At 45.8% G+C, this 121,896-nt stretch overlaps 1 protein-coding gene across 12 annotated transcripts; it reads right to left on the bottom strand.

The window, feature by feature from the left end:
• Positions 1-13,991: 13,991 nt before the first annotated feature.
• Smco4 (single-pass membrane protein with coiled-coil domains 4) lies at positions 13,992-66,363 on the bottom strand. 12 transcript variants are annotated; one of them, XM_085844418.1, is made up of 4 exons: positions 65,962-66,363; positions 33,975-34,051; positions 15,151-15,230; positions 13,992-14,718 (listed from the first exon to the last, which is right to left on the bottom strand). In XM_085844418.1, the coding sequence occupies exons 3-4, from the start codon at positions 15,220-15,222 to the stop codon at positions 14,458-14,460; spliced, it is 333 nt and encodes a 110-aa protein (XP_085700544.1). In that variant the 5' UTR covers positions 15,223-15,230; positions 33,975-34,051; positions 65,962-66,363; the 3' UTR covers positions 13,992-14,457. The 12 variants fall into 12 exon arrangements, with proteins under 12 accessions (XP_085700544.1, XP_085700545.1, XP_085700548.1 ...); XM_085844419.1 differs by lacking the exon at positions 65,962-66,363 and adding an exon at positions 65,442-65,630; XM_085844422.1 differs by lacking the exon at positions 65,962-66,363 and adding an exon at positions 58,665-59,183.
• Between the last annotated feature and the right edge of the window lie 55,533 nt (positions 66,364-121,896).

Below are 121,896 nucleotides of genomic sequence, written 5' to 3'. Positions count from 1 at the left end.
CAAGCCTCAGCAAAAATCCCCCTCTCTCCAGGAAAAGAAGACTAATCCAGTCAGAGATCACAGACAGCTGAGGCTTTGATAGACTATCCACCCTGAGAGTCAGGACATAGACCTTGGCTCAGTGGTAAGGACTTCTTCAAAAGCAGGCTTAAGCAGTGCTAAGAGGGAAATTTAGTAACTAAATGCACACATTAGCAAATAGGAAAAGGCTCAAATCTCTCCAGAATCTAGGAGCAGAAAGAAAAAGAAAAGAAAAGAAGAAAAGAAAAGAAGAGAGAGAGGGAGACAGAGAGAGAGAGAGAGAGGAATGCAGAGAGAGAAAGGAAAGAAAAAGAAAGAAAGAAAGAAAGAAAGAAAGAAAGAAAGAAAGAAAGAAAGAAAGAGAGAGAGAGAGAGAGAAAGAGAGAGAAAAAGGAAGGAAGGAAGGAAGGAAGGAAGGAAGGAAGAAAAAGAAAGAAAGAAAGAAAGAAAGAAAGAAAGAAAGAAAGAAAGAAAGAAAGGAAAAGAAGGAAAGAGAAGGAAGAAAAGAAAGGAAGGAAGGAAGAAAAGAAGAGAAAGAAAGAAAGAAAGAAAAAAAGAAAGAAAAAAGAAAAGAAAAGAAAAGAAAAGAAAGAGTCAAGAAAAGAAATCTGCCAAACTCTTAAGACCAATGAGGCCTAGAAAGCAAAGTGGAGAATGTAGATAAAAGTCAGAGAGCTGTCTCTGAAAAATAAATCAATAAAATTGACTTAACAAAAAAAAAAAAAAGGAAGGAAGAAGAGGGGTCTAAACTACCAACATGAGAACAGTACAGCTACAAACACAATTGTTACCAGAAAACCCACTTAAACTGTACCAAGTCCTTAAAGCAAAAGCAGAAATCAGTATGAAAGGCCTTTCAGTAACTTCAACTTTGTAAGCTTAGCCGGGCGTGGTGGCGCACACCTTTGATCCCAGCACTTGGGAGGCAGAGGCAAGCCTGGTCTACAAAGTGAATTCCAGGACAGCCAGGGCTACAGAGAAACCCTATCTCGAAAAACCAAAAAAAAAAAAAAAGAAGAAAAAAAAGAACTATAACTTTAAGAAGGGGGAGTTTGCAGAGGTTTGAACAGAGTTACTCTACACGGGTGAATGTCACTGCTGCTAGAATCCGTTGGTTATTAGGTGAAAACTCCATTGTCCCTGCGGGCCAGCTTCTTTCTACTGTTCGAACAGGTGCTGTGTAGACTGCAAGAAGAGAAACGTCATCAATGGTCTGTCTCAGCAGTGGACTCCATGCTGCAACAATGACAACAGGCAAGATGTGCCCACTGGTCCAACAGTGGTACAACTGTTAAGATAACTGACAATGTTATAAGTGGACCAAGACCCTGCTCAATTCATGCCTGGTGCCATAAACCTGCACTACAGCTCATGGCTTACGACGGCTCTGGATTCTCAAGAGAAACCTACGGAGGTTGTTTTACTAAATGGACATGTTGTCAAACTGCCTTCTAAAATATGTATGTTGATACCAGTGCTTCCCATTACCAAAGAAATTATTTTCTTTGCTATTTCATAACTGTAATTTGGCTACTGCTATGAATTATAATATAAACCTGATATGCAGATGGCCTTTGTCGACCTCAGTGAAAGGGTTGAGCTCTAAAAAGTAACGGCCCACGGGTTGAGAACTGCTGGTTTATACCCATAGATCAGTGCCTCTTTCTGTGTGGCAGCAGTTAACACAAACACACAGAACTGGCCAAAGTGCTGAAAACGAGTGACTGTTGTGTGTTGATCCTTAAATGGGACAAACTACCTTCCCTCCGAAAGCTGGGACATCACAGAAGATGGGAAACACTGGCTTCTTGGTGTTAAGTGGCTGGTGTACTCATCAACTCGCAGTGGCTGTGGCTATCTATACAATCGAGACCTGCACCAAACTGGACCCATCAATACTACAGCCTGATAGGGAAGAGGTGTGCAAGGTCCCATTCCTAGGTGACATACTAGTGTCAGTCAGTTAATGGCTGCTGTGGGGGTGGAGTGCAGCCACTGATCAGTTCCTGTTACACTAAGTAACCCCATGCTCGTGCACAGGGGAGCAACTCTAATGAATCCAGTGGGTTATTTTTTAAAAAGTCATGTAAGAGGGGAAAGTGACAGACAGAAAGAAAAAAACAGGGGCTGGAGAGATGGCTCAGTGGTTAAGAACACTGACTGCTCTTCCAGAGGTCATGCGTTCAAATCCCAGCAACCACATGGTGGCTCACAACCATCTGTAATGGGATCTGATGCCCTCTTCTGGTGGGTCTGAAAACAGCTCCAGTGTACTTAGATATAGTAAATAAATAAACCTTAAAAAAAATCCCTTCCTATCTGAAATTATACAATTCCCTAATAGGATGTCACAAGGTATCTATTCTTAAAATTCTTAGAACTAATAAGTCATCAGGGTAAGCCTTCAGGATAAAAGATGACCACACAAAATTTAATTGCTTCTGTATATAGCAATAATGAATGTGCATGTTGACAGAAAAAAAATATTCCTCTTGTGATCACATCAGTGGAAGGCCTACTAGAATCCTAACAAATATGTTTAGAAGTTGAATTCAATAAAGCTGTTGGAAGCTGAGGTCACAGAAATCAAGAATTTTTTTTTTAAAAAAACAGGAAGAGAGGCAGAAGCCACATTATGGATTGGAAGGCAGCATAGAAAAGGGCTCAGTGAAGGGCTCAATTCCCCCAAATTGATAATATGTCCTAACACAATCTCTCAAAATTCCAGCATGAGGTTTTGGTTGACAGGAGCAAGATAATTCTCAAGATTAGATAGAAAGGTAAAGAAATTATAGGATTTTTTTTAAAAAATTAAAAACTATGAAGTCATGAAAGAGAAGTGAGTCTATCTAGTTTCAAGACAATACACAGCTGTCTCTCAACTTGTGAGACACAGTACGGTTCTATCCTGACTCACTGTAAATTTAAAATAGCCTGAGTTGAAGATACAGGCTTAACCTTCCAACCACGGAAGCTTAGCTACATCTCTCTTACACATGTATACCTTATCCTGCAACTGAGCAAAATTATCAAGCACACGTCTACTTACAATAAAGACAGATGATATTGCCTGAACATCACGGAATTCTGTGCTGAAAGTGGACAGTAGCAGTTTCATAAACAGTGATTGACATCAGGATAGAGACCACAAGGTAAGCCACTGTGACTACCTGCAAAGCAGAGCACTTAGGATTGGGGGCTCTTGTTAGCTGCTTTTCCTGTTGCCGTGATGAAATGCCCGATAGAAGCAACTTACCGAAGAAAAGCTTGTTTTAGTCCTGTCCACCGTGGTGAGGAAGGCGCAGCATCAGGAGCTCAGGCAGCTGCTCGCATTGCATCTTCAGTCACAAAGCACAGTGACGGCCACTTGCCCTCAGCTTTCCTTCCTTTTTATACAGTCTAGGATCTTAGCCCAGGGAAGGAGCTCACCCACAGGGGACAGGGCTTCCTGCTTCCCGCAACCTAATCAAGACAATCCTCCACAGGGCTGCCCAGAGGCCCTTCTCCTGGGTGATTCTAGATCTCAAGTTGAGAGTTGAGAGTGACCATCGCAGGTACTGATAAGAAAGGACCTAGGGATAGCCCCACACCAGTTTGTCCAAGCATTCTGAATACAGAGGAGGGGGGGGGGGCAGATTTCAACAAATGCTGGAAGGACTGGACATCAAATGGGAAAATGTGCACCTTATGGTCAAATTAACTTTTTGAAATTAATAAATAATACAATTAATAATTGTGAAAAAATAGATTGTATCAGGTGTGATGGCACAAGCCTATAATCGTAGCACTTGAAATGCTCAGACCAAGATTCTGAAAAGTTTTATCAAAGTCATCCTGAACTACTCTGTGAGATCCTATCAAAAAACAGCGGGGGCTGGGGGATTGCTCAGGTAGTAAGGTGTTTGCCATGAAAGTAAGGAGACCTGAGTTCAGATCTCCAGTATTCATGTAAAAACCAGGCATTGTGGCATGTGCCTGATTCTGCATGGAGATGAGCAGAAGCCTAGAGTCAACAGCTAGCCGATCTACACAATCAGCAATCTTCAAGTTCTTTGAGAGACTCTGTTTCCCCAAATTACATAGAAAGAGATAAAAATATTCAACATTGACCTTTGAACACATAAATACACATGCATATATCACACACACATACAAACAGATCATAAACATAAATGTGAAGCCATAAATCTTTTTTTAGAAAAAAAATCCTAGGGTAAAAACTGTGGGATTTGCAGCTACGCAGCATTCTGAGATGAGATAGAAAAATCAAGATGCATAAAAAGGAAAATTGGTAAATGGGGAGCAACCAAAATCAAAAACATTTGCTCAGCTAAAGGCCCTTGTTAGAAGGATGAAAAGAAAACCTACTGGGAAGCATTTGCAAATCATAGGGCTGAGGAAAACTCGTGTCTAGAATGTATAAAGACCAAACCCAAAAGCAAGACAGCCAACAATCCAGTTAGAATGCAGTGAAAAGACCTGAAGGCCCTGCTCACCCCACTTCACCAAGGAGAACCCAGGGGTGGCAAACAAGCACCAGGCAAAAAGCTGAGCAATGAGCCTTCGGGAAAGCAAAGTAAACTCTAGTGAGTAAGAATCAGGATACTGGCACCAAAAGAGCAAACACTGAAAAGCCTCAAAAGAGGCTAGACAGGTGGCTCAGCAGGCTCGGGCTGCTCTTGCAGAGGACCCAGGTTTGATTCCCAGCCCACCCATGGTGACTCACAACTGTAACTGCAGTCCAGGGAATCTAATGTCCTCTTCTGACTTCCACAGGCACCAGGTAAGCATGTGGCACACATACATAGTGCAGGCAAAACATTAATATACCTAAAATAATAAAATAAATCTTCAAAAATATTTCAAAAATATCCAAATAATCAGATTTAAAAAGAGGAGTGATGCCCTCCAGGTCCATCCATTTGCCTAGGAATTTCATAAATTCATTCTTTTTAATAGCTGAGTAGTACTCCATTGTGTGAGTGTACCACATTTTCTGTATCCATTCCTCTGTTGAGGGGCATCTGGGTTCTTTCCAGCTTCTGGCTATTATAAATAAGGCTGCTATGAACATAGTGGAGCATGTGTCCTTCTTACCAGTTGGAACATCTTCTGGAAATATGCCCAGGAGAGGTATTGCGGGATCCTCCAGTAGTACTATGTCCAATTTTCTGAGGAACCGCCAGACTGATTTCCAGAGTACAAGCTTGCAATCCCACCAACAATGGAGGAGTGTTCCTCTTTCTCCACATCCTCGCCAGCATCTGCTGTCACCTGAACTTTTGATCTTAGCCATTCTGACTGGTGTGAGGTGGAATCTCAGGGTTGTTTTGATTTGCATTTCCCTGATGATTAAGGATGCTGAACATTTTTTCAGGTGCTTCTCAGCCATTCGGTATTCCTCAGGTGAGAATTCTTTGTTTAGCTCTGAGCCCCATTTTTAATGGGGTTATTTGATTTTCTGGAGTCCACCTTCTTAAGTTCTTTATATATATTGGATATTAGTCCCCTATCTGAATTAGGATAGGTAAAGATCCTTTCCCAATCTGTTGGTGGCCTTTTTGTCTTATTGATGGGTTTTTTTTGCCTTATAGAAGCTTTGCAATTTTCATGAGATCCCATGAGTCTCGATCTTACAGCACAAGCCATTGCTGTTCTATTCAGGAATTTTTCCCCTGTGCCCATATCTTCCAGGGTTTTCCTCACTTTCTCCTCTATAAGTTTCACTGTCTCTGGTTTTATGTGGAGTTCCTTGATCCACTTAGATTTGACCTTAGTACAAGGAGATAGGAATGGATCAATTTGCATTCTTCTACATGTTAACAACCAGTTGTGCCAGCACCATTTGTTGAAAATGCTGTCTTTCTTCCACTGGATGGTTTTAGCTCCCTTGTGCAAAGATCAAGTGACCATAGGTGTGTGGGTTCATTTCTGGGTCTTCAATTCTATTCCATTGGTCTACTTGTCTGTTGCTATTCCAGTACCATGCAGTTTTTATCACAATTGCTCTGCATTATCCTGAGTGAGGTAACCCAACCACAAAAGAACTCACATGATATATACTCACTGATAAGTGGATATTAGCCCCAGATACTTAGAATACCCAAGATATAAGATACAACTTGCTAAACGCATGAAACTCATGAAGAACGAAGATGAAAGTGTGGACGCTTTGCCCCTTCTTAGAATTGGGAACAAAACACCCATGGAAGGAGTTACAGAGACAACGTTTGGAGCTGAGACGAAAGGAAGGACCATCTAGAGAATGCCATATCTGGGGATCCATCCCATAATATGTCTCTAAACGCTGACACCATTGCATACACTGGCAAGATTTTGCTGAAAGGACCCTGATATAGCTGTCTCTTGTGAGACTATGCCGGGGCCTAGCAAACACAGAAGTGGATGCTCACAGTTAGCTATTGGATGGATCACAGGGCCCCCAATGGGAGTACCCAAGGAGCTAAAGGGGTCTGCAACCCCATAGGTGGAAAAACAATATGACCTAACCAGTAGCCCCCGGAGCTCGTGTCTCTAGCTGCATATGTATCAGAAGCTGGCCTAGATGGCCATCAGAGGAAAGAGAGGCCCATTGGTCGTGCAAACTTTATATGCCTCAGTATAGGGGAACACCAGGGCCAAGAAGTGGGAGTGTGGGGGGGAGGAGTGGGAGGAGGATATGGGGGACTTTTGGGATAGCACTGGAAATGTAAATGAAGAGAATATCTAATAAAAAAAATAAGAGGAAAAAAAAAGAGGAGTGAAAAACAGGGAAAAGAGATAATGTGACAGCTATCAGGAACAGAGGAAGTGGGAAGCCCTGTGAGGACCTGCAAATCATCTTGGTGGCATGGTGGCAGGCTATCAGACACTCAGGATAGGTGTGATGAAGTTAATCTTATGGGGAACTAGGTAAGGGGTGCACAGGACCCCTGCATCATTTCCCACAGTTCCACGTGAATTTATAGCTATCTCAAAATAAAAATTTACTTTTAAAGAACAAACTATTCTCAAACCCCCATCTGTTCAAACAGGTGGCTGGGTTTGTTCCGTGGGCTGTGGTTTATCCTGTAGAGCTCTATACAAACAAGAAAGGCCATGTTCACTAAACAGTACTGCTGACGAACTCTGTCCCCTGGGTTCGGTGTGCCATCACCCTCTTGATTGCTCAGCAGTTATGATTACCCGCTGAGACCCACTCAGGATCAGACCCACTGATGTTCCCTTTCAGACAGTGAGGGATTCGTAAGGCCTTTCAGAGAGGCGTTTCTTCTGGGCTGCAGCCATTGACAAGTTGCTCCCGTTCCTGTAACTGCTCACCCATGCTCCTGTAAATAAGATTTGGAGACTTCTGGCTCCTTGTAATCACAGTGTGGTTTAATATTTGCACTGTGAGTTCATCTCATTCCCCAGCCTTTGCATCCAGTCATTCTGACCATAGTCAAGCAGCAAAGGTTTTAAGTCATGTATAAAGATGTGTGTTTAGACATTGGAGAGATGATAGCTGGATGGCTCACCATGCTTCCACACTACTGTGGAAGGAGACAGAAAGATGGCTTGGGCTTGCTGCCACCAGCCTGGCTTCTTTACACTCTCAGCAGAATGACTGCATATTCCCCATAGCCTGTCCATCCATCACCCTTAATCCCTTGGACAATATCCTGCTCTAACAGGTTTGTGGTGTACCTCATGGTTACAAGCACATCCCCCAATGGTGCTGTCTAGCCCTTTCAACACACTCGGTGACCTTGGGGGGCGGGGGGCGGGGTCTGTGTTTATTTAAGGGGGGCTTTCTGCTCATCCTTTGTCTTCTTTCTAATTGATTCATCAGTTTCACTTTTGAGTTGTGTTCCCTACATATTTGGGATATTAACCCATTATCAGAGGTAAAATTTGCAAATTTTCTCTCGTTTTCTTTTTCAAGCTATTGTCTTCTGGTTTGTGCATGTGATTTTGTAACCTCGATTTGTTGATTGTAACTCTGAGGTACTTACTCTAAGAAAAACACACAAAAAAATAAGCCCTCCTTATAGCTCTCTTGGCTCCTTGTAGCTTCATTTGGTAACCCTGTTTCTTCTCTCTCTACTGCCAGCCTGTGTATACACAGTGTGAGCATGACCCTTCCTTACACACCCCATTAGTGGTTTACATTTCTATTTGTCCTTCAGTAGCTATCATTCAGTATATACTGTGAGCTTTAAATAATGTAAAATCCTAACATAAAAAAGGCTTCTTATGCCCCTCCACTTTCTCCGCCCACCTCCAACTTGTGCCAGCTTTTCTAAAGCCATAATCTCAGAAACATGACCACGAGACAGGTGATTTGAAATCCCAGTGAAAATTCTTTTGCTGTATTTGCGCTATTTCTTCCTTGGATGTTTGAACTTCATAATCTTACAGTTTCTTAATAAAATGTTCATAAGAAAATAGTCTCCAATCCCCACCCCCACTCACAAAGGCTTCGGTGTTAGTCATGTTAGCCATCACTCACCAGAATGCACACCATAGAAAAATGGAACTGTACTGTCTTCTCACTGGTAGGTAGCCAAAGCCAAGATTCAGAGCCAACACAAGGCTACCACACTGTGAGCACCTGAGACCAATCTGCTTTCCACAGCCACCACCATTTTTGGTTTGCAATGAACTGATGGAGGTAACTCTGTGTGGTTTCCTGTGTTTGTCTTGCTCGGTGCTTGCTGAAACTTTTGAAGCCGGTAGATTTGTATTTTTCAGCCAACTAGGAAACTAAGCCAATTTGCATTCATGTTTCTGGGTGTGTTCTTAAGCTGTACATTTCCTGTTGAGGACATACTGCTTTGTCATGTCTCTTCACCTACCAGATCAAACTTACTACTTTTATTATTCTTCAGTTGCTTCAGCCGTCACTCACCTCACATACTTGAGGCCAGGTTATCAACCGACCCATCTCCAATCACATCGTGCTTTTGCTGCCTGCCCCATGTCTGCCACCTTCCATCCCTCATGACATATCTATCCACCTTTTATTTCATTGCTGATATACAATTGTTGCCATGGCTTTTGTTTCTGTATGCCTGCCTCATCTCGGCCCCATCTTCTCCTTCTCCGTTTGTTATACACTTCTGCTTTACGTATGTCTTTGTAGATGTGACTATGTCTTTGGAACTCCAATCTGAGAGGATTATGTGAAGCAGGCAGTTTAAGGCCTGCTGATTCCAAGAGCAGAGACAGAAACTAGCCGGCTGGGCATTCAAGCAGTCAGTGACAAAGCTGGAAGTAGATGTGTTTCAAAATGGAGGAGTTTGCAAAAGAGTTCCATGGCAGGCTTTCTTAATTTATTCCATTCTGAACCAGCTGAACCAGCTGAGTCAGGTCTGATCCCAGAAACTTAACAGGCCTTCTGAAATACCCAGGTGACCCATACTGGAAAAGGAATATTCAAAAGTTGAAAATTTTCTTGCTGGAGAGTTCAAAGACAGACAACTTTCATGAAACAGTGGGAAGGAAAATGCCAAAGGGAGTAGAGAGGCTTAGCCAGAGTCCTGCCATTTTTACCAAGCATTCAGGGGCTCTCTGGGATCCACAGAGATTATGATGTTAGCAGCTGAAGTGATTAAATGCTTTTTGAAAAGACTGTTCTTTCCCAAGGAACTTGCAGGGAGAGAAATAACCCAGGCCAGAACCTGATACGTACTAAAGTCAAAGAAGTTTACTGTGGAAGGTTAGACACTGACAAAAGACTCATTAGAAGACAGCAGGGCCCAGCCGAGTAGGTGGGCAAGCCGGACCAGCACACTTGCTCTTCCTAATATCAGAAACATGAGGACAGGGACAGTCACCTGCAAACCCTGCACATCTCCACTCTTACTGCAGACATTCGGGAAGGATTTAGATGGCAGCGCTCATATTTGTCCTTAATCTGAAGATACTGTACCTCATATCTGTTTCTTGTACAGTGGTCTGTGGCAAATGCCATAGAGAACACAGAATCGGCATAGCTCCTGCAGACAGAAAGCACGTTCCTGGGAGCATCAGCAGACTTGCCACAAGAGACAGCAGCATCATGACATAGCTGCAGACGATGCAGACACACTTGATGTTAGACTTAGCCAAGACGCTTCCTTCTTCTCTCCTCTAGCAAGTAAATGATGATAGAAGATCCTCTGGGGGAGTGAGGGAGAGCCATCTGTGTGATCTTGCCAACAACTGCTACATCCACTCCAGTAGTGACAAGCGCGACAGGCCCCGAAAACCTGGGTGCTGTCCCGAGGGGAAAAGTTCGTGGAAACTTAGTCTCCTGGAACCGTGGCATCCTGTATAAAGAATGCTCCAATGTCTTGCTTTAGTTGGTAAACGGATCTGTGTGCTTTCCCTTAATATTGCTTTATTACAAGTGCTCCTAAGGATTGATATTTTGACATATAGCTTAGTTAGATTCTAGGCAGTCCCTGATCTGACCCTCTGCATGGATAGCTAAGTCGCTGCCCTACACAGAAATTTACCATTATCTAGGAAGAAGGAAGTTTGGACCTAAAGAGGAACCAGAGTAGATACTTAGAACTATAGATAGCTGAGTTACACCCATACACAAGTATTTACAATGGCCTAGGGGGATGGTGGACTATACAATAGACTAGAGTAGGAACTATGGCAAGGGCATGAAGCCCTTGCCCCTGACTTCTAAGATTAAGTGGACCTTAGGTGGAGCTGTTTTTATCCCTGTTGCTAACATTGAATTTTATCCCAGTTGGTTCCTTCCAGTCCTTCCATGTTTGCATTCCTCTGTTTTGTGTAAGAATCCAGTAACCTCTTTGTACCTTGCCGGTGTGTCACCCAACTTCCCTATCTTCTTCGGTATAAAGAGTTTGATGCTCGATTTGACAAATTACATTCAGATCCACACTCCCTTGTGTCAAGTCTGTCTGTCAATTCCCACCGACGCCTTGCCCACCTGCTCCAGAGACTCGTTCCATGCAGACAAGGGACCCAGAGGGTCTGCAGCAAACAACCAGGAAGCAGAGAGGGGAACATGCCCTCCACTCTCTGAAGTAGCCGGGGAGGAATTAGAGGAGGCAGCCTCAAACTCGTCAAAGTGAGCCTTGCTCTCGCTCAGTGTGGGTTTGTAAGTAACCACCCCAGTCACACAGCGCACAACAGGTGGCCAGGCCATGTGGGTTCTCTGGAAGCTTGCTATCTTCAGGGCTCCTGGGTCTCTGAGCTCTGCATGACATTTTTCTCCTGAGAGAACCTCTGAGGGGCCACCAGAGGTGATCTGAGAATCTATAGCCAGGCATATTCACACAGGCACCTTGCCAGTGTCACACTGAGAAAAGACTGGGTCTGAATTTTTCACACTTAGTTTCACACACCAGCAACTGTACTGATGGTCCCGGTGATTTTGCTTAGCCAAAAAAAAAAAAAAAAGTAAACAAACACAGAGATATTAAATGACACCATTTATGGCTCCTATTCCTATTTTCAACCTGCTTTCTCTTCTGGAACATGCTCAGTAATAAGGACTGAGCACCAAGAGTCCCATAGCCCACTACAGAAACATCAGCTTGACTCTGACACTCCTAATAAATAATTCAATTTCTTCATGAAACCACTGAGTCACTGGGGATAATTTCAAATTACCAAGTGCAGCCACAGGAGTGAGCACAATTTACCCTGAGAACTGGTAAACTTCCACCGAGCAGATCCACAGTAAACCAACATTTCATGCAGGTCATGGGGTCGCTCACAAGATTATATTAATTTCAAAAGTCCACTGGCAGCCACCTTCCCTAAGCATGCCTAGTCAACAACTCTGGGGAGCTAGTTCAAATCCGTGTGCCCTTCCACAGAACAAGAAGAAAACAGTGAGTCAGACAGGATTTAGAAGCCCATCACATGTATATCCTGGGATCTTAGCTGCTAAAGAAAGCCTGGGGAGCAGAATCCATGTGCTCTGTGAGGGTCTACAGACACTGACAAGGGCAGAAACGGGCATTTATCAGGCTCCCTGGTCATAATGAATAGATGCTATGTTGATTTTGTATTTCAAAATACCATCTCAATGGTAAAATGAACAGATGTGGCTCCCCACAGGTCAGGTTTGGGAGCCTGAGCCTGCTTGGCTAGGGAATCAAAGAGATGGGATCCACAAATATCTTTGCTGTCCCCAAACTCATACTTTTAGATAACTCAAAATCTGGAAGACCAAAGAACTCCCACATGTTTACACAAGGAGCCCACAGGACAGAAATTTCTCTCTCTGTCTCCTGAGCAAGGCTCCTCTTCACCTGGACAAAGGCTTATATGCCTGTTAGGAGCCTGTAGTGGATTCATCTCCTAACAGCATCTAAGATGCTGCACCCAGGCGAGGCCTGTTCCCATACACTCGGGCACGGATCTCACCAGGTGAGGCCTGTTCCCATACACTCGGGCACGGATCTCACCAGGGAGGCCTGTTCCCATACACTCGGGCACGGATCTCACCAGGTGAGGCCTGTTCCCATACACTCGGGCAGTGGTTCCCATACACTCGGGCAGTGGTTCCCATACACTTGGGCAGTGGTTCCCATACACTCGGGCAGTGGTTCCCATACACTTGGGCAGTGGTTCCCATACACTCGGGCAGTGGTTCCCATACACTTGGGCAGTGGTTCCCATACACTCAAGCAGTGCAGAGTTGAGAGAATCTATTGAAACATAACACAATTACGAGACTGTGTGCCCTCTGGAGCTGGTCCTCCCGGGTTCACTTCCTTTGCCAGGGAGTAGAGAGCAGCAGCTTGAAGCTCATTGGCATGGGCCCTTTTCCTCAAAATGTAGAGCTTGTAAAATTGGGAACTGAAACTTCAGGACTGACTGCCTAAATGTGATGTGAGTCAGATCTGGGCCAAAGTGGAGTCATGACCATCTACACTCCAGGGGGAGTTCATAGTTACTGCTGCCAGGAAGCTCTTCCCAGTGAAGGACAAATCCACATAAGCCTGTCAATCACTTGAACAGGAAAACATCCCTCTGGAAAGCCTCCCTCAGCATGAAGGTTAGTACAGCAGGACCTCGGCCACTGACCGCCATCACCTCTAGAAAAAGCCCCTTTGGTAGTAACCCTTCCCATCTTCTCTGGTAAACAGAAGATGTGGGTTCTGTGTGAATTCTTGTGAGACAATGGCTAAGTTACTGAAGATACAGATCCAGGTAAAAATATTTTCTGTCACCTCGATAAACTACAGTTCCCAGAAAGTGGCTGGGAACAGGCTCAAAACAGAACCCTGAGTTCCCCACGATTGAGAACTTTTTGTCAACCCTAAATGACAAAGTTGTTAGTAAATCTCTATACAGGGTGGGAAGCTGCACCAACACACTCACCAAGTCAGCATCTGCAGACATCGGCTGGAGTCGTTCCTTCTCTCTCCAGGAAAGACTCTCTCCAAGAGTCTCCAAATACCCAGTAACACCTGTGCTGTCAGCAAGTCTTGTGACCATCACTGTATGTGGAAAACCCTTCTCTCCTTGCAAAGCTCTCTGTAATCAGCAGGACAGAACAGAAGGGTGCCCATGGGACTGTTACCAGGAACCTGACTTCAAGGAGGCAGCTCCATCAGGCACCAGGAACTGGGAATAAGATGAGGCTCCACCAATTTGCATATAAAGGCCACCTGGAATGACAAAAGCCTGCACCCATCAACTAAGAACAAAATCTAGCCTGACCTTTTACCACAGGGACTGTGGTGTTTCCAACTGCAAATGGAGCGTCCAGCAGAAAAGGCTAACCAGCAAGGAAGCCTGTGTGCTCATACTCCAATGAGAACTCTGACTTTGCAAAAAGAGGTCAGTTAGCACTCACTTAGGCCCTCTCTAGTCTTATTCAGTCAAAATACATCATTGCCTGCAAGTCTAGAGGAGCAGCAAGTGAAGAGACAGACAGGAGCAGTCAGGGACAGGAGGGCAGACAACGAGGCAAGGCTGGGACAAGGGACACAAACAAGAGAAACACCCAGTTTAAGACTATTATCTCCTTTATTCAAAAAATAAATATTTCACTTTGAGTCAACATATTTCAAATCCCATCAAGCACAGAGAAGAAAGGCTGTCCCCTTAGAAACTTGTGAAGTGGAGCCGGGAAGCATGCTGCTGGATGGGAGGGCGACGCTGATCCCAACAGCATCACCCAGAGATGCTCTCCCCAGGGGCAGCGATGCATCGATTTCAGGAGAAAAAGGGCCACACGCACACACACACACATACCACACACACACACACACAGCTTTGAAGTCTGAAAGGCACATGAAGTGGACCATCAAGTAAATGGCACATTCACTGATAAAATGTTCCCTATTCCTCCCCCCCACCCCCCAAAAAAAGTAGAGAAATATTGATCAAGTCAAAGACCAGAGGAGACAGGACACTCCTGCTCAGAGCTTGGCATTTCGGACATCTCTGCAGAGGAAAGCAGAATGGACGTGCTCACTCGGTGATGGCGGGGCGTGTGGCCACGTACACAAACACGACAATGAGGAGCACCACCACAGCCAGGGTAGGCAGCACCACAGTGGTAATCTGCTGCCGCGCCTCCTGCATGGCCTGCTTCCGCTCCTTCTTGTCCTTCGATGTCTCTTTCTTTGGCTTCCCTTTGAGCTGACGCATCTTTGTTAGAGGATGCTGGGAAGATATGTCCAGAGACGGCTTGGAGAAAGGCCCACACTCCTCCGTCCAGGCAGGAGACCTCTGCGAGGAGAACAACTGTGGTCAGGAAGGAATGGAACAAAGGAAATAAAAGGGAGCTCAGGGCTGCAAGAGGCTCGGTGTGTAAGAAATGCTGCATACATGAGGGCAGGTCCGCAGCTCCCCAGCACCCACACACTAGGCCGGGCCGGCCTGAACATGCCCATAACCCCAGCACTGGGAGCAGAGACAGGCAGCCTCAACAGTCAACAGTGAGCAACTGATGAGGACACCTTAGGCACTGCTCTGGCCTCCTTTTGTGTAGCAGACATGCCACCCTGGAGGAAAGCTCCCTTTTAAGACTCACGAAGTTCTAAGGGGAGATTCATAAAACCTGAGTCAGGAAGTCCCAGCAACTGAGCAGATGAATAAGGTTGTCCCCTCCCCAGAGTTAGATAAGCAGGAAGGACTTCCGAGGAGATCCAGGCCAGATACCTGAAGGGGCTCTAATCGGCAGCTCTGCCTGGATGTTGTGCAGAGTGTTCCAGGGCTGTGTGTTCTAGGCATCACCCATTCTGGAGAAGGAGTGGGATTTCAGTGAAGCAGCTTCCTTCACACCATTGCTGCTGGAAGTGACCCTGAACTTAGTAGATCACTAAGTTGATCTTCAATGGTATCAATACTTTTGTCTGTCATTGGCTTTCTATCTGAGATGAAATAGACACATGTTGCCCCAGAAACTGTCACTTACCCAACCTGCCCACATGGGAATGTGTACCTGTTCACTCACATGCATACACCACATATACCACATCAATATACACTCGTGCATACACACGCACACACATGCGGGTAGTTCAAGCAAAATTAGTATGCATATTATATTTGCAACTTGTAAGTTAGGGGCAAAGAAACTGTAGAGGTCACGGCAAGACGACATCATTCATCTCTTCTGACACCTGCAAGTGTTGGGCACCCTCCAGAGCTCAGGCTACAGGTGGGGCTGATTCTGTCTTCTAGGGACCACACTGTGTGGTCCGGTCAGATTCACATTGAAGGGAGAATGCATGAGTCCACGGTCTCACCACCCCTCAACTGGTTTCTGTCTTGTGTTAAATTCTGAGACTCCTGGAGATACTCACGTCCTCAAAAATGAGTAACAGCCATAAATAACTATAACACACCTCTCTAGAGAACATAATTAGTTTTAAGCATCAGAAATATACTTTGGCTGATTCAAATTGAGAACTTCACCCAGAACTTTTGACATCTCAGATTCCTCAAAACAAAAGAGGGTCAGCTTAGAAAATGGGCAGTGTGATGAGCGCCATGGTGCCATAATCCTTGCTCAGATTCAGTTTCCATTGTACAGGAACCACAGTCCGTGTCTTCTCTGTCAGCCACAGTGTCACTATGTGTTTTCCACATGGCACTAGAAACAGATGCTGACTGCCAGGACCAACTCTACACTGTCCAGCCCATGCTCAGGTTCAGTATGTCCACAGTCCACGTTCCAACTCTCATAGCAAGCAGAGCAATCTCCAAACATGGAGGAGGAGGAGCCAGAGTGAGATACTAACCAAGATGGTGGCCAAACAACCACCAGGGGACAAACATGAGGTTAGGAAGAGCTATTCCCCAGTGCTCCTCTGACAAGGACTTTTATGCCAGAGACTATGTACTCTGTGTTGTCTGGAGCTGTGTGTGGCCTCTGTTATCTTACTATCATCTTAACAAGGAAGCAGACATTCATATCCGAGTGACCCTGCTAGCTGGCAGAGGCTAAGTTCTTTTTCATCGTAAGGTAATCTCTTAGGAAACCTGAATGCATACTTCATCTAATCAGGCAACTTCGTATAAAGGTATTACTGAGCTAAGATTACCTAACATCAGCCTCAACCAAGGAATACTTTGCTCCCCTAACTTTTACTGGTACTGACAACAGCCACTAGATTCTTCTTAGTGGCCCAGCTGTGACAAGCCTAGGGTGCTGTTGAGAGGCACTGGGACCTTTAAGAGGCAGAGCTTATGTCACCGACATGCATTCCCCTCCCCCCCCTCTCTCTCTTGTTTTGGTGTCCATCAAGAGGCCTAACAAACTTTTAAACCATGCGTCCAAGTAAGGCCCTCTCTTTTAGATTAACTGAGGAGGACATCTGCTATTGGAGGATTCTGTAGCAGAACTGCTCATCACTGCTCCTTGGAAGGAAGGCATGAAGCTCAGGAAGCCTAGACATGACTGACTTGACTTCTGCTAGCGTGTTCACAGCTCAGAAGTGCAGCTGACAGGCTACTTCCCCAGGCCCTGACATCATCATCTAAACAATGAAAACCACGGGGACCTAAAGGGGGAACGTGCAAGGTCCAGGAAGGCTCTGCCTGCCCACTGGGTCAGGGGTGGCAGCGGCTGGCTGAGACACCTCTAACACACATCTGCTCCTGGCTCAGGCAGAGCAGGTTGAACTTTCCTGAGCCTTATCTACTATCTGGGGATTCTCAGGGGCTGTGCTTGAGGGCAAACAAGGCTGGGTAAAACCCAGACTGGAGCAATTGAATCTGAACTGTACTGTTGTGCAACAGGCTTTAGTTTCTCTACTGTTCAGAGAACACCATGGGCTAAAGAGGAAAAATATCCTCCACCAGTTACCCAGTCTGTAGACAGTACCCAATGACCTGTGACTACGTGAGGGACAGCACACAGGGTCCATTCTCTTCCTGAACAAGCAACCAGTAGTAGTGCCTGACTGTGGCCACTTCACTGTGAAGCTGTCTAAGCCAGCCCCACAGCTGTTCCCTCCCTCAGAGTTCCCTCAAGCTGGCCAACAGCACCTTGAGTCACTGCATTAAGTAGCCACTCTAGCTAACAGTACAGTGTCTGACTTCCCATCCTGATCCTTCAACTGCTGCTGGTACTTCCCACATATGTGCAGCTAATAATCAAAGACCCCAGCCTCCATGACCAGCTCTCTACATACTGAGAAGTTCCCTGAGGCTGAGGCCCCAGGGATGGCACCACCTTAGTCTGCATTCACAGGACATACAGTCCAAATTCTAGGCGCCTTACCAGGTTATGGATGGCTCTGGTGCACCTGCAGTGTGGGCAGATGGAGAGAGCAACTCTGAAGTCATAACTGAAAGGGAAACCCTGAGTGTAAAGGAACTAGCCAAGACAACAGCTGGGAAGAGCACAGGGAAGGGGCAAAGAGGAGCCTGAACCAGGAGGGGCCAAGCAACTACTGGGGGCTTGAAGTAAGGAGTGGGTGGAGCACAGGGGCTACGGAGTCAGATCTTCCCATGAACTTAGTGAGGCAGGGGCTTCATTCCAAGGGCAGCAAAGGCCCTTGATGGCTTGAGACAGTGTTCTAGTTTGCTGCCTGCTGCTGTGATGAACACCATGACCAAAAGCAACTTGGAGAAGATGGAGCTTGCTTTTTAAATGTAATTCGGAACCACATGTACAGGGGTACCATCATCCACACTGAGATGGGCCCTTCCACAACAATCACGGGCCAATCTGATGGAGACATTTTCTCAGTTGAGGTTTTCTCTTCCCAAACTGACCCTAGTTGTGCCAAGTTGGCAAAATAAAATAAAATAAAATAACCTGGCATACACAGGGAGGCACAGTGAGCAGGGTGTCCTGGGAGAAGCAAAACTGGAATGGTCTAGTAGGTGTTGGAGTCTCAGACATCAAGCAGCCAACATGATGAAGAGGTTGGAGCTGCTTGCCAGAAGTCCAATGGGTAGGCCTTACTGGCATCACACGCAGCCAGTGAGGACTTGGCAGTGACAATGAAGAGGAATCCAAGGTCAGGAGACACTGGGTTGGCCACCAGCTGTCTAGTGACACCATCATGAGAAACATCTTGAGGACAAGAGGAAGGCCTGGTACTGGGGAGACAAGATCCCCAGAAGATGTTAACTTGGTTCATACCTGCCCACGTGTAAGGATGCCGAATGGGTGCTGCCATGGAAATACCCCGGAGATAACTGAGAGTCTGGAGCTGAGTCTGCCTGGGACTTCAGTAGGACTAGGGAGGTCACCACAGCAAGGGAGACAGATAAAGTGAACCTGCTTACACACCTGCATCCTGGAAGCTGTGGGTCAGTAGACATGGAAGAGAGGAAAAGAAACTGAAGCGAATGTTCATCATGGGACCCAGGAAAGCCAAGGTAACTCCTAAGATGACAAGACAACAAGAGCCATACAAGCTGCCCCCGTCAGTCCCTGCACAGCGCCTGCTGTGGGAGATTTCAACAGGACATGAGACGGGTTGTGACCAACAAATGCATGCAGCTGCCAATGTCTCAAACGATTTCTTATTCGTCTTTTAAGAGCCTGCTTCAGAATGCAATGTAAATGCTGCTTCCTTCTTTGAGAGAATTTTGCCATGAAAAAAAAAAAATTAGTTAAACACACTCAAGGCACAGCTGATTTCCATGTTGGCATGAACACCTTCATAGTCTCCCAAACTGTAAAGAAAGATAGCACACATTTTGAAAAGCAAAGTGCAGAGAGCTGACTTGAATTTCTGCTGGGAGATTGTATGGCCAGAAAGGGTTTTCCGATTGTATTTTAAGGATGAGGGTAACCAGAAAGTGTCAGAGACTGTTTGAGGGTCTAGCAGAGGTATGAGAAGGAGCAGAACTAAAAACGTTCCTGCAATGGAAAGAGCACAGGGAAGAAACTGATGAAGAGGAACAGGAACCTGGGGCCACCCTGGGAACACAGGAGCAGACACAGGAAGAGCATGCTTGGAGGAGACACAGGAAGTGTGATTCTGCCAGGAAGTGACATGGGGGTGTGAAGTCCGAACCTAAGAAGACAGAGGAGGGATGGTTCTGCCCATCTTGGTGGGACATAGCAGGGGAAAGATTGAACTGGAAAGAAACAGAAGTTCTAGGGGTTTTGCTTGCTTGTTAGTTTGGGAAGTAAACTAGAAAGTTAGCTGATTAGGAAGCTGGTGAAAGGCAAGCAAGGCTTGAAATAATTATAGTAAAGGAAAAAGACCCAACAGGGAGAGGCGGTCCATATGGTGGGCACTGCTCTGTAAGCCCGACTGACTCAGGGGTTCTTCTGGGCCAAAACTGTACCTTGTAGACATCACAAGGTCTTTGGAAACAGGTAGCTTTCTTCAAAAAGAAGCTGAGCCAACTGGCCTGCAATTCTAGAATCTGAGAAGCGTGAGAAGCCTCTGTGGTTGGACAAGCTTCTGCCCAGAAATGAGAAGCTCTTCCTTGAGGCACAAAGAAGGAACTAGAGAAGCTACTCAGTGTCCTGGGTGACAACATCAGGGACCAGAATGTGGTGGCAATCAGGAACAGAGAGGCAGCCTTCAACCCTGGGAGGACCTTCTCTACCAAGGCTTGTGTTCTTAGGTTACTGATAGCTGTTTCCATGGTGATAAATGCCTCTTTTACCACAAGCTGATGTTCTCTGCACTGAACATGGAATAGAGCCAGAATTTAAGTATTCCTCCAGAACCTTAGCATACTCCAGGAGGGAGTAGCACAACCCACCGCCAACCCACAAGATCTCCGGGCACACCACACACACCTTCCTGCCCTCAGCTGTCTTGGGGGCCACATCTGATGGCTTCACCAGTCCCTTGCAGAGAGGAAAAAAGAGGCGAAGCTGGCCATCTCATCAGGCTTTCCCCAGCAGCTATGCCCAACCCATGTTCTTACTGTAACTGCTCCCCCATTAGGTTTCCCTACACATATGCACTGTCACATTCTTTGATGGACCTTTTTTCCAGTTTGGAGGTCACCATGCACATACCTGATATATACCCCAGTAAGATGGAAGGAAGCTGGTGCCACCAGCTGGTCACCAACAGCCTCTAGCTCCCCAAACCAAAGAACCAGAAACATCATAAACATTGAGTTCTTCCTGATTCTAAAGTGACTTCACAGGCTATGTCCCACCCCCGCCAATGGAAGCCTATGGCAATTGGCCAACTCTGGAACCTTCTAAGTGGCCAATGGGAGGTGGCTAGAGGTAGGAGTGGGTGTATGGGGGAGATGAGGAACTGCTATGGTTATGACTATAATGTTATTCTCCCACACATGTGCACACCGATGGGGACACACACACACACATATACACATATATAGATATTGTGTATGTATGTAATGTTCTAAAATGAGCTCCTCCCCACCCCCTTTAGAGATCATAATGTATATGGCACTGAATCCTAGTAGGGAAACAGTGGGGAATGAGAGAGCCTGGCTGTAAGCAGGGCTGAGCCTCAGCTCTGCCACATGTAGTTACAAGACCCCAGGTGAGGCACTAAATGTTTCATGATCTGACTTTCCTCTGTAGAGTGGGTAGGAAGGCTGCTTTGTTGAGTTCCTGAAACACCAAAGCCAACCTACTACCTGTAGTACCCAGTGTACTCAATGGGCCAAAGCAGAATCCAGTGGGGGAACACACAGAAGCCTACTGCCCAGTGGGGAGCACACAGAAGCCTACTGCCCAGTGGGAGCACACAGAAGCCTACTGTCCAGTGGGAACACACAGAAGCCTACTGCCCAGTGGGGAGCACACAGAAGCCTACTGCCCAGTGGGAGCACACAGAAGCCTACTGCCCAGTGGGGAGCACACAGAAGCCTACTGCCCAGTGGGAGCACACAGAAGCCTACTGCCCAGTGGGGAGCACACAGAAGCCTACTGCCCAGTGGGAGCACACAGAAGCCTACTGTCCAGTGGGGAGCACACAGAAGCCTACTGCCCAGTGGGAGCACACAGAAGCCTACTGCCCAGAGAGGGCTGGCTGTCTTTGTATAAGAGGCTGGAAATTCTGAACACATCTGCAGCTTTGTTTTGTTTTAAAAGTTACTGCATAACTACGAGACAGAATCCTCCTGTCTCCCTTAGTTTTCTTTTCCCATATGCTAGGCAGATGTGTTCAAAGGTTGGTTCCTGCTATCAAGAGCAGGTGAGGAGAACAAAGGTTACTCTCAACTCCCTCCATCCCAGACCTGCTAAACTCAGCTCTGCCTAGTACTGAAGCCTGAGCATTTAAAATGCTGCGAAGGGACTGGAGGATTAGCCGGATATAAGAGTGAGCAATGCTCTTGCAGAGACTGAGTTCCATTTACAGTACCTACATAGGGCAACTCTAGCTGCTGCCAATCCCCTCTCCAGGGAATGTGATGCCCTCTACTGGCCTCCAGATATCTGTACTCAACTGCACATACCCATACAGGCATAACTTATAAAACCTTAAATGTGGCTAATCTCCAAAACAAGCTGTGTTTAATATAGATTAAATTTTGAAAGATTAATACCAAAATTGAGGAGTGTAAAATACCTCACTAAAAAGTTTATATACTGGTTATATGTTGAAATGGTAATATTTTGGATACTTGGGCTTAGATAAAGTTAACTTCACCTGTTTTCGGTCTTAATTTGTCTCCTAGAAACATTCTCATTTCCTCAGTAGCTTGAATAACACTCACCATAGATACTGCTCTACTTGAATGGAGCCCTAAGGAGTCCTAGGCTCCACCCTCCTGGAAGTATCAGCAACTCAGGCTCCACCCACAACAGTCAGGACTCCCCAGGCCTCTCACTGCCCAGTGCCATTGGCTCTCCCACACAGAGCAGCAGCATTACCCTTGGCTGCTGACACACTGGAGCACCTACACCCACAATGAATCCAGTATTCCCCCCTGAGCACCCTCTTCCAGGTACTGCCAGCTGCTACTGCCCCTCCCACCCTTGACTTCTCAGGTATTGCAAATGTACCTTGGAGGTAACATGACCGCCCCCACCCCGCCACCCGGACTGGCAGGAAGCCTGTGTGTAACAGGCACTCAGCAGGCATGCACTGAATGGAGGAGCAAAGCCCAACTGAAGCAGTTCTTCAGCAAACACACAGAGAGAGAGAGAGAGAGAGAGAGAGAGAGAGAGAGAGAGAGAGAGAGAACTGCAGGAATGAACTGTGCACCGCTTACAAGCACTTGTTTTATGTTTGCCACGGTCCTGCAGGATTGCCTTTTTTACTACTTAGATGATGAAAGACAGTCAGATTAAGTACAGTGAGTTTTCCAAGTTCAAAGACTATAAGGAACAAATACAAAGTCAACTTCCGTGGAAATCCACAATAAACATGGATGAAATAGTTAACGAGGAAATAACTGCCTGAGGATCCGAACTCAGACCTGATTAAAGCAACCAGCCCATCTGTTACTACAACTAAGAGCAGGAGCTACTGTTTCCCAGGCTCCCTACCAGTGCTCTACCGTGCATGCAACTATGCCATGAAAACAGACTGAGGCAGGAGCTGCAGGCCCCAGGCCCACAGTGAGAAGCAGAGCTGTGCTTCCAACCCAGCTCCTGCGGCTCGGCTCAGGTGCGGTTCCATACATCTGCTTCCAAATGGCCAGAACCAACCATCATCTACATAACACTATAGACAGCATTTCCTGCTCATCAGCTTTAGGATCTGAGGCTGCAGGAAGAGTGTGAGATCTTCAGGCTATCTTACTTGCTACTGACAAGAGTCCATCTCAACTCAGGCTTGCCCTGATGTCTAAAATAATATGCTAGAAAGCTTTTTGCAAACTTTGGCTACTAAAGAAATGTTACTTAATTTATTGAAAACCCTAGCTTTTTGTGTTGGTGCCTAGATTGCACAGTGGTGCGAGGCAAAAAAAGATGAGCTGCATCCTGTCAGAATGAGTGTGAGGTCTAGGCACCTTCGAAGAGCCTCTTGGTCAGTGCAGCTTTCTCTGCCCATCACTATACTTGCCCAGGACTAACAGCATGAAGGTGGCCAACAGGTGGAGATGTGCCCACCAAGCACAAATTGGCCTGGTTTAGGGTCCACATTAAGTTGCTGAGGACTGTGGCAATTACATATGACCACTCAACACATGGAGAGTCAGGAGCCAGGCAGAAAGCCTGCCAGTTCTCGGTGTAGACCTCACTTCTTGCACCAGAGAAGACAGTCTCCGGAGCCTTTTGCTCCTACTGAGATCACTTTGCTCCACTCTGCCACAGAGTAGGGGACAGGGACAGGCAGGCTACTAGGGAGACTGAGAAAGATGGGGAACCTGACTCCCACTGAGCATCGCTGCTAACACAAGTGCTTTCCCGGGAACATACACAAGAACAAACAATGACAGCCATGCAGGTGCCAGCTCCTCTGTCTTCTGTCTTCTGTCCTCTACTAATGACAGGTCAGAGGTCTGGCAAGCACAACCAGACTGAGGGGATCAGAACTACAGACAGAAGCACACCTCACAATGAGGGCAGAAGAATCAAGAAAACACACAATTTGTCAAACCAGGATCTGTCATGTCTAAGAAGAAATCCAAGAACACAATAGAACTCAGTGCTGACAGGAAATCCCAGGATCCTCAATAAGTTAGGTGGGTAACATTTCTTAGCAACTGAAGTTTGCAAAGTACTTTCCTGTGCATTATTCATTTCTTCCTCACAGCTGCTCTGCATGGCGCCTGGCCTTACTTAACAAGAACAGACAGCACATACAGAGCAATTAAGGGCATGGCAGGGTCTCAACCCTATCCCAGTAGTTCCAGGGACAGTGACCCTGTAGACCATTGGCCTCTTAGACCTTCAATTATTCCATTGTAAATTAGGGATAAAGATACCTCTCGTTCAACTATTTCTTAAGTTATACTATACACTGGGGCAAGGATTCAGCTGTGAACTAAGCGGGGGGGAAAAACTGTTGCCCTCGGTAGGGCGCTGTCTTCACTCACAGGGAATGTGAGATGGACACCAGCCTCCAGGAGGCTGCTAACTTTCTGGTGAATGGTGGAGAGGGCTTCAGAGAAAGTGACCCTGAAGCAGAGTCTGGAAGAAGGTAAGGAATAGCCTGTTAAGATTGCTGGGATAACCTTCCAGGTGGACAGCAGAGCAGAATCAGCCCCTGGTGGGCTCGTCTGGCATACCTTAGCATGACCCAGAGACCAGTGAGGATGCAGAGGGCTTCAAACCCGGGATGAGGTGCCTATTTAACATATCAAAGTGGACTTGGCCACCTCTCCCTGCAATCCCTCAGTCCCTACCTATTACTGGGCCCTCCTGGCTGGCATACCCCAGCCCTTACCCTAAACTTCTCCAGCCCAGAGGATAATATATAATCCCTATATAATCCAACCATTGTGGCTACTGGTTCTTTTTGTACCCTTGGGTCTCCTGGCCGCTGTGCCTCGTTTCCCTGCTCTCCCCTCTGCCATCCCCTTCCCCCTCTCCTCACAGGGCTCTGAGTCATGTCCACTTCAGACTCTCCAGATGTCCTTGCCTCTGGCTATACTCTCCCACAAGTCTATAATCAATTTCCTTCTCCAGCACACTTAGAAACAGTCATGATCCTTCCTTTTTTATTTTACTCAAGTGTCATGCTGAAAGGTCAGAAAGCTGGAGCAGGACAAGAGCAAGATGAAGACTCACAAGCCATCTGCCAACATAGTACAATAGCTCTGTGGGAAAACTCCCCGGAGGCAAAGACTGAAGCAAGGGCTCAGTGATGACTCTAATGAATCCTTCATGCATGGTGTGGTGACTTGGTGTAGGGGGGGGAACACATGTGGTCACATGCTGGGTGCACCTAGAGAGACTGATAGATGGGGAACTTGGTAAGAAAGACAGAAACAGACTAAAGAGTGTTGTGAGCAACAGACCTTGGTGGAGAAGACACTAGAGTGGAAACAAGGAAACAGATACTTGAACACATGAGTCAGCTCTGAGACCCCATTAGAGCACATCAAGACCCTGAGCAGGTAGCTGAACAAGGCTCTGCCTTGTTCAAGGAGAAGCTGGTCTGGATTCAGGAGGTATGGGAGATGAGAGGTGGTCTGAAAAAGCTGATGAGAATGCACAGGCCAAAACAGGATCCGAGAACCACGCTCTGCTGCCAGCCAATGCGTGGACCCTGGGGAGCTGAGAGGAACCAGCAAGAGATAAAAGAACAGGAAAATGAGCGAGAACACAGCATCTGTGAAGATGGGGGGAGGGCAGGGAGGGCTGCCCACAAGTGGGTCATCAAAGCCTCTGACAGCTATGCAAGGGACAGGGCAGGTAGAAAGGAACCCTCAGTAGACAATCATGAGTGACAGCAGTCCTGTCACTATGAGCAGTTCACTAGAGATCTTTGCCTCAGGCTTCTCACCTGAAAATCGGGGCAAGCAGCTGCCCCGAGGGACCTAAGCATGAGAACAACACCCACGGCACTGAGTATAATCCAAGTACCCATCTATCAGTTCTCATGGCGGGAGTACTGACAAAACAACTGTGCATGAAAAAGTACCATGGGGAGAAAACACCAGCCCAGCAGCCAGGGCAAGCACGGGTGGAAAAGCCACAGAACACCTGTTCAGGTAGGACAAGGAATTGCTAGAGGACTGAGGTGTCTACTGCAGCACAAGGCCCAGCTTGTCACAGGCCATGCATCTCAAAAAAGGTAAGCCAACTGCTACCCAAGAGAATACACTGTTAAATTCTCATTCTGCCATGCCCACTAAGCCACAGCCCTCCCTTTTGAGTTTGAGTTATTGCCATATTTCCCAGAATAACTTGTAATTGCATGTTTCTCCTGTTTATGAGAAAATAGTCTTGGCTCAGAGGTATGTGGGTATTGAAGGGGACCTCCTGAGCACAGACTGGTCTCTTACACACCTTCCATTATCCAAAGCATTGTGTATCAACAAGGGCTGAGCTGAATGTCAAGTTGTGGCCCTAAAAGATGGACCCTGAACCAATAAGAAGTTACAGGGAGCTGGGCTGGACTAGCTTTGAGGTGGGGAGCTTTCTCTCTCTAGGAGAGGCCTAAGGAGTCAGGAAGATGAACTGCAGACTGCAGAAGAAATCCTGCAGTTGGGTCACAGAGACATCTCCCATAGCTGCTGATGCTCCTTTCTACTCTGGAACATCCTCTACCTGAAGCACAGGTTCCTCTGAGATGGAAAGGACATCACATGTGTGAAGGAGCAGCTGTCTCAGACACTGCCACTCCTTAATGGCCAACCCCTATTCAAACCCATAGTATCCTCAACTTCATCTGCCATTCAGTTAGACACTAAGATAGCAGGCACACCAAGCAAGACCAGATCATCTCTTGGCTAATGATACATCAGCTTAGGACTAAGGCAAGGTTCAGGGGAGAATTCACTAATAGGTGTAGACCAGTCAACTACGCATATTAAGTTTAAGTCATTTCTCTAATTTCTCCATCTGAAATAGGCAGAATGGGGTGACCATCTCCTTTTAAAGGCCAGGTTTGGGGCACAACCAGCCTAATACTAAAACTTCATCTTATCTGCTCTGTCACCTTCAGATGTCAGGGAGCCCTCTGCAACATTAGCCTTGTTGTGCATATTGTCACAGATCATGATGAGGCATTCTGTGGCTCTCACTGACCCCTGACAACATCCTCAGGCCTCCAGCTCTCCATGGTCATTTGGCCCTCATCCCAGAGAAAAGAAGCCAATACTGAGGTTCTAGAGTTGACCTGGGCCCAGAACACGCATAGGTAATGTGTCAGTGTCCAACCTGAGCAGTCTGGTTCCCCATAAGCTTGTTATATTCTCAGCCTGCTCTTCACTAATAAGCTTGTTACATTCTCACCCAAAAACTATTCATGTTTAACATCCTTTATACGTTACTTCCCACAGATGGAAATAAGGTCCTCAAGAGGCATGGCACATCACCCTGTGACTCTGTCTCACCTGTGGCTGATGCATTATGTTGTACCCCAAACAGGAACATGTCATTTGACCAGAACTTGCCAGCCTGTCCTTGCACCAAGATTTGGGCACACTCCCCTTTCCTTCTTAGACATGACTACAGCCCGTGTGTTCTGACAGGCACAGACTTCACGAACAAGCTAAATACCACAAGCACCTGCATCTGCAGAACCTCTAAAATGAAAAGCCACCTCTAAGCTAAAGTATAGTAAGTAATTATAGAGCCAGACGATGCAGACACATAAAAATGGAAGGGGGAACGAGGGACCGCCTGTGGTTTTTAAAAAAGAATAGTGTAATTGAGGAAAATATGTAATAAAAATATTAAAAATTAAAAAAAAAAAAAAGAATAGAAACTGCCTATCCCCAAAACTCTATGTAGGCCCTTCTTGATAAAGAAACTGGGGCTCACAGCCCACCTTCAGGGCTGGACCTGGAGATGAAGACAGAGAAGAATTCGCTTCACACTTCATGTATTCATTCAACAGACATTTGTCATGAGCCATCATGCTGGGACCTGACTGTGCAGGAACACGCACACTTCCTGGAAGCATCCCTCAGCCCAGTATTGATCCACTGACAGACAGACAGACAGACAGACAGACAGGTCTAGGAAACAGTCGCTATTCACCGCATACAAGGCAGCTTTGGTGTGTGAGATATCTGATCCTGGTGGTGGAACCTGGCCTCTTGGAACTTGAGCTCTAACTGAGGAAGACAGCAATAAATAACTGCTGTGTGAAAGGTATGAGCAGAGATGTGTGAGCAGAGATGGAGCAGGAGGGGGCTGGGGCAGGCAGTGATATAGGACCTCTCTCTGATTACAAAGGAGGATAAGAGGAGGGCATCAGGTAGAAACAAGGAAGAGGAGGTCCTGAAAGGTGTCACATTCAGGAAGATGCCCATGGCAGTCAGAGCAGAGGGGCCGATGTGGTTAGCAGCCCAGAAAAAGGCAGCACTGGAGAGATAGAATCAAAGCACTACCAAAGCTAACTGGTGATATCTTGAGGCCTATTATCTGGCTTCACTGCAGCCCCAGGCTCCTGAAACAAAAAAGATCGAATATTCTGCAAAAGACAGGCAGTGAACTGGGTGCTATAAATATTTACCAAGTTCATGGGGATTTCCTAAGTGTGGGTCTAGGGGTGGGAGAAGGAAAATGGCCTCATCAGAAAATGACCTTGAACTACTAAAGTTCACTTGTCATTAACAAATGGATACATATTTGGCCTTGAATTTAGACACCTTCTTTTGGTTTAAACTTTAAGCTGACTTGCTAAAGTGAACATGGAAGCTGGCTAGCTTGAGTAAACTGTACAGAACAAAGGGGCTTTAGGGAACAGAAGGTGGGCTTCCCACCATCTCTGACTTCCCTACATTCCTGTTTAGCCATGGCATGTAACCACTCAGACCTCCGTGCAGTCACTATCAATAAGTCAAGGAGAGCTTGTCTGGTCCCTGGCCTTGCCCACCACCCACTGCTGCTGACTGACTCATCAGGGGGCTGATCAGGCTCCTACAGTACTAAACCTAGCACCTGAACTCACTGCACCCCACATAAGGGAAAGCTGGAGTCCTTGAAAGGGAAAGTCCATTCTGATCTGCCTCCCTCTCCCTCAAATTCCCATCCAGGACTCCTACTGCCAGTGCTACACAGTGCTGATGCACCTTCAAGGTCCTACATGTGCTGAGTGCGGACCTGGCCCCGGAGCAGCTCATCCACAGTCTCATGTCTGTCTGCAATAGTGGGAGAGAACACCTGCTACTTCAAGCCTTCCCATCTGACCTGTGTCAGCCTGTTCCTCTTGTTAATACTGCTGAAGCAGAAAGCATGGACACGCCCTGACCTCCCCTCTGTGCTACCCCAGATACAGAAGCTCTATCCTTGCCACTCGTCACCCCCTCCTCCTGATACAACTTCTCATGTGCCCTCTCTTCTCTATCCCCACAGCCTTGAATTCTGGTCTGATCTTTGATCGTTAAGGTTGCCAAAACAGGTGCCTAACCTGTGCATTCCCCTAAGCCCACTGCTCTCTCAAGCCTGAGGTAGGAAAACGTACCGGAACCCTTCTGAAACCCTGCTCATAGGGGCAGGGTAAAGCAAGCCATACCTGCCCATCCCCCTCATTTCCTCTTACCAGCAAAGATATAGGGCAAACTTCAAAATCACTATAGCAGCAGATACGGGAGATGTGAATGTCTTCAGCAGAAGATACAGATGACTCATCTAAACCTTATTCCTGTTTGAAAGTATAGTCACTGGAAACTTCTTCAGCATGAAAATATTACTGGCATAAATGTGCATTATTCGATATGCAGGGTCAAAAACCAACCTGTCAGACTAATAATGAGAAAACCAAGCGAGCAATAACTGATCGTTAAACATCTAGATTCCCAGCACTTAGAAACTGTTAAGAATTCAAGATTTTGCTGACACAGCATCATTAGAGTACATTTCCTAAGATCTGAGGAAACTAGAAGCCAGAATGTCCCAGCCCAGCAGCCCTGGCTAGTAGTGCTGAGAGAGAGCACCCACTGGACCTCTGCATTTTAGCTGCATCTCATCTTCCTGGTTAAGTCACAAAACTGGAGTCAGGCCTCACAATGGGGAGTCTGAATTCTGAGTCTCACATCCATGAGAACAGAGAGAGAGAGATGGAGAAATGGCTCTACAGATAAAGGTGCTTTCCACCAAGCCTGACAACCTGCACTTGACCCCTGCCAACTGCATGCTGGGAGAGAGCCAACTCCCTCACTGTTCTCTGGCTTCCATACAAGCCACAGCACATGCCCATCCCAGTGCAAACACACACAATAAATTAACAATAGACTAAAGGACATGGGGTGGGCTCTCCTGTTCCTCTCTTGTTCTTTCCCTATTTCCCTTCCCCCCTCTCTGTCCATGTGCTCAAGGCCACCCCCACCCCCCACCCCCCCCCCGGCCTTTCTCTGTCTCTACTACCCTAACTCCCCTTCCCATGCCCTGAATAAACTCTATTCTATACTTAAAAGAAAACAAAAAAAAACAAAAAACAAAAAACAGGACACAGGATGGGACACTGCTGCCATTCAGGGGGTCTTAGGAAGGCAGTTACATTCCATAGAGCAATCCGACCCAGAGCTCACTAGTATAAATTCTACAACAGTGTTCTGCTAGCTACAGAATTAGAGAAGCCAAACTCCTATATAACCCTGTCCCCTCCACGGTCTAGCTCCTACCCACCTTCGAGAGCTCATGCCCCACCCCGCATGCCCCCACAACTATCTACCTTGCCATCTTGACAGACCTATCCCCCTTCTGTCTAACACACTTGGGAGTCCTCCTCTAAGACCCACCATAAAAGTCACATGACTTTCTACTCTAAAGGTGAGGAAGAGGCCCATCTCTAAGCCCTTAGGGATCCTAGTCATAAACTCAACCGCAGTGCTGCGACACCTGTAGATCTCCTTGTGTGGCATCTCGTGGTCGTTTTTTGCTGTGATTTACCAGTCATATTTCAAATTTAAGATCGTATAACAGCTGTGTTCATTAAAGGCCACCAAAACTACAGCTGGAATTTTACTATTTCTGTTCATTACTTTGAACAGGAAGCCTGTGAAGATGGGGTGTTAGATCAAGAAGCGGGAGGGTGCTTTTCAGAGATGTGCTGGGCATGTGTAAACACTCATCAGAGAACGGTCAAGGTCAAGATATAAAGAGCCACGCTAGGGACAGAGTGTGTTTGGCAGGAGGGCTGCACATGCTAGCTTTGCTTGTCTTCTTCCTCTGGAAGGTGTCTGGCTTTTCTATCACCAGCTTAAAATCATTGATGAGTTCCTGAGTTACAACGCTACTGAACGTTCTTATGCCAAAAATCTGGGGAAGAGGACCACTCGGGGATGGAAAAAGTGTCAGGATGTTATTTCACTATGTACTGCTTGTGAACTTAGGAAGGTTCCATATGAAATCATGATTCACCTGAGTTCCAGGATTGAAGTTCTGGGGTTGTTAGGAACAAGCCACCCCCGATCCTGTCCCAGAACAACAGTGGTCCCATACAATACATCCTTGAGAGTCTGACGGTTATTTTGTTGAATTAGGAAATCAGTCATAGTAGCCTTCAGGCCACACTGTCCTTTTCACAGGGTTAAAGATACAATCCAAGTGCAAGAGGAGGCCGCTGGCAGGCGAAGGAGAGGGGGACAAGGACAATGGATGTATTGTTACTTAATTCTCAGCCCAAAGGGAGGGGCAGAATAGAGAAGGGGTGTCGGGCTGCCAGCTGACAGGTCTTGGCCTTCAGCTAGGCAACCAGGAACCTGTTTGGCTATGGGAAGGTGATAGGTGAGTGTGAGCCAGCTTTGAGGCATCCAGAAATCGAAGGAAGGAAGGGAGAGATGGTGACCTGACGAAGACCTTCTAAGCCTTGGTTTGAAAAGAAAAGCAAGTTAACTACTGTGTGCCTGGCTGAGATGGAGGGGAGAGAGGATCTGTCATAGCCATACTTCCTAACTGCTGAATAGGAAACAGAAAAGCCTACAGGGCCCAAAGGAGTCCCTGGAAATGATCAAGGTGTTCTCATTACTGCCCCCTTTCTCTGGTCCTTTCCTCTGACAGTGACTGGATTGTCCCTGCTGCTGGGCCAGCTCAAGGTGGGGTGCAACCAATGAGACCAAGTCAACTAGGAGCACAGGCTGCCTCTGGGGCAGCCTCAGCATCACAGGTATTAGACCTTTAAGGTTTAGAAAACAAAAACCTATAGGTATCTAACAACAAGAGAAATGGATAGAAAAAACTGATTGATATGGAATGTTTTCAGCCATAAAAGACAAAATTATGTCAATTGCAAGGGGATAGATGCCACCAGAGATAATCATATTAAGCAAATTTATGCTTAAAAAAGTCTGAGAAAAACAAATTTCAGTTTGCTCTCATTTGTCCTTCCTAGATTTCATGGAGATACATAAAGTGACGTGTGTGTGTGTGCATGTGCATATATATATATATATATATATATATATATATATATATATAAAATGAATGACATGAAAGTGAGGTAAAACTGCCAAGGGGAAGAAGGAATGACGGGCAGGAGGGGTCAAAGGGGACAGTGGAGAGATGTGGGGAGGGTCATATACTCACTTATATGAAAAAGCCTCATGTGACAGCAGAGTACACAGTAGAAACACACAATGAAAACTTTTTAAAATTTGTTCTATGCTACAACTGGAAGTACACAGCCTGATACATTCTCAATTACAGCATCACGGGAGGCTGGGTGACTTCTCAATGCAAACACCCCAGTAAAAGAGTGCTGCTATCAGTGATGAGCCGTGCAGCTTTCACCTTCAGGCCCTGTTCAGAGGACTCCTGCTCAGTCCCACCGGCAACTGGTATCAAAAACAGAGGAAGACCTTCGGAGAGAAGAACCGGAAAGGTCAGCCTATTTCAGGAAACAATGGTTCATTGAAACTGCATCCTGCTCTCAAGCTAATCTGCCTCCTTCTGGACCACAACCTGGCCTCGCGCTGTGGCGTCTGTTTTCCAACTTCACCATCAAAGGACAAATCAAATGTTAGTTGACAATCTGCTTTCTAAGTAAAAGTTGATTTTCTTTTTTTAGAAATTCCATTTAGCTGAACAATGCCACATGGCAAATTCAGTGTGCAGCGCCACCTTGATTGACAGGATCATTTGCAATTATTTTAAAAAGGAAAAAGAAAACATCATCAGATGCAGCAGGATCAAGTTGATTAGACACTGTCTTCCAGTTGACGTATGAAGTGTGCCCATGCAGTACTCATATGAAACAATTTTACTTCGAGCGTTTACATAAGCCCCAAGCGGAAAGGACACTTTCAATGCCTACTGGAAGGGATCAGGAGACGGATCAAATCCTGACTGTGGAGGAAAGGTGCCAGGCTGGCAGTGGAGAAACAGCAGGGTACACAGAAGGGCAAAACCCCCTGAGAGGAACCTGAGGTTGGAAAGGGTGGGACCCAGGCGGCCTACAAAGAACTGAGAAACCAGATGATCTCCACACTGACCTGTGGCCTCAGAGCAAGCCTTGAGCTTCTGAACTTGTTTGCTCACTCACAATGAAAGGCTACCATCTGCCTGCCTGTCTCTCAAGACGGCTGCGAGAAGGAAAATGGACATGGACGCCGTGTGCACAGTTAACTGCAAACAAGCAGGTAAGTACTCTAGACCCAAGGGACTGCTGCGCCTGTAGTCACCAAGGAAGGGCTAGGACTCATCTACCAAGGTACAGCGGCCACGAAGATGGCTGGCTGCATCAGAAGCTGCTCTGGGATGAGGAGCAGGAGCATAAACGTTGAGAAAAGGAAACGTCTGGCCAGTTTAAAGTACAATGTTCTCTTAGGGAGACGGTCACGTGCAGCTGTTTAGTGAGTTGCCTAGAAGCTCACATGGACAAGTGTGCCAAGCGGGTGGGCACAGCCAGTGAGTTTAAAACCTCACCTCTGACCCCCGTTCTGTGCACCCTTAATTCAAAACCAGCCCCTGGCAGGCACCCGAGGAAGGTCTTTGATGAGCAAGAAGAGGCCCAGCAGAGAGGGGGCACGTTTGCCATCCCCCCAAGAATGAGTAGAGTTTTTACCTTTTCTTCAAACTCAGGAACCACTGCTTCACTGATGTCAGTCAACTGATTTCCAGTCAGTGTGGCCTGAGTTACTCCTGTTGGGAAATTAGAAGTGAACGTGTAAGAGATGTCTGAAAATGAGCTACCCAGCCTGACTCCCATCCATGCTGAGAAGGCTGACAAGGGCTTCCTTCCCCAAGCAACAGGTGAAGGGCGGCCAGTGTGCTGCCCTATCTGTCGCAGAGACACAGCCCCAGCTGGGGGCCTCCTACCAACACCCCCAGCAGACTGCTGAGTTTGTTCCCTGCATTCCTGAGACTCCTCAGCAACCTTCTGCCAACTTAGACTGGCGTGAGGACATTCCTGTTTCCTGTAACCGACAGTCACTATTGTAAAATAAAAGACCCTGAGCCGGACTGGGAAGGAAGTGGAAACAGAGAGTGAGGAAACAGGAGATTCTGAAATAAAAACATGGAGAAAAGAAAAGAAGGGGGAATGGCACTGTCTCAAGAATATTCAAGGAAAAAGTCCCAGAGTGCAGAGCCAAAAATGGTCCCCAAAACCCCAGAAACATTCAAGATTAGTATGCCCCTCCCCCACTTCAGGGAAGCCAGGCATAATAAGGGTGGGGCCTGTAAACACAAACAGAAGGGTTCCACTGCAAACACAGGTCAGGAGAACCTGAGAAGAGTAACTGAGTAATGGAACCAAACAGACCCCCAACTCAAAGCTAAACCTTAACTTTAATGCACCGCTTTTCCTGCCTTATCAATGTTCTGTTTTAGGAGTAAACATTTGATTTGTCACTAGGGTTCTGGTTTGGCTATGGCTAATTCTGTTTCTGCTGTAGCCTGGTTTACTGATGTGGCCATCCGTCTTTTGGTGGCTCAGACAGAATGGACAGTCTAACGTGAATTCACTGACCTGATGGTAAACAACACTACTTTATATATTTCCCATTTTACTGAATTATACAGAGCCATGCATATACATATGCATGCACATATACACACATACATATACACAGATGTATAAATATATGCACACTTACACACAAATACACACATAAGAACATCCCAGACTTTTGGCCAATTTCTACCACTTGCCATATTTCCCCTTTAGTTGCAGCGCTGGTGAATCAGGAGTCACACTCAATACAAGAGCCCAGACTCCCATGCGTTGTGGAGCAGACTGGTAAGGCTCTGAGATTTAAGATACTGAAGGCAGGATTAGGAAGCAAGACTAGAAAGAAGGCAATGGACTCTTCTGACAGCCACAAACGTCAGATCAAGGCATCCATACTCCACTGGGCAACATAAGAACTGGAGTGACCTCACTGTTCTAAGGCAATGACCACTCAGAAAACACATAGTTTACATTGGCTCCAAAAGGAAGATATGGCCAAAACTGCCAAGTCAGAAGAGTGGGCTGGAAATCTGAATGAAGAGACCCAAATAGCCTTCAGCCTCAGCAGGTCCACTGTCTACTTAAGTTGGCTTACTGGCTACCATGTGCCCAGCTACTGTGTCTGGGGAACAACTCAGTGGCCCACTGATTTCGGGTATTCAGCTTTCATGAGCAGAAGCTGGTGGAGTAGGTGGCAGGGACAACAGCTGGCCTGTAGAGTAAGGAGTAGCTCTGCTGCCTGACGCTCCTTGCCTACTTATCCCAAGCAGCAAAGACTCTGTCCTGCCACTGCTTCTTCCCAGGCCTCAGTTGCCCAAGCCAAAAACCAAAGAGGATGAAAAGACTTACACATGGAACAAATAATGCTCAAACCAGTGCCACCTGCCACCAACCCCGTGTGGCAGTGTAACAAAGCAAGCACAGGGTGGTTAGAAGCCTTCTTGCCACTGGGCTGGCACTTGGTCAGAGGAGTCGTTTTGTTGTCTAGAACACAGACTGGCATATGAGCTTTGAAGCAAACTGCCACCAAATGAGGAGTTTAAAGCAGCAGAGATTGATTCTGAAACCAAGAAGGCAGCGTACACACATTCCCTACAGAGGTTCTTCCTCCGGGCCAGCGCCGATGGACAGAGGCATTCCTTGGCACCTCTGCTCCCTCCCATCTTCTCACTAGTCAGGAGACCTAGTCATCCTGAGTCTGTGAGGTAGCATTTGGGGTGTCCTGACTAAGCCATGATGATTCTACCCCAAGGTCTTCATGTTGGCAAAGACTCCCGCTTGGTTATTACTGAATTCCTTTCAGGCAAGTTATTGGATTTACTGTACCTTCATATTAATCACAACTGGGGAGAATAAGCCCACCCAGTTTCGATGGCCTGAGCAGCACTGTGGCAAATGGGCCTCTGATGAGGGCCCTGGGGTCAGGCTCAGATCCCCACTCTTCCTCCATGACCCAGAAGCCAGGATGAGGGTGGCCCAGGCTACAGTCTGTGATCACTGCAGGAAAGGAGGCAGGAAGCTGGTTCTTGGTTTACATGGCTGCCCTCTCCCCAGTCCTCAGGACCTCACATGGCTTTAGCACAAAGCTAAGTCAACTGGTTCTCTGTTCAAGTACCACCAAGCAGAGTTTTAAATGTCCAAGTCTGAAAACAAGAACAAAACTATAGCCTGCAGTCACCCTGCTGTTAGCGTGTGCTCTCTAAAACACTCACCCTCACAGACTTTATGAAGTCTCTGGAAGCCTTCAGGCTTTGAAGCTCGGAGACATAGCAGAACAGGACTCCATTTCAGAACAGAAGGCCAGTGGTCCCTTTGCAAACTCACACCCAGCCCTAACAGTGGACAACTTCAGAAGAGCCAGCAGTGTCTACACTAATTTAGACTTGGAAGGGCCAGTGTTCCACAGCTGATAGGACCACAGGCTCTCTCAGCTCTCAGCTGCCGACAGGAACTCAGCAGGTGGAAGCCTTCTGGAAGGCCACTCACCACACTGATTAAAAAGCTAAAAAATCACATTCACCGTTTGAAGCCACAATTCCATTTCGCAAATTCTACAGTAGAAAACAGAACTGACACAGAACAAAACTAGACAGTCAAGGACATCCACGGTAGCCTTATGCGTGAGGTAAAAAACAGAAAGACTTCTTGCCAACAAAAGGAAATTGGGTAAATAAATGTGGTTGACTCATGAAAATATTAAGCTATTAAAATAAAAATCATGTTATGCAGAATTTTTAATAAAAAAACTGCAATAACAGCTAATCCTTAATTGAGCTAGGCACTACACTAAGCATGTAAAGTAGTGTAATACAGACACACACACACACACACACACCCTCACCCCATCAAAGGCTAAACCAACTCAGGCATGCAGGTGTTTCAACTTCTCAATCAGAAAACGACTGGCCGAGAACCAAGGTTCTTGCTCAAGGTAATCTGGCATGTGTGAGAGGGCTCTGGGATTTGAGTCTACACAGGCCAGCCTCAGAGCCCTTCTCACAGATCTGAACAACAGCCTATCAATGGCAAGCCCTATCCTGAAAGCTGCGAAGGGAACCTTATGTGAACAAGCCCTCTTGCAGATACTATCAACAACCTTGAGACCAAGCCAGCACAGATTCAGGCCAAGTGGGAGTAAACCTAGTCTGTGTAACTTAGTGAGAACCGTTCTCAATATTAGAAACACAGTTTAAATAAATAAATAAATAAATAAAGAGTCTGGGGATAACAGCTCAGAAAGAGTGCTTGTCTAGCATGCTTGAAGCCTGGGCGTGGGTTCAAATCCCAATACTGCAAATAAAAACAAAAACAAAAAACCCCAGCAATACTCTGAATGAGCCTTGAATGCCACAGCTAGCAGAAGCAAGGAGCCAACAATTAACCCTACAGGCAGCTGAGGGTCAGTCCTGCTTGCATCTTGAATTGGCACTCAGGTCTCTAGCCACTCACGCTGTTAAGAGCCACTCTGGCAGGTGGGAAGACAGACGTTACAGCAGTTATAAGAAACCCATGCAAACCCCTGTAGTGTGCTGCAACCAATGCAGGAGAGAAAACAGAAATCAAAATTTACACACAAGGACCTTAATTATGCATACAAAATACATGCAAATACAACAAAATGTTTTTAGTGATTATCCCTGAATAGAAACTTGTTTAGCACTATGCTTTCTTATACTTTTTCAATTTCTATAATTAGCCTGAGTCATTTTTACAAAGAAAAGAAAGGTTTTTAAATTAGCAATTCATGATATTTCTGCAAATCTAACTCAATCACAAAGACTAAAAATCAAGAGGTCCAAAGTTCCCTATCATCTTAATTCAATCTCAGGCCACCACATGAAAAAATCAGCAGCCAAGGCCTCACCTATAATGTCTCACATGCCAAAAAGACAAATCCAACCTGCTGCCCTGGAGGTTGGCTCAGCCTGGAATGCAGCTGACATCCTTATCTGGATCACAAGAGTGCCAGCAGCAGTATCCAGAGAGGGGCCTACCAGCAAGCCAGAACTTTAGAGGCAGGGTAGCGGAGAACAACAGATCTAGTGTGACTGGCCAGTGTGTGTTGGTGTCTCCAACTCACCCCTCCACTGCTCGGTGTGTTAGTGCCTAGAGGTGTCTAAGTATGTGGGGCCAAGCCAGAACACCAGCAGTCAACTTTACCATCTGGTAAAAAGGAAAGGCCAGGGCTAGAAAGGCTTCTTCCAGGACTCCAATTCAGTTCCCAACACCCATATCAGGTTCACAACTACCTGTGACTCCAGATGCAGGGCTTTTCAAGAGAAAATCCAAGGCCCATGATTATAACCTGAAGAACATCCTAAGGACCCTAAACCTGAGCCATGCCGTCAAAGCAAGTCTCACAGCTTACTTGCACACAACTTGAGATATGCTCCATTCCACATTCCTTCCTCCTCTAAAATTTTACAAAACAAAAAAACACATACATTCATGAACTAAAAACCTGTTTGAGCATTCCCAAATCCTTCCATGCTTAATGCCTGGTGGTATCACAAAAATAAATAAATAAATAAATAAAGTAAAATAAAATAAAGCAAACCCCTGGAACCCTGGGATAGCATGCTAAGTGTTCCATCTGTTCAAACACCAGCTATCCAGCCCTTACCGTAAAGAAGAGAAGGTGGTGGTGGAGGTGGAGCATAAGGAGGAGGAAGACAATGACATCTTTTTTATACAGCCCAGGCCCACTAGCCTGGGCATGGTGCCGCCCACAGTGGGCTGGGCCTTCCTACATCAATCATTAACCAAGCAGTTCTCCACAGACACGCCCATAGTGTAATCTGGTAGGGTTAATTCCTCAACTGAGGTTCTCTCTCTCAGGTTAGCAACTGAGATGAAGCGCCACACAACAAATGATCGTGAGACAGGATGAATGCAGAAGCCTTGAGACCACAATAGCTACAGTTAAGTAAACAATGCTACTCTTCTTACTAAATGTGCTGTGCTGGAAACAGTTACTTCATTAGGAATGTGAATCGGGCTGGAGAGACACCTTGGTGAATAAAACACTTGCCACACAAGCACAAGAACAGGAGTTTCCATCCCAAAAGCCCACATGAAGCTTGGCAGCCATGATCCTGAGATCCCAGCACAGAGAAAGGAAAGACTGGCAAGCCAGCTAGCTAGACTAGCTGGAACTGGTGAGCTGCAGGTTCAGTGAGAGGTTCTGCCTAATGGAGCATGACTGAGGAAAATACCCACCAACTTCAAGCCTTTACGTGCATGCCTCTTCATACATGCACAACACACACACACACATATGTATAACCATGTATAGACACAGGTGTGCAAACATGCATACCACCCATGCACAACTATACAATGGATATCTAGATATTATGAAATTTGCTTGTTGTTATATTTAACTTAATAAATATTCTAATTCATTTCAAATTCTAAGGCATAAGTGTTTCTAGACATGGTTTGTATAAATCAAAGGTATTCAGATGGCTTAATTGGGGAAAAGTCTTTAAAACAGAAGGACTGGCTTGGATCCCAAGAACTCAAGTACAAAGCTGGGTACAGTGGTCATTTGAGTGGCAGATAAGCGGATCCCTGGAAGCCTGTGGGTGGGCCAGCTTGACCAACATGGCCAAGTTTAGGCCAACGACAGACGATCTTAAACTAGAGGTTAGTAGGAACCTGACGACCAATAGCCAAGGTTATCCTCAGACTTGTGCATGCAGGCACTGTCAACACACAGACCCCTGCCCTATATATTCACACACACACACACACACACACTGTTCAGGAAAACCTCATCAATTTTTGAGACTTAGGTAGAGAGTCCTAAAACTAAACACTAGTCGGGTGAAGGTCAGGGAACGGAAGAACAGAGGCCGACCGACACTGGTGGGCACTCACGACTGATCTCCGAGAGGAAATCAACAGAGATGTGCTAACTCTCACAACTGATTTTCCGAGAGGCAAGTAACTGAGGTGCACGAACTCCCACAACTGCCACTGGCAGACCTGCCTCAGAGAAGGAAACAAAAGCACGCTGTACCCCACAGATGTATGATTCTAGGAATAGATCCGACGGGAAGTCAAACTGCAGGGCACCAAAGGCCCGTTATTACACCCTAAAAAATGAAATACAAATTTCTATAAAAGAGCAGAAATGGGGAAATATTAAAGTTTAATGATGGAAGAAATAAGAAAAGCCAGGTCTTGCAAAACAGACTTGTAACCAAATCCTGCAAAGTGAAAGAATTCGTGGCAACAAAATGCAAGGCTGTAAATCTCTCAAAATGCACAAATCAAGATGCATTTCAGGCATGTCTGTGAAACAAAATTACAGGAGCCAGTGGGGAGCAGGAAGGTGGAAAAGAAAGCTCACTGCTGCAATCCCAGCTCTCAAGAGGCAAGCAGTGGGCTCAGCAAGAGCTGGAAACTAGCCTGGGCTTCAGGGAGAGCTGGAGGCTAGCCTGGGCTTCAGGGAGAGCTGGAGGCTAGCCTGGGCTTCAGGGAGAGCTGGAGGCTAGCCTGGGCTTCAGAGTGACACTGCTTCAAAACCAAAGCCAGAAAGAGGATAGGTAGATAGATCATTATGCACATAGACAGAGGCAGACAGACAGACCTAACCAAAGGAGACAAATGGGAAGGACAGACAGTGAGGAGAGGACACTGGCCTCTGTGGCAGAGCTTGACTGTGGGCTGCAGCCAGTCTCCACATACTGCACCCCACTTTTGGAGAAGGGAAAGGAGGAACAGAGAGGGAACATTTCAGAGTGAAGGATTGCTCAACAGAGCCAGGTCTAGCTGACCACCTGAGCAAGAATGTCCCCTGGGAAATATCTGCTATTCCAACCTAGAGTGCATAGGACAAACTCTGAGGCAGCCCACACAGCTCTCTGCTAACTCTCAAAGGCTCCTGATGGACCACAATGGCAACTTGTTCAAGCTTACTGGGCCTCAGTTTCCTCTTCTTACAATGAGGGATCCATCACCTCTCCTAGGAGGGTGGGCGGAGATGCCATAGCAGGGTGGCACTGTGAGCCTAGTCTGGCACAGGGAAGCAAGCCTGAGATTATCCCTGCAGCCTCTACTTCAGGGCCAAAGCAGAATCCAGGGTTTTCCAGTCAACACCTATTGTAGGCCAGAGGGCTCCCAAGGCCAGCTGTCAAGGTTTCAAAACTCACTAAAATCTTAGATACAGAAAAGGAATTTGAATGGGTTTGGCCAGGATCATACATGCCCAGTTGACGAGAGCTGCCTTGACCAAGGCTGGAGTCTACGTGGCCTTTCTGGTTCCTGGCAGCCTGCATCACAAAGGCACTCTGTCCAGCAAGAGACCCAAGACAGGAAAGGTTAAAGAAACAACTGGCTTCCTGGACAACAGGATGGCTAATGCCAGACACCAATTCATACCTCATTCACTCCCATGTCAGGATCACCTAGATGTGAGCTGACAGCTATTACTACCCACTGGCTTATGGAGCAGACGGCTGCTCAACTGCTCACACTTGTTCTAGTGTGTGTGTGTGTGTGTGTGTGTGTGTGTGTGTACACTCAAGTGTCCATGAGTGTGCACGTGTGTATATGTGTATGTGTACATACATGTGTATGGAGAGGCCAGGGGTGAATCTCCGGTGTCTTCTTCAGTCAGTCTACACCTTGTTTTCTGATACATGGTCTCCTATGTCTTACCCAGAGCATACCACAGCAATCTGCCTTTTTTATGTTGGTACTAGAATTCAAACTCAAGTCCTCATGACCACATAGCAAATACTTTACCAACTGGGCCACCTCTCCAGATCTGAACTGCTCTCTTGATCTAAGGTCTAAGACTTTCCCAGACCCCAGCAAAGTGGAAAGCATGCCCAATGAATGTGGATCAGAACCTCAGCATCCAGTTGCGGTAGATGTTGAGAGGCCTGTAAACAAATGAGTAAAACCCAAAAAGACTTTGACTGCATCAACAAGATAAAGACAGCCAACTAAATGGACCCTGGAGAAGCCAGGCAGGAAGATGATTAAAGACTGTTTTGACAGAAATGATCAATTTGACTTCTCCCTCTTCTTCCTGCTGCTTCAGCTCTGTATTACTTCTTGTATTTCCTTGGCATGCTTTTGTCCCAGTGCCTTCAGACAGACAGTAAGTAAACAAGAAACTTTCTTTATGGCTGTTTTAAGCCAACTTGCAATAGTGGAAAGTCACAAAGAGGGCCAAGTCTGGGGTCAACAGTACAGATGCAAAGGCAAGGTCTTTCAAATCGCGGTTTATCTAGGTGCTAAAAACCAGTGGGTAAGAAAGACAGTCAGCAGAGAGGATCTAGGAAGCAGGTAGAGACCAGAGGCACCGGGCCTTGTCACTACAGACTGCATACTCTTTGACGTGCATGGGCTCTTTAGAGATTCCCTGAAGAAAGGCACTGCTCAATCTGTACTTTTCAAAAGCCAGGGGTGAGTAGGAGCAGCAGAGCCCACAGGTCTTGGGGAGCGCTAGTGAGGGACAGGGAACGGAAAGACCCTCTCAAGTGACTGCAGTAGTGAGGGGACCATTGGTTGGTGATCCAAGAAGGGGCAGGTTAAGCCTGTGAGATCAGAGGAAGACAGTACTTTCCCCCCACACCACTGTCACCTGCACAGCGAGGCATCCAGCAGCAAGTGGCTAACTCTCACAAAAACTAATTGATTTTGTCCGAAATATCACATTCAGATGCACAGTTTCTACAGTCACATCCTGATGTTGCTCCTGAAGCCACCATTTTTACAGCAGAGGTTACAACTGTCAAGCACTGCCTCACAGCTAAGGACCTATGTCAGTTTCTGTCATCCTCAGCCACATCCACTGTGCTGGTGACACAGTGACACTCAGAACAATGCAGTTGAGTAAGCAGTCTTGCCAGCACTGAACCCACTTAACTTCAAAGCCAAATCCACATGCAATTATTCTAAAATCTTAGCACCATTATCCTTGTTACAGAGACATGGTGAACACCCTGTCTGACTTAGAGATGGCATTCTCTGCTCCCCGGGACATAATTAACTCAGAAAAAGCCCTCTTTAGGCTCACAAAAGGCCATAATTTATTAAGACCCACTCATTCACTTCCTACAAATACATAGGTCAGGTCAAGCAACTCCAGGATTACAACTTGAAAGATTTACTGTGCTCACAGCACAATTTGTTTAGAAAATTAATGATATTCAGGACAGTGGATTCATTAGTGCCAGGCAGTTAATAAAACAATCGTGGAAGTTGAATGCCCCCTCATCTCCTGTTATTGTCACTATGAGAAAGGCAAGCCCAGGGAGTCATTAAAGGTCACAGTGTTTACTGTCTACAACTCTTGTGTGTAAGCCACAGAGGAAAAAATTCTGATCAGCTGGGGCAAAGAAAGGACTTAGCTAAGAGAGAAGAAACAGCAAAACCTGTATGCTCCCTGATAAACCTTGCTCCCCACGGAAGTCTTCCTTCGCCAGATCCAGCAGGTGGACACTAACCATAAAGCACTGATGGTAATCAATCAACCTTCCACAAGACAGCAGCTGAGATGTTTGGCAAAAACAAGATGAGAAAAGAGAGGTTCAGCGGACTCAGCTGCAAACTAGACAGCCCACACCACTAGTGTGGACAAACCAAAGCGAAACTATGGTTTTTCCCAATAAAAGTAGACTCCACTCTCCCACCTTTATCACCCTCCCCTCACCCATGGACCAAGGGAACCTTCCTTAGGCCTTAATAAAGCTGCAGTAGTGATGGTACTATGAGAAGGAGACAGTAGGGGGAGGGGAGGGGCAGATATGGGTGAGTGCATCTGTGCGCGTGTGAGTGTATGCGTATGTGTGTGTTCATGTGCATGTGTATAGGGGTGCCTGCGTGTCTGTGTGTGTGTGTGCGCGCACGCGAACATGCGCACACATGTGTATATAGGTGAGGGGATGGGTGTGTGTATCTGCCTGTCTAACTGTAGTGGGCAGGCTGTAAGAGCTGAGCTCCTTGGGAAGAGAGACCAAGCAAGGCACTTGGCCTGTCCTCTTCCTTTCTTGGGTTCCCCCTCCTTTTTTAACTCTAGAACCAGGCCAACCTTAATCTCTGAATCCTCCTGCCTTGGTCTCCCAAGTGACAGGGAAACAGATATGCGTCTCCATGCCTGATCCCTTAACTGATACCCGTCTGGCTTTTCGTTTGACTTCAACACTCTGAAGAACCGGCTGTGCCAGGAACAGTGTCTTATAGATGGTCCTCCACAGATGTCACATGACTAAGGAGACTTCTAGAAGTCTAGAAAGCGAGGTACTTTCTACCCTTTTTTCCAAGGACTAAGCTAAACCCTGGTGGGTGGCTAATGCCTACCCTAGGCCTCTAGCATTTGCTTCTCTCCAGATAGAGCCTGTTCTCTCCTCGTAGCCGCAGATGAAGAAGATGGCCGTCGGGTAAGCACTTGCAGCATGCCCAACACTGCCCATCCACTCTCTCCTGACCGTCCTAATGGGACACACTAATTTTAGGCCTTCCGTAAACTTGCCGAGAAGACAAAGAGCACTCCCTAGACTAATCTGCCTATGATACACAGGGGCAAGTCAGGACCCAGCCTGCTAACCAACTCCACACTTCCTTCCTGCAGCCAGAGGGAAGAGCCTCACCCCAGAGCAATCCTTGTGAGGCCACTGGAAAGTCGCACCTCCATGAACACACATAGAGCTATCGGAAATTTTCCAACTGGGGCAAGACAAGAACCCTATTTACTGCTAGTAGGACTGTAACCCAGTACAGCCATTATGGGGAAAGTTGGAGTCTCAGTTACTGCTCCGTTGCTGTGAAGAGACACCATGGCCAAGGCAACTTACAAAAGGAAGCATTTAATTGGGGGCTCGATTACAATTTCAGAGAGTCAGTCCATCATGATCATCATGGTGGGAGCAGGGCAGCAGGCAGGCATGTGCTGGAGCAGGAGCTGAGACTGTACATTCTGATCCGAAGACAGAGAGAGGATGAGACTGGGCCGGGCCTGGTCTTTTGAAACCTCAAAGCAGTGACACACCGCCTCCAAGGAGAACACACACCCCAACAATGCCACACCTTCTAATCCTTCCCCAAGAGTTCCACTAACTGGGGACCAAGAAATCAAACAAATGAGGATATGAGGGCCATTCTCATTTAAACCTCCACAGGATGCTTCTGAAAAATTAGAAATAGAACTACTACAGGAACCACAAAGCAGGCTCTGGGACATTTCAATCAAGGAAAACCAGCAAGGGACAGCACAGCCTACAGACAAGGACAGCGTCTGTGGTTGGGCTGTATTCATTCTTCACATTCTTGTTCTTGGTAAAACCACATTTACCTGTGGAATAATATGAACCCCAAATATTGATCAAGATTCATCTTCAGTCTTTAAAGCTGCATCTGCCACATCTCGTCAGAGGTCACGCCAGAAGCAGCAACAGCAGATTAAGTAAGACAGGGTCAAAAGGAGGCCGCGGAAAGACAAGTAAGACTGGGAACCCAGGGGAGCACACTCACCCCTGCATCCTCCATCCTCAGCAGGTTTCACAAGGGTTGTGGTCACCATGATCATAAAGCTGACAGCATGGTGGGAACACAGGGATGGTAGGTACCAAAAGAGCACGCAGTGCGCCTTTAAACTAAAAACAACATGGTCAAGTGACTTCAAAAGTCAAGACTGACATTTCTGATATAAGCAAGAAACTAACATGGCAGGGACAGCTGGCCAATCAGGTAGCAGGCAGGGGAGTTGGCAGGATCCACCATGCAGGTGTTCAGTGAGGCAGTAAGCGAAATGAAAACAACTCAATTAATTCATTGTGCATTCCTGTCCAGCAGAGCCAGGAGATAAGCCTGAAATACCGACGGCAGGCCAGAGACTCACTCAGCAAGCGTTGGGGCTGACAAAGAAGCACATGTAAAGGATAAGATTACACAAGACTGACTCTGCAAGCTCTTTCCAACTGGAGGCCAGGCGCCCGCAACCAAAGAAGAGAGCAAGAGACTGCAGATCACAAAGTCCTAACCAGGGGCTCCTCCAAGGAAGCACAGCGGGAAAGAGGCAAGATGTAAAAGGCAACAGCCAGGCAACAGGATGACCCTCATGTGTAACGTCCCCTAGGTGTGACACTCCACCAAGCTGAGACTTGACACAAACACACCAGGCAAGTCAAGCATCGGACATGCTAGCAAAAAGCAGACACAAGGGGTGTCTCCCTCCACACAGCCAGGAGAAGAGAAAGACACAGTGGGTTTAAATTGAGGCAAGAAAAAAGAAGGGTGATGGGGCTAACATGTGGCAGAGAAGATACATGTCCTTTCTAGAGAGGGGGACCCCCACAGTGCTGCAGGTGGCACCAAGCCACTCACCCTCAACGCAAGCAAGTCACTGGCAGTGAAAAGCAGGCACCCATAGCAGATGGACAATACCTTTGTTTCATAGAAAAGGTGCTAAAAGGGGTATATAAACGGAAGACATGACCACTCCATGTCATGTTGGGGGGGGAGGTTAAACAGCCAGAGGCATCTGGAAGAGTCCAGAGCAGGAAGAAAGAGCAGCAGACTGAACATGGCCAGCAGACGGGGCCTGGCCAGGAGAGAAGCAGGAGCAGAGGAGATGGGTAGGACACAGATGAAGACAAAGGAGCAGGAGGGCGCACAGCCAGACTAGCCGTGCTCTAAGGAGAATGAGGAGCTGGGGAGGGAAGCACACGAGCTAGACAACTGCAGGGATGAGAGGTTAGAAGAGGTGAGAAGAGCCAGGATGTCAGCGAGGACTTTTAAGGGAGCCTATGGCATCACGCCTTTGGTACGCTAATACTCATCACCTCCACACAGACAGACACTTGTCCCTTCTGACAATGATAAGGGAAATGGTTATTGGTAGAGGGGAACCCTCTTTACAAGTTCCGGAGCAATGCTGGCTTTTATCAAACACCACAATCTGGGGAGATGGAGTTCGCTTTGGACCTGACAGGGCACTGACTGGGGAGATGGCTCAGTGGTTAAATCTCTTGCCATCAAATAGGACCAGCGTTAGGATCCCCAGAGCCCATGTAAATGCTAGGTGGGTGTGGTATTGTACAAGCTGGCCAGCAAGACCAGCCCATCAGAGGGACCTGCCTGCCTCAATGAATAAGGTTCAAGATGATCAAGAATGACTGCCAACATCAATCTCAGGCTTCCATATTTATGAACACTCATATGCACACACACACACACACACACACAAATGGGAAAAGAAAAGACAGTAAGGTACTCACCCAATCATGGAAGGTAGTTCAGTGTCTTAGACTGGCTGAAAGTTTACAAGCTTAACCACTAAGCTTGACTGTAGGGATACTATGTTGCTTCCCAGCATAAGTAAGAGATATTACTTCAAGTAAACTTCAAGGGAGAAACTGTCTATTGCTGGCTAATTCTTAGCAATGTACCACTGGGACCTCCTCAAGCACACACACACACACACACACACACACACACAGCACTTACAGAGACAGAGAACAAAGGCAGAAACCCAGCACATAGTCCTTCGACAGGCCCCATGAGAGTGTATGTGGGTGGTCAGCCTTGGCTTGGTGTACCACAGGGCTGTTAAGGCACAGAGAATGATCTCAGAACCCTGTGTTTGCCAGCCCCCAGATAGTCCACTAAAACTATCATTGGGCTGGATACAAAGCCCCCAGATTCCCCCTGCAACTGTATCATTGTTTTAGAAAATAAAAGGCAGCAGCTGTCCCAAGCAGCTTCACTGGGCTGAATTCCAGCCCAGCCCCACTTCCCATCTACGCCTGATGTTCTGTGTTCTCTAAAGTGTAAAACCAGGACATTTTCTTACCACACACCTGCTCTACTGCAACAGCCTTCCCTTCCCTGGTCACCATCAAACCACAGGTTAAGCTTCAAGTTCAGTTCCAGAGGTCTGGAAGGGCCTCCTACAGGGAGGGGCATGGCTGCAGCTGCACTCTGAAACCCAGAGTGCCTCACACCATTTGTCTTAATACTAAACGCAAAACCAAGGGCAGCAGGTGGTGCGTATGGATGCTCGGCACTGTGCCAAAGGCTTCTGGCTTGAGTCGTCTCATTTCATCTCCAGTATCTCTGGGGTAGGCCTCATTTTCAGACCCAGCTTCAAGATGGAGAGGTTATCCAAAGTCACGTAAGAATTCATACCCAGATTTATTCAAGCTACACAGCCCAAGCTTTTAACGGTCACACACTCAACATTGTAGCAGACTGCCCTCTGAGGCATCAATAAATAAATGGGTCAATAAAACAAACTCACAGAAGACAGATCCCCCCAGTGGAGCATCATGTGGAAGGACCAGAGTGCAGGGGGATCAGGAAGCAAAATGCCCCGGGGAGGGGGGAAACACAGAGGGCCTAAAGAAGTGATCTGAGGGAAAGATGAATGGGTCCTCACAAAACCAGGTGTGCTCTGTGGCAACGTGAGTGTGGTGTGACTCCCCCATCTCCTCTGTGACATCTGTACAATCTTCCCTGGTTGGAGGATACAAGGAGAGTTCAAATAATCCACCTTCTTGCATGTGCTGTGCCCTATCTGAAGTCCAAATCGACATATTTGAGGTGGTAGTTCCAGCTCCCATTTTTCTGCTTTCTTTATTCATAAAGCTAAGGCAAGACCCCATCCCCCTTGTAGAAACACCATTCTGCAAACTGACCTGAACATTTCTCTGGCTGTTCTTTCACCTGTAATGAGTTCTTCCAGACAGACCCACGCATCAGCTGGCCAGCTGCTGGGCACAGGTGGGTAACAGACATTTCAGAGTCAAAGGAGGGACTGTCTTATACTGAGACATACAGCCCTTCATCCTATTGCAATCCTCTCGACAGAACACTAAGCTTGCAGACAGTCTCCTTCACAATGAATTAAGACTCCTCCACCACCACCATGCCAACAAGACCCAGCCGCCTCTGTGGAAGAATCCGTGTGACTCTCAGCTTGTGAGCATGACCAGGACCTGAGGCCTCTCTGCCCTCTGGATTGTGAGTTTCTTGAATTAAGGAGAGTAACCTTGCAAGACCACACAGCAAATATACACAGTCCTGGAGCCTCAGAGACTAAACACTGTGGGTTGGTTTCTTGGCTTCCTGTACTTGTCTACACTAACACTTATGAACAACAAAGAAGAAAGGAAGGTGAGTGGGCTGGGGGAAGTTCTCACTAGACGGTAGGAAATGTAAGAATAAATCTACTAGCTGTGTGGGAGGAGTTGGAAAGGAGACCAGAGAGCTTTTAAAGTGATCTCATGATTATTACTTAGTAATTGACAGTGTCCAAAGTGTGGGTGACCGCATGCATGTTTAAAAGACTATTTCTAAAATGCTGTTTTGCCTGGCATGTAATCAGGTCTATAATCCTAGCACTCAGGAGACTGAGACAGGTGGATCATCCTGAGTTCAAGGCAACCCGGGCTACGAAGTAAGAACCTGTGCCAAAGAATAAATAAACTGAAGCCAGCAAGATGGCTCAGCAATGGCTCCACTTCTGGAGGGCCTGGGTTTGAATCCTAGCACGCACTGGTGGCTTAGTCTATAACCCAGTTCCAGGGGATCTGAAGCCCTTTCCTGGCTTCTGCACATAACAGTATGTACACGTGATATCCATACATGACATACATACACATGACAGACAGCCATGCAGGCAAAACACCCATACACATAAAATAAAAAGTCATTTATCTATTTCTGCCTTGTCCCTTCATCCAACCATGTGAATCCCATAGTTTCCTATCATCCTATGGCTGGTTCTGAAGTCAGGGTTCCCTACAGATATCTCCCAGCAAAAGTCTGCAGTAGTAGATTACTCCCACCCTCCTTAGGGAAAGGAGAGGGTCTCAGGCCTCAGGTAGGATAACCCATTAGTTCAGTCCTATGATTCATGTACACAGTCTCATTTGTATCTAACCATTGCTTCTTGTGCATGTTATTATTAGAAATTTTTAGGGTATGGATACAGCAAAAGTATGTAGCCAGCCCCTGTTCACAAAGCCAGGAAATGCTGTGGCAGGCAGGAGGGGCGCTGCTCCTGATGGAGACTCCTGCTGGTACCCACAAACCCCAGGCAGCTTCTCAAAGACAATACAAGTTGCTTTAAAACAGACATCTCTTCAGTTTTGTTTTTTAGGAAAAACTTAGGAGAAACCTTTTTAAATGGCTGTTACTTTGCTTCTCTTTCAAGTTAGTAGTAGCTGCTCATAGCTGACTTGCTGTGTGCTGAACCTAAAAACTCTTTTAGAAGAAACCACAGCATAAAAAAAGCAGGCCATTTAAGTTCTGAGTTACCAAGAAATGCATCTGTAAACTAGGAACAGGTGACAGTGGCTCTGAGGCATGCTGGCCACACCAATACCTGGGGCAGACTGCCAATCAACCCAGAGCACAGTCAACAGGGAACTGCCATGTTCCTTTCAGGACTCTGCCACCAGCTGTGGGGACAAAACGAGAGAGGAAGATTAAGCGTACAACCACCTCCAAATTCAGACTTGTTCCTCGCACCTGCAAGAAGGCTGAAGAGACTGGAGGGGGAACAGCCTTCTTGAACAGCTGGAGCACACACTGGGCTAGTGGGAAGCAATGATGTCATCACCATCTGAACAGTGTAGGGTCTTAACCCTCACCACTGCACTCAGGGGCCTCAGGGAAGGGCACCAGGAAAAATACCAAAGCAAGAGAAAAGTCAACGAATCGTGACAGAGAGGACCTCCTGTGCCCTGTCAGCAGGTCCCCAGTACTCAGAGCCACCCTTCTTTCAAGGAAGGTCAAAACAGGCCACAAAGCCTCAGCCACGTACTCATGCTACACAGGATACCGTCTTCCAAGCTCAAAACGGTTACACACAAAAAAAGGCTAGACTCTGACTAGCAGGCTGTGTGGGTGTCCTTGGCTCCACTGTCTGCACACAGGAATGTGAGCGAGTGACTGCTCCACTTTGATCCGCAGTCATTCCTCCATGGAAAAGAGAAAGCAAAACCCTCGCCTTCCAAGGTGGCTGGGAAGCCACAGGAAAAGCTCAGCACAGAGCAAATCAACAACAAACAGCCACAGCTACTGATTTGGCAAAGCCAGTCCCTCCAAAAATAAACTTGATTTCTCCAGAGCGGATCTGACACGGTTACTGCATGAGGAAATCCATGAGGCTAATGAATTCCCAGAAAACTCAGGAAAGTAGAGGAGGAAGACCCCACCCAGCACCCCACTTCCTGAAGGGTTCCAAGGTCTCTCGCCGTGGCTCCTCAGAAGGCCTGAGGGTCACAGTGTCTCCTACTCCAGCATCTTCACACTCTATAAATACACCCTGAGACCAAGCAGAATGCTTGGCCAGTCACCTGGGCCAATGAGGGCAGCTGGATTTTCTCTGGAAATTCAACATCCATGGAGCATAGCCACACTCAGGTCAAAGCAGGTATCCATGACCTACTTAGTCTTCCAGTAGCAAAGCAGTCTCAAAACAGAAACCAGTGGACAGACAGTGAGATGAGGTGACTTCAGCAGAGCTCGTGCAGAGACTGTCCCCTGTGTCACATAAAGCATATAGCAGAGATGACTCAAAAGTCAACACAAGGTGCTGAGACAGGCACTCAGCTACAAACTGCTGAAGCAGAGAGTTGCTGAGGAGCAGAGGGCAGAGGCTGTCAATTCCTCATGTCCTTTGACCCCCAGCAAACATGTCATGGATGCTGACCAAGGGTCATCGTTCTTCTGCAGTGCCTGCTCATGCTCTGACGCTCCCCTCTCCTAACTAGGATTTCACTCACAAAACCAGGGCTGCTATGAGAGCTATCCTAGCCTCTCTCTGGTTGGTCCTCAGTGTCCTGCACACAGAGAGTCTACCAAGGTGAACACACAGACCCACGGGGGTTGGAGGGAGAGAGAGGGCGAGGGGAGGGAGAGAGGGAGGAGGAGAGGAAGGAGAGGGAGAGAGGGAGGGGGGAGGGGAGAGAGAGGGGAGGGGGGTTGAGTGCAACAGAGCTCAGCTCCCAGACACTCCCTCAAAGGGGGTTAGAGAACAAAGCAAGATTGGGCTTGAAACAAGACAGATAGCCACAATAAGATACTATATACTAGTACTGTCAAGCATAAAAGGCTGCAAGGGGCTCTAAATGACAATTCAAGTCAACAGAGGAAGGTGAGTCTTGCAGAGTGGGTCTGAGGAACTCGCCAAGGTAAACAGCAGTAAACCCCAGAGCATTTAGCACAAGGTATACAATGCAGGGTACACATTTAGCACAAGGTGTACAATGCAGGGTACACAGAGGAATACTCCACCCCTCCAGCTAAGCAAGGGTAGAAGGAGCCTGCCAGAAGCAAAGCAGAGCAAAGCTCAGCAAGGCAGCACCTTCCCCAACCCTTCTGGATATAACGTCCATCTCTGTCTCTAGGCTGAGCACCCTTCCCATTCAGCAGCCTCCTCACCTCCTGACCATCCTGGGCTCTAGGGAGATTTTGAGATATTTATCTAAAATAAAGAAAAAGTTGGGAGAGAAGAAATGAGACCAAGCATGAGGACTAAGGCACAGACACCAAGTTCAATGCTTGCTCTCTGAATTACCCAGACTTAACTAGGTTCACATCTCTAAATGGCAGTCACCCCAGGTCCCTCTACCTGCTACATCACTCAGCAAACAGAATCCTGGTAGGCAGCCTACACATTTCCACCTTCTCAGCAACAACAGAAACACAGTGATCACCAGCTTCAACACCACAAAGCCAGGCTGACCAACACAGCCCTGACCATACTACCCCAATGCTGGAAGCCTCAAGAGAAACACACACAAGTGAATGGCTTTGTACAGCCAGTGCTGGGCAAAGGACTTGGGGACTCCACAGCCACAGACTGGAGCACCCAGGAAGTAGCCATCAGTGCTGCATTCAAGTGTGCCCTCTGGAACTTCCTCTAACCGGTACCAAGAACCCTGCTCACACCTGAGCTTCCTCAAGTATAAAATGACAGGTTCAGGAAAGGAACTCACAGCAGAGATACTTAACGGCACTCAACTGTGTACATGAAAAGTTTGAAAGGTCAGGGTAGGGAGGTGGAGAGATGGCTCCCTGCTCTTCGGGAGACTTGAATTTATTTCTCAGCACCTGTATCAGGCAGCTGACAACCACCTAGCTGTAGCTCCAGGGAATCCGACAGCTGTCTACACACAGAGAGATAAAAAGAAGTAAATGAAAGGCTAGGGGTAGTGGGACACACCTATCTTAGCACACGGGCAGCAAAGGCAAGAGAATCAAAAGTTCAAAGCCAGGCTGGACTGTTTACAAAAAAAAATTTTAAAGGGTGAGTTTCATGCTATTTATTCTTTATCACAACCATAAAAATAAGTTAAAGTTTATATTTTTATAAACAATTTTAGTAGTAGAATTCCGTAAGATATTGTAAGGGGTGTCATACAATGTCTGGTACCTACTGAGCTCGAGTAAGCAGTAATTTCTTCCCAGTGCTGATGCTTCCTTCACCATGTACAACACAGAAGCCCTGGCTGGGCTTGAGCTCTGTGTCGGTCGGTCGGTCGAGTGCTGCCCAGCACACCATGATAGCACACTCCTATAGTGCCTGCACTTGGCAGGAGGAGGCAGGAGGATCAGAAGATGGAAGTCATCTTCAGCTGCACAGCAGGTGTGAGGCCAGCCTAACATTCTCAAAAAGAAAATAAAGATGAAAATTTCCAACAAGACAAAATACAGAGATAACCGGGGAAATAACTTTTTAGTATTTCTCTATGTGAATGCTATTTGTCAAAAATTTACAATGTAATATATATACAATCTTGTAGTCATGACCCATTTCTTTTCTTACTTATTTTACAAAAACAAACACCGGGAATATAGGTCCTTTGCTGAAGGCCCGGATAGAAAGTTGTGTGTAACCTGGGAGAACACAGGTACTTGCTGAGCAATTGAAGCCACCGGCCTCTAGCAGAGCGGAGGGTTGCCAAATCCTCCTAACCTGGGCCTCCCTCCCTTGCCTAGGAAGCAGGACCCTGGAGGCAGGACAGCAGGGGACAGCATGGAGGAGGCGAGGTGCTGGCCATGACTTCTAGGGGAGTCTGACTGTGTCAGGTGCCCTACTTCAATGGGTTTCCACTAGGGTGAGGAGAGGAGGCCAAGGGCTTGCCCAATCAGGAGAGAGGAGCACAAGGAATGGAGAGGACCACTCTAGTCCCTTCATTGTCCTATAGGTTAAAGGTGAGACAACTATAAAAGCAGTAAGCTTGGGAAAGGCTCTCCGGTGAAGCTGCCTGCCAGCTGTGCAGGACGTCGCCAAGTTCAGTTTCCTGAGGACCTCTAGCAGAGAAAGAATTCATTTAAAAAAGCAGTTCTACGAAAGCCCTTTGGATATGCTAGGAGAACACATCCCAAAATAACCCTCTCAGGACATGCATGGGCAGTCCACAACATTGACTCTGTAGAGAGCTGTGCTCCAGAGGGAGTTGGGGAGTGGGTATGGATCTCCCCACAGCAGCTGTTCCTCACACAGGCAATTGTTTCCATCCCCACTTATACGTAATTATCCCTAAAACCACGTTCTCCATGGGGCCTGGGCAGAAGCACCATGCAGATAACTTCCAAACATGGGAGCCCCCTCTGTGAGTGAAGGAAGTCGGCCTACCCATGGCCCATCTCTCAGGAGCCTTCCTAACACAGCACCAGGCCCTTTCCTTCCGAGGCTACAGAGGAAATTCCTTGTCAGTTAGACACGGTGCCTGCCCTTCATCTCTGAGTTATGTCCTCAGCAGACACACAAACTGATCCCACAGGCCTCAAGCAGGCCAACCCAAACTTCCACCTCAGTCTCTTCTTTTTAAATGACAGAAACTTGGTGTTTTTATAAAACTATGTGAGTTACAAAGTGAGAAGGTCCTGGGTTCCTGAACAAAGAACACAGGACAGACAGTTCAGCTCTCTCCATGGGCCTCCACCAACATCCCTGAATGTTCAAGGCTAAACGTGACCCACTAACCGAGGGAGCCGACTGGATTTTGCTGCCTCTTGGCTTTACAGCTTGCAAAGATCTAGATGCTAAACTGAATTTGCACACTGAGCTCAGCATTTCCACCGTCTGCCTGAGGCAAAGAGCACCTGAACTCTGACTACAGTGTCCGCCACTCTGAGATGGATAGGATAGAGCCTGTGGGACGTGTGTGTGTGTGTGTGTGTGTGTGTGTGTGTGTGTGTGTGTGAAGGCCATGTAACTCACAGTACAGCAGCTCTGCAAGCTCTGTCCATGCACACAGGTCACCCAAGCCTCGTCCTTGTGCACGTAGCATATGTGAGGGGAGGAAGAGAGTCAAAGAAGAGAGTCAGAAAGAGCAGTGGATCTGGGATGAAGAGAGATCTAACTTCTTCCTTTTAAAACCTATAGACAAAATACCTAAGTGCATTCATACACGCACAAGTGAGCACACACACACACACACACATATACAAACATGCACATGCATGCACACACACACACACGCTGTCTCTACCTCTAAGGAAAAGCCCTAATACGACAAGACTAACCACTGCACTAACTGAGCATTCTGTGCTTCTGGAGACCCACACAGAGAGACGTAAGGAGAGCCTCAGGTAGAAGACAGCAGAGGCCAGGATAAGGAACACAGAGCAGATACCCTGATCCCGAGAAATGAGGCAGAATAAATTTGTGTTGCTTAAGCCACTGCCTGGGCACTGTGTCATAACAGCCCTAGGAAACAGCACAGATCCCCCAGCCAGCCCTCAGCAGGACCAGGACCTTGGCTTCTTTCATTCACTGTAGATTCCCTAAGGCAAGCACAGGGGACACTCAGTAAAAGCTTGCTGGGTGCTGGGTGAATAACAATCTAACAGGACTCCGGAGAGGTGCTGCCTTCAGCTTAGACAGGCCCTTGCAGAGAGGCTAATGTTCTAACTTCCCTCAGAGACAGACAGGTCAGGAACTGGACTGGGAACTCATTCATCCAGTTCACAACACTAACTTCCCGCAGGTAGCCAGCTCCTTCTCCAGGAGGGCTGCCAGAGTAATGACTGCAGCGGGCGGGCGAGGGGGCAGGATCCAGCTTGACTTGCCTCTCCATTACACTGTGACCTTGAACAGGCACCTTGCCCCTGGGGTCTTTATCTGTCAAATGCAGCGTGTAATAAAAGCCAATCTGCTCTCTACAGGTTAACCATGGCCCGTTTTAATCTGTGCATGTTCTAAGAAGCCAGACCCAAGGTGAGGCCTTGAATCTGCTATTATTTAGGGCAATACCTTTGGCACCTACTGCACATTGCTCTCAAGTCTCTCTCATGCCACAGGCCACTATTATTCCATTCAGGTTTAGAGCTTTTGGGATGGGGGAGGGGGTAGGTTTCTCTTTGTAGCCCTGGCTGTCATGGAACTCACTCTGTAGACCAGGACCAGGCTGACCTTTGAACTCAGAAATCTTGCCTGCCTCTACCTCCAGAGTGCTGGGCTTAACGGCATGCATCACCTTACTCCTTTTGTAGCACTAACTGTCACACACATGGTCCAGACTCAAGTCCCAGTCTCTGTGACTGAATCTCTGCCTACTCCCGAGGACTCCTGCATCTGTGCATGGAGCACTGGGACCTCATAGGCCCCAGACCACGTGCTCAAACACTAAGCACGGCCTTCAGCAGGGCTATCTATCATTTTCCTATGTAGACACCAGCTACACGGTGTAATGCGGGCCTTGAGTACCACCTTCTCGACGTTCACCCTGCAGGCCTCTGATATCCAGTGGAAAGAAAAAAAAAAAAAACAGCAAACAAATTAGGGGCCTTGCATGAACTTGTCAGCGTGTGTGCACATGCACACCCACAGCGTGGTGCAAACACTATGAACACATGTGGCTGGGGAGAGTGAAGACCTATGTACATCAGCCTGGGGACTGCTGTTAGGAGCGTAGACGCATGAGCTTGATAGGCAGGCAGGCAGGCAGGCAGGCATGAGCTGGAATTCCAACACCACAGACAATCTTCTCCTGTTCCTCTCAGGATCTCAGTAACCTCAAGGCATAAAGTGACCCTGAGCATTAGAGCCTTGGGCAATAAACGACACAGCCAATACTGTCCACATCTGGAAACAAGTACATGTGGACGTGTGCAGAAGATGGGGAAAGTCCCTGCTCACTCTCAGTCTGGCCAGCTGTGTGAAGCGAGACACGTCATCATTCAGAGGCTCTGTCTGTCAGTCACCTCACGCTTGGCCTTCCAACACCCAGGCTCTCTAAATGAAAGCACAAAGCCTTTGCACCCGGGCACTGATACACACATAGGAGCTGTTGACTAGTAACCGGTAGGCTGACATAAGATGTCTGAGTTCCTCTCCTGCCAAGACTCGTGGACACCCTTCCACCTGCACCCCTCTCTGCTCCCGTCTGTCTCTCAGCAGACACTGGTCTCCAGACCTAGCCCTTTCAATCCTAGCAGGCTCTCTACATTGTCATATGGAACTAACCAAATGTAAAGCCGTTCACTTAAAAGCATTTACTGGTCACTTACTTGAGATGGCTCAGGAGGTAAAAGTGTTTGCCACCCAAGCCTGACAACCTCAGTTTGAATCCTGAAACCCAGCTCCACACAGTTTTACTCTTTCCTCCACACATGCACCATGGTACCCATGCATGCACACACATACACACACAATTAAAAATTAAAACCATTGCTAAGAAAGGAATCTGCACACAGGAGAAATGGCTTCAATCACTGAGAACCTGCTGGGTAGATGTCAAAACTCTATGAAAGAACACAGAATCCTCACAATGACCCTGTAACTTATGACCTAGGTAAGCCTGGGTCCCCAGAAAGGAAACTGAGGCTAGAAAGAGAACAAACTTTGGTCTAGTACCAGGATATAATAGACTTAGCGCCCATCCCCCACCCCCCAATGAGGACTGAGCAGGAGCTGGGTTCCAAAGAGGCTGGGTTCTAGAGTCCCTTTTCCACCCCTCTCCCCTCACCATCCCTACTCCAAACCTCCCTCAGCAGCAGAAGACTGAAATGTTCCTGTAAGCCAAAGTCTCTAAAGTCCATGGCCCAGGCTGTGGGAGCAGCCCAAAGGAGTCAAACTCAGGTACCGTCTCATCTATCAATCTGCTGGCTACCTGATAAGACTCCAGAGTTTCTCCCAAAGACCCCAGTACATGGCAAACTGTCACAACCTCCCAGAGCAAGCCAGGAGCAGGGATGACGGCCGCACAGATGGAAGAACATCTGCCACACACAGGGTCTCCACAACCAGGCTTTATAAACGCCAGCCACAGCATCTGGTTTTCAGGTGCACAGTCTCCAGAAAGACCAGTCTAGTTTGGTACTTACACAAACCCAGTTCCTCAGGGGAACACCTCAAGACATATCCAGGAGCCCTATACCAAGTTCCAAGTGTCCTGTCACCATACCTAGCCTCTGGCAGAAATGGAACGAATGTGAAACCAGGTCTGGCTCCCAGGTGCCACACTGCCACCCCTGGTGACACTGTGCCTATTCCACCCTAAGCAGAGCCAAGCAAAGTCCTTCTGGGCATCACACAGTGATTACTATAGACCTGCCCACTCTGCACTAAGATCCAAGGCTAAGTAATGAGTGCCACGACTTAACTGGTAATTGACAGACTGCTCATAAAACTTCTTCCAATCAGCATAATGTCAGCCAGTAGGACAAATGGTCAAACTCTTAAACTGTAGTAGAGGTCAGGACATCTAAGATCACCACGGGCACTGCTGCTGTGAGGGACTAAATTAATGTAAACGCCTGACAAATCATTCCAGTCACAGAGAAACGCAGGCACACAACTTCATGAGCTAGTTCATCTGCCCATCGACAGGAAGCCAATTCATAACCTGATACATCTATATCATGTGTTGTAAACAAAGGAACAGAGACTACATGTATGTAAACAACCACATGTATGTAAACATGTATGCTACATGTATGTAAACAACTTTCCAATATTAAAAACAAGAAGGGTAGTGGAATGGTGCATACAATCAGATCTAGACATGGAAAACAAAGAAACCCTTATGCCCGTGCGTCTAAATGGGCTGGCAAATGACTTCAAGATACTCATTCAACTGCTAAACCAGTTACCGCTGAGGACTCGACAGGGAGGAGGTATCTGGGAGAGGGTTGCCAGGGTCACCATGCCTGCTCTTCTCTTCCACACTCTCCATGGGAAGGTGGGGGTGGGGGTGCAGATTCGCACATACCACTTGGGTCATCTAAGAAAGCAATGGCCTCACTGTAAACAGCACCATCCAAACAGATTCCCCTGCTGGCAAACCCCAAGTCAGTGCATGTTTCCATGTTGCACCCTAAGAGGAACTAAAGAGATCCATGCCTAATATCTTAGCTTTGACAACAGGTCAAATTGGGATTGACATGGTAAGAGGGATGCAAGGAGAGCTGTGGCCTTTCCTACCCTCAACCTGCCATCCTTGAATGCACCAGTTCTGCGCCTTTCTTCACACATATGCACACAATGTCAAAAGAGAATCCCCTTCCGGCAGCAGAGAAGAGGTCCTTCACCACAGCCCACTAAGCATCCCTCAGGCAAGCCAACAAAGGGATCTGGATAAACTTCCAGACCTTCCCAACCAGGTGCTGTGTGCCAGTGCCTGCGTTAGTGGGAGAGCCAAGACTGGCAGAGAAGCCCGCTCGGTGGAGTCCCTCTGCTCCGGCAAGCAGCCCAGGAATCTCTTCCCTCACTCCTGAAACCCAAACTGTATCAGTACACAAATCAGACGCCTCATCCAACAGAGCAGTGTTAGCACAGAAAGAGAGAAATCAGCAGTATCCTGGCTAAATGTATATTTATTTTTACTGCTTGCCAGACCCACAGCCCTGCTGTAGATTTAAACATTGGACAAATATCTTTTCTGATTCTTGGTAATAATTAAAACAAACAGACCCTAATACACATACACACACACACACATATGCATATACTTTTTAAAAAGCCAACAAAGAGGCTTTGCTGCAGACATAATAAACAAGAGGTAGGCATGATAGCTACTGTCTGCAGTGAGAGTGCTCTTCTCCAGCATGGACCTTACTACCCAGTCAAGGATGCTGTTCGTTCTTGTACACCATCGTGGGTGTCAAAAAGAGGCACCTTAGTAAAAGGATGCAAGGTCACCAATTCAAAGAAAACGTAAGCAGCAAGGTGGGCCTGCACATAGTACCCACCAACAGAGACTACTACACGTGCTGGGAAGCAGTGTGGTGAGGTCTAACAGGTTACCTAACTGCTCCCTCAGAAATGCATAGTCCAGATAAAGCCAGACCCCACCTGGTCAACTGATCTCCTGCCTGACCAGAACAAGAACAAACAGGAATGCAGTCCAGAAAATGGACAGCTGTAAGCAGGTTCACTACCATCTCTGGCACAGAGTAGGGGCATAAGACGTGTGAACAGCATGTTGCATTTGAAAATTCCAAGCCGGGCGTGGTGGCGCACGCCTTTAATCCCAGCACTCGGGAGGCAGAGGCAGGCGGATTTCTGAGTTCGAGGCCAGCCTGGTCTACAAAGTGAGTTCCAGGACAGCCAGAGCTACACAGAGAAACCCTGTCTCGAAAAAAAAAAAAAAAAAAGAAAATTCCAGTCACCCTAGTCCCAGGGCTCAGAATCTGCTCCAGGCTGCAGATTTAGAGGAAGGTAACCTCCACTGCTTAGAGTTGGCCACTAATCACAGTATACACACCGTTACTGCTTTCCCCAGCAGCCTCACACAGGCACACACAGAGAACTGAAGACTAACCCTATCACATCTGCTTGGGGACCAGTAATTACTAGAATGTAAACTACATTTAAACCAGGCTTTATCCTTCTAGCAAGTTCCACTTAACTGCTCAGACAGTATTCCTAAGTGGGGCTTGAGAGCCCAACCTCAATTCTGAGAAGCTCCTAGACATGATAAGGTCAGAGGGTGGCAACAGAGGCCTTTCAGGTCAGACTCAGACAGCTGTCTCTAGCAAGAGCCCAATAGAAGCAATGCCCGCTGCTGCAGGTTCCCTCTCAGCATCTTCAGGACCACAGCTCAAGGCTGTGGTTATGAGGAGCAGGAAAGGTTTCCTCTCTGGACTCCATCATCCAAAGAGACTTAGATCTTCCCATTCGTTGTGCACCCTGTGCAGCACAGGGCCATAGTGTCATGGTTCTTACCTGGGCTGTATCTTAAGATCACTGTATTAATGGACTCTTCTCCACTAATTTCCACTTCCTGTGTTTCATACTCCACACAGCCCACTGAACATCTTCCCTGAGACAGACTTAACCTTCTTTCCTTGAGGAAACTCCCAAACCACAAGACAAAGGCTGCCTCCCATCCTCAGCCGAGTGCGCACAGTCCTACCTGCCCAGAAGCGACGCAAACACAGGCCACGGTTAAAGACTGACTATGTGTTGGACATGAGTCTCTGGGCCATCACGACACCTGTGACAGCCTAATAATTCCACAAGCACGCTTCTGAGCCTTGGAGATAGCATGACCAGCCTTTCCCATCCACAGGACACCCGTGTCTGTGAGCCATCCCAGCACCGTGCTTCCCATCCACAGGACACACGTGTCTGTGAGCCGTCCCGGCACCGTGCTTCCCATCCACAGGACACACGTGTCTGTGAGCCGTCCCGGCACCGTGCTTCCCATCCACAGGACACACGTGTCTGTGAGCCGTCCCGGCACCGTGCTTCCCATCCACAGGACACACGTGTCTGTGAGCCGTCCCGGCACCGTGCTTCCCATCCACAGGACACACGTGTCTGTGAGCCGTCCCGGCACCGTGCTTCCCATCCACAGGACACACGTGTCTGTGAGCCGTCCCGGCACCGTGCTTCCCATCCACAGGACACACGTGTCTGTGAGCCGTCCCGGCACCGTGCTTCCCATCCACAGGACACACGTGTCTGTGAGCCGTCCCGGCACCGTGCTTTATGGATCACGTGCCATCAGGTCTGCTGTCAGGGCCACGGCCTGTCATGACCGTCTAGTTCCCCAGGAGTGAGCACCTTAAGGCTGTCCCCAGCCTGGCTCTGTATACTGTGCTCCTTAGCTCCTCAGCAGCTCTGCATAACCAGTGAGAATGAACTCAAGAGAACAGAAGGCAGAGGCGAGCTCTGAAGTGTAGAAACTAGACTATAAAAATGTAAAGGAAACCAAAAGTAACTCATTAAAACAATGTGAGAACGGTGAAGGAACAGGTCAAAATATAAATTCCTGGGATGTTTTAAACCTCATTTGTTTCCACAATTTAAGAGGGTGACATTTTAAAGACTCACAATGAAGCCATTTCCATGATTTAAAAACTATTTCTTTTAAAATATCTTTGGGGAACTAGGAGGTACTTTTATAGACTGACTAGATCCTAATAAAAATCCTGGCGTCCGTCACAACAAACACCCTCTTGGAATTTAATTTCCTTTTCTGCACACAACTGACGACAGAATTTCACTGATGTTGCCACTAAGGCAAGTCACAATCTGCCTACAGCACAAAACTTGAAAGCCCAGCAAGAACGCTCCCAGCACTGGATAGACAGTGGCCTGGCATCTACCTCAGTTCCACTTGAACTACAGTCCCCTATAGGGTCAGCCAGATTCACCTCTTCTGTGACCTCCCTGCCTCCTCCCTCCTCACCTTATCCAGAAGCCCCGCCCCCCAAACTCCACTATCTTTTCTTTGTGCAAAAATGGAGAGAAATCTACAAAATAAGCAAAAGAAAACCAGATAAAACCACATCCAACTTCCAACCTGCCCTTTCTGGCTTCTGGTTTTGTTCAGTTCCTTATTGAATCCATCCCCAGGCCAAGGCCCTGGAATGTTCTGTGTGTGTGCTGGGATTGGTGTGGGGAGGCAAAAGCCGGAGGAATTATTCATAAGGACAAAAATGTACTTTAAAAAGCCTTTCTCCCCTGAGGACAATTCCTACTGGAAGACTTAATCAATCCCATTATCTGGAGTGCCTGAGCAAGAAGAGAGAGGAGGGGCCGCTTTCACGTTCACAGGCGAGGGAAAGCAGCAGGCCTCAGGCTTTAGAGGAGCAGACCCCAGACCAGAGGTGAAGCCAAGGGCTCACACCCAGGCCCGCTCAACTTCCAGGATTGCTTCCTAGGCTGAGTCCAGAGAGCCGTACAGTGCCTAAGGCCCAGCATCCTGGGTCAGAGGGCACTTGCCTGTCTTCATGTTCTCAGTGAGAGGTCATAACCTTGTACACTAACAGGAATTCCTTTCCCATCACTGCAAACGGCTCTCTGAGTGCAGAGATACTGCTGTGACACAGAACTGTGCCTCTTGGCTTTGCTTCCTCGGAAGCCAGTGAACTGAAGCTCACTCGTCTTCACACAGCCTAAAGAGCATCAGAGGCTCAAGTGGAAACTGTCCTGAAAACATGATTCTTGTTAATCTCGCAGTCTCTGTATAGTCATACTCATGCATATACACACTACGGATATTTTAAGGAATGAACGGAATTAGGGAAGCCCTATGTTTTTAAGGTATCATTTCACCACCATCTTAAACTTAAGAGATAGTCATCTACTGCCACTTCGAAGAAACTAACAAAATTGTTTTAAGGATTACTGAGAATGACATGGTCAAATCAAAGCTGATGTAGGTTCTGAAAGCTGAAAATGGAAATGGACAATGGAAAAACATTCAGTTATGATAAAACAAGAAAATCGTCCCTCAGGGTGGAGAGATAGCTCAATGGTTAAGAGCTCTGACTGCTCTTCCAGAGGTCCTGAGTTCAAATCCAAGCAACCACATGGTGGCTCACAACCATCTGTGATGGGATCTGATGCCCTCTTCTGGTGTGTCTGAAGACAGCTACAGTGTACTCATATACATATAAATAAATAAATAAATAAATCTAAGAAAGAAAGAAAGAAAGAAAGAAAGAAAGAGAAAGAAAATCCCCCCTCACGTTACAAACTAAAGTTTAATTATTAATGAGCTGCTTAGCCCAATTACTGCAATTGCCCTCAGGACCAAAAAACTTTCCCCAGTCCGGGTGAGAGGCTGCCCCAGAAGAAACGGAGGAATAAGATAGAACACTATATCTTACTGGAATAAGCATATACTATTATGTAAACTATTTGTAGTGGGCTGCACCCAAGCATACCTCATGCATACGTATTTACTATTTGAATGTGGAAGAAATCAGCTTGAAACATCACATGCAATTGGGAAGCCAGCCCACTACATATAGCTGGACCAGAAGAGGTAGCAAGGATGCCATTACACAGGATACTGAGATGTGGACATGCCCCTCAGGAAAGGCCCCATCAAGCCAGCTGAGCAACCACCCCAGGCTTGAACGCTACAATAAGAAGCAATTCATGCCCATGGATGGCATGTTCAGTATGGTCTCAGCTCCAGAAGCGACTTTATAGCCCATAATACCCACTACCTTCGTGAGTACAGCACTCCAACATACACCTAGTACCAGTTACGACTTTCTTGCTTTGTGTGTTCAATCTTTTTAGCTCCTGTTTTCTTCAAAGCTATCCTAATTTCTTTCTGGGGGCAAGAAGAAACATTTGTACACATGAGAGACTGCACGTCAGACAAGGCTACACTTCAGGCTCCCTCAGAAACCTCCTCCTGCCTTCTGTAAATTATCTGGCTTTTTTCTCCTATTGCACAGATAAGAACACTGAGGTCCATAGGGCTCACCCAAGGTCATGTCCTGCTGACACATCTAGACTCTCCCAAGGACTCAAGAGGCCCATGGCCTGGGCCCACAGCTATGCTCCTCCACTGCAAGGAGGCATGGAGGTGATTTGAATACTAAGTGTATTGGGGAGGGGGCATCAAGTTCATCAAGGGGCACCACATAGGTTGTTCTAATAACGCACGGGCATCTGTTGAAACCTTGTTTGGGAAGTGGCCAACGACAGACAGAAAATCAGAGGCCATGTCTTCTAGCCGCACACTATGCCTAGATGTGCTGTGCAGCTTTGAGAAGCTGCTGGCCCAGCCCGGAGAATCTCTTAAACGCTAGGGGGCCGGGAGTTTCGCACTGAGCCGGGAATGAGAGGTTGGGTGGGTGTGCGTGCTTCATGCGATCCCATCCCACTCTCTTCGAACACCCTGCACATACCGTCCACTCCGCAGCCCGCTCAACTTCCCCAGGACAAACGCACCGCAGTGTGAGGTGGAGGAGGCACCGGGAGGGGCGGTCCTGGAGCCCGCGACGCAGCAAACCACGCTCAGCTCCTTCCCCACGGGGACCCCGAACGCCACGAGGGGCCCCCAACTCTCGGCCGGGCCCCTGGGCCGCAGCGGGAAAGAGGCCAGCCCGTCCCCGCCGCCCCGCTGGGTTCCCCGCCACCCGCCGCCACCTGCAAACGCGCGCCCCTCTGCGGGCCGCGCGTGTCCCCGCGTGTCCGCGCGGGGCCACCTTCCCGCGCGGGGCCTCTGCCGCCCGCGCCGCACTTCCCGCCCGGCCCCCGAGGCCAGCGCGCCGCCCCAACTTTTCCCGGCCCGGCCCGGAAGGCGCGGCGGTGAGCGCAGAGCCGTCCCGCCCGCCAGCGCGCACCACCCGCGGCGCCCCTGCCCCCAGCACCGGCACGCGGAGGCCCCGCTCCGAGCCGCGCGGTCCCCGCAGCCCCCGCGCCCACCTGCCGCCGCCGCGCACGGCCGGGTACGTGGCAGGGGCCGCCGCTCGCCCGCCTCGCCTCTGCTCGCGCCTCGCGGGCGGCTCCGGGGCGCGGGACCGCGGCTCCAGGCGCCCTCTGCCGCCGGGAAGCCGAATCCTGCTCCCTAACCCTAACGCGGGGCCAGGCCACGCGGCACCCTGCACCCTGCGGACGCCCGGCAGGCCAGGCCGCCTAGCCCGCCGGAGAAGGAGACGCACGCGTGCGGTCACGCCCAGGAGGCAGCCAGGCCTGAAGCACCCCGTGTTCCCGTAACCCGTAAATGGCAGGTGGCGGTCTGGGTTGCAAAAGCGAAGTGCTTTCTTGCGTGCTCCACTGCTAACAGGCCAGGTGCACTCAGATGCGCCTCCGCCATTGTTGAGGGGAGAAGGGAAGGTTTAGGGTCCCCGTTCTTGAAAATGGGTATTAGGTTCTACATGGCGGTGGTAAGCCCGCCCTGTCAAAAGGACTGTGACCAGAAGCACTGGCTTCCCCACGAGGTCACCCTTGAAGAACTGTGTTCAGGTAGCCCTTAAGTACATCCATACCTGGCGCAGGTTAGAGAACAGGTTAGTGCCCGATGGCGGTAGTTTGTTCTGTGACCTGTGCCTGGGGTTTATGAGGAAACAAAATACAATCACAGATCTCCTCCCCTAAGGGAATGTTCCGACCTGGGTTTGTTTATTTATAATGTTCAGCTTGTTATAAATAAAATGGGACTCCTTGCCCCTTATCAGTATTAAAGCCCCATAAGGCCCTAAGCTAAATGTTATTAAGGACTTTTAGCCAAACACATTTGGGTTTTAAATCAACCTCTCAAAAGTTGAGACGTCTTAGGAAAGCTAATCTCCTTTTGCCAAAAATGAACTCATCCGTAAGAGTCATAAAACCTTCTTCCTGGTATAGTCATAAAAACCTACTTGCCAGTGTTATATTTGAAGATATACAGAGATCATATACAGTGCTTAGCATAGCCCTGCCTGGTGCCCATTTGTATTGTTACTGGTCCAGTGCAAGGCGAAAATACACATGTAAGATGACTATTGGGGATCTAACGAGATGACTCAGTAAAGTACCTACCACCCAAGCATTAGGACCTAAGTTCAGATCCCTGCACCCCCCATAAAAACTAGGCATAACATCGAGTGTGTGTGTGTGTGTGTGTGTGTGTGTGTGTGTGTGTGTGTGTGATCCTAGGGAGACATTCACATCCCTGGACAGCCAGCCTAGCCAAAGGCTGAGGTCTAGGTTCCGTGGGAAACTCTGTCTCAAAAAAACAAGACAGCACACCATGGAGGAGAGACAGTTGATCTCCACATCTTCAGGCACTTGAGGATACACACAGAAAGAAATAAAGGCTATTTTTTAAGGTTAATTTTGTTCGAGGTATTGGATCCCCTAGAATTGCAGTTATAGGAGATTGTGAGCCACTTGTGGGTGCTGGGAGTAAAACTCAAGCCCCCTGGGGGAGTAGCAAGTGTTCTTCTGTGCTCTCTCCAGCTCCTAAGAAGGCTATTTTGCCCCCAATGGGGACAACCTTAAGACCACAGGTGGTGGCTCAGTCACTGACCACCAAGGTCAACCTTGGAAACAGCTGTTTCAGTCCCTCCTCCCCTGAGTCCTGGTAACACACTGATTTGTTAAGAGCTGAGGCCCTGGTTGTCTCCAGAGCTTCTGTGGCCAGTCATGTAAGAAGGAATGACCCAGTCTATGCGGCAATCTCTAGAGCACCCAACCGTTTCATAAAGGCACAGTGTAGATAGCAAGCACACAGGGATCATCTATTTAGTATTGTGAGTCCTAGAGTTAGAGAAACAATTGTGTGAGCAAAGTTCTTGTCCTCACGTGTGAGCTCTGGTGAATGAAACACACACAGATGTCCTCCATCTAGGGCAGAGGGGGACCATATGCAGCTCCATATGAAATCTGTAAGCCTCAGGGTCCAGGATATAACTTCCCAAGGCTGTTATATTTTTATGGGGTATTGGAGAAACAGCCCCTTACCAGGTGACTCCAAAATTTCTCTGCCTTTGGTAAGTACTTGTTTGCATCTTAGTGAAAAGGCCTTCATTTACACATTAGAGTTGCGGATTTCCGAAGGTCAAGAGCCATCCTCACAACCTCCCTGCTGACCTAAAGGTCATGGCCCCTCCCATGCTCACTCTCAGATGGCCCCTCCCATGCTCACTATGTCACTCATTTTGACCTGTGAGTATATTAGGAGATCTTGTGAGCTGAGAATTTGAGCCTTACCCCTTGTTCTTATGCTGCCTTAAGATTTCCACAAAAAATCTCTACACATAGGAGAGACCCAAGGAGAGAAGAGCTTGGCAGTACAGCCAAGTCCTACCTGGGTGAGTCCTAAGCAGAGCAAGCCACAAGTAACCCAGGGTTTCAAATCTAAAACAGTACTGGTTTTAAGTCCCTGAGCATTTGGAATGGTTCTTACATGACAGTAGATAATAGAGACACCTACCCTTCCTGGTAAGCGTTTCTCCAGTTACAAGGTCTTGGCAAAATTCAACCAAGAATCAGTCTCTAGCTAGTGTTTCCTGTCATGAAGTATTGAGCTGAAGTCTGTGTCTGAGCTTAGTGGAGCATCACATTTTATGTAAATGCCTCTTCCAGAGTCCTTCATTGAATTGGTTCATCACTGAGCCTGGCAGTTTAAAATTCTTTTGCTGCCAGTATGACAAGGGGCTGGCAAGGTCAGCTTGTAAGCTATCAGGCTTTAAGCCTGACCGGAATGCCAACAGTGGGTGTCATGGAGGTTGGTTATATTTATTTCCTCCCCTAGATAGTAAGCTCCTTAATGCAAAGGGGTATGTGCATGTCTGTGTGTGTGTGTGTGCATGTGTGTGTGTGTGTGTACGTGCGCGCTTGTGTGCTCATGTGTTTGTATACTGTGGGTTTTGTGCATATGGTGCATGTATTCCTTGGGTGTCCGCCTCTGCCTTCAATCTAATTTGAGAATGGGTCTCTTGTTCACTGATGCGTATACCAGGCTAGCTGACCTGTGAGCTTTTGACAGTTCTTCCCTTGCATCCATATCCCAAGAGGGGCATGTGGGGAATGCAGATGCACTATTGCATCTGGCTCTTTACACAGGTTCCAGGGAGAGAACTCAGGTAATACAACCTGTGAAGTAAGTGCTTTCCTCAGTATGCTACCACCCCAAACCATGACCAGAACAAGTAGGATCCTTGAACCCAGCACCTCATTATGTCATGAAGAAACACCTGAGCAGATTAGAGCCCCACGGGGTCTGGAGCTGGCTCAAAGCAGACTATTTTGCATTCCTGAACTCTTATGATTTCCCCTTTTGACATTTGTTGCAATTTAAAATCTTCTTCCTGGGGCTGGAGAAGTGGCTAAGTGGTTAGGAGCACTTGCTGCTCTTGCGGAGGACCCAAGGTCAATTCCAGCACTCAGATCAAGCAGCTTATAACTGCTTGTAACTCCAACTGCAGACTGGCCTCCCAGGGCACCCACACACACAATTAACAATAAAAACACATTTTTAAATACAATGATCTTGGGCAATAGTTGGAGCAATCTAAGGGATAGGGTAGACCAGATCACCAAAAATAAAAATAAAAGCTGGTGGACAGGTAGATCGCCCACAATCCAAGTTTCAGGAGGGCCGAAAGCTAGGAGCTCTCAGCAATTCTGGGAAGACAAACACAAGCCTCATCAAGACTCAGTTACTAAAACAGCTGGGTTTCTTCTGTGCCTTTTACTCCTCATCCCAAGTCCTAAAAGAAAAGCAGCTTGACCTCCTCTGGTCAAGAGCCCTCCCAGCCAAATAAACACCCGTGTAGAACTCTATCTTCTCTAAGCTAAGAAGGAAAAGGGTCCAGATTCTTGTTTTGAAAAGGTTTGTGAGGGTGGAGGTTGTCACAGTAAGCAAGTTCAGCCAGACTCAGAAAGACAAAGTGTTCTTTCTCTGTGTGGATCTGAAATGCTATGTGTATGCCTATTACTCTGTGTGTGTGTGTGTGTGTGTGTGTGTGTGTGTGTGTGTGTGTGTGTATGTATGTATGTATGTGTGTAGTATGAATGTAGTCATGAGACTGGGGAAAGTAAAGGGGCCTGTAGGACAGGAGTGGTAAATGTGGTCACAGTCCATCATATACTTGATGGAAATGTCTTTATGAATCTCGCCACTGTGTACAAACTACATCCACCCGTGAGAAGGAAAAGTCAGATTGCTTTAAGTCCCTGTGTGTCTTCATTTCACCAGAAGCTAGCCTGTTTGCTCCATACACTTTGCTGGAATTTGAGTTCCACAAAGAAAACTAATGTATCTATCAAGTGTAATAAAAACCTCTTTTTTTCTCACAGTAATATCATATAATTTTTTTCACAAAGACTTTGAACAAAATTATACCTACTCCATTGCATAGCAAAGGGTACACTTGACTATTTTCACAAAACTGTTAGACCCCTTATAAGGAAACAATTTAAGATCTCTGCTTTCATCTGTGCAAAGGGCTAGAAGGAACCCAAATGGACTGTTCAGCAGATTCCTTCAAGCTCACTGGCCCTAGCCTCCTGGAAGACATCATCAGCTATGAGATTGCAATTCCTACCCCTCATGTCCCAGGCTCACCTCCGGTTTGCAGTCTTCTAACCTTGGCCTCCAGAGGCTGGGGTTAAAAACCTGTGCCATCCAGGCCCATCTCAAGACTTAATTTCTTCCTAGTTTTCTCCCTCCCTGCAGATGTTAGGCTTCTGTTTCAAGAGTGCCGTTAACTTCTGTCTTCCTGCCCCCTTGACTCTCTTCAGGGTTTCACAAGGGTTGTTTGAAGAGTAGGACCTCCCTACAACCACTAAGTCCCCGGACCCCACAAAGAATGCAGCTGCCCATGTGCTGATCTCCCCATAGGCTAAAAATATCTACCACTGTTTTGAAGTCCCAGACTGGAAAAGAGCCCTTCTGATTTGTCTTAATTTACCATGGCCATCAGAGATTCATCAGTGAGTCATCTACCAGCTGTGCCTTTTGGTCTGGAAATTCCAACATCAAAACGTGTTTCCTGTCACCTCTGTCTTTGTCCCCAAGTGAATTTTCTTATCCAAAAACAGTAGCAAAGTTCCTAGTCTGTGCTTACCTCCTCAATCACCCCATGCCCTATAACTGAATATGGACAAGCTGTTTAGTTTTGTGGATGCAGGGATATCCTAAAATCTATAGTCATTTCCCTCCAGGGAGAAGCTCACAAACCAGTAAGAAGGTGAATAAATGAATTTGAAAATACATTGTGGGGGAAAGAACAAGTCCTGTGAGATACTTTAATACAGGAAGTGGCTTGGAACTGACAGGTCATGAGATTTGGGGAGGTCATCTGATGAACAGCCAATGGCCGGGTAAGCAAACTGCTCCTACAAAGTCCTCACTCAAGGCTTCCAGATCTTAGACAAGGATGGGACAAAAGGAAAGCTCCCCAGTGCATCAGAGAAGGGTCCTGGCTTAGCCCTGCCATCCCACAGACATAGTCACAGCACAGGGACTCCTCACACTCTTCAACAGCAGCTCCTTTCTCCACTCAACCCACACTGTTTCCAGAATGTCTTGACTCCCCTTGGCTGCAGCACCTAGGTTAGCACCCAGGTGAATGTGAGCTAGGTTAGCATCCAGGTGAGTGTGAGGCATGTTAGCACCAGGTGAGTGTGAGCTAGGTTAGCACCCAGGTGAGTATGAGCTATGTTGGCACCATGTGAGTGTGAGCTAGGTTAGCACCCAAGTGAGTGTGAGCTAGGTTAGCACCCAAGTGAGTGTGAGCTAGGTTAGCACCAGGTGAGTATGAGCTAGGCTAGAGATGTACTTCTCAACATATAGTCTCTTAGCTCCTGGAGAGGAAGCAGCTGCTTTGGTCTCTATTTCATGCCCAAGCACTTGACAGCTTGAGTTGTAACCACTTGTTTGTTTACAGAGGTAGATTTTATTTTAGCACATTGTAGGTCAACGATTGACCTGATGTGAAGGAAGATCTAAGTTAGAGAAAGCAAATGTGCTTTAGAACTGCAAAGATTAGAAGGAAATGGCAGGGGAAAGGCTGCAGTAGAAGCGTCCCTGAAACCGAGGAAGATGGCAAACAGGACTTTGATTGACCTAAGACCACTGTGTCTTAGGATACTATAGTGTCTACAAAAATCACATGCCCCTTGACATACACCACCACAAACCTGTTGCCAATGGAAACACTGTAAGTCAAAATGCAGTGCATAGGCTTAGTCTGCCCAATATTGCTATGTGACCAGTCCACCAGTCTGTCAGTGTGACTGTGTGGCTTCCTGGAACAGGCAATGTAACAAGATAACAGGGCATATTTAAAATACACGGGGTGGGGGGGAGGTTTCAGGGGAATCAGCATCCATCACTACTTTCATGGGACGCAACACAGACTTCGATCTCCATCTGCTTCCCATCCGTGCTTCTCGGCAGAGGGAAGGTAAAGCCCCGCAGATTCCTTCTAGAATCATCTTTCTTAGACTTGGCCTAGACAGCGACCCCACACTAGGTCACTCAGATGTAAGAACAGGGATGGAAGTGTGAGAAGCTGGTCACCCAGATGGAGGATCAGATAAGACTGCCCATGTCTTTAACCATGCCTAACTGGCTCCAGAGTCAGAGCCTATTAGATACAGCCAAACAACCTAAGTGGAACACGGACCTTCACTGTTCGTCCTAATCTGGGGCTCCCAATCTGGAGTCCATAGATGTGGGTCCACAGACAGGGATAAGGGGTCAGCAGACATGTAATTTAATATGTATAAAAATTTTTTTTTTCTCACGAGATGGTCTCCAGTTCTCAAAGCTGTCCTCATTCATTGCTTTTTCCCACTGCTAGGACAAAATGCCCCACAAAAGCAATGATAAGAGAGGAAGTGTTTTATTCTGGTTGAATTTTGAGGGGTCATTCCATCATGGTAGAGAGGTCAAAAAGATAGGAGCATGAGATGGCTGGTCCCATGTTGTCAACTCAGGAAGAGAGAGCTGAGCTTCTGGTCTCCTTGCTTTCTGTTTTTATTCAGCCTGAGATCCCAGCCCATAGGGTGGTGTTGCCTAATGTTAGGGTGGCTTTTCCCACCTCAGTCCAACCTAGAACCCCCTCACAGGCATGCTGAGTGACTATCTCCTAGGTGATTCTAGAGTCTGCCCTTTGACAGTCAAAATTAACCAGTACAGGTCCATAGATGAAGTAGCTTAGAAACCAGCTGTCAGTCCCAGGGAAACTTTTTATCATCCAGGGTCTGTAGATGAATTTGTATGGAAATATTTTTGCCTGTGTTGATTTTCACCATGCTCTTTTCAGTGTGAAGGTAGTGTCTTAGTCAGGGTTTCTATTCCTGCACAAACATCATGACCAAGAAGCAAGTTGGGGAGGAAAGGGTTTATTCAGCTTACACTTCCATACTGCTGTTCATCACCAAGGAAGTCAGGACTGGAACTCAAACAGGTCAGGGAGCAGGAGCTGATGCAGAGGCCATGGAGGGATGTTCTTTATTGACTTGCCTCCCCTGGCTTGCTCAGCCTGCTCTCTTATAGAACCCAAGACTACCAGCCCAGAGATGGTCCCACCCACAAGGGACCTTTCCCCCTTGATCACTAATTGAGATCGTGCCTTACAGTTGGATCTCATGGAGGCATTTCCTCAACTGAAGCTCCTTTCTCTGTGATAACGCCAGCTGTGTCAAGTTGACACAAAACTAGCCAGTACAGGTAGGCAGCACTCTAGAGTCATGAGCAATCCCTGTGATTTTGCCACTATAGAAATCAGATATTTTCACACCACAGTATTACAGAGATCTTGAAATATAATATATGCCTCCCAGTACTTTAAAATATAGCATTATTAAATCCATAGTAGATGATGTCATTCAGCATGTTAATGAAGGTATGAATCAATATTTTATAACTGTATCTCAATATAATTGGCTTTTTTGCAGTCCATATGCTTTATCTTTTTGAAAATATTATCCTGAGAAGAGATCTAAGCTCCATCATGCTGCTGACACACCCACAACACACAGATGCCAAATGACTCTTTAGGGAAAACCCGATAAGATTCTCCTCCCAGATCCATCTTGATTCTGCAGCAACCTAATATCATGATTCCCAGCATTTCAACGTCTGAATGCAGCCTAAGAAGCACACATTGCCTAGGGCCCAAAGAAGAAACATATGTGAACCATGGAACAGAAACAAAATGAGAAGGGAGAGGGAGAGAAGAAAGGGAACAGCCAGGGAGGAGGGAGGGGAGGGAGCAGATTGGTGATAATAAGAGTGGCTGGAGGGGGACACGGGAGGAGGAGATTAACCTCTTTAGGGCACAGGGCTTCCTTTGCAATGGTGACTATTATATAAGGAGACAGAGATGATCACGCCACAGCACTGCACATGTTCTAACTTTCACCAAATTGTACACTGCAAAGGGTTCATTTTAATGTGAGAATTCTGTCCTATTCCAGTAAGATTATAAAATGCAATAATAAGCCAAATAGTGGAAAACTCCATAAGCAACCCTGCTGTGAAGTTTTGAGGTCCCCACTTGGAGAAATAAAGGGTTTAGAACCATGTTTCTCTCTTCCCCCTCTGCCCGCCCTCCCCACCTCCTTAGTGCCTACTGGAGTTTCAGATTGTTTGTGAAATTGCTAATGTGTACTATAGAATCCACATTAAATTCTGGCTTGTACTTAAGCATATTAAGACACACCACTAAATATGCAGCTGACAATCTATATTTTAATCCTTAAATTAGTCTATGTTGTGCCAGGATGCATTTGTAATGCACCTGTCACATTTCTCCTGCATTGAAGAACAGCTGGCAATGGAGATGGGAGAGGGTCTAGGGGCCATCTCTCATTCCTGCCCACCCCTGCCCTGTTCAGTGTCTAGGGTTGTGAGCTGGAGGAAGTGGGGCACTCGGTGGTAGAGACATTAATTCCCTTGGTCCTTGTCCTGCTTTAAAGGGTTCTCCTCTATTTGTTCCGTATGACTGCTGGATTAGAGACTCATTCCAAGATGGAGGGCTGTGCTGGTCGTCACTCATGCCAGGCTGTGGCTTTTGGCTGCTGTTTTTTTCAACCATGTATAAGCATTACATCAGGTAGCTGTCTGGATTCTCTAATTTGGTTTGTGAGCCCTACTATGTGCTGGCCATGGAGAGAGTTTTAGAAAGAGACCTGAAGCACCAGTTTATCTCACTCCCTCATGTAGGACCTGGGAGATTACCTCTCTCAGACTCACCCCACATGGCCTCGGAATCCAGCCTCAGCCAGAGTGCACTGTGCACTCTCTCAGCAGAGACGCAGAGTGCACTCACTCCTCAAGCTCCTCCCTCCTCCCTTCCCAGCAGCCCGGCTCCACCTCTGCATCACACCAGGATAATAAATCCATCACATGAAAATGTATGCCACACATTCTGCAAACACTGGAGAGACAGGCATGCCTTACCCTCAGGGTCCATCTTAAAAAAATATTTTTCTAGTTTGTTTACCGTTTGTCCCAATTGTTTCACAGCACACACTCGTACTATACAAAACTTGTGAAAAATAACACTTATCACTCCTGAATCTCAATAATTTCAAAACTTTACTCTTAACTGTACTTTTTAAATGTTGTGTAACTGAAAAATCTCCCTTCCCAAGTTGTCATGAAAGGCTACACAGAGAGCAAGCTTGAAGACACCTTCAATTCTTTAGCAAGAGTTTCTTGCTAAAGACACAAGGGCTCATGCCACAATTTAACTGCAAACCCAGGAACACTGACCCCAGAGCCCAGGGCCCACCCACTTCCTTCTTTGAGCCTCAGTTTCCCCAGCTAGGACATCCATTCTTTCAAGCAGCACTTGCTGTGGTCCATGGTGGGACAGACGCCGAAAGGCTCTGGGTTACAATGAGACTGGCACATTCCACGGTCGGAAACATAGGGCCTGCCAAGAAACAGTCCACAGCATGCCAGGGACTGGTCTTGAACTTTGCATGCACCACCTCTTCACACCCTCTCACAAGTCTGCATGGTAAACCCAGTTTACACGGTCTAGACTAATGTCTCCCTAAATCCATAGGTTGAATCCTAAATTGATGATGATATAAGGAGGTGGGGCCTTGGAAAGGTGATGGTGTCATTAAGGCTTGCAGCAGCATGCGCAAGACCTGCACTGGTGCAAGCCAGACAAGATCCCGGTGCTAAGGAGGAACAGACACAGTCCTCACGGCTAAACCGGAAGCCCCACGGCTAAACCGGAAGCTATATACAATGGATACACACTGGGAAAGGGAAAACTAGGTTCCTCCAACACAGTGGCTCTAGGCATATCAACCACACTCCAGAGCAGGCCCCCTGGCCAGAAGTGGGTGGCCAACACAAAACAGATTCCATGTGATCTTCTGTCTTCTGTGTGGTTTTTCGAGAAAGGGTTTCTCTGTGTAGCCCTGGCTGTCCTGGGATTCACTCTGTAGACCAGGCTGGCCTCGAACTCAGAGATCTGCCTGCCTCTGCCTCCCGAGTGCTGGGATAAAAGGGGTGCACCACCACCGCCCGGCTGTGTGTCTTTTATTTTGTTTTCCTATATTTTCTCTTACTGGGTTTTTGATGGTTGATTGGTTGATTTTGTTTTTTATTTTTTGTTTTGAGGATTTTTTTTTTTTTAAGAAAGAATGAAATCAGATGGGTAGGGAGGGAGGTTGGGAGGATCTGGCAGGAATTGAAGGAGAGGAAAGAATATGATCAAAGTATATTTTAGGAAAATCACTTTTCATTAATTAAAAGTGAATATAGACAAAATTTAAAAAACATTTTCATGAATAACATTTTTAAAAGGCTAGCCATCAGAGTGTCTTTATACAACAGACAGCTTTATAACTTCTGCTTTGTGGGGGTAAAGTGAGAAGATAGCCATCCAGAAGAAGGCAGGCCCTCAGTACTCGAGGAACCTGCCTTGAGCTTGAACTCAGTCTACACAACAGAGAAAGGGGTTTCTGTTGCTTACAGAAACAGTGGCCTTTCTTACAAGCCTCTCAATACACAGTATTTTACTAAAACAGCTAGATCCAGCTCACACAGTTCTGATTATCTTCACTCTCAGATGAAGATTCTAAATCTCAGAGAAGTCAGTAACATACTAACTACATGGTGTTTTAGTGTTACAGGTTTGAGCTCATGGTCCCCAGCTGGTGGCAGACTGGAGACTGCAAGTGGAACTGGCTGGAGGACATAAAGGCCATAGCAGCCATGCTTCTGGTCTTGCTCTCTGCTTTCTGGTCTTCTGAGATGTGAGCACCTTCATGGTCCTACCACCATGGAGTCTCCTGCTCCCTGCCATGACTGTATCCCCTCAAACCCTGAGCCAGCATAAATCCTTCCTCCCTGAAGTCGTCATGTATCTGGTATCTGGTTACAGTGATGAGAAACATAACTACAGCACATGACTGGTCATAAGCAGACCTAGGCAGCTTACTATAGAGTCCACACCACTAACACCACAAGACTGCATTTCCATTCCTACACCTTGAGACTCGGGAATCTAGAGAAGAGCCATTAATTTTATCTGAACAAAGTCATAGAGAACCTCGGATGTGAGTCTGTATCTCAAATAAAAGCACAAGGAGAATTTTACCTTGCTCCTGGGACAGGAGCAAGAAGCCGCCAGTGCAGCAGCAAGAGCAATCATCTGAAGGTTTCCAGAGCCTGGAACCTTGAATAGGCTGTTAGGCAAACAAGCAAGGCCATTGAAATTACAGTGAGGATCATGGGCCAAGGCCCCCTCCTGTTAAGTCTGTGATTCTAATGTTTCACGGAAGCAGCCACTGCTTGTCTATATGCAAGCAATCACACCAAACCAGCTTTTCTTATCACTGGTGCACATGTCTCAGCAAACCCTTAGAAAGCAGGCCTGTTAAATGACAGATGTTGGCACAGGCAGGTGATCATTACTTATAAGAAATGTCAGAGCTTTCCAAAGACATAGTATGTATGAAGATGCTCCTCAGATGCATCTCATCAAATGCATACTGAGCACTTGTGTTGTACACACACAACTGGCTGGTAAGACTGCAGTGAGCAAGACAGGAGAGCCACTGTCACAGAGCCTGCAACATGTTCCATTTGCAGAGAGAGAAGCAGTAGGGAGGCATAAACCTGGCCATGAAAGGCCTCCATGAGTTCTCATCAACAGGAAGTCAGTCCCAGCCTGGGACTTCATGATTGGAGGAAAGGGTCAAGTTTACCTGTCACCCAAAAAGGTGATATTGTTACTGAGAGATGAGCGGGATCTGGTTGTCAGTGGTGCTGAGGACAAGTGTCTGTGACCAGCCAGTGCAAGGTTCAAGTAGAGAAAGGGCTCCCTGTGCTGCTATGTTAATTAGAAAGGAGGTGACACAGGCCTGTCATAAAGGTTAAATAAGAGGAGACATGTCAGATGCTTAGTGGAAGCTCACTAAAGGCCACGTGTCCCTCATCACTGTCCTTATCGCCATCACCATTCAGTGAGCTAGGAGACAGGTTATGTCAATCATTACAGCCCAAATGAGAGACTAGGATTTAATGGGAAAGCGGTTGCAAGTCACTGCTGAGCTTCGTCTGGTTTGCTGTGTTCAAGCGTCATAGCGCTGAGAGCTTAGCGCTGGGGAAGAGGACTTGGGAGTAAGTCAAGAGACCTCTGTAATAATCCAGACAGAAACTCAGCATAAAAACCGTTAACACCTGTCTCTTACCTTGATCTGAAGACAGTTTTCAAAAATGAACTTGTATGTATTTTTTACTACATATTTTTGACAGAATACTCTTATATACCCTCTGATGTAATATTTCATTGTGGGTAAAAAGTATGTTGCTTCCTCAAGATTCTCTTATGACTGCTCTGAAAGACAAATGACAAATCCTCTGAGTCTAAAATAGGATGTCCTAAAAAATAGGATGGGTAATTAGTATCAGCTCCCAGAAATTCAGACTGAGCCCCACACAACTGCCCCACTTCAGGCATCAGTCCCAGACCACAAGGTCCCCAAGCTTCTAATGGCTGGCTGTTAAGACACAATGCACAGAACCCAGGGAGACACCTCACTTACAGCAATCCACTTGTGATAGAGGAGACATGTCCAAAGCAGCAAATGAGAGAGGCTCATGGGAAGGCCATGGGGTGCTTCATGCCTTCTGGGTACACCAGACTCCCAACACCACCACATACTCACCAACCCTGGAGCCCTGCAAACCCCATGTTTAGAGGATTCTATGGGATGACGACTCCATAGAACAACAGGACCAATCAGTTATCCCTCAGTCTCCATCCCTGCACATCCCCAGAGTTTGGGGAGAGAGGCTGATGGCTTCAGGTTTCAAACCAAGGTTTGCTCTTTCTACTGACTCACCCCTATTCTGTGGCCAGCTTAAGGTCTGCCAGAGTTACCTCTACAATAAGAGATGTTCTAATTACTCTAAAAAATCCCAAGGTATTTAGGAACTCTGTCAAAAGCCAGGAACAAAGGTGCTATGCACAGGATATGTATACCACACCCTTGATTGGATTAATTTAGGTTTTACTTTTTTTTTTTAAGAGAAGAGCATGTTTGTTAGTTACATTTAGAATCAGATAGGTGTGCATATAAAATACGTTATTAGTCTGTGACTGACTAACAGGCTAAGAATGCCACAGGTCTGTAGGCCAGCCCTTGTAATTCTGTGGTAAGCCATTGACTGCCCTGGGATGGGATCAAGTACTCCACAGGGGAGGCCAGAGGCTCTGGTCTTCATGTTGATAAATGCTTAGTGTGATCTCTGGTTCACATAACTATTCAATAAGTGTTTCCCAAATGTATGAATGGGTGCTACAGAAATCCAGTGGTCATATGTGACCCCTTCCCCCCGTGGAATTTGTAATGCATTTGGAAAGAAAACAGAGATACAAATACTTAAATAATTCCTCCCTAAACCCCTCATGAGACTTCAGAGGTGGCCTGAGATATGCTCCTCTCTGTGTGTCCTTTAAAGAGCCACTTCCCTTCTCTGTTCTTCCCTTTTCTACAAAGAGCCATGGTGGCAGGCAGAAAGTCCACCTAGGGGCACAATATGGCTTCAGGAACAAAGAAGATGCTGGCAATTTGAACCCCAGAGAGGATGTGGGCTTTGTCCCGAGTGGTCTGGGTGTCAAGAACAAAGTATTTACCTGGGTTAGATGAGATTAATAATGGGATGGTGAGAGCCTGCGTGATCTGGCATCCGGTAACCTTCTGAGGCTTAGCCTTACTCCAGCCGAGAGGTTTCTGCTCTTCAAGAGAGCAACTCACTTTGGGTGTACGGTGAGTCCCTGTTGGAGACTCAATCTGGGAGTCATCCAACCCGTGGCAGTGGATGAACCACCTCCAAGATGCCAGCTACTCTGTCTTTGGGCGGAGGAGGAATGAGTGGCTTTAGCTGCCAATTTCAGCTGGTCACTGGCCATGCCTTGGCAGGCCGCCTCTGGAAAGCATGGCCTTGTGTTATATGTTCTGCAATGACATCTCCAGGGTTGGCTTTTGGCCCCCCAGAACAGAGCCTCAGAGAGCAGTGAATAAAGCAGAGATGGCTTGATGGAGATACAGGTTCCTTAACCTGGGTTCTGTCCAAGAAACGCAGCAGAGGCAGAGTGACCTGGCCTATTACTTCCATACCCTTGTGGTTCTTTCTTTTTGGAATACCACAGATTTAAGACACTTAAGGAGAGACCAGCCCTATTTCCTCTCCCTCAATCTGATATCTGGCCCCTTCCAAACTATTGAAGGCATGCTACACTTTAGAAAACCCAGCAGAAAATAAAGCAAGAGTAGAGCCTCTGACACATCAGACTCTTCAGTGCTCTTGAGTGATCTCTGAGGCATTGCCAGAGCCTCACTCTGGAATGTAAAGCTAGAAATGGCCTGCACAGCCAGTGCTGCCTAGGAGAACCTCCTTCAGCGGCACAGACTTGCTCTTCAGTCAGCTGTCCATTCCATCTTTCTGGTTATAGAATATAGACATTTTAATTACAACCTACAATATCCCCTTTCATTATAAGAGAGACTCCAATTACCAAAGCGAAGCCTGATAATGAAGTCGGCCTTCTAGGCCTCAACTTACTGACCTGTAGTCTGGAGTGGGGCACTGTAAGTGCTGTCTTTGTACTCACGGGCTAAGTGAAACACTTATGAAAGGCTAATGCGATTGTGCACATAAGATATTATACTTACAGGTGCTATCAGTGAACACCTGCCAGTGGCCTCTCATGCCCAAGCTGCCTATCAGTTCCTCTCATTTACCTCTTCTGTTCAGCTATTCTGGTTACAAACTGATGTGTGGATTTTCCTGAGGAGGTATGAAGAAACGTCTGTTCATCCCAGACAGGTCAACTGAGGACATACAAAAGAATTGATTCTACTCCCAAGTCCAGCTGGGTGAATGCATTGGAGGTACTTACAGAAACAGGCATGACTTGGCAGCTGCATCAGTGCAAAGCCCACTCCAGACTGGGTGGCAACTCCATCCAGGGGCATCACTGGAGCTGCAGGCAGGGCTTGCAGACTTGCAGGCAGCTGGACAGGTCACAGAGTCTCCCCTTCGCAGCAGCTGATGAGGAGTCTTGTGGCTTTCCCACTAGTTACAAGGTTTTCTGCTACTACTACAAGTAATGTTTCAAACTACAGATAACAACGACACAGTGCAAACGCAGCAGCCTTTTACCCATTCATCAATTAAGCTTAGGTATTTTCATTGATGGTGATTGTATTTATCAGAGTTCCTATAGGAACTATAGGCACAGTAAGAGAAAACTTAGTATGGCATTGACTTATGCAATTAACCAGGTCCGCCATCCAAAAGCCAGTAGTGCAACTTAGTTCAGACGCCTGAGCTGCTGTTGTTAAGTTTCAGCTCAAAACCCCAAGATCCAGAAATATTGATCCTGATGCCCAAGACAGAAAAAGAGTGATATTTCAGCCAAGGGAGGGGGAAAGAGAGAGAGAGAGAGAGAGAGAGAGAGAGAGAGAGAGAGAGAGAGAGAGAGAGAGAGAGAGAATGTATGTGTTGGTCTGGTGCTGCTATGTTTTCAAATGCTAAACACTAGACCCCAAGATCTGGTTGCCCCCATGAGCAGATCCTCAGGTACACCAAGTGATGCTTTGTAAACTACACATCTTATTCTCTAACTGGTTAATAAAATGTGACTGACAGCAAATAACTGATCTGGTGCTGCTATGAATTCAAATGCTAAATTCTGAACCTCAAAATCTGGTTGGCCCTGGACAAGTGAATTCTCATGTACACTGGCCTTTATTGTCTAAACCTTGTTCCCCAATTTAAAGCTATTGGTTAATAAAAGGCTGGAGTCTGTGACTGGGCAGTAGAGAAAGGCAGAACCTGAGAATCCTGTGAGGGGGTCTCAGGAGAGAACAGAAGAAAGGAGGAGAAGGAAGAGAGAACAGGGGGCTGCCATGATGCTGATGGGTCATGAATACATGGCCAGAAGAAGTGGCCCCTGGGGACAGTCTGGTGTAACAGAAATAACCCAGATGAGACACAGACAGCAAGTAACACGGAACTTATGGATTAGATGTACGTTAGAATAGCTCAAAACCTGCCCAGTCTAGGCTTACTGCTTGTCAAATAAAATACCAAGCTTTTGTGTCACTTATGTGGGCTATATTGATTATATAATCCTTGAGGGGGGGTTCCCCTTGTCTACCTTTGTATATGTGTACACATGTGTGCTGATGTGTGCATGAGAAGCCAGATGTTGAAGTTCTTTGTGCCACTTCATTACTTTCCATATTCCGTTTTGGGACAGAGTCTCTCGCTGAATCCAGAGTTCCTTGGTTGAGCTAGGCTGGCAGGCCAGCAAGATTGAGCGATTTACCTGTCTCATTCCCCAGATCTGAGGTGACAGACCTGAGCTGCCTTCCTACCCAGCTGATACGGGTGCTCGGGATCTGAACTTAGGTGCCAGTGCTGCACCCTTCAAGGCACCTTGCCAGCCTAGCCCACACCTTTATGACCTATTCAGACTGCTGCTGTTCCATAACTGTCTCTCAAGGCCCATGAGTTAGGGGCTCAGTTGCCTGCCTCAGATTATAGCACTTGGAAATGTCTGGAAGCTTTATGCTTTTTTTTTTTTTAACTTTTAAAGTTGAAATGAGTTTCTTTTTCTTTCTTTATTATTTTTGTTTCTTATTTGTTTTTCAAGACAGGGTTTCTCTGTGTAACAACCCTGGCTGTCTTGTACCTGTTTTGTACACCAGGCTGGCCTTGAACGCGTAGAGATCCTGCCTCTGCCTCCCGAGTGCTAGGATTAAAGGCATGCTCAGCCTGAAATGATTTTTAGTAGCCAAAAAGAAAGCACTTTTTTATCTTCTAGCTCCTATTATCCTGCACACTAGCAAGCTCTCTCCTGTCTTAACCCTTCCATTTTCAATCTTGAACAGAAGATTGAGAAGGCCTGGTTCCTGTACATTTCCTTTGACCTCAGCTCTGTGGTTTAGTTGTTTTCCTAATAATTTACAAACAATGAAGTAGCAAAAAGATTCAAATTTAGTGCCAAATTAAAGTTAAATTATACAAAGTTATTTTGTATTAGATATTTTTTTATATACATTTCAAATGCTATCCCTAAAGTTCCCTATACACGACCCCCCCCCCAGCCCTGCTCCCCTACCCACCCACTCCCACTTCTTGGCCCTGGCGTTCCCCTGTACTGAGGCATATAAAGTTTGCAAGACCAAGGGGCCTCTCTTCCCAATGATGGCTGACTAGGCCATCTTCTGCTACATATGCAGCTAGAAATATAAGCTCTGGGGTTACTGGTTAGTTCATATTGTTGCTCCACCTATAGGGCTGCAGATCCCTTCAGCTCCTTGGGTGCTTTCTCTAGCTTCTCCATTGGGAGCCCTGTGTTCCATCTTATAGATGACTGTGAGCATCCAGTTCTGTATTTGCCAGGCACTGGCATAGCCTCATACAAGACAGCTATACCAGGGTCCCTTCAGCAAAATCTTGCTGGCATATGCAATAGCGTCTGGGCTTGGTGGCTGATTATGGGATGTATCCCTGGGTGGGGTAGTCTCTGGATAGTCCATCCTTTCATCTTAGTTCCAAACTTTGTCTCTGTAACTCCTTTCATGGGTATTTTGTTCTCTATTCTAAGGAGGAATGAAGTATCCACCCATTGGTCTTCCCTCTTCTTGATTTTCTTGTGTTTTGCAAATTGTATCTTGGGTGTTCTATGTTTCTGGGCTAATATCCACTTATCAGTGAGTGCATATCTAATGACTTCTTTTGTGATTGGGTTACCTCACTAAGGATGATATCCTCCAGATACATCCATTTGTCCAAGAATTTCATAAATTCATTGTTTTAATAGCTGACTGGTACTCCATTGTGTAAATGTACCACATTTTCTGTATCCATTCTTCTGTTGAGTGACATCTGGGTTCTTTCCAGCTTCTGGCTATTATAAATAAGGCTGCTATGAGCATAGTGGAGCATGTGTTCTTATTACCAGTTGGAACTTGTTCTGGGTATATTTTTTAAAGGCAACACAAAAACCCAGAAAGGTCATGTTTTGAACTGAGTGCCCAAACAGGCAGCAGGTGTACTGTCTTTGGGCCAGCTCCTCCTGTCCTAATGGCAGTGTGGTCCTGAATCAGCCACACATAGCTCAAGGGACTGTCACTGGCAATAGGACACATTTGGAGATTGGGCTGTTTGGCTTCATTCAGGCACACCTCCCTTCAACATAGCTGTGTCCTTGGACTTTGCCTTTGAGAGTTAATATACCACTGTGTTTTCCAAAATGCTGGAAGCCAGCTGGCTTCCAACAAGGTGTCTGCAACTGCCAAGTTCTGATATTTGGGACAGGATATATTTCCTGGCCTCCCAGGGCACATGCGCATGTAATTTATAGTGTCCTTGAATCTTGCTTCACTCAAAGTAAATGATTCTCCATTCATGGCTTAGAAGCTAGGCTTGTATTAAACTGTGGGGCTGTTGTTTTTCTTAATCCATTTCTTGGTGCTCTAATAACTATTTAACAAATGTTTATATGGACTTGCTCCGAATAAGGTCCAGATACATGGAAAAACAACCAGACATACAGAGCCAGGTTTGTACAGAACACAGAGTTAACATGAGAGACAGATACCAATCCATTAGGATAACCTCCCAAGTGAATGAAGAATGTTGAACAGGGATGTCTTAGTCACTGTGAAAAGACACCACGACCAAGGCAACTCTTATAAAAGAAAGCATTTAACTGGGGCTGGCTTACAATTTCAGAGGCTTAGTCCACTATCATCATGGCAGAAAGCATGACTGTGTTCATGACATTGGAGCAGAGAGCTACTTCCTGATTAGTAGGCAGTGGAGAGAAAGAGAGAGAGAGAGAGAGAGAGAGAGAGAGAGAGAGAGAGAGAGAGAGAGAGAGAGAGAGAGAGTCTGGTGGCATGGGCTTTGGAAACTTCAAAGCCCACCCTCAGTGACACACCTCCTCCAACAAGGCTACAATTCCTAATCCATTCAGATAGGTCCACTCCCCATGACCAAGAATTCAAATATAAGAGTCTATAGGGGCCACTCCTATTCCAACCGCCACACCGCAGGGGATAAAGAAACAGGAGGAGTGAAAAATAAAGCACCTGTCCTAGTCTGGCCAGGAGATGTCAAAGGCCAGCTTTGACATCCAGGGTAAACTGAGGTGGGGCATAGAGTTAGTGATTGAGCACTCAGCCGACTTTCTCTGAGGGAATAAAGTTTGATTCTCTGGAGCCAGCAAAATACTCCCTGAGACCAGCAAAAATTCTCAGGGATGGGTAAATGAAATAATCTTTGGGGCCAGTGAAAAGGGTGTGGGAAAACACACACACACACACACACACTAGATGAAGCAAGCTTCAACAAGCTCCAACCACTTTACATATATGTATATATGTGTATACGCATGTTTGGTGGGTGGAGAAGCTCCAACCAACTTGACATATATATGTGTACATGTGTGCATGTATATACATATACACTTATACATGTATACACATATATGCATATATACATATACATTTGGTAAATGAAGCAAAGATCCTACAACTTTATTTTCTCTCCCACAGTTTATATATCCCTGCAAAATCTCTCAAGCAGTACAAAAATCACATGTGGTTACATTCTATTTTTTTTCTAATGAAAGATTATCTTTAAAAAACCAATATGTTCCCCCAATACCTTTACATGAATAGACATTGTACCTTATGAAGGTAAAAAGACAAATTATTCCCAGGAGCCCATATATAATTGTATCTAAGCAACTTGTTATAGATTAATAAAGTATAAGCCAGTTCTCTTACTGGCAGGCTAAAATTTGCAGTTATAAAGAAAGGATCAGTTATTTTATTATTTATCTTAAAAAGTAATCTTATTAAAATCTTAAAAGAATAGAAAATCTAAACTTTTATGTAAAAAGCAAGCGGTCATTTCTACTTTAAATCCTCAGGGTATACTTCTGCTCATTAACATTGTTTTATTAAATCATATCAGGAAGCCGAGGGCAAGAATGGATGCAAGAAATTAATGGTCACCTTTGGTAATCAGTCCAGCCTTAGCAAGAGAGGCACGGTCAGCTAAGTGCTGGCTGCGCTGCCAATGTTCTTAATCCCTGACCTTAAAAACATCCCTCGCTTAATAACCAAAAGTGTGACTTTTGGAACTCTAAATTGTTCCCTACAATTTTCTATGTCAAAGCCACTAGCAGAACTAACATTCTATAGCTCCAAATTTTTTCTAAGGGTGGTGCTCATTGCTAACAATCTATATCTCTAAGTTCTTTCAGAGAGTGGTTGTTGAATCATTAATCACTAATGCTGTAGGTGACAATGACATTGCTCGCTGAGGGGCTGGAAACCCCTTTACAGTTGTTAAACAACTCGTAGTTTATGAGGGATGTGGTGTAAGGGCAGCAAGCAGAGTGAACCTCCACAACAGCATGAAGTCCTCAGGACACGGAGTCCTCGAGGCGCTGCCTCTCTGGGGCACAGCCATTGTAATTGCGCTAACCCAGGGGCTGTGAGATCTAAAGCCCTTTTTTGGTGTTCCTCTTGCACAGCTCCCAGCAAGGACTAAGGAGGGCTGCGGGAGGCGCTGAGAGAGAACACCAACCGCCGCTGGGGCAGGTGGGCCTAACTGAGGATTCATCCTTAGAAGGATGAACTACATACAAAATCACTGAGAGCACAAAGTACCAGACAGGCAGTTGGAGAATGAATACGTTGGTGGCTATGACGACTAACCACACCACAGAGCTGCCAATGCTGCTGAAGAAACCAAGTGTCGTTCATTACTGATGGACATGTAAAATGGTGAGGTCACTCAGAAAATGAGTGCCAGAGTTTCTTACAGGAATCCACAGACTTGCCATGCACTCCGAAAGTTATCTCCTTGATGTTTACTGAATATCAAGCCGAAAGCCTGGACAAGAATGTATATATAATTTCCTGTTCATAATTTCCAAATCTTAGAAGACCCATGTGGTAGTTTAACTAGAAATAGCCCCATAGACTTATGTGTGAAGGTGTGGCATTATTAGGAGGTGTGGCCTTATAGTGGGTGTGGCATTGTTGGAGGAAGTGTGTCTCAGTTCATTTCCTACCGCCTTGGAATCAAGATGTAGAACTCTTGGCTCCCCCAGCACCATGTCTGCCATGCTTCCCACCATGACGTTAATGGGCTAAACCTCTGAAACTGTAAGCCAGCCTCAATTAAATGTTTTCTTTTATAAGAGTTGCCTTGGTATTGGTTTCTCTTCAAAGCAATAAAAGTATGAGACAAAAACATGAATTAATGTATTTATGCTAGTGCCCAGATGGTCCCCTCCATTCTCTCCAGCCCCCTGTTTTCTTTTGTAACTATTATTGTTGTGTATATATATACATATGTGTATAGCCAGTCAGTTAAGTGAGAGGTTGGTTCACAGACACTTGGTGGGAGGAGTATTGGGCAGTCACACGCACACACACACAAAATGTTTACAGAGGTGGAGTTATCAGAGCTAAACCATTAGGAAGCAACAGGAAGAACACGCATCAGGTACAGCTACACTAAGTCAAGGAAAAGTTTGTGAAGTAGCTCTGGGGGGTGCAGGGGGCTAAATGCCTTCCTCCTCACTCCCCGCCAAACCCCACATGTTGAGGTATATAGAGTAAGGAGAAGGGAGGAAGGAAGGACTACTCTTCATCATGAACTATGACAAAGGGCAGTCAATGGAAGCAGGTACCTGCCATCAGGGGGTGACAGGGTCTGATGAGGTGTGTGGAGAATATTAGGGGAACTTGAGTGGCAGAAGGGAGGGAGCCAGGAAATTCATACTGGTTCAGAGGGAAGGGAGGATCTGAGCGGTGCAGCAGAGCATCAGCAGACAGACTCGTGAGAAGCAGTGCTTAAAGTCAAATTAGCAGAACTTAATAATTGATTTGCTAAATGGGGAAACTGCGAGAAATACTTTTAAACCTCAGCTGGCCCACTAAATCAACTTTTAGAAAGACGTACTTCACAAAAATTAAAGTGGATCTATTAAAGTACACAGTTTGATAAACGTTGACAGTTTTATATGCACCCATGAAACCACAACCAAAGGAGAATATTCCCATCATCTGGAGAGTCACCTTATACTCTTCAGTCAGTAAACAGCACCCCTACGCAGACCACCTCAGATCACCACTGATGCTTTCTGTCATTTCAGTTTTTCCTTTTGTACAGTTAATTCAACATAGGTTTTTGAAATCCATTCATCTGCACGCATTGTTTAAATCACTAGCTCATTCATTTATAGAGCAAAGCAGTGTTCCATTGCAAGAATGTATGCCATACTTCATTTTACTTGTATATTTTTAAAATCTTAAGTATCATAATTGCCACTGAAAATTGCATCAAATGTATATTTTCCATATATACACAGCCTATCTTTTCTATTTGAATTGTGATATATCTATTGCACAAAGTTCTGGGTTTTTTTAAGTTTCGCTCTAGCATCTCATTTTAAACCATTTGCACTTATAGTGATGGCTGCCTTTAGTTGTCAACTTGACACAGTCTAAATCACCTGAAAGGAAAGTCTAAATGAGGGCTTGTCTACACTGTGTTCTCTGGCGGGGCGAGGGTGTCTTCATTAGATTAATGCACGAGGGAAGACCCAGCCCACTGTGGGTGGTGCTGCTTCCTAAGCAGGGAGTGTAAGACTGGAGAAACCCAGCCAAGGACAAGCAAGCAAGAAATGCCTGTGCACATTCATTCCTCTCTGCTCTTGGCTGCAGTTGTGACCAGCTGTCCAAGATCCAGCTGCTGTGCCTTCTTCATCATATGGCCTGTAATCTGGGAGCATGAGCTGCATTAGAGCCTTTCTCCCCGAAGCTGTGTGTTGTCAGGGTGTTATATCATGACAACAGGCATGAAAGGAGAATCCCACCTCCTCTTCTAGCTTCCAGCTCATCCCAGGCACACTCTGTTCCCAGTCGGTAGATGCTGAAGATGTTTTCTATTTGGGACAAGAAATAAGACTGTGAAGAGCATTTGTGTCTAAGGATCCACATACATACGTTTTTTTTTAAAAAAAAAAAAAAAGGCCTATGAGTGGAACGTTGGGAACCCATGTTAAGAAAAACTACCCATAAGTCCTCCAAGAACTGAAGCTTTGTCTATTCCCTTCCACAACTTACACACATTTCGGTTGCTCCACATTCTTGTCAATGCTGGCGTTACAACTCTAGACACCCACATTGTCAGGGAGTAGCAGTGTCTTGCTGTGACCATTGCATTTGCCTATCTGATGACTGATAACAGCAAGTATCTTTTCCTTGTGCTGCTTGTGAGGCCTTCTCAGCTTCTGGCTTCAAATGTTCTTTGTGTCCTTTGAAACCCTGGGAGGCAGAACACACATTTGACTCAAACAGGGAGCAGCAGAGCTGTTTTTAAAGATGCATAGGGTGTAGGAAACAGTGAGCTCAGCCCTGAATGGCTGGTTTCAGGCAGATGGAGGACAGTGGGTGTTCCCTGAGCTAGGGAGAGTGGCCTACACATATGTCCTGTCTCTAGACATGGAAGCCAAGCTAAATATCAAATGTCATCAAAAGTAGTGAGTTTTAGGCCTGGCCTGGTGGTGCACACCTTTACTCCCAGTACTCAGGAGGCAGAGGCAGTCAGATCTCTATGAATTTTGAGTCCAGCTTGGTATACAGAACCTGGGTTGCCCTGGAAACCCTGTCTTAAAAAAAAAAAAGTGAGTTTTAAACTTTTAACAACCTGTTAGAAATTAATTTAGTGACTCCTAACCAAAAATTATCTCAAGGGTAATAGGATGGAAAAATGTATTCCAGGTGCTAAGGTTAAGTGTATATCCATAAAGATTCTTATTGTACGCATAAATGCCATAGTGGCCATGAGGGCATACTAGAAAATATTAGAAGAAAGGAGGCCACAGATGTACTTGCCAACTTTATCCTGGAGAGGATTAGATTCAGTCAGAGTTGGCTAGAGTTCCTGGCTACTTCTCTTAAATAGCTCTGAAAAAGTTGTGTGGAATGTTGGCTTTTTCTTCCTGTAATTAGATTGGGAACAGTGACAGCATTTACGTCAATCAGGGCTGTGCTTCTGTGCAGTGTCCCAGGGCGTCACTTGTAACAGAAACAACCAGTGCAGGCTCTTGGCTGAGCCTGTGGACCTGAGCTAGATTTCCACCAGCCCCGGGGCTATTCAACAGCCTGATAATGACCAAACCTACAAACTTCACATGAGGAGAACATATGAATTACTTTTCTCACTGCTATGACAAAATGACAGAAAAAGCAACTTAATGAAAGAAGTCTTTCTTTTGGCTCACAGTTTGAAGAGCACAATCCATCACACACGCGCACGGTGGTGGGAACATGAGGAACTGGATACACTGTGCGCTGATTCCTTTGTTGTCAGCACGACACAAGCTAATGTCATCTGGGAAGAAGGAACCTCAGCTGAGAAAATACCTTTATAAGATAAGGTATTCTATAGGCAAGCCACGGGGAAGGTATTCTATAAGCAAGCCATGGGGAAGGTATTTTTTTTTTATTGATGATTGGTGTGGGAGGTCCCAGCCCACTGTGAATAAGGCTACCCTTGGCAGATGGTCCTGATTTATATAAGAAAGCAAAACTGAGCAAGCCATAGTGAACAAGCAGTGTTTCTCCATGGTGTCTGCTTTAGTTCCTGTACTCAGGTTCCTGCCTTAAGTTCTGCCTTGGCTTCCCTAGTGAGGAACTGTAACCAGTAAGCCAAATACACTCTTTCATCTCCAAGTTGGTTTTGGTCATGCTGTTTTGACACGGTAATAGAAGGAGGAAGCAGGAAAGCCAGTGTTCCGCCCACTTTCTCCTTTTTATCCAGTCCAGAACCTAGGGAATGAGATAGTACTACCTACATTCAAGATGGAACATCCCTGCTCTGTTAAGCCTACGTAGAAACCCTTAGCCTGGCAGTGGTGGCTCACACCTTTAATCCCAGCACTTGGAGGCAGAGGCATGTAGATCTACCTGCCTCATGTACACAACGAACTCCAAGACAGCCAGAGCTACACAGAGAAACCCTGCAAACGAATCGAAAAGTGTGTTTTGGTAATGATTCTGAAAGACCCACAACGTGAGGACTCCCTCACGTTCTGACTCAGGAGAGGCAACACCCCAAAATCACCCACAAGAAACGGTCTTGCTGCAACTGCAAGAGGATTTTTATTCGAGAGCATTCTCGGGCCCATGGTCATACACCACGCAGGGGTAGAGGACCATGGTGCGCCGAGTAGCTGAGTAAGGGGATATTTAAAGGAAGAAACCACAATTCATGGAGGTGGGGAGGGCGTTGTTGGAAAATACCAAAAATACCAGTTAAGAGTCACAAGGAAGTATAAAGTCACAAGTGTCAGGTTATCTCTCAAGGCAGTTTCTAAGAGCCCCTAACAATCTAAGAGCCCCTAAAGGTAGCACATTTGCATTGCAGGTTCCAGTAATGGTCAGGGTGCCATTCTTTGAATTGAACCCAGGAAGCGGGTAGGTGGAGGAATGTCGCTATCTGTTTTATGACCAGTACCTGGAGCACTAAGCCACAAAGGCTACACTCCCAAGCCTGGGTCCAAAAGCCTTGAATTTTGTTTTTACTTTGCTATACTTTTTTAATACTTCTTCAATTCTAGATCACATCAAGCTGACAAAGAAGTGGGATCATCACAGAGGATTAAGAGAAACTCTGCTTGGAAAATGCTCTATGTGGTGTTGAGATAGGTCAGGCTCTCTGTAACTGATGGCTGGCTTCTTGTCTGCTTGTTAGTCTTCCCAGGGCACAAACCATTTCCCACTTAACTCAGAGAGCAGAGATGATATTTGGGGCTTCCCTTAAAAAGCTTGGTTGGTGGAAGCAACCCAGATGCCCATTAATTGATAAAGAGTGCTCTCTCCATGTAACAGAATTTAAATGGATCATTAAAAAGAATGGAGAGTTAATACCTGCCCCCAAAATGAACAAACCAATCCAAGGAAAGCCAAGTGTCACAGAGGAGTGGATGCTGAGAAGAAAGTACTCAGAAGAGAGAATCTCCCCCAACAGAGACTGACTTCCAGGGATGGGTTTGGGGAATGCCAATGCTGGCTCCAAGAAACAGGTGTCTATTTAGTAATAAAACACTCTGAAACTGGACGGTGATGAGGACCACACGGCATCATGAGCGCCTTGACTGCGTTGAGTCAAATGCTTTCAAGGTTTCAGGGGGCAAGCTTTACATGCATCTTACCGTGATTTTATCCACATGCTCTATTTACCTTAATGATTGCTCATACTCCTTCCTTCAAAAGCTGCTTCAAAGAGAGCAAGGGAGAAAGCAATGGTTAACACTGACAACTTGACAGGATCTAGAAGCACTAGAAGACAACCTCTGGGTGTGACTGTGAGGGCTGACCTTGATTAGATTAACTGCAGTGGGAAGCCTTCCCCCCTACGCGCACACACACACACACACACACACACACACACACACACACACACGCCCTTTAACTGTTCATCCACCATCCCCAGGGCTGGAAACCTGGCTGAATAGGGGCTCTTTCTCATCCTAGCTGTAGTCTCATGACTTTCCCACCGTGATGTTCTTCCAACTGTGAGCCAAAATAAAGTCTTCCATCCAAAAGTTGCTTTTGCTGGGTGTTAAATCACAGCAACAGAAAAGGGAAGACAGGGGATGAGCCAAGTGGGAGACTGGGAGAATGGAAGAAAGAAGAGGCGTTTGGGAGCACAGTGTAAAAGGTTGGCTCAAGATGTGAGAAAGCTGAGGGAAGACACTCCTGAGAGTGGGCTAAAGTAGACATGCTTTGTAGGAAAGGAGAAAGAAGAGAGTGACTGTGGAAGGGTATGGCAGTCAACCCCATATGCAACCACATCCACCCATAAAGATGTGCACATGCAAATACATGCACACATACCACACACATGCACATACACACATGTGCTACATCCACTCCAGTAGTGACCTGTGTGACAGGCCAAAAAGCCTGGGCGCGATCCCGAGGCGAAAAGTTCATGGAAACTTAGTCTCCTGGAACTGTGGCATCCCGTATAACAAATGCTCCAAACTTGTCCTTGCGAACAGATCTGTGTGCTTTCCCTCAGTATTACTTTATCATAAGTGCCTTCTAAGGATTGACTTTGACATATAGCTAAGTTAGGTTCTTCACCAGTCCTAGGCAATCAGTCCTTGAGCTGACCCTGGGCATGGATAGCTGAGTCACTGCCCTACACAGGATTTTACAATTATCAAGGAAGAAGGAAGGTTGTGGTCTAGGGAGAAGCTAGAGTAACTACTTAAAACAATAGATAGCTGAGTTACACCCATACACAGGAATTTACAATGGCCTAGGGGGAAGGTGGACTATACAATAGACTAGAATTGGAACTATGGCAAGGGCTTAAATCCCTTGCCCCTGACATCTAAGATTAAGCTGACTGTAGGTGGGGCTGCTTTTGATCCCAGTTGTTAACATTGAATTTTATCCCTGTTGGTTTTTGTTAGCTTTTAGTATGCATTCCTCTGTTTTGTGTAAAAGTCACTTATAAGACTCTTGCTTGCTCTGAGACAAATTACATTCAGATCCACACTCCCTTGTGTCATGTCTGTTTGTCACCCCCTTTTCATCGCCAACTCCATTGCCCACCTGTCCGGAACCCCGAGTTCTCCCGCGGATTGAGGGGGGCCCAACTGAGGCCGGTCCGTGGCACACATGCACACATTTATATGAACACACGCATACACACACAGAGGCACATTCTCACTGGACTCTGAAGGTTTTTTAAGTACTAGGCCACCTGCTGAAGGGCTTCCAAACTCTTGGAAGAAAACTGAGCCATGAAGAGGCACAGGCATTCCTAACAGAGCAGGGATAATTGGATGGATAATTGATAATAATAATCCCTCCTGCTCCTTCTCCAGCAGGTATATTTGGCTTGACCCCAGGAGCTTGGTAGCTAAATAATTCTTTATTATAAGCTGATTTTACAGTGAATGGTGTTATTGTTATTAGTAATTAGAATCAATTTACTATTAACTATGCTATGAGTGGAGCAGCACTGTGTTATTTCTGGAGCACATGGTGATTTATAAATGTTTTTCTCTGCTGTGCAGGCATTTGATCCCCTACCATGCATTTTCTGGCTTGATTATGTCTGACCTGAGATTATTTAAACTTACTTTACCTTCTCAGAGGTGAGCCAAGCATACAGCCTTCTTTTGGAGCTTTTTAATCCTTTGCAGTTTAATGAAATTTGGCCTCATATTAAACCACCTTGCAGTTTAGTTTAGTTAGTTGGTTGGTTGATTTTTCTATAGAAGTCTTACTACACAGCCTCCATGCCTGGAACTCACTATGTAGACCAGGCTGGCCTTGAACCCATGTGATCCTCAACCTCTGGGTGCTAGAATCACAAGCATGATCCCAACTTCTTTGAACTTTTCTTTTTTAATTCCCTAACTGGATCTGGGGACATGATCCAGTTGGTAAAGGGCTTACTACATAAGTGTGAAGTCCTGAGTTCAATTCCCAGTGCCCATGTAAATGCTGAGTGTGTGGAGAGGCCAGCCTGTAATTCTAGTGTGTGAGAAGCAAAGACAGGAGGTCCATGGGGGCAATCTACCTAACTAGATTGGATAAATGGTAAGCTCTGGGTTCACTGAGAGGCTGTGCCTCAATATATAAGATGGAAAGTGACCAAGGAAGATGTCTAAAGTCAACCTTTGACCTCTACATGCCATGCACACACATACACATGCACACATGACACACACAGGCTTACACAAACACACCCTTGTTAAAAAAAAATCATTCCCTGGATGAATGAGAACTATTTAGAGGAAGAATACATTAGAATGATTATAGTAGTATTAATAAGTATCAATCTAACAGGCTTAAAATATTTGTACACTCTTTGCTCGTCAATAATAGTCAAATCTTGCTTGGCATTCATCCAACAATTTTTGAGCCCATGTAGCAGGTGCAGGAGACACAGAAATAAACAAAGAATCTTCATCCCTCCCAGGGAACTGCTGAGAAACCAAAGAAAGAGGACAGAGAAATACGCATTTGCCCAAATTGAATAAATGTAAAGAAAAAGCAATCACCTTGGCCTGGATTGAAGTGTTCAATGGAAGTGTACATGACAGCTACCTAAAAATATTGCCTTCTGCAGCTTGGTGGTGTTTATTCGCGCTCCAGCATAAACATCCACCATACGTCTGTCTTCAGTCATCTCAGACACTCTCTGTCAGAAATCTCAACTTTTTTGTCCTTTTTTTTTTTTTTTTGGTTTTTCGAGACAGGGTTTCTCTGTGTAGCCCTGGCTGTCCTGGAACTCACTTTGTAGACCAGGCTGGCCTCGAACTCAGAAATCCGCCTGCCTCTGCCTCCCGAGTGCTGGGATTAAAGGCGTGCGCCACCATGCCCGGCTTTTTTTTTTTTTTCTTAATTTTTAATATTTTTTTATTACGTATTTTCCTCAATTACATTTCCAATGCTATCCCAAAAGTCCCCCATATACCCCCCACTTCCCTACCCACCCATTCCCATTCTTTTGGCCCTGGCACTCCCCTGTATTGGGGCATATAAAGTTTGCAAGTCCAATGGGCCTCTCTTTCCAGTGATGGCCGACTAGGCCATCTTTCGATACATATGCAGCTAGAGACAAGAGCTCCGGGGTACTGGTTAGTTCATCATGTTGTTCCCCCTATAGGGTTGCATATCCCTTTAACTCCTTGGGTACTTTCTCTAGCTTCTCCATTGGGAGCCCTGTGATACATCCAATAGCTGACTGTGAGCATCCACTTCTGTGTTTGCTAGGCCCCGGCATAGTCTCACAAGAGACAGCTATATCTGGGTCCTTTCAGCAAAATCTTGCTAGTGTATGCAATGGTGTCAGCGTTTGGAAGCTGATTATGGGATGGATCCCTGGGTATGGCAGTCTCTAGATGGTCCATCCTTTCATCACAGCTCCAAACTTTGTCTGTGTAACTCCTTCCATGGGTGTTTTGTTCCCAATTCTAAGAAGGGGCATAGTGTCCACACTTTGGTCTTCATTCTTCTTGAGTTTCATGCGTTTAGCAAATTGTATCTTATATCTTGGGTATCCTAAGTTTTGGGCTAATATCCACTTATCAGTGAATACATATTGTGTGAGTTCCTTTGTGATTGTGTTACCTCACTCAAGATGATGCCCTCCAGGTCCATCCATTTGCCTAGGAATTTCATAAATTCATTCTTTTTAATAGCTGAGTAGTACTCCATTGTGTAAATGTACCATAATTTCTGTATCCATTCCTCTGTTGAGGGGCATCTGGGTTCTTTCCAGCTTCTGGCTATTATAAATAAGGCTGCTATGAACATAGTGGAGCATGTGTCCTTCTTACCGGTTGGGACATCTTCTGGATATATGCCCAGGAGAGGTATTGTCCTTTATTCATCATGAGTATTTTATTGAGTTGCCATTTTTCTTTATTTATCTAAACATTTCAGCATCTTTCCATCACCCTAAAAGAATTATATCAGTTGAAAAGTGTAACAGCTTCTGTGGTTATAGAAAACATCTCAGACCCCAAGTCTATACACTGGAGCTGGGGGGTGGGGGGCTGAGGGAAGATGACTGCAGTGGGCATTTCATGTGGCTGCAGGAAAAGCTTCTGCAGGCCTACGGATGACTACTGCTTCTCTCTGTCCCCTGACCTCTGGTGACACAATGCAGGCACCATGGCTTGCTCCCTAATAGCATTGGTGAGGTGTAGGTGAACCATAAATGGGAGTGGCTTCTCCTTTCCCAGAACTGTAGGCAGATATTGCTCTTGCTCAGGGTGCCTCCTCTAGCTGAGGAAAGGCCTTTCTTATCTTTTGTAACCGATACACAAAATAACAGATTTCTTTGTGACATTTTCATGTTTGTATCTCATTACATCCTTCTCACATTTACTTTAAATCCTATGCCAGTGTGGTGGTAAGGAAGAGGAGAGCTGAAGAAGTAGCCAGAGACAGCACTGGGAGGTCCTAGACTCAGTCCCCAATGCTTCAAAAGAAATAGGGAGGAGAGGAGGAAGAGGAAGAGGGAAAAGATGAACTCTAGGGTGATCTCATTGTTCATTTATTCAAGGACCAATAGTTACCAAGTGCTACTGCTTACCAGACTAGAAACGAATTATACTGTCTGGGTTGGGTGGATGTATAGTCTAAAAGGTGACAGAGACAAGAAACTAGTTAGCAGATAAAGCCATTAGAAAATCAGCAATCTGACAGGGAAAGGAGAGGTGATGGAGAGGGTAGTGACTCTAATTAGAGCAGTTTGAAGTGTTAGGGTCCAAGAATCACTGAAGGAAAACCCCAAACTCAAATAGTATGCAAATATTCAAATACTCAGAATACTCTGCAGGTATTACCAGCATGCAGGGTCAACCATTCATCAAAATGGTGACTACCCAAGGGGCTCATAGGTCCCTTTCACACAGGGCTAGGGGAATTTTCCAGAAGGGTTAGGTAACCTCTAATGTGATTGGTAGGGGCAAAGCAGTGACATTCATATAATTTTATTGGCTGCTGTGTTACTTTCATTATAATTGGTGAGAACTTGTAAAATTTTGGAAACCAGCCTTTGTCTTCCAGCCTCAAGATCTGGATCACAGGTGTGCCCTCCATTTCAGGACTGTAGTTCATTCCAGATGTAGACAGATTGACAACCAAAAATAGGCATCACATTTAAGAAACACAGAAATATTACAATATGTTTTTGGCAGCTGACTATGATTTGCCTCATGTTCTGGCAGAGGCATGGTTTTGCCAGCTGCAGATAGTTTCTACAATTGTGTGATATTTGTGATTCTGGGAACTTTTTAGGGGATACATTAATGCTAAGGCCCCAATGGGAGGGGTGGGTGTTTGATGGTTGTTCAGGGGTTAGTTGCAATTTCTTAATAGTTGTGATCAACTAAGAAGCAAGAAGAAAGAAATTACATTCAGGGATCCTTTCTCTCCCACTCACTCCCCTCTATCCTTGTTTCTTTCCTATGTGGTGATAGGGGGTGAAACCAGAGGGATAAAGGGTGGGAAAAAGAACCCACAAAGTAGCATAGACCAGCTACATGAACTTGATAGTGTTCAAGGGAAACATCTAGCTGAATGCCTGGCCTCGAGGACCGAGGCTGCTAGTGGCTGACTCAGTGACACAGTCCATCAAGCATGGTCCTGTAAGTGACCTACCATGTCTGTAGATGTTGCCATTGCAGGAGCTTGACAGAGACTCACAGAAGACACCCTGGAAACCATTGTTACCAATATTCTACCACAGCAGGACTGCCTTTTAAGACCATTCCGAGAGGTAAAGGGTTAGAATTTGCCGGGCACTGGGAACAGGATTTAGTACTGTTATTACAAACTTCATTGGATAACCGAAGAAAACATGCTTGAAAGAGGCATCTTTCCCTAAGACACTGTACCCCATCACTTTAGCAAACAGACCTAATCAGTCAAGTGCTTACCAAGGAGAGACATTTCCATCCATGTGGCTTTGGTTCACCCCCTTACCACTGGCCTTTCTGTCTCATCTGGGAGGAAACACGAGAGGCTACTGACTTGTTCATCCTACACAGTAGTGAGCTAGGATTCTCACGCAAAGCTACCTTTTTCTCATGATTAGCTCTGACATTGCACTGCCCTCCACGAGAGATCTGGCTTAGCCTGAGAAGTCCCAAGGATAGAGAAGTTGTCGTCTGTAAGAATATTCTTGAATCAGCCTGGGTTGTTTGAGAATCTCTATGATACTCCCTCAGCCAACAACTCAACCAAATACAGCCCATGCCCACCATTAGGAGCCTGGCCTGGCTATAAGAGATGGTTAGTTGAGACTCCACATTCCCATTACTAGGAGTCTTCACTAGATCATCCTCATAGATTCCAGGGAGTTTCAACTGCACTAGATTTTCACACAACCCCCCATATGATTCCCAATTCCAGCTGTCTGTCCCCACACTCTTCCTCCATTCCATCTCCCTGATCCCTCCTGCCCCCACCCCCACCCAACCACAGACTGCCCATAAAATCTGTTCTATTTTCTCTTCACCAGGAGATCTATGTATAACCCTACAGCAATGTTTCTTGAACGATCCTTTCACAGGGGTCACATATCAGATAGTGTGTTACCAGACATTCACTTTATGGTTCATAACAGTAGTAAAATTACAGTTACAAAGTAACAACAAAATAATTTTATGTTTGGGGGTCACCACAACATAAGAAAATGTGTTAAAGGGTCACAGCATTAGGAAGGTTGAGCCCTTAGGGCTGCCTTAGAGCCCTCCTCTATTACCTATACTCTCTGGATCTATGAATTGTAGCTTGGTTATTATTCACTTAACAGCTAATGTCCACTTATAAGTAAGTACATACCAAATTTGTCTCTCTGGGTCTGAGTTACCTCACTCAGGATAATTTTTTCTAGCTCCATCCATTTACCTACCAATTTCATGATGCCATTTTTTTTTTTTAAGCAAGAGAGTAATACTTTTTGGAGTAAATGTACCACATTTTCTTTATCCATTCTTTGGTTGAGGGACATATAGGTTGTTTCCAGTTTCTGGTTATTATAAATTAATCTGCTATGAACATTTTGAGTTGTGTCCTTGTGGTAGGATAGAGTGTACTTAGCGTGTATACCCAAGAGTGGTATAGCTGGGTCTTGAGGTAGATTGAGTCCCAATTTTCTGAAGTACTACCATATTGATTTCCATAGTGGCTGTACAAGTTTGCACACCCACCAACAATGGAGAAGTGTGCCCAACACTCCATATCCTTGCCAACATGAACTTTCACCTGTACTATTGATCTTAGCCATTCTAACAGGCATAAAATGGTATCTCAAAGTAGTCTAAATTTGCATTTCCCTCCTGGCTAAGGATGTTGAACATCTCTTTATGAGTTTCTCAAACATTTGAGATTCCTTCAAGTGAAAATTCTCTATTTAGATCTGTATCCCATTTTTTTTTTTTTGTGGTTTTTTTTTTTCGAGACAGGGTTTCTCTGTGTAGCTCTGGCTGTCCTGGAACTCACTTTGTAGACCAGGCTGGCCTCGAACTCAGAAATCCGCCTGCCTCTGCCTCCCGAGTGCTGGGATTAAAGGCGTGCGCCACCACGCCTGGCTCCCATTTTTTTTAATTTATTTTTTATTAGGTATTTTCCTCGTTTACATTTTCAATGCTATCCCAAAAGTCCCCCATACCCACCCCCCCAATCCCCTACCCACCCATTCCCATATTTTTGGCCCTGGCGTTCCGCTGTACTGGGGCATATAAAGTTTGCATGTCCAATGGGCCTCTCTTTCCAGTGATGGCCGACTAGGCCATCTTTTGATAAATATGCAGCTAGAGACAAGAGCTCCGGGGTACTGGTTAGTTCATATTGTTGATCCACCTATAGGGTTGCAGTTCCCTTTAGCTCCTTGGGTAATTTCTCTAGCTCCTCCATTGGAGGCCGTGTGATCCATCCAATAGCTGACTGATCATCCACTTCTGTGTTTGCTAGGCCCCGGTGTATCCCATTTTTAATTAGGTTATTTGGGGGTTTTGGTGTCTAGGTTTTCTTTTCTTTCTTTTTTTTTTTTTTAGTTCTTTATATATTTTAGATATTGGTCCTTTGCTGGATGTAGAGTTACCTAAAATCTCTTCCCATTCTGCAAGCTACCACTTTGTCTGATTGGCAGTGTCCTTTGCCTTCCAGAAGTTTTTCCATTTCTTGAGGTTCCATTTATTAATTGTTGATCTTAGTGTCTGCACTATTGGTGTTCTGCTCAGAACATCTTTTCCTGTGCCAATGCATTCAAGGCTATTTCCCACTTTCTTTCCTACTAGGTTGAATATGTCTGCTTCTATGTTGAGGTCTTTGCCCCACTTGGACTTGAATTTTATGCAAGGTAATTTGTAGGCTCTATTTGCATTCTTCTACATGCAGATATCCAGTTTGTTAAAGGTGCTGTAATTTTTCTAGAGCGTGTTTATTAAAAATCAGATGTCTATGAGTATGTGGATTGATGTCTGGGTCTTCAATTGGATTCCACTGATCAATGTATCGGTTTTAATGCCAATACTATGTACTTTTTATTGCTACAGCTCTGTCGTACAAGTTGAAATCAGGAATGATGATATCCCCAGCAGATCTTTTATTGTTCAAGATTGCTTTAATTATCCTGTTTTTTTTTTCCATATGAGTTTGAGAATTACCCTCTAAAGGTCTGTAAAGAATTGTGACAGGGAGCTGGAGAGATGGCTCAGCAGGTAAGAGCACTGACTGCTCTTCCAGAGGTCCTGAGTTCAAATCCCAGCAACCACATGGTGGCTTATAACCATCTGTACAGCTACAATGTACTCATATCCATAAAATAAATAAATAAATCTTTTTAAAAAAAGAATTGTGACAGAATTTTGATCAAGATTGCACCTTCAGGTTACTTGGGGAGGGGGCATTTTTACTATGCTAATCCATGAGCATGGGAGATCTTTCTATCTTTTGATATCTTAATTCATTTTTGTCATACACATTTTTCAATTGCTTGGTTTGAGCTACCACAACTTATTTTATATTATTTAGACTAGTATGAAAGACGTTTCCCTGATTTCTTTCTTAGCCCATGTGTTATTAGTATATAGGAGGGCAACTGGTTTTTATTTTTTTACTTTAATCATGTATCCAGTCACTTCACTAAAAGTATTTATCAGCTGAAGAAGTTCTCTGGTATAATTTTTAGGGTCACTTATATATACTATCATATAATCCACAAATAACAATACTTTGACTTCTTTGCTTCCAATTTGCATCTCTTTTTTTTTTTTTTTTTTTTTTTTTTTTTTGGTTTTTCGAGACAGGGTTTCTCTGTGTAGCCCTGGCTGTCCTGGCACACTTTGTAGACCAGGCTGGCCTCGAACTCAGAAATCCGCCTGCCTCTGCCTCCCGAGTGCTGGGATTAAAGGCGTGCGCCACCACGCCCGGCCCAATTTGCATCTCTTGATATCCTTCAGTTGTCTAATTGCTCTAGCTAAGACTTCAAGTACTATATTGAATAGACATAGAGACAATAAACAACTTTGCCTTGTTCCTGGTTTCAGTAGAATTGCTTTGAGTTTCTCCTTTTTTAATTTGATGTTGGCTATAGGCTTGCTGTAAATTGCCTTTATTATGTTTAGGTATGCCCCTTGTATCCCTAATATCTCCAGGACTTGTATGATGAAAAGGTGTTGGATTTTTGTCAAAGGCCTTTTGTACATCTAATGAGAAGATTTTTATTGTTGTTGTTGTTCTAGTTTGTTTATATGGTGTATTACATTTACTGATTTTCAGATGTTGAACCACCTCTGCATCTCTGGAATGAAGCCTACTTGACTACGGTTAATGAGCTTTTTGATGTGTTGGATTTGATTCAGTTTGTGAGCATTTCGTTGAATATTTTTGCATCTATGTTCACAAGAGAAATTGGTCTGTAATTCTCTTTCTTTGTTCCATCCTTGTGTAGTTTGGGTAACAGGGTGCTTATGGCCTCATAAAATGAAGTTGCCAATGTTTCTTCTGTTTTTATTTTTTTGGAATAACATAAGGAGTATAGTCATTGGTTCTTCTTTGAAAGTCTGGTAAAATTCTGCCTTAAAACCATCTGATGTTAGGAATTTTTTGGTTGGGAGACTTTTAATGACTGCTTCTATTTCCACAGGGGTTGTAGATTTATTTAATTTGTTTATCTGATCTTGATTTAACTTTGGTAAGTGATATCTATCAAGAAAATATCCATTTCTTTTAGATTCTCCAATTTTGTGGAATACATTTTTTTTTAAAGCATGACCTAATGATTCTTTGAATTTCCTCAGTGTCTGTTGTTATGTCCCCCTTTCCATTTCTGGTTTTATTTATATGGATATTCTTTCTATGTCTTTTAGTTAGTTTGGATAAGGGTTTGTTAATTTATCAAAGAACCAACTTTTGTTTCATTAATTCTTTGTATGATTTTCTTTGATTCTATTTTATTGATTCAGTTTGATTATTTTATGTTTATACTCCTATTAGACATGTTTGCTTCTTTTTTTTTTTGGTTTTTCGAGACAGGGTTTCTCTGTATAGCCCTGGCTGTCCTGGAACTCACTTTGTAGACCAGGCTGGCCTCGAACTCAGAAATCCGCCTGCCTCTGCCTCCCGAGTGCTGGGATTAAAGGCGTGCGCCACCACGCCTGGCGTTTGCTTCTTTTTGTTCTAAGACTTTCAAGTATGCTGTGAAGCCACTAGTATGTTATCTCTCCAATTTTTTTTTTTTTTTAATGTAGGCACTCACAACTATGAACCTCTCTCTTAGCACTGCTTTGTGGCCCAAAAGATTGGGTATATTGCGTATTCATTTTTATTGAATACTAGGGAGTCTTTTTTTCTTTTTCTTTATTTTTGTCTTGACCCAATAGCCATTCAGTAGAGAATTGTTCAGTTTCCATGATTTTGTAAGCTTTCTGTTGTTATTGAAATCTACTTTAATCCATGGTGGTATGATAGGATGCAGGAAGTTATGTCAATTTTCTTGTTGAGGCTTGCTTTGTGATCCAGTATGTGGTCAATTCTGGAGAAAATTCTGTGAGGTTCTGAGAAAAAAAGTATATTCTTTTGTGTTTGAGTGAAATGTTCTGTAGATATCTATTAGTTTCATTTGGTTTATAAAAAACATCTCTTAGCTCCAGTATTTCTTCTCTCTTTTTTAAATTATCTATCTATTTAATATATATGAGTACACTGTAGCTGTCTTCAGACACACCAGAAGAGGACTTTGGACCCCATTACAGATAGTTGTGAGCCACCATTTGGTTGCTGGGAATTGAACTCAGGACTCCTACTCCTACTGGGACGAACAGTCAGTACTCTTAGCCATCTCTCCAGCATGAGTCATAGTATTTCTTTGTTTAGTTTTTCTCTGGATGTCCTGTCCTTCGTGAGAGTGGGTTAATGAAGTCTCCCTCTATCAATGTGTGAAAGTCAATGTGTTGTTTAACTTTTAGTATTTTTTCCTTTTCTTTTCCTTTTCCTTTTTTCTTTTCTCCTGTCTTTCTTTCCTCCTGTCTTGCTAGCTTGCTAGCTTGCTTGCTTGCTTTCTTCTGTTTTGTTTGTTTGTTTGGTTGGTTTTTTTTTTTACAAATGTCAGTGCTCTTGTATTTGGGTTATAGATACTAAGAATTAACATGTCATCTTGGTGGATTTTTCCTTTGAGTATGAAGTGTCCTTCCATGTCTCTTTTGATTAGTTTTGGGTTGAACTCTATTTTTTTAGATATTAGAGTGGCTACTCCAGCTTGCTTTTTAGTAACATTTGCTTTGAAAATCTTTTTCCAAGTCTTTACTCTGAGGAAATATCTACCACTGACATTGAGGTGTGTTTGTGGTGTGCAGCAGAATTATGGAGAGTATTTTTGCATCCATTCTGTTAGTCTGTTTTTTTTTTTTAACTGAAGAATTGAATCCATTGATATTGACAGATATCAATGGACATTGAGTGTTAATTCCAGGTGTTTTGGTGGTGGTAGTGTGGTAGTAGTGTGTATGGTTCCCTTCTTTTAGTTTTGCTGGTGTGAAATTATTTCATTTTCTGAGTTTTTATAAGTGTAGTTAATCTCCTTGGATTGTAGTTTTCTTTCTACTATCTTCTGTAGAGCTTGATTTGTAGATAGATATTTGAATTTGGCTTTATCATGGAATATCTTATTTTTTCCATCTACAGTGATTAAAAATTTTGCTGGGTATAGTAATCTGGACTGGCATCCATGGTCTCTTAGAGTCCGCAGGACATCTCTCCAGGCCCTTCTGGCTTTTGGAGTCTCTGTTGAGAAGTTGGATGTAATTCTACTAGTTCTACATTTATATGTTACTTTGTCTTTTTCCTTTTTAAGATTATTTGTTCTTTTTGCTTAGTGTTTTGATTATTATATGGTGAGGGAATTTTCTTTTTTGATCCATCTATTTGGTGTTCTGTAAGCTTCTTCTACTTTGATGGGCATCACCTTCTTTAGATTAGGACAATTTTCTTCTATTATTTTGTTGAAAATATTTTCTGTACCTTTGAGATGGGATTCTTCTCCTTCCTCTATACCTATTGTACTGAAGGTTGGTCTTTTTATACTAGCCCAGATTTTCTGAATGTTTTGTGTCAGAAAAATTTCAGAGTTAACATTTTGTTTGACCAATATATATTTCTTCTATTGTATCTTTAAAGCCTGAGATTCTCTTTCATCTTTTGTATTTTGTTGGTGAAGCTTGCCTCTGTAGTTCATATTCAAATTCCTAAACTTTTCATTCCCAGATTTTTTTCAGTTTGCATTTTCTTTATTGGTTCTATTTCCATTTTCTGATTTTGGACATATTTATTCATTTCCTTCAATTGTTTGTATTAGTTAGTTAGTTTTTTTTTCCTTGGCTTTCTTCAAGGATTTTTTTTTTTCATTTTGTCCACTTGTTTGTATTTTCATGGATTGCTTTAAAGGATTTGTGCATTTATTCTTTAAGAATCTCTATCTTCTTCTATAGTTGGTTTTAAGGTCTTTTTCTTGTGCTTCAGCTGTGTTGCAATATACAGGGCCTGCTGTGTTAGGATAGCTGGGCTCTAATGGCAACATATTTTCCTTGCTGGTATTGATCATGTTTTTATGCTGGCACCTAGGCATCTGAGTTTAGGGTGATATAGATGTGGTAGCTTGGTTTAGGGAGTGGCACTATTAGGAGGTGTGTCCTTGTTGGAGGAATTATGTCACTTTCTGGGGTGTGGAGGGCTTGAAAACCCTTTTCCTAGCTGTCTGGAAGGTAGTCTTGTTTGCCTTCAGAACAGGATATAGAACTCTCAGCTCCTTCAGTGCCATGCCTGCCTAGATGCTACCATGCTTCCTGCCATGATGATAATGGACTGAACCTCAGAACCTGTAAGCCAGCCCCAATTAAACATTGTCCTTTATAAAAGTTGCCTGCTCATGGTGTCTCTTGATAGCAATGAATACCCAAACTAAGACAATAGGTCTAGGTGCTGATTTCTGGGAAGTCAGGATGGATGGTTTGTGGGATCAACAGAAGGTATAGAGATGAGGGAAGGGAGGCTGCAGCTGGTGTTCTTCTGCAGTGCTAGGGACAAACCTGAGGTGTTGGGTCTTTTAAGGCAACAGAGAGCAATAGTTGTATTTTTAATCAAAACACAATAAATGTTTGTATTTATGGAGTATAGGGTTACATTTCAATACATTCAATGCAGTGTAAGTGATTTAGATAACCCATTCAAACATTTATCAATTCTTCATACTGGGACCATTCAGCATCTTCTCTATAGATGCCTTTGAAATAAATAATTAATTGCTGTCAATCATATCTGTTCTCTTCCCTACATGGCCCCCAGCTCTTGGAACCCTGCAGGATTCTACTCACAGTTTTGGCAGCTGTGCTTCAATTAAGTATAGATTCATTAATTTTTTAGCAATATTATGTTTTATAAGGCTAAGGTATCACTATAGCAAGGCATTCAGGAGCTACTACTGTCTCAGATGGCAAATTTTTAAGTGGCTCTTAAGTCACAAACATGAGAGAGCAACCCAGAGGGATTCTTCTCTAAAGAAACGGGAGTGAGGGAGGCATGCAGAGGTGAGCAGCAGAGGCAGCTCCTGTGAGATAAGTGTAATTTTAAATGAATAGATGCACCTCATCATTCATCCAGCTTGTGGGCAGCAATGGGAAAAGTATCCAGGCAAGATTGTAGAGGGAAAAGAATAAAAGAAAAAAGAAACAGTGAAAAACAGAAATGAAAGGAAGGAGGGAAGGTCAAAGCAAGCCATGAGGATGCTAGAGAAAGATGGGAGGGGTACCCTAGCTTCCTCTTGGCTCAGAATAAATTCTTCAACTGGCATGAGGTCATCCTGAAGTGTTCCCAGGGTCACATTCAGCTGCACTAAGAACGCTTTCAAAGTTCAGTTTTGTATATATAGATTCAGTTCTGTTTGGCTAATTTATAGGACATTTATTGAGCCTCATAATACACTAGATGTGTTCCATCTATGATGCAGCTATTAAACTCACCCAAACTGATGGTGCATGCCTGTAATCCTAGCATTCAGGAGGCTAAGCAAGACAAGTGCTTTGAGTTCAAGTTCAGCCTGGGAGACATGGTTTTTGGGGGGGGGAGCAATAAAAAATGAAATAGGATTAATACCATCTATTTTAAACATTTATGTGTATAGCTTTCTTTTAAGTAATAACGATATTTATCAAGCACTCCCGGAATAATACTGGCATTTTCCTAAATACCTGATATTTATCCCCCTCAGTAAGCCATAAGAAGTTCTGAGATCCGTTACCAAAGCTCTTTAGAAGAGGGAGACTAGTTGGGGGCAGAGAGGCAGGACTTTCCTTGCCTGAGGTGTCCTGGCGGTTTGAATGGCAGAGATGGTTTTGGGAGGCAAGCCTAAGCCTCCACACCTCAGGACTCTATTCTCTAGTTGGCAGCCTGCACAGGTTCATTCCCTTTGTCCCCAAGGCCTCTGGATGCTCACTTGCTGGCACTGCCTGCCTCACAGTCAGCTCAGTGGATCTCTGTTGGCCCCCCTTGGGGAGCCTGCTTGGTGTGGCAGTGCAGGCAAGCATCCCTTGGTGCACGCTGAGGACTCACTTTAATTAAAGCGGGTGGAGATGCAAATGAAACTGGCAGAAAGGGCTTCCCAGAGTCCCCTTCTCTGTATTCCCAGGTCTGCCCATCTGCACTGCAGACCCCAGGCAGCTGGAAGGCAGATACAAAATGTGTGGTGGCCTGGAAGAGACTTCTCTCCAAGTTTTAATTAAGCCTGCAAATTGAGCACACACATACACACAGCCAAACTGGTTTAACAGGGATTTGCTGGGTCTGTGTTCTCCTGATAGCTATTTCTCAGCATTTGGGGGGTGGCCCATGGAGTGGAAGAATAAGGAACCTATTCCATACCGCCCAGCAAGAAGAAAAACCAAACAGGATCTGTAATCATGAAGGATATGAGTCTCTGGGCATACCTGTGATCTCAGTTCAATTATCCTCTGGGTATGAGGAAAAACACACCCTGAACATGTGCGGTTCATTCCTGGAGCAGCCCAGATATAAGAAGGTCCAAGGTCAAGCTCTTGCTCTTTGCCTGTTTGCCTTGGCATCCCCCTGGCTATCTCATCCACCTTATTGTGCTACCATCATAGCTACAACTTGGTGCTGTCCTTCACTGCCACCAGATCAGAGATTCTTCAGTCTTCCGACATGGACTGAAGACCAGTGACTTTCCAGTAGTCCCCCAGGCTTATGGCACCAGATTAGGACTGTTAAAACATGCAGCTCAGTAATGACCCTCCAGAGAACGGCTAATATGGGGTACAATTCAAATTTCGTTCTAGGTGGTTACTAAGGTAAATAATGCTGCAAAAAGAACACTGAAGACTGAACATTTAAAAACAAAACAAGCCAGGCGGTGGTGGCGCACGCCTTTAATCCCAGCACTCGGGAGGCAGAGGCAGGTGGATTTCTGAGTTCGAGGCCAGCCTGGTCTACAAAGTGAGTTCCAGGACAGCCAGGGCTACACAGAGAAACCCTGTCTCGAAAACAAACAAACAAAAAAACATTAAAGGACAGCAATTTAGAAGTGCTAAGCTTTCCTTATGCAAAATGCTTGGGAACACAGTATTTCAGAGTTTGGAGTTTGGGCAACTTTGGTATATTAGCTTAGAGTTTATAGGCTGAGCATTCCTAACTAGGTAACCAAAAGCAGAAAACATCCCCAAGTCCCCCATGCTCCTGAACCTGGCCCTTTGGAGCCTCAGCGTCAAAGGTCTTACAGAACACACAGTACGGGTAATAACCACACGGTTCTTCGGCCTGCTGACAAGGCTTGGACACAGCATTCGGATCTGGTCTGAGAAAACAGCTATGTTGAGGAAAATTAAAATTTCATTTCCTTGAAAATATTTCATAATCCAGACACTTTTCTCTCCTCACTTAACCTCAAGAGCCAAGGTTGGACACAAGCAACTTAGAGGCGGGAACTGAGCCAGGGCCGTGCTCATGATGCACGACATCATTCCCCTTCCCATCCCACAGAGGGAGAATTCAAATCTTTTGATTTGCCTAGTGCATTTGGGCAGCTCATGTTCCCAGCTTCTCCTGCAAAGTTGCCAAGATCCTGGTCAATGCCCTAGTGCAGTCATAACTCCTGGCCCTACACCTTTTGAAGCATGGCCTTCTCCACACAGTTGTTACTGGGTAGAGAAACCAGGCTGTGTTTTAAGACATTCATTTTTGGTTCAATCAACATAATGGGTATACTACAGGGAAGAAGTATTTCAATGTATCAGCATCGGGTGAGTCGTTTCTAAATCCCCACGTCATAAGGGCAGACAGGGCACCTTAGAAAGAGGAGAGAGAAAGCCTTTAGAAGTCTGTTTCACAGAACAGATGTACTTCTTGCATTTTAATGTGGCAGGCCCTCTGCATTGACATCCTGCAGTCACTGAACAAGATGCTTCCTATAAAAAGGAAATATGTGTGACTGCTGGGGATGTTGCCTTGTTAATGGCTGTATCCTGCACTCTGAGAAATCCTTCACTGGAATATTGTCACCTGTGCCGAAAGATATCCAGAATTTCTTACCTGAATTGTCTTGCCAAAGATGTTCAGAACAACACTGGACTGGCTAAAGCCCCAATCCCCTGATAAAAAGCCAGCGTGACAAGCCCCAGTCCTAAAATTTCATGTAAGAATAAACTACTAGATCCTTGGTAGCTGTGGTTCTATCTTTGCCAGTGAGATGTGAGGTAGCTCTCTAATTTCTCCAGTACAAGTAGTTAGCAAAGGCTGTGTCAAAATGGCAAATGGTTTATACTTTTCATCTGAGAATACACACTGGGTTTACATATTGCTCCAGGTAAAAGTTTGTGGTTAGGGGACAAGAAGCAGTACTGCAGCAGCTCAGACTGCTCTGTTGGGCACAGAGGCAGAACATACCAGTGAAGACAACACTTGGGTCTCCTTCCCTGGAGCTCTAAGCTCCACCTCTTCCAGACCCTTTCAGGGTTTTGTTCTCTGTTATTTTTCCCTATGCAGTGGTGAAGGATGACCACAGGACTCCAGAGTAAAGCACGTGTTCACTGAGCTCTTTGCCCAATCCTATGAGGATTCATGCCTTTCAACTGTTAGTTTCTAGGGAATTCCACTAGGCTCCTCCCAGGGACCTACCAATGGCTTACATCATCACCAGTGGCCATTATTGGCCGCTGCCCCAGTTCCCACAGTTCCCTGCTGCTCTCTCTATCTCTATCTCTCTCCCCTCTCTCCCTCCCCCATTTCTCCCTCCCTTTCTGTCATTCTCTGCTCCCCATTCTCTGCCCCCCCCCCCTGCCCTCAGGTCTCTGTTCCCATCTATCTGCCTCTACCCCTTTTCACTCCCTTCCCCTGCTTTCCTTCAAGTAAACCCCCTTTATACCAGATCTCTTGTGTGATGTGGTTTCTCAGGGGGACACACTGGCATGGGCAGACCAGGTAGCCCCTCACCACATTATATCTCATAACACCAACACCTTCAGTCTCCTCCTTCCACTGGCTCCTTCATCTCAACTCATAGTCACAGCTGGACGCCTTCCATTGTTCTTTTACAAAAGTATAATTTTCATTCCCAAAATGAACCCCTATCCTGTACCATTCCTTCAGGGCCTGCCTTCCTTCATGACACACCACCCATACTCAGCCACAGCAGGAATGTCTAACTACAGTTTCCATCAATGCACCTCATCTTGATCACCAACATTCAACCCTGAAAGAAATGCCTAGACATTGCTACCATGAATGCTTCTGGACCATTGCTGTCAGGCTTATCTTTTCTGATGTTCAAAGGACAAGAAATATCCATCCATTGCCTGCTAAATAAAATCCAAATTGCCATCAGAACCATTCGTAAGAAAGCTACCAGGGCATTCCCATCCTCACCCTAATATTCACCCTGGACGAATCATGGCTGTCTTCTGCTAAACTGACCAATTCTCTGCTCCCTGAAAAACTTATGCTTACCCCTCACAAGGTCAATCTATACACTCACCTTGACTGGATTAAGAATCACACTTCTGGGCATATATATGAGGGTGTTTCCAGAGACCTTTAACTGATCGGAGAAGGCTCATCTTGAATATGAGCAGCATTGCTCCATGGGCTTGGGTCCTAGACTGAATAGAAACAAGAAAGTGAGCTGAACACTAGCATTCATCTCTGTCTTAGTTAGGGTCTCCATTGCTGTGAACAGACACCATGACTAAGGCCACTCTTACAAGGGATAACATGTAATTGGGGCTGGCTTACAGGTTCAGAGGTTCAGTCCATTCATCATAGCAGGAAGCATGGCAGCATCCAGGCTGGTATGGTATTGGAGAAGTTGAGAGTTCTACATCTTGTTCCAAAGGCAAATAAGAGAAGACTATCTTCCAGGCAGCTAGGGGAAGGGTCTCAAAGCCCACAGTGACACACTTGCTCTAACAAGGCCACACCTCCTAATAGTGCCACTCCTTGGGCCACGCACATTCAAACCACAGTCTTTCTCTGCTTCCAGACTGGGGATGCGGGCATGCAGCTGCCTCACCCTCCCATCCATTGCTTTGCTTTCCTCACCACAGTGTACTGTATTCTCAAACTGTGAGCCAGAATAAACATTCCCTTCTTTATCAGGTATTTATTCATCACAGCAATGAGAAAAGTGACATTGCCATGATATCTGCTCCTGCCCCATCTTTCTCCTCTGGTCATGGTCTGACTCATTCACTCAAAATCAATGCCTCCCAGGGAAGCCACTTCACACCTCCCTCTTCTGCAGGGGATCCTCTCAGCTACAATGGCCACTGTCATTGCTGAGAAGGTTTCTAATAGAATCATAGCCTTCCTGGCATGTCTAGTCTGCTGCATGCACCAGAGAATTCCTTTGTAGAATGCTATTTCAGTTTAAACAGGATAAAACAACAAAGAAGAATTTTATTCTTAACAGGCTTTAGTTGCCAATAAGAAAGGAAAGGAGCAAATATATTGTTACAATGTACTTTCAAATGAGATAAAATGTATTTTAATGAAAAGTTCTTAAAATGAATAGATTCACTTCTCTGCTTCCCCTTGACCATCTAACACAGCCAAGGTAAAGAGGATCAGGCCTCATGAGTACTTGTGCATGCATGCACATGCATGTACACACAACACTTTCTAGTTTCAAGAAGGTCCAACAAAAAATGAAATTCCAGGAGAATGCACACACATAGCAGCCAGATCTCCGGTGCTAAATACCATTCTCGACTCAAAGGATGCAAGACCTTTGGCAACTACTGGATTCCGGTATTTACACAGTGTGATGGTTTGTATATCCTTGGACCAGGGAGTGGCACCATCTGAAGGTGTGGCCTTGTTGGAATAGGTGTGACCTGGTTGGAATGGGTGTGTCACTGTGGGTGTGGGTATAAGATCCTCACCCTAGTTGCCTGGAAGTCAGTCTTCCACTAGCAGCCTTTGGATAAAGACATAGAACTCTCAGCTCCTCCTGCGCCATGCCTGCCTGGATACTGCCATGCTCCCACCTTGATGATAATGGACTGAACCTCTGAACCTGTAAGCCAGCCCCAATTAAATGTTGTTTTTTTTATAAGACTTGCCTTGGTCATGGTGTCTGTTCACAGCAGTAAAACCCTAACTAAGACACACAGGGAAGGAGATAGATTTAATTTTAGAAAGTGAGGAACTGATCCAAGATTGATGAGGAGTAAAAACATTATTATCAAGCTAGAGTCACCTTGAAGAGACTTTCCACTCAAGCCATATATATGACATCTCAGCACAAGGGGATCACTGACGGTAGTGGGTCATAGCCCACTATATAAAATCTGAGTCCATACTACTATACAGAATTTCAGGAGAAATGAAGTGACTAATCTACTATAGAAACCCAATATAAAAGGGTTGGCAAAACTTAAAGAATAAAATAAACAACCTTGGCAACTGTGATGTCAATCAATTTGTAATCGAAATGGACAGAACTAGCCAGTAAGAAGCCAAGGAGGAGCAGGTAAGGGAGGCGAGGAGGGTAGCCTCAAGGAGTCACTCACAAAACCCATTACTTATTTTAAAAGGCAGAATACAGCATTTACCTTTCCGGTAGAAAAACTCAGTGAGACAGCAACTTACCACGTGATCAAATTTACCATCTCTAGTGAAAAGGCCTTCAGGAGCATGTGACTTCCTACACCAGACACTGAGAAAGGTACCGCGTCCCTCTGTGAGATTCCTGACACAAAGGACACACCCGAAATCTAAACAGGTAGAGATAACAGACAGCCCAAACAGGAGGGCATTCTACAAGCGACTTTATTCACCACAACAGTGTTGGTATGTCAGAGCCAGTCTCACTCAAGGACATCAATGGAGTGCTCTGCTTTCCAGATCTGCAGCTTAGTAAAACAAAAATGCAAGCTGAAGTCATCCAGAGAGCTGGTGAGATGGCTCTGTGGGTAGAGCCTCTGCAGCCAAGCCTGACAACCTGAGTTCAATCCTTGGAATTTGCACAGTTGAGGAAGAGAACTGACTCCCAGGAGTTGTCCTCTAGCCTCCATTATGTGTGCACAGACATAAATGAAATGAATGAATGAGCATAAGAGAAAATAATGAATTACATCTGCCAGAATGTGAATATCCACACCATAAAGTTGGGCACGGTTTCTGAGCCAAGGATTCCCACCTACTGTGCAGTGAAGCAGCTCATAATGGAGCAGTTCCCAGCTGAAGGAAGCCAAGACAATATGCCAGCAAGATGTACAGAAACCTGCATTTGATTCTAAACTATGAAAGACATTGCTGGGGTCATCAAAGATCTTTGAGTGGGCAATGAAGTTTACGTATATGATAGGAAACTTTAGGGGACTGAAGGGATGAGTCGCTGAGTACAGAGCTTGCAGACACGAGGACATGAGATCAGATCTGTAGGTAAAAGCCAGCAATGGTGTTGCACACCTGCAACTTACAGTACAATGTGGGTCAGAAACAGGCTGATCCCAAGGGACTCTGAACCAGCCAATCTAGCCAAATGGTGAGTAACACATTCAGGGAGAGACCGTTGTCTTGAGAAACAAAAAGTGGAAAAGCATTTGAGAAAGATACACACCTACATGGGTGGCTCTACCTGCATGCATGCACACACGCATGTGAGTGCGCGAGAGTGCGTGTGCGCGCACACACATGAACAAACACATGCATGTACACATGCACACAAACATACACAGATTTTGTCAGCATTACTTTTCCAACTAAAAAAAATTTTGCATGTCTGTGTGTGTGTGGTAAATGTGCATGTATGGGGGTTTACATGTATGTGGGAGTGTGGTGATTTGAATAAGCTTAGCCCATGGGAAGTGGCACTATTGGGAGGTGCTGTCTTGTTAGAATAGGTGTGGCCCTGTTTGAAGAAGTGTGTCCCTGTAGAGGTGGGCCTTGAGGTCTCCTAGTGCTCAAGCTCTGCCCACTGCAGAAAAAAATTCTGCTGCTGCCTTCTAATCAAGATGTAGAATGCTTGGCTCCTCCAGTCCCACATCTGCCTGCACTTTGCCATTCTTCCCACCATGATGATAATGGACTGAACCTCTGAAAAGTAAGCCAGCCCCAATTAAATATTTGCCTTTATAAGAGTTGCCTTGAGCTCTTTAAACTCTCACCTTTCTTACTCTCTAGCCCATCTCCCTTCCCCCTCTCTCCACGTGGCCATGGCTGGCCTCTTTCTCTCTCTTTCTACCTTCTCTCTTTCTCCCCGCCTTTCTACAATAAAGCTCTAAAACCATTAAAAAAAAAAAAAAGAGTTACCTTGGTCATGGTGTCTCTTCATAGCAATGGACACCCTAAGACAGGGAATATGCAAGCATGTGTATGCACATGCCTGTACATTAGGAGTCTTCCTCAATCACTCTATTCACTGGATCATAGCAATGGACACCCTAAGACAGGGAATATGCAAGCATGTGTATGCACATGCCTGTACATTAGGAGTCTTCCTCAATCACTCTATTCACTGGGTAGGAGCTCACAAAGGAACCTGGCTTAACTCAGCACTAGGCTTGCGCTGAGGAGAATGCTGGCTGCTGTTTGTCTCTTCAATGCCCCTTCTACTAGTAGCTTTAAGGACCAAACTTGGGTTGTCTTTGAGATCTGGATTGTCTATGCTAATTTGTTGATACTGTGACCTCATTATCATCAGTTGAATAGCTCCCAGTCTCTGCTTTATATATTGTAAAAGCATATTGAAAAGGCACGGTACAAAAGTGAAGAGGAGTAAGAGAATGACTCAGGAGGGTCTCAGGAGTGTTGGGCCGACAAACCCGAGCCTGGCTCAATTTTCGAGACCTGTCATTCCCTTGAGAATAACTCAGCAGGATCTACCATCCTGAAAGAGACTGCCTCTGCCTAGCTACCACTGTTGTATCAATTTCTTATAGCCCCCCACCCCCGTGAGATCACCCCACACTCCTTGCCATCTCACAGGACCCCATACATCATCTCACTCCATACCTATCCCCACCTCCTTGCCTTGCCTATATAAACAATTTGTTACCACATTAAAGAGAGTTCCTGCTTTGACACAACTTCAGGCCTGGTGTGTTTCTTATGGGCTGTCGACACTCATCATCCTGCTCAGTCTCAGAAAGACCCTGCTGGCAAAGGTTCTCTCCTCTTGCCTGGACCTGCCAGCAAAGAGCTGACACATGAAAGTAGAAATAAAAGTTGTTAACAGGGAGAAGAATTGAACAGTGAGTGGTACCAATTTTTGGAATTTTTTTCATTCTCTTTGGCATCTATTTATATTTTCTCTAACTTTGGCTAATGATTCCCTAATAACTCTAGAATGGTTGCCATAGAAACTTTCTTTACACAAAGCGGCACATAGTCGTCCTCTTTGTTGTAGAAACATTAAGTCTAACCCTCACCTATTCTGCAGCACTACCTCAGCTAAAGAGTCTACATTATGCTCTAAATGCAAAATGGACTTTTCTAAGTGTTGGATATCTTCATCTATGTCTGTCTTCAAGCTATTGTAATTTTTCTCTTGTAATGTTAATGTAGCTATCTCAGTGCTGGCTCTGGCTAGTCTTGCCCCTAAGATTAAAACTAGGGTTAAAGAGATAGGTTCCCTTTTCTGTCTCATGAGGTCTCTTTTAACAAGTCCTACCAAAGTTTTCAGCATTGTCGTTTTTGAATAATAGGTTATATGGGGCACTAACTGAACTAGAATATAGAACTCTTTTCGGGTAGAGGCGTTAAGGACTTCTCTATTCACACAAGGGGTCAGTCCCATTGAACAGCCCCACCATGCTTATTTCAGGAGAAAAATCCATTTGGAATGAACTGTGGGAACAGTCTGATCATAGAGGTGTTGGTGTGACAGGGGAAACTTCTCCAGGCAGGTACCTTGCCCTGATATGGTCTGCAGAGTTAAAACTGGGCCTTCCTGTGACAATCTACATGTTGTATCCATTTTAAACACATTATATCTAGCTATTAACCTAATGTCTTTATAAAAGGGGGTGGGGGAGTCTAACATTATAACATAACCAGCAAGGGGGGGGGGTATGTTCTGGCTTGAAGACATTTAGAATTTGAAAGGTCTTTAAGATCATTGAACAGAGGGGATCTGATGGTTCTGAGTGTTTCAGGAAAAGTTCTGGAACTGAGGGTCCCTGTGATTAGGTGACTGGGGGTAAAGTAGTCATTAGTCTAGAGGATGGTGTCAACATAGGTTTATGGTTTATCAAAACCTGATTTGGGTCTATAGCTATTGGTGGTGGGTTTACAATTGGCCTTATCAAGAGTCTAACTGTAAAGAGCAATCTAGGATTGCTGTCTCTAATAATGTGAAGCCAAAGGCCTTGTGACTTTCTGCCTTTTCATCTTTTAGCTTGTTTTGGGTAGTGAACCTGAGTGAACTTTGGAATTGTCTCCCTGCAGGGCAACTGTGATACAGTATTCCTCTGACACCTTTTATTCTCTGTTCCTCATGACTGATGTTTCGAATCCCCAAGTAGCACAGGAGAATTGTTTGGGGACCCCACATGTGGCATCTCTTTTCTCCCCTGGACATATATAAAAGGTCCTCCATCTATATCTGGGATATGAATTTCATAAGCTGGTCAAGTGTCAGGCCATGAGTTATCAGCTAGTCTCACAAATCAAAAGTTAAATCTGGAAACCAGTATGTTTCAGGTGGCCCCTTGGTACAGGCCAGTTGGGCAAGATAGCCAGTCTTAGGATTCTCAATCACCCAGATTAAGTCAAAGGGCTGATATGGGTTATGGGCTGTAATATATACAGTTAACAAAAATAGAAGGTTCAAGACTGAGTTAATTTTAACTTGAGAGGGTTACTGCCCTTTTGAACTTTCTATTTCGGCAATACTGGAGTCTGGCAATCTTCCTCAGGGGAGAGTAGATCAGCTGATCTGGCATGAGTGTAGTGTATCCAGGCAGCAATCTCGTCCACTTTAAGGGCAATCGGCCTAGTTAGCAGGATGGCGAAAGGTCCTTTCCACCTGGGCTCCAGCACATCCTGGTGAAATCTCTTCATATAGACCCAGCTCTTGGTCAAAACTTATGTGGTTCTGGGACGAGGCCTGTTCCACAGAGGGTACATAGTTTAGGTCAAACATAGTTATGAGCTCCCTGGGTTGTTCTGATTATAGTTATTAAGTCATTATCATTTTCTAATTCCGAAACAGCTGCTGGCTACAGGTTGGGTACAATGGGGACAGGGACACCATATATAATCTCAAAAGGGGTTAATCCCTTCCAGTAAGGAGAATTCCTCACCAAATATAGGGCAAAGAGAAGGAGCATCACCCAGTCTCTGCCAGTCTCTAAGGTCTCTTTTAATGTTTTGTTTATCTTTTTTACCTGTCTTGAACTTTGGGGTCAATGTGTACAATGTAATTTCCAATCTGTCCCAATAAATCTTGTTACATCCGGGCTGACCTTGGACACACGTGTTGGTCCCTTGTTTGATTCTATCATTTGAGGAGATCTGTATCTGGGCAAGATATCCTCTAGTAACTTTTTAACCTTTGTATCTGGGTCTTCATCGGGAATGCCTCTGTCCATGCAGAGAAGGTATCCATGAGCCCCAGCAAGTACTCGTAACCAGACTTCCCTGGTTTGATTTTTGTAAAATCAACTTCCTAGTAGGCCCCTGGTCTCTAACCTCATACTCGAGAGCCTGGATGTCTGGGAGTGTTATGGATCTGCAGCTTGACACTATATCCTCAATAGTATTCTGCATGTCCTTGACAGTCACCTTAGAATGTCTCACTGTGTTGGCCATCCGTCTCACTCCCATGGGAATGACTTTGTGGATTTTTCTGAGGATGATTTTTGCCAAGGAGGTGGATAATATTAGTTTACCTTCAGCCAATTGCCACCATCCTTCCGAACATTGGCTAATTCTTAGCCCATTTGATCTTTTCTTCTGTATAGACAGAGCACTCTGGTAAGCTGGGATTGGATGGCTCAGGCAGAAGAGTAGCCAACATAGAGGCAACTGTTTTTTGTTTTTTGGGGTTTTGTTTGTTTGTTTGTTTGTTTTCTAGGGCTGCCTCCTGAGCAGTTTTATCAGCTAAGTTGTTACCTCTAGCTATTGGTGTTCCTTTTTAATGACATGGACAATTATGATCGTCAACCTCTTTGGCAACCAGAAAACTTTAAGTAGCTGTAGGGTTTTATCTTTATTTTTGATCGTTTTCCCTTTTGTAGTTAGGAGCCCTCTCTCCTAAGGGTAAACAGCTCCATGTACATGAGCAGTTGCAAATGCATATCGGCTGCCCGTGTAAATGTTAACAGCCAGTCCTTTTTCTATGATGAGGGCCTGGGTTAGTGTTATCAATTCATCCCTTTGAGCTGAAGTACTTGGGGGAAGAGACTGAGCCCATATTACCTCAGTTTCCATGGTTACTGATGTTCCTGCCTTTCTTTGACCCTCACAGATGAAGCTGCTTCCATCTGTAAACCAAGTTTGCTCTACCCCTGGCAGAGGGGAGTCCTTCAAGTCAGGTTGGGTACAATGTATGTACCAAGATTTTGCTGCCTTGGTGGAGCGAATGGTCCAGGGTCAGGGCAAAGAGTTGCAGGATTTAAGGAGACAGGAAGGTCATTTGGCAAGGGTTAATCAGTAAGGTCTGATAATGAGTCATGTGGGCATTACTGAGCCACCAATCGGGCAGCTATTTAAGTATTCTTTTAATTATATGGGGATAGTTACAACTAAATTTTGTCCTACCCAAACCACCTACTGGAGGCAGGATGCTCTGTGGCCGAATATATGACTGGTCAAAAATGACACCCACTCCATCTACCCCCTAAAAAAGAATCTGCCCTCTCCAAGTGCCAAAACTGCAGCCTGTCCTGCAGCTTCTCCCTCTGCCAGCATTGTGACAGTATACTGGTCTGTCCTTCCACCTCCAGCCCCATGCTTTTCCCAACAAGGCTTCTCTCTGCACAAGACAGCTTGGCCCATGTGGCACCTATGTGGGAGAAATATGTGGGCCAGACACAGGGCCTTGACCAGCTGGCACCTGTCCACTCAAAGCCCAAGCCACCTCAGCCACCTCTCACTGTGGCTTCTGTAACCATGCAGGTGCCACCAACTCCAGCACCCAGTGTTCAAAAGTTTCCTGTGGCTCCTGCCTCTACAACCCACACTGCAGAAAGAGTGAGCTGCACAAATTCATGCCCAACAATCAACTGAATTACAAATCTACCCAGTTCTCCCATCTTGTGTACAGATAGGCCCCACCCCCGTCTTCTGCTACAAGGGCTACACACCACTGACCTGGCTTGGTCTGGTCAAGAGGTAGCAGAGCTGCACCAGAAGTGGAGACTTGAGCTTGACCATGAAAGTGCTGGGGTTACTGCTGTGTCACATGGCTCACTAAGCACGTGGTCTGAAGGACGGGATGGCACTTCTATTCAGTCACTTCGCTGACCTCTCCACTTCCTGCTCTGCTGGTTGTGTTCTGGTTCCCTTGAAATAAGGTCTCTGTCTCTGGGACTCTTGCCACACCTGCCTCACCCACTGCAAAGCCAGCTTGGACTGGGAAGGAGCCTTCGGGGTCACTTTCCAATCCCCATCAGAAGTGATGATCTAGAGGCCTGCTGGCTTGTGAAATGAGCCCTCCTGCCACTTGATCTCTCTGGTGGCTCACCTCTTTTCCTGATCCCTTGATACAAGGATCCCTAGGCAGATGTCCCCACCTCTTGTTTGACCCCTGGCTGGTATTAATGGGGAGTCAAGTCCAGTATTAGTTGAATGGCATCTTACCAGTTCCACTCAATCATCCCACAAAATTGGCAAGCTCTGCTTGGCAGTTGGAAAGTGGACTTCATAGGAGGACTGACCATCCCTTCTGTTTGCGTAACCCCCTTTACTGTATTGTACATACAGAATTTGAGGCTTATTTTTAAATGAATGTTCAACTTGCTATGTGTTTCAACATGGTGAGAGAAATTAATGATATGATATTTATAAAGGTGCCCTGGATTCTTTAGTCTTCCAAGAGGGGATGCATGCCCTTTCCCAGTGTTTCTTCTACTGCTAGGGTGGAGCTGGGAGCCTCGGGGTAAGGGACTGATAAAGCCCATGTTCCTTCCCATATTGGTAGAGAGCTACTTCCATATAGTAAATATTATACACATACCTCCAGTGTGCACACAGGGGTTAGCATGGTGCCGGGGCCTGCAATGACCTCAGTGACAAGGTGGGGATCTCAGCCCTCACATCTATAGGTCTGGTCATGGTGACTGCTTAGCATGAATCTTGCACCATAAACCTCGAATCTCAGAAGAAAGTTTAGGTGGTGGGGTCCCTCCACCCCCATCTAGCCTTCCTCATTGGTTCCTGGGGCTGTCAGCACAGCTTTCAGTCTTTTTGCACTAGGGTGGGCAGAGAAGGTATGTGCTCATTAGATAGATGACTCTCCAGTATTCAGCTGAGTGTCCACACATCCTGGTATAAATCCCACCTCTGGACTTCCTTTTTGGCAGTTGTGATGTCCAGTTTTGGGATCTATGTGCAAGTAGAGTTTTCCCAAAGCAGGCAATCAGCTCTGGAGCAGACTTGACTCTGGACAAATCCTGAGCCACTGTGAATTTGCTGGTGGTCTTCCGACTTACTGGAGTGATTTTAAGTTTTTCCAAATTTTACATGACTCTTTTTTACCTCTAGCTGATAGACCACATGTAGATGTAGCCGCCAGCGACCACAGGTTACTAGGTTCCTAAAAGGAAAGTTGGGGTTGGATGGGAAAGGCAG

This window comes from Mus caroli, unplaced genomic scaffold (assembly GCF_978045245.1).
Source record: "Mus caroli unplaced genomic scaffold, Mus_caroli_1 scaffold_11, whole genome shotgun sequence".
In the NCBI taxonomy this organism is placed as follows: domain Eukaryota; kingdom Metazoa; phylum Chordata; class Mammalia; order Rodentia; family Muridae; genus Mus; species Mus caroli.
Note: the sequence above shows the minus strand (reverse complement) of the source record. Positions and strands in the feature narration are given on the sequence as shown.

Coding starts and splice junctions, on each gene's coding strand:
- Smco4 (XM_085844416.1), bottom strand. CDS start 45,906: ATGATCATGGTGACCACAACCCTTGTGAAACCTGCTGAGGATGGAGGA. Junction 34,052..45,851: donor TGAGGATGGAGGATGCAGGG/GTGAGTGTGCTC, acceptor ATTTCCCAACAG/GAGTAACTCAGGCCACACTG. Junction 14,719..33,974: donor TTCCTGAGTTTGAAGAAAAG/GTAAAAACTCTA, acceptor TTCTCCTCGCAG/AGGTCTCCTGCCTGGACGGA.